Source organism: Schistocerca nitens, chromosome 9 (assembly GCF_023898315.1).
Source record: "Schistocerca nitens isolate TAMUIC-IGC-003100 chromosome 9, iqSchNite1.1, whole genome shotgun sequence".
In the NCBI taxonomy this organism is placed as follows: domain Eukaryota; kingdom Metazoa; phylum Arthropoda; class Insecta; order Orthoptera; family Acrididae; genus Schistocerca; species Schistocerca nitens.
Window position 1 is genome coordinate 66,829,107 of NC_064622.1, and position 121,896 is coordinate 66,951,002.

Here is a 121,896-nt window from a genome sequence, read left to right on the forward strand (position 1 = left end):
TTCTTGGTGGGCGAAAAAACGATAATGCTGTGTGGCTAGGGCCTCCCATCGGGTAGACCGTTCACCTGGTGCAAGCCTTCTGAGTTGTCGCCACTTTGGTTACTTGCGTGTCGGGGATGAAATGATCATGATAAGGACAACACAACACCCAGTCCCTGAGTGGAGAAAATTCCAAACCAGCCGGGAATCGAACCCGGGCCATTAGGTATGACATTCTGTTGCGCTGACCACTCTGCTACCAGATTGGTGGATAAAGATTCACTTCAAATGAAGAATTGACAGCCTGAGTTGACAACTATTTTGTAGGCCTGGAGGAAACTCATTTTCAATCTGGGATCAAGGCACTGGAACATCGTTGGACCAAGTGAATTAATCTACAAGGAGACTACACTGAAAAATAAAAAAAAATGTTTCATTTTTCCTATTCCGTTACGAGAACTTGTATTGTAATGTATGTTAACTGGGGGCCCAGAAACGACGGAGAGGCTCCGTCCCCACCACAGCTGCAGTGTTCCAGTTCACTCCTCCGCCAACCCACTCTTTCAGGATTGTTGTGTGGTTCAGCATCTGTTGACAACTTAAATGGCTTATTCATTACTGGATGCTTTAAAATGGGGTCATCTACTAGCACCTGTTTAATATTCGAAAATGCTTCAGGTGTACCTTCATTCCATGACCACACAGACCGTTGTTTTAAAAAATTTAGTAACTGTGGATCATTTAAACTTGCCCTTGAACATACCAGTGGTCAAATCCTACTAATTCTGTAAATGAACGCAACTGTTTTACATTCTGCAGTTGTGGACACTCCTTGATAGCTCTTTTTCTCTCTGGGTCTGATTTTATATCATTCACCCTAACCAAGTGTTCTAGAAATTTTATTTCCTCCCTTGCAAAATGTGATTTTGACAGCTTAATTGTTATACCCCCCCCCCTTTTTATTTTATTTTATTTTTTTTTTTTTTTTTTTGTGAACGACAATGTTCTTCCCAAGTTTTCAGCACTGCAAGTATGTCGTCTATGTACATAATCAGTTCTTCTAACAGTTCATTACCTAACACTTCTCTGACTGCTTGTCTAAAAACTGACCCAAAAATATTTAAATCAAATGGCAACACTCGAAATTGGTAGTATTTTCCATCAAATAGAAATGCAGCATTTTTTTAGTCTTCTTGTAACTTGACTTTTCAGTAACCAGCCTCTTTCCTGAATTTTTCCTTTTCACTTAGTCCAGTCAAATTGAGAAATTTTTATTTTTTAAGGTGTTTTGATACAGTTTCCAGGTGTTGAGGAGCAATGGGTACTCCACAAATTATATTAGAAGTGTAACAGCGCCAAACACTCGGCGAAGTGTTTGGCTCCCAGAGTGACGGACAGAATTGTCCGTATATTGCGCAAACATGGTGTAAAGACGATTTTCAAACTGACAAAGAAGAACGAAGAGTGTCTTAGATCGGCGAAGGAGAAAAGAGACCCACTTGCAATGTCGGGAATATACCGTATACCATGCACATGCGGAAAAGTTTATGCCGGAATGACTGGACGATCAATTAACACCGGGATCAAAGAGCATAAGCGACATTGCAGGTTGGGGCAGGTGGAGAAATCGGCCGTGGCAGAGCACGCACTGAATGAGACCGACCACGTAATAAAATTCGCCGACACGGAAGTTCTGGCTGCAGAGAAGCACTATCACACGCGCTTGTTCAGAGAAGCTGTAGAAATACAAAAACAAGCAAACAGTTTCAACAAGAAAGAGGAAAGCCTTAAGGTAAAGAGATCCTGGCTTCCCGTACTGCAGCGAACGACCGTCGCAGGTAGCAAGAGGAAAACTGCACCGGAAATGACCGCGGAGAAGCCCTCTGACGTTGGTGCGCCAGGTACATATAGTCTGCGGCCGCGAGCTCGGCTCCAGTTCACCACCGGCAATGGAGGGTGAAGCTTTGACAATGCCAGCCACTCATGCTGGCAAAACGCCAGAAAAATCATTAGATGAACGTCGGCCGAAGAACCCGAGACAGAAGCCAATAGGCAGTTTGTCAAAGTGTTTCATGTTGGTGACCTGCTAAAGAAGCCCTTTTCCAGTTGACCTTTGGAGTGAAAGTGAGATTTAAAGATTCTGGTAGATGTACTTTAAATATAAATCGAACAATGCAAGGATGAGGAATCAGGTTCACTAATTTGGCATACCTAACACTGAAAATTTTGGAACACTTGCAAAATATTTTGATCAGCTTCTTAATAGTTCAGAACCAATTCATAAGCTCAAATACTCACTTATGAAAATCTAGATGACGATTTACCCCCAAACTATCAAAGAAATCGAAGTCATTGACACCTTATAAAACTAGTGGAGAAGACAACAGTACTTTTGAAATGGTTCCTACACACAGGGAGGGAGACCTCCTAGGCGAGTGGGAGGTGGCCTTGAAACATCCACTACATAAGAAAGGCAATTAGCAAGATGTTAATAACAGAGAAATTTCTTTGCAACCAGTTGCATATAACATATTTTCCAAGATTATACTAAACAGAGTAGAAATAACAGTGGAGGGCAGATTATGTTCTGAACAAATATTTAATCTGAAATCAATCATTGGCCACAAACTACTCGACTAGTAAGGTCAGTATTTTTCTTTCAAACTACATGTAGCGTATTGTGCAAGTGTAAAATATGACGAATTTTTAAAGCACCAGTCATACTCCTCCGTGGGTGAATGGTCTAAACAGAGACTGGTAATTTGCGGATCCACATTTGATTACCAGATATGAACATTTTCTTCTTCTTTTTCATTCATTTTATTTTATTCCTCACAATGTTAAACTGTTAACTATAAAATTTAAATATATGTAAAATTAATATATTCAATTTAGTTATCATTACTACCATTGTAAGTCAAAGGCTACAGACCACCACATTGGTATAATTTTGGATGAGTCACCACTGCTTTGACAGATAACAAAGGTTGTCAATAGGGAAGAGTGCAACATTAAGCTAACAGTTGTCATCCAACTTGAAATCAATTAATGTGGTGTCACACAACGTTTCATCTTAGGGTCCTCACCTTTTGTTTTGTATATAACTGACTTCTCATAAGTAATATTACTAGATGCCAAATTTGTTTTGTTTACAAATGAAAGAAGCATTGCAATAAATAGTGAAGTTTGAGACTGATTAGTTAATGAAACTTTCATGGACATTAATAAGAAGTTCCCATCAAATTCTTTGTTACTAAACTTTGAAAAGGCACACTACATCTAGGTCAAAACTTGAAAGAATTTTTTTATGCATCTAAAATATGATGACAAGCAGCTAGTACAGGTTGACAATGTTAAATTCTTGGGATTATAAACTGATGGTAACTAGGAGGGGTGGAGGGCAGACACCACAGGACCACCAAAGTGCCTAAACAAATATTTACTTGCAATGCATTTGTTGTCAGACACAGGAAATATAAAGAGAAAAAAGCTGGAATGCTTCACTTACTTTCATTCCATACTGTAAAATGGAGTAATTTTTTTGGTTAACTCATCATGCCAAGGTGAAGTTTCGTGAGTCCCAATGTGTGTAATACAAATTATTAGTAGTCTGAATTCAATAATGTCCTGCATATGCCTGTTCAAGGAGCTGATTCTCAATATATTTATACTTTAATGAAATATGCTATAATATATCTCTCTTCCAAACCAACAGCTCAGTTCATGGGATTAATGCTACAAATTACAATAATCTTCATAAAGATATGAAGTCACTTACTTTGGTCCAGAAAGGTGTCCATCATTCAGGAGTAAACATTTTCAATGACTTGCCAGTAGCTACTGCCTGCTTTCTGTCTGATGATGCATGGTTACAGTACCCTTAGCTTATACATGTCAGTGTATATTCATTTACATATTTGTGACAAGTATTACCGCTTAAAAATATGATTCAGATATACCTATTTCACATCCACATGGACCATTTAACTTAGGATCTGTGCATCACACTGCAAGCTATAATTCATGCCAAACTGATTTTTTAATTTTACTTCAGTCTCTTGGAAACAAATTTTTATCCTTCACTAGCTTTCTACATCTAACATTAATCTGTCAGATGCATCCTTCTTTGTGTTGAATTGCATCAACAGATACTAATCATTTACAGTGCTTACTTTTTGCATGGTTTACAGTTCTTACTTCAATGTTTCAATTTGAAGGAAAGACAATAAAGATAAAAGCTTATCTGACCCCTCACTAAGGCAGAATATGAAGTGCCACAGTAACAATTATTTTTCTGCCACTACTCAGTTTGGTGTCATATAGAAATAGGAAAGAAGATTAGGGTTTAATGTCCTGTCAGTGAGAAGGTCATGAGATATGCAGGCCAAGCTTTGTTACAAGAAACATGGGGGCAGGAAATTGGTCATGCTCCTTTCAAGGTAATCACACAGGCATTTAACCTAAGTAATGTACGGAAACCTAATTCTAGTTGACTGGATGAGGAACTGAAATGCTGTCCTCCCAAAAACAAAGCAGTTACAAAAGGATGACTACAGTAAGATGGAAACCATCAGGTTACACTGGTATAGAATTTTATTAAACAAACTTTTTACAAGGATTTCTCGACTAAAAGATTACAAAGCGGCACTGTATACAGCAGTGCACGTTTTCCTATGTCACATGACAGCACATTGGCTGGGATCTGCCCCAGGTGGCAGAGAAGGCAGAACTGGGTTGCCTTGTTCATCGAACGTTATAACTGAATTCATGTCTCCAACGAGATCCTTTGGTGGATGACCACAATTCTGCATCTGTACAACAAAAATGTACATAATTACATTTGGTTCCACACACATCTAATTTTCTTTAAGTTGTAAACATGTCTATGTGATCCAAACTATTCTACAACAAAAGTAAAGAGTTGATTATGTATCGTCATACCCAACAAATAAATTATTCCTCTGTTCACTAAAAGTGATGATTCTTTTCACAAATGAACAAACAGGCCAATTTTCACTTAACAATTTACCTTCTTGGGTGTAACAATGTAATGTTCCTTCATGTCAAAAGTTGAAGACAATAAACAGTTACATTTTAAAAAATTGAATAAGTAAACCCGATTTTACAAGACACAATGACATTGAAAGAATGGAGTTACGATTTTGCATGATAAGTGATAATTCCACAGTTTACAATAAGAATTTGAAGTATAAGAAATGTTTGTCAGAAAATGGCAAGCAAAACAGGAAGATTTAAATATGGCACAACTGATGCAGATAATTTCAAATTCTTATAACCAAATGTGAAAACCCACTAGGCAGTCAGCTTTTAAAATACTTGCCCACAATTTTCTGGTCAGCACACTTTGTAGAGTTTGCAAGAATTTTCAGCAAAAAGAATAATAGTAAGAACAAGGATCTGGATTCACTCTAGCTTTTTTCTTGTGACATGGGAGCAAAAAATCTGAAAGTACAGAAGCAGCTTCAACTATTTACAAATGAAGCATTTCTCAAACCCTTCAGATCATGACATGATTATGGGTATTCTGTAATGTACCACTTCGTGGAATTGCTAAGAAACTTCACTAGACAAAGGACTCCATTTTGCCAGATGTCATGACCTTGACAAAGAAGTTAATAAAAGATCTGAGGCATCAAGATATGGACGATCTATGATCTTTCAATTGCAGTTACTTCTATGTCACAATGTGCAAGCTGTGAAAATGCTGAAGAAATAATTCTTTTTTTGAACTCCCAAACATAAAGTGCTACACTCAGTATATTGCAAAGATGGGGAAACTTTTGGGGGAAGTGCATACAATCTCAGTTTAAAAACTGGGACAATATTTTAAGATGATTTTTGGAAGTTAGTTTGGTTATGACAGGTGCAAGAAGAGCTACTCTTGCAGCATTTCAGGTGTAATTGCAGTTTTGAGTTTATATCATTTTCATTTGAGATATCTACTTGAAAATGAGGAAGGCTTAAGAGTGCCACTGCAATTCTGTGACATCCTACAAGGAAAAGTACACTAATTATGTACTTAAGGATTCTATATAATCCAAATAAACCTCTGATTCTGCAAAGAACTGAACTCCATGTATAAAACAGCTTCAGTCTTCTGGTTACATTACACGTTGGAAGTCATTATGTGCTGTCATTATCAAACAATGGGTAAGTACAGTCTGGACAATTTGCACTGTCTTTCATAAAAGCTAGTTCTCCATGCGTCTCAATATTTATGTCGTCATATTTCTTGAACCTGTGTCGTGCCATTATATAATTTCGCAGGTACATTCAGTTGTATATGTGGATACAGTCTGCAAAATGTGTTGTGAATAGAGTCAATAGTAAAAATGTATAAATTAAAAGGCCGTATTTGATGTGGCAGTTTTACTGCATGGACAGTGAAAAGTAAGCAATAAACTATTTTCATTTTTCCTTTCAGTGTGTGTGTGTGTGTGTGTGTGTGTGTGTGTGTGTGTGTCAGTGAGAGAAAAAGTTTTGTAAAAAGTATGAAATCCTGTGTAAAGTTTGTTGGCAGCCAACAAGTGCACTCATTCTTAAATACTCAATGAATATAGTTTGAGTATTTGCCTGCCATGAGTTACGCTGCCTCAAGACCTGTATTCAGTTTCTAAATATAATACTTCTCTTACTGTGTTAATCTTCTTAGTTAGTAGAGTATTGCAGCACTTCAAGTTCTTAAATTTGGTCATTAATTATACGAAATGTTGAAAATCAAAATTCTGTTGCACCTGGATATCGTTTGACAGGCAGTCTGTAACTGGGACCTTGAACCATGGACCTGGCAAGCCAATTAGTAATAAAAAAGGTATTTATTTAATCCACATTTTCTCCCCTCCACTGTCCATCTCCTCTCCACTTTGTCCACCACTTCTGTCCATCACCTCCTCCCCCCTCCTTCTCTACCCCTATCTCTGTCCATTTCCTAATTTCCACTAACCACGTGAGGTGGCGCAGTGGTTAGCACACTGGACTCGCATTCAGGAGGATGACTATTCAATCCTGCGTCTGGCCATCCTGATTTAGGTTTTCCATCATTTCCCTAAATCGCTCCAGGCAAATGCTGAGATGGTTCCTTTGAAAGGGCACGGCCGACTTCCTTCCCCCTCCTTCCCTAATCCAATGAGGTGATGACTTAGCTGTTTGGTCTCCTCCCCCAAACAACCCAACCCTAATCTCCACTCCACTCTGTCCATCCCCATCCCCTCCTTCCCTAACACTATCTGTCTCTTCCTCTGCCACCCGCATCTGGCCATCCTGATATAGGTCTCCCATAATTACCCGAAATCACTTCAGGTAAATGCTGGGATGATCCCTTTGAAAGGGCACAGCTGACTTCCTTCTCCAATCTGATGGTACCGATGACCTTGCTGTTTGATCCCCATCTCCAAAACCAACCAACAAATTCTACAATGCCCTCTCTGTCCATCTCCTCTCCCCCTCTCTCTTTGACCGTTTCCAACTCCCACCAATATCTGACCAACTGCCCTCTCTGCTCAGCTGTGCCTATCCACACACATATATCTCCTGGAACAAATTACAATACTATTCACATGACATGCCAGTTGTGGAGGACAGCCTAGATGTCAGGTGTTACAAATCATTTTCACTCTCGCCCCTTTGGGAGCTAGGCAATTCTTTCCCCACAGTACTTCTTTCCAGATGGTATGTAAGGTGTGCACCAAATTTGGCTGGAATCGATCCAATGGTTTAGGAGATATGGAAAAAACACACAAACGCGCGCGCCCACACACACACACACACACACACACACACACACACGAGAGAGAGAGAGAGAGAGAGAGAGAGAGAGAGAGAGAGAGAGAGAGAGAGAGAGAGAGATATATATATATATATATATATATATATTTCTATGACAGAACAGTGTTCAGTTTCTACACCTTATTTAAAAGGCAAAACTAATGCCTCATTTTTATAATAATCCCACTAGTAATCCTCAGGGAGGAAACGTTCTGAATATATTTTTCAATAGGAATATTCATGTTATCCACTAACTTGTACCTAGTTACTCAAATGCACTGAACAATATTTCTACTTTCAGGAAACAATCTGACACAAAATCCTTAGTTCATGGGCAATGGTCTTGCAACGAGCAGTGGCACAATTATGGTTACTCTTTACTGGCCATTTAATATTAAGTAGAAACCCATACATAAAACCAATACTACAAGTAAAACCTGGCTAGCGACTGCGGCCAGGCCAGTTTGCTGCCTATCTCCCCATAAACGCCACAGTTGTTGAATATGCAATGTAGCGGCATCTTGTGACGGAATAATAATTAACAAACTAATATCCTCGCAAAATTCATAATGTGGCCTAGGCTTGGGTGATGGAATAATGATTCAAGACACTAAATTTTAACGTTTGAATAACCATTCTCAAACAGAGCATAAAAACTATAGTCAGCAAGTTCGCGTAAACTGAAGGGTCCATCGCAAACACACAAGAGACTTTTGGTTATTTCAGGTCAATGGAGGCATCGTGTTATCGAGTGGTGCAGTCGCTACATTTATAAGTGAAGAAGATCGACAGACAACTAACACAATTGCTTTCATTACAAGCAAGGGCGGTGCACACAATCTGGCATGCTGCTCCATCGAGACAGTGATATCATTTCCGAGATACAGTATCTGAAAATAACCGAACCACGTGAGGAGTTTGCTCTTTCCCTAATAGTTACAGATTGGCGTTGTCATGACCTATGGATGCCGTTCCACATCATATAGACTGGGACACCATCGAGCGGAGAGAGAACAGCGCCACACCTGCTCTCAACTTCTACCATTTCCAAGCGATAGAAAATGACAAACCACATCTGATAAGCAACCTAACCTAGTCCAGGCACACACTGTGTGTATCTAGTTAATGCTGAAGAGCAATTTTAGTGTGTATTATGAACAGCTGGACTATATGTACACTGTATCAATAACATCATGTGTTACTGAAGTCTTGATTTCAAACAACAGAAAATCCAGGATGGAATGTGACAATATTAAGAAAATGAAAGTTACTACTCACCATATAGCGGAGACGCTGGGCCGCAGACAGGCACAACGAAAAGACTGTCACAAATAAAGCTTTCAGCCAGAAAGGCCTTCGTCAAAAATAGACCACACACACACACACACACACACACACACACACACACAGTCTCAGTCTCAGTCAACTGAAGCCACACTCCGAGCAGCAGCGCCAGTGCATGATGGAATTGGTGACTGGGTGGGAGTAAGGGAGGAGGCTGGGGCAGGGAGGGGGAGGGATAGTAGGGTAGCGGTGATGGGCAGTGAAGGTTGCTGGGGAGTGTGCAGTGACAAGGTGGAGAGAGGGTAGGGCAGCTGTGTGTGGGCAGGAGGTTTAGCAGAGGGCAGGGGAGAGGTGGGGAGGGAGGGGGATTAACGGAAAAGGAGATAAGTAAAAAGACTGGGTGCGATGGTGGAATGAGGGCTGTGTACCACTGGAATGGAAACAGGGAAGGGGCTGGATGGGTGAGGACAATGACTAACAAAGGTCGAGGCCAGGAAGGTTACGGGAACGTAGGATATTTTGCAGGGAAGTTCCCACTTGTGCAATTCATAAAAGCTGGTGTTGGTGGGAAGGATCCATATGACACAGGCTGTAAAACAGTCACTGAAATCAAGGATGTCGTGTTTGGCAGCGTACCCAGCAACAGGGTGGTCCACTTGTTTCTTGGCCACAGTTTGCCGGTGGCCACTCATGTGGACAGACAGCTTGTTGGCTGTCATGGCCACATAGAATGCAGCACAGTGGTTGCAGCTTAGCTTGTAGATCAGCCCTGCCTTTGATGAGATAGGTGATGTTTGTGACCGGACAGGAGTAGGTGGTGGTGGGAGGATGTATGGGGCAGGTCTTGCATCTAAATCTATTACAGGGGTATGAGCCATTAGGCAAGAGGTTGTCTAGGCATGGACAAGTATATGGTGTAGGTTTGGTGGATGGTAGAATACCACTGTGGGAGAGGTGGGAAGGATAGTGGGGAGGACATTACTCATTTCGGGGCATGACGAGAGGTAATTAAAACCCTGGTGGGGAATGTAATTCAGTTGCTCCAGTCTGGGTGGTACTAAGTTATGAGGCGAATGCTCGTGCCTGGATGGTGAGACTTTGGGAGAATGGAAAGATAAGTGCTTGGGAGATTTGTTTTTGTAAATGGTTGGGAGGATGATTATGGTCTGTTTCAGTGAGATCCTCAGTATATTTCAAGAGGAACCACTTGTCACTGGAGGTGCAACAACCAAGGGTGGCTAGGCTGTGCAGAATGAACTTCTTGGTATGGAACGGATGGCAGCTGTCGAAGTGGAGGTATTGCTGGGGGTTAGTAGGGTTGATATGGACGGAGGTACTAATGTAGCCATCTTTGAGGTGGGGGCCAACATCTAGGAAGGTGACTTGTTGGATTGAGTAGGACCAGGTGAAGCAAACAGGGGGGGGGGGGGGGTAGTTGAGATTCTGGAGGACTGGCGATAGGGTGTCCTCACCCTCGATCCAGATCGCAAAGATGTCATCAATGAATCTGTACTAGGTGAGGGGTGTAGGATTCTGGGTGTTTAGAAAGGAGTCCTCTGGATGGCCCATGAATAGGGTGGCAATAGGATTGTGGCATGCGGGTGCCCACAGCCATACCCCAGATATGTTTGTAGGTAATGCCTTCAAAAGAGAAGTAATTGTGGGTGAGGATATAGTTGGTCATGGCGACTAGGAAGGAGGTTGTTGGTTTGGATTAACTGTTGATTCTAGAATAGGTTTCTGTATGCATTTGGGGAAAAAAGGATCAGTCATTGTTCCACTACTAAAATCAAATGTGTGTTCGACATTTTAAGGCTAGGTGTCTAAAGAAATAAGATGAGAGCCATACTTTATGTGAATTTATTGAATCATTCTTTTGTGTTTCACCAAACTATTTCTTGCATCTGAAACAAGTACATTCAGGGCAGTCTTTCCTAGTGTTCACATGTTCTCTCCCTTTTTCTGCCACTTACAGATTGTGCAACAAAAACGCACAATCAAAAGCCTTGCTTTTCCACTAAATGGTGAAAGAGAAGATTTGGGAAACTAAGACTACTCATGAAAGAAGTAGGATCATCATGAACGCCCCAACATGAAAGGAGGTGCAGCTGGACAAGGTGAGTGAGAATTCAACAGCTAGCCCTTTCCACTCCTCTGGGAAAAAGGAACTTCAAGTCCAATTTGTTGTAGTTTGTGTGGACGATTACAAAGGTTTGCTATAATTTGATAGTTAGAAAGTTTTTTTATAAATACGAGGGTAATCCCAAAAGTAAGGTCTCCTATTTTTTTTATAAGTACATAGACCTGTGTATTTCTACAATGGTTTACATCAGGTACAGCTTGAACATTTAGCTATTTTTCGACATAATCACCATTTCTGTCGATGCATTTCTGTAGACGCTGTGGTAGTTTTTGTATGCCCATGTCATACCAGCTCGTCGCCAAGCTGTTCAGAAAGTTATGAACCTCTTCTTTCACCTCGTTGTCGGAGCTGAATCGCTGGGACCACAATTAATGCTGACAGGTAATGTGAGACTTCTGAAAAAACTCAAACGGGCAATTCAGAACTGGAGAAGAGGAATATTGAGCAAGGGAGTACACATTCTCCACGACAACCTCACCCACACATCGCTCGGCAAACCTTTGCTCTCCTGCAACAGTTTCAGTGGAACATAATCACCCACCCACCCTATAGTCCTGAGTTGACACCCAGTGACTGTCACCTGTTCCCTAGGTTAAAAGAACAGTTGGCCGGAAAGCAATTCAGCTCCGATGACGAGGTGAAAGAAGAGGTTCATAACTTTCCGATGAACAGCATGGCAGCGAGCTGGTATGACATGGGCATACAATAACTGCCACAGCATCTACAAAAATGCATCGACAGAAATGTTGATTATGTCAAAAAATAGCTAAATGTTCAAGCTGTAAACTGATGTAAACCATTGTAGAAATAAACAGGTCTATGTATATATAAAAAAAATAGGAGACTTTACTTTTGGGATTACCCTTTTATTTCATTGTCATCTCATTCAGGAAATCCTGTATGTTTGTTACTGTTGTGCTGTTATCTCACTTTTACCCCTTTTGTTGAAGATAAATAGCCACATTTAATCTTGGAAACTCACTTTAGGCCATGATGATTCAGGTACTTATGTTTGGTTATCCTTCTGCCACATTAAAAGCACATCCTGTACATTCTTAATAACGTTCATTAAGCTCTTTCACTCTGCCTGCTGTTCATATTTCACAGGCTGTTGCAAAGTTTTCCCTGCTCCACCTCTTAGCACAACCATTTATGCCCCTTTTTATTTTCACAATTTAAATGATAAAGTTTATATCTATTTTTATCTTACCCCATTCTGGTGCATTACACTGCAACTGTGGTTGAATTAGTGTATTATCTGCACAGGAACTGTGATTGGTAGCTTTATAATGATTTTTAAAAGCTTTCACTTTCTCATTAACCAACCTTCATCCTTCGCAGGTCTGTCATCATCAGATAGATGGCTCATTCAAATACCCAAGACCTGATAATGAGCCTCCAGTGTCTCGAATGTGAGTTAAGTTTTTAAAACATTATAAAGTGACTTGCAGTTCCCACGCAAATTATTTGCTGTGCATGTACTAATCACCCACCAAAACAGGAACACCTGCTACAGAACAAAATTTTGATTCTGGAAAGTCCTTGGCGTAAAATAATGCAGTGTTGTTGATAATGGAAAGTTTTTGGTGTAATCTAATCTCACCCCCCCCCTCCCCGCCCAGGAGGAAAACGGAAGGAAAATGAGAGAGGAGCTACAACAATTGCACAGAGATATGTGACCAGCTGATCACTTACAATAAACATGAGTGAGCCAGTCATCCTGCTAACACATTGAGAACATCTCCTTAATTTTTTTTGGCAACAAGTTGGACAAATCACAAATCTTAAAAGCATCACCACATACGTTTGAAAGTCACTTAAGAAAAACAGAGAGAGAGAGAGAGAGAGAGAGAGAGAGAGAGAGAGAGAGAGAGTAAATCTGCTGGAAAATCTGCCACTAACCCTCTGGTCTGAAAATAAAACACAGTCTAGTAAAATGTGGTGCACAGTGATCTGTAGGCCACCACCAAATCAAGAAGCCATACATCAGAGGACTGTGGCACATGCAAGGACGAGTAAGGAGGACCTCACCACGTCTTCGTGGCTCAAAGGTATGCCATGGTTGCATAGTGGGCTTTACTAGATACAGCTTATTATCTCTCACTTCCAGCCACTCATCCCCCCTTCAACACATGACTCTGTACAGCAACAGTGAGGTGATAGCATGCAGGGGAATAACTGAGGCTCATGACATGCCTCATCAGCTGCTTTATCTGCCCTTCCGTGCAATACCCATGTGCCTTGAAACTCAGCACAAAGACACCTCCTTCCCCGGCTCTTGTAGCTGCAGGAAGGTTCTTGGATATTCTGGTTTACTTTATCTGCTTGATACAAGTGTTTTAGGGAGTGAAGGGCACTCAGAGAATCAGAACAGACAAGGAATTTAGCCCTTGAAACACATCTCATCCACTCCAGTGACTTGAAGATTCCATATAATTCCAGATCAAAGGCAGTTCAGTCTTGAGGCAGTTGGACCTGGAGGACACAATCAGGAAAAACAAACTTAGCAATCAGCGGAATCCCCCCATTTTGACCCACTCATAAAGACAGCTGTAGAATTGTGGTGCTCAGTTAAAATGTCATAAAATAATGTATTAAAAACATAAGCAGGAATGCAGTATCTTCTGCACTGCACCAGTAATTTTACTCTGGGCCTCTGCAATAACCATGGTGGCTGGTGGTTAAAGCTGTGAATTTGGGGTTGTATGTGCTCCACACCAAGAGACTCCAGCACATGTTGCATCCAAATCCCAAATGGTGTTGTTACTTGTGGATGATTGGAGGAAAGGCGTTCCAGAGGTGGACGAACAACAGCATGGCATGCGGGTGAAGTCAGAGTTGTGAGTAACTTACACGTCTGACGCACTGCAAGGAGCTGGCACCAGATTATGAGTGGCAGTTCACCAGCTTCAGCACAGAGACTGCCTACAGGGCTTGTCTTGAAAGAGCCTGTGGCTTGCCTAATACCCTCATGGTGGGCAGTGTCAATAATCTTCAGGTAAGAAGGCCTCATTGACCCATACCCTGTGCATCCACAGTCTAGCTGTGAACGCACAAAAGCCCCATAAAACTGGAGCAGACATGTCCTGTCTGATCCCCAAGACCTGTAGCTAAGGCACTTTACAATATTCAGTGCCTTCTGGGTTCTGGCTTTCAGGTGTGGTAACCATAATAGTTTGGAGTAAAAAATGAGGCCCAGAAACCTCACTCAATCTTCAAAATGTAGTATGGTGTCCCTCATATGTAAATCATGTAAAACTCATATGTAAAACTTCAACAACAAGAATGATTAAAATGAACACACACACACACACTTGTCTACAGAAAACTGAAAACTCATCTTTGCATCCCACTCCTCTAACCTCCGCACTGTAAGATGCATCTGACTGATTGCTGTTGCAACACTGGAGGAGGAACAGAAAACAGCAAAATCATCCAAAAATAAGGAACACTGTACAGGACTCCTTACTGTAGACGTGATACTGTTTATGGCTATGGCAAAGAGGGTAACACTTAAAATACTGCCTTGAGGTACACTATTCTCCAGCTCAAAACAATCTCACAGCACGTCACTAAATTGGAACAGAAGAAAGAGGTTAGACAGGGGGGGACCATATGAAAATGGGGATGTGATCACAAAAGCCCATTGATGGAGTTGCATGAGAATATTGTGTCTCCAAGTAGTGCTGTATGTCTTACTGATATCGAAGAATATGCTGAGACAGTGATGTTTACGTAGGAAAGCCTGCTGAATAGCTGCCTCTAGTAGAGCCAGGTTGTTGACATTGGACCAAAATCTTCCTGAATCCACACTGAGAGCGGCAAGGAGTTGCCTAGTCTTTACCAACAAGACCAGGCGATGGTTAACCATTTGCTCCGGGGTCTTTCCTACATAGCTCGTTAAGGCGATGCTCCAGTAACTACTGGGACATGTGCGGTAAATTCTTTGTTTGGAACGGGTTAACAGAAGTGTTTCCTTCCATGAGCTGGGAAAGTTGCCTGTCTGCCAGATAAAATTAAAACATTTGAGGAGAATTTCCTTTGACACTGCTGGCAAATGTCGAAGTATGTGGTACTGGATTTGATTGTGACCACATGCAGTATCATGAGCCTCAGACAGTACCGATTCCAGCTCCCACATGGAGAAAGTTTTAATTCTCAGAATTATGTGACCTGAAGTCCAACTTGCCCCTCTCAGCAGTCGCATGCTAGTAGCAAAATGCATCAGCAGTAGTCGCTGCAAAATGCTCTGCCAGTGTCTGAGTGTTGTCTCCTGGCACTGTTGGAAGGCACCCTTGTTTCAGCACTGCCACTAATGGTAAATGGCTGTATTTACCAGAAATCCTCCTGATGGCGTCCCATAATGTTGTAGAAGAAGTGGAAAGGTGGAACAGTTGATGAGAGTCCAGGAACGCTTTTCTTGCTCTCTTTAATGATGAGGTGAACCTTGGATTTTGAAACCTGAAAGGCTGTGAGGCGACACTTAAACCATTGAAAAGCTGCACGCCTGTCCCACATTGTTGAGTGGCACTCATTGGACCACCAATGAACAGGATGCCTCCTAAGTTAACCTGTGGACTTTGGAATTGATAAGTCAGTGGCTTTACTGTATGATTAAATGATGATGGCGTCCTCTTGGGTAAAATATTCCGGAGGTAAAATAGTCCCCCATTCGGATCTCCGGGTGGGGACTACTCAAGAGGACGTTGTTATCAGGAGAAAGAAAACTGGCGTTCTACGGATCGGAGCGTGGAATGTCAGCTCCCTTAATCGGGCAGGTAGGTTAGAAAATTTAAAAAGGGAAATGGATAGGTTAAAGTTAGATATAGTGGGAATTAGTGAAGTTCGGTGGCAGGAGGAACAAGACTTTTGGTCAGGTGATTACAGGGTTATGAATACAAAATCAAATAGGGGTAATGCAGGAGTAGGTTTAATAATGAATAAAAAAAATAGGAGTGCGGGTTAGCTACTACAAACAGCATGTTGTTGTTGTGGTCCTTAGTCCTGAGACTGGTTTGATGCAGCTCTCCATGCTACTCTATCCTGTGCAAGCTTCTTCATCTCCCAGTACCTACTGCAACCTACATCCTTCTGAATCTGCTTAGTGTATTCATCTCTTGGTCTCCCCCTACGATTTTTACCCTCCACGATGCCCTCCAATACTAAATTGGTGATCCCTTGATGCCTCAGAACATGTCCTACCAACTGATCCCTTCTTCTGGTCAAGTTGTGCCACAAACTCCTCTTCTCCCCAATCCTATTCAGTACCTCCTCATTAGTTATGTGATCTACCCATCTAATCTTCAGCATTCTTCTGTAGCACCACATTTCGAAAGCTTCTATTCTCTTCTTGTCCAAACTATTTACCGTCCATGTTTCACTTCCATACATGGCTACACTCCATACAAATACTTTCAGAAATGACTTCCTGACACTTAAATCTATACTCGATGTTAACAAATTTCTCTTCTTCAGAAACGCTTTCCTTGCTATTGCCAGTCTACATTTTATATCCTCTCTACTTCGACCATCATCAGTTATTTTGCTCCCCAAATAGCAAAACTCCTTTACTACTTTAAGTGTCTCATTTCCTAATCTAATACCCTCAACATACAAACAGCATAGTGAACACATTATTGTGGCCAAGATAGACACAGAGCCCATGCCTACTACAGTAGTACAAGTTTATATGCCAACTAGCTCTGCAGATGATGAAGAAATTGATGAAATGTATGACGAGATAAAAGAAATTATTCAGGTAGTGAATGGAGACGAAAATTTAATAGTCATTGGTGACTGGAATTCATCAGTAGGAAAAGGGAGAGAAGGAAACATAGTAGGTGAATATGGATTGGGGGGAAGAAATGAAAGAGGAAGCCACCTTGTAGAATTTTGCACAGAGCATAACTTAATCATAGCTAACACTTGGTTCAAGAATCATAAAAGAAGGTTGTATACCTGGAAGAATCCTGGAGATACTAAAAGGTATCAGATAGATTATATAATGGTAAGACAGAGATTTAGGAACCAGGTTTTAAATTGTAAGACATTTCCAGGGGCAGATGTGGATTCTGACCACAATCTACTGGTTATGAACTGCAGATTGAAACTGAAGAAACTGCAAAAAGGTGGGAATTTAAGGAGATGGGACCTGGATAAACTGAAAAAACCAGAGGTTGTACAGAGTTTCAGGGAGAGCATAAGGGAACAATTGACAGGAATGGGGGAAAGAAATACAGTAGAAGAAGAATAGGTAGCTCTGAGGGATGAAGTAGTGAAGGCAGCAGAGGATCAAGTAGGTAAAAAGACGACGGCTAATAGAAATCCTTGGGTAACAGAAGAAATATTGAATTTAATTGATGAAAGGAGAAAATATAAAAATGCAGTAAATGAAGCAGGCAAAAAGGAATACAAACGTCTCAAAAATGAGATCGACAGGAAGTGCAAAATGGCTAAGCAGGGATGGCTAGAGGACAAATGTAAGGATGTAGAGGCTTGTCTCACTAGGGGTAAGATAGATACTGCCTACAGGAAAATTAAAGAGACCTTTGGAGAGAAGAGAACCACTTGTATGAATATCAAGAGCTCAGATGGCAACCCAGTTCTAAGCAAAGAAGGGAAGGCAGAAAGGTGGAAGGAGTATATAGAGGGTTTATACAAGGGCGATGTACTTGAGGACAATATTATGGAAATGGATGAGGATGTAGATGAAGATGAAATGGGAGATAAGATACTGCGTGAAGAGTTTGACAGAGCACTGAAAGACCTGAGTCGAAACAAGGCCCCGGGAGTAGACAACATTCCATTAGAACTACTGATGGCCTTGGGAGAACCAGTCATGACAAAACTCTACCATCTGGTGAGCAAGATGTATGAGACAGGCGAAATACCCACAGACTTCAAGAAGAATATAATAATTCCAATCCCAAAGAAAGCAGGTGTTGACAGATGTGAAAATTACCGAACTATCAGTTTAATAAGTCACAGCTGCAAAATACTAACGCAAATTCTTTACAGACGAATCAAAAACTGGTAGAAGCGGACCTCGGGGAAGATCAGTTTGGATTCCATAGAAATGTTGGAACACGTGAGGCAATACTAACCTTATGACTTATCTTAGAAGAAAGATTAAGGAAAGGCAAACCTACGTTTCTAGCATTTGTAGATTTAGAGAAAGCTTTTGACAACGTTAACTGGAGTACTCTCTTCCAAATTCTGAAGGTGGCAGGGTTAAAATACAGGGAGAGAAAGGCTATTTACAATTTGTACAGAAACCAGATGGCAGTTATAAGAGTCGAGGGGCATGAAAGGGAAGCAGTGGTTGGGAAAGGAGTGAGACAGGGTTGTAGCCTCTCCCCGATGTTATTCAATCTGTATATTGAGCAAGCAGTAAAGGAAACAAAAGAAAAATTCGGAGTAGGTATTAAAATTCATGGAGAAGAAGTAAAAACTTTGAGGTTCGCCGATGACATTGTAATTCTGTCAGAGACAGCAAAGGACTTGGAAGAGCAGTTGAATGGAATGGACAGTGTCTTTAAAGGAGGATATAAGATGAACATCAACACAAGCAAAACGAGGATAATGGAATGTAGTCAAATTAAATCGGGTGATGCTGAGGGGATTAGATTAGGAAATGAGACACTTAAAGTAGTAAAGGAGTTTTGCTATTTAGGGAGTAAAATAACTGATGATGGTCGAAGTAGAGAGGATATAAAATGTAGACTGGCAATGGCGAGGAAATCGTTTCTGAAGAAGAGAAATTTGTTAACATCGAGTATAGATTTAAGTGTCAGGAAGTCGTTTCTGAAAGTATTTGTATGGAGTGATCCATGTATGGAAGTGAAACATGGACGATAACTAGTTTGGACAAGAAGAGAATAGAAGCTTTTGAAATGTGGTGCTACAGAAGAATGCTGAAGATAAGGTGGGTAGATCACGTAACTAATGAGGAGGTATTGAATAGGATTGGGGAGAAGAGAAGTTTGTGGCACAACTTGACTAGAAGAAGTGATCGGTTGGTAGGACATGTTTTGAGGCATCAAGGGATCACAAATTTAGCATTGGAGGGCAGCGTAGAGGGTAAAAATCGTAGAGGGAGATCAAGAGATGAATACACTAAGCAGATTCAGAAGGATGTAGGTTGCAGTAGGTACTGGGAGATGAAGAAGCTTGCACAGGATAGAGTAGCATGGAGAGCTGCATCCAACCAGTCTCAGGACTGAAGACCACAACAACAACAATAACAACACAAGTCAGTGGCATGATGAATCTCTTGTGTGATGTGGTCATCCACTTCTGAACACTGTTGCGGTGTTCAAACACAGCTAGCTGGCTGCACACCACCCAGTTAACCCCGACGACCACCTGTTTTGGTGGCTTGTGTGCAAATAATGCTCCATCCAATAGATGAATGCTGAGGGAGAAGTGGTCACTGGAAAGGTCATCAACGTCCTCCCACTGAACAGAGTCCACATGGGGTAGAGAGCAGAAAGAGAGGTGTATGGCTGAGAATGATCAATGACGCAGTATCAGGGCAGAGATGAGTGGGAGTACCTGTGTTGAGGATGCACAGCTGGCAGCTCATGAGACATCATGAGCTCTCCAAAATGCGATCCCAATGGCAAGTAGTGATTGAGCCCCACAAGACTTGATGGCCACTGAAGTCTCCCAGTAGGAGAAACAGTTGGAGGAGTTGTTCCATAAGATCTCTGAGAGCCTCAGAGTCCATTGCATCTTGTGGAGGTAAATAAAGTCAGCAAACAGTGATCCTCTGACAAACATGAATTTCAACTGCAACTGTTTGTAGGTCAGTAACCAGGAGGAGAGCAGAGGGGTGGTGCACGTTATTTACAAACACAGAAAGCCCTCCCTTGGCCCTTTTGTCAGTCAGGTCATCTTTGCGAAAGAGCATACATCCCCTTGGTACACAGGTATCAGATACTTTAAAGTGCATTTCCTGCAAACACAAGGACATGGGGCATTCTTTTACTAGGAGTTTCAGTTCCCCCCACGTGTCCTGAACCCATTAATGTTCCTCTGTAGGATGGGAGCCCTCTTTCATGGGGCTAGCACTTTCTTCTTGACTTTCTGCTGGGGAGGGGAGCCCGCAATGGGTAGAGGCTCACTCTTGGCAGCGAAATGATTGCCTCAATCCGATATCAAGGTCCATTGCCGCTGAAGAAGGGTTGAGAGAGATGTTCGAGAGGATGACGTCGACATCATCAGACTGTGTACTTTCCGTCTCTGCCATTGAGCGATTCTTCACCTTCAACTTTTTTGTCTGAGAAGGCTTCAGAGCCACAACCATGGAAGTCTTTGTGGCAGTGCTGGACAGTGGACCAGAACGAAAATTTGGAGGGGCTGGGAGCCCCACAACATCGGCAACTACGGCCTTTTCTGATGTTCTGCCGGGGTGGGAGGGGGGTGGGGGTGGGGGACAATCTTCGAAATAACTGCAGCAGCACAGGTGCATTGACACTCGCAGGTACCAGTGCTGACACCAGCAATCTCCCTTTGTGTAGCAGCATTGGCTTTCTGCACTGGCTGTTTAAGAAATGAAGCAAAGGAGGTGCAAATTTTGGGGGCAGCATTGCCTTATACAGCTTACTGGTCTCACCATACCAGACGCAGTTCATCATCTTAAGCTCTTGCATCTTCCGTGCTTGATGTTGCATAGCGCCAGTGTTGTTTCACGCAGAAGAGAAGGTGGTCACACAAGTTATCATCCACTACCGAACATGCAAGCGAGTAAACAGGACCAACAAGTGATTCGATTTTTGGTGGCGGAGGGAGTTGGAGGCCACGAAATGTATTGTCAGATGAAGGGTGTATAGGGTGAGTACAGTCTAAGTCGTTCAAGTGTTGTGGAATGGCACACATGATTCCTTGAGGGGTGCGAGTCACTGGAAGACGATGCTCCTCCTGGACAGGCTCATCGCGTTATCGCACTGGAAATGGCTGCGGAAGTGAATGCTTTAGCCTTGGACAACCACAGAGTCACCGTGGACAAGATCCATCGGTTACTGGGTATTAGTATGGGCACCGCCCACACCACAATGCATCAACACTTGAACTTTCAAAAAATCTGCGTGCAGAGGGTTCCTCACCAACTGATTGGCTAACAGTGCAATACTCAAATGGCGCCGTCTTCGAGTCATCTGCAACATCATCATAAGGAGGAATACAGCTTTTTGTCACGTATTATTACTGGTGACGGAACATGATGTCACCATTTTGAACCGGAAAGCAAGCGTCAGAGCAAGCAGTGAAAACATGCGGTTCCACCATCTCCAAAGAAATCAAAGGCCACGCACACCAGTTATGGTAAGGTCATGATGTCCTTTTTTAACCACAAGGGCCCACTGCTTGCTGAGTTCAATACCCAGCATTATCAAGCCACTTTGTAGAACCTTAGATGTCCTCCTGCATGATAATGCCTGCCCACACACAGCCAATGAAGTGAAGGTGACACTGCTGCAGTTTCAATGGGACACGCTGGAACATCCACCGTACAGTCCTGATCTTTCACCGTGTGACTTTCATGTGTTTGGACCTCTAAAACAAGCTACTCACAGACATTGATTCACAACGGATGATGAAGTGTGTGACTGGGTCCAGGCCTGGATCTGACAGCAGCCTACCAGCTTTTTAAAGGATGGAATCGACCGGCTAGTGGCGCAATGGGATCAATGTGCCAACAGTTTTGGCGACTATTTGAGTATGTGTACTGTGTATAACTTCATTTTTGAGTTTATAGAATCATTAGTGTTACTTTACACTAGTGACCGGGTTTCATTTGAATGCCCCTTATATATTTGCCACAAGTGGCTTCTCCATGACATGTAAGAATAGTATGACCATTTGAAACAGTACACTGAGTTGGGGGTGTAAGGCCTCACACTTAGGTGAAGGAAACCTGCCTTAATATGCTCAGGAAGTTTGTGCTACTGAATGTTAGGATACAGGAGACAGATTTGAGAAGATCCTCATCCACCCTGTTCATTACGTTTTACACATCGACTATACATTCTGGACGCCATTCATCTTTCAATTCCTCCTTGGGAATGTCCACCAGATCCCAGCACATCACAATATGTTTGCTGTAATTCAAGGTGGTGTGTAGCTTAGTTTTGATACCAATTTCCCAAGGCACTGAGCTTTCTGGAGGTTCTTAACTTGTTGGGAACTAGAAGTTTCTACTAAAAGTGACCCATTACACAATCGCTTGACTGAATTTAAGATGCCAGCAATGTCCTCTGTGGCTTTTTTTAATATAGAGAGGTGAAACTTTTTCAAAGCTACCCTCTTTCCTTTTCACTATTAAAAACACATTCTCATGACCACCAGAATGTGTTCTGTTACTACAGACAAAACTTCTGGAAGGAACCCCTGAGTCAGGAGGACTGACCCTCTTGTTTGATTGGGTGTTAGTACCCACCAGCAGCCCAGCATTTCTGCTGGGAGGAGGAGGAGGAGAAAATTTTGAGCATTCCATCTCTAGCCCAAGAGTAGCTAGGCAAAGGAAAGTCGATGCAGACAGAGCCCGTATGCCTACCTAAGTCTTATACATCTGAGGGCAGCAGATTCCCCAGAGGTCACACGCTAATGATTGTTCCACCTCAACAGCCATGCATCTGATTGGCATGCAGTACACCTTGAGATTGGAGGTTTTTTTAATAGAGATTTTTACCATCCTCGTGATCTGGTCAGTAAGCTAAGATCCCCATTCCCTATGACATACAATGTTCCACTGCCGTGCCACACAGTGGTCGCCTGAAGCATGTGGCAGCACCATTCCCCAGCTCAGGTACACCAGGGTCGCCAAACTGGTGCCCACAAATGGATGCCGGCCCATGAGGGCAGTCAGTCTCTCTCTCTCTCTCTCTCTCTAATCTCTTCCGCATAATGTTAATGTGTGTCGCACACAACCACCAAACTGCTTGTGACAGAACTAGCTTACTGGTGCCACATTCCTGCTGCTTCCTCTTCCTTCATATCATCCCCCCCCATTTCTTTTCTCGCCTCACTGTCTCCACCTGGCACAAATCCTTACCCCAGTTGAGCTACAGTGTCAGTACATGTAGTTGGGGTGTATATCTATACGTGTAGTTAGCTCTGAGAAGGATATCACCCCAAAACTTAGCCAAGCTTTCAGTCTTGTTTAAGTGCCCAACAAACCACTCAATACCTCAACTATAAAGTGATCCTTTTTAAATTTTTTTTAAAAAGGAGGAGGAAGATTCCACAGGTAGTGGAACCCCTCTCCCCCTTTTCCCTCCCTACAAAATGTAATTTCACATCTTTCCCTTCAAAAATGACCATTAATGAGACAAACGTACATCATTATTTGCATTAAACTGCTTTGTTAAGCACAATTTAATGTTCTTATACGTTAACTACGAATCTGTCAAATCTGAACTTCCCATCATAACAGTATTACGGTATGAACTTTTTTTCTATATTTGAAGTCTATTTTTGTGAGATTATTAAAAACAGATTTCAGCAACTAAAAAGCTGGTGCAATACATATGTTGTAAAATATTCCTCATTTATATAATAGCTGAGCAAAGTAAAGTTTTGGCAGAGTGCAGAAATAGTAAAAAGAGGGATTCAACATGAAATTTCCTTGCAAAATCTCACCTTCTGCATAAGGTCCAGTAAGAGATTGCATCTCTTTTCCTTAACCTCAGCACTGTCTGTGTCATCTTCTTTCTCCAGTTCTTCACACATGCGTGTCATAAGTTCCTTTTGTTTACTGTATCGTTCATATTCCGAGGTAGCTAACTTACTCTTATTTTCTTCAAGCCATGCTGGATACTGCAACACACGAAATTATAAATAACACTTTATCATTCGACATGCAGAAAACCTGCAGATCTTACAGCTACCGTCTGACAGATACTGATATCACTTTTATAGCCATAACAAGACAAAAATATAATCTTATACAGAAAGAATTTGGATGTTATAACTATTTCCTCTTCCTATGTGGAACTGCTTCGCATTCTGACACAAAAGCTGTAAGGAACAGACAAAACAGCAGTTTAAGACTACTTTCCAATACCAGCAAATGATTTTCTGTAGAAAGAAACAGGATTAACACCCACAAATATTTTACATAGCTACACAGTTTAAAAGAAATTTGTCAGTGCTAGGTCAAATTTCCCACCGTGGAAATGCAGATGACAATACACACAATTAAAATCGTGTGGTTGTGTTTTGATTCAAAACACACCCAATGAAGGTGGATACCAATATGTCTGGCTGAAAGTGACAATATCTGTCCTCACGTAGTTTCAAAAACAAGGGCAAATTGGGACATTTGAAGTGTGGCACTATTACACTGAAATGGCGCCACTTGTCATATTGAAGTCTGACTGCCACCATGACCACATAGCCTTCCTAACATGCACAAGGAAGGAACTCCTGTAAGACTAATAGTAAATATTATGGTACACTTAAATACCAGATGACAAAATACCTGGAAAGCATACTCAGTGAATATGTGGAGAAGTGCCGACACCATATTTGCAGCTCCCTTGACTTTATACACCACATCAGCCAATTGCAACTCTAGGATATAGATATTAAAGTCAATTTCATTGAAATTTCTCATTTTGAGACTAATGAAGGGCACTCTGTTTAACTGTAAAAAACTATTCACCTGCCAATATCGCATAAAAAAGACAACCAGTTGCCTTAAATAAAGAAATATTTTATACGATCTTGGCTGTTGAATGGTTTTTTAACAAAGTCAGTTTCAATGCAGTTTCCCTATTTTATGGATGTCCCACTTTCTGATTCTTTAGAACTAGTCATGAAAAAATTTGATGACTGGTTCACAGAACAGAAAATATTATGTACAAACCAATGGCGCGGCAAAAGGTAGGCCGTTATCAATTGTCGTAGTCAAACTCTTACATGGAACACTTTGAAGCAAAGGCACTAGACTCCAGAAAATTGAAACCAATGTCATTCTATCAGTACACGGACATGGCCACATGGAGTGGTTAATCTTGGAAGAGTTCCTGAAACATTAAAACTCTAACCACCACAATATAAAATTTATGACAGAACTTGGAAAAAGTGGACCAATTACCTTCCCTCGATGTGTTAGTTAAGACAATAACGGACAGATCTCTGGATCAGGGTGTGTACAGAAAACGTACACACAATGTTCCATATCTCAAGCCATCACCATCCATTACAAAGAAATTTGGGGCTGAAGAGATTGATTCAGGCTCAAGCACTCTCATAAAAGGAGAGCCTCAACGAAAAATTACATCTACAAACAGTGTTCCAAAAGAATGAGTACTCAGATCGTCACTGCAGTCAATTTCAAGAATACCTGGGAAAATGGTAGATACGGAGACAGAGGAAGGGAAGCCAAGAATCGCTCCTTTATTTATCTTGTGCTGGCCCAATATCCAGGAAGATCGCTAGATGCCTACAGAAACATGATACACGGCGTATTTTGTTCCCTTCAATTAAGATAAAAAGTATTCTTTGTAATGTTAAAAGACGATGTTGATCTCCGAAAGCTGGATATGGATACGTGTATGTGGCACATCTTACGTGGACAGACTACCATAACAGTCGAGGAGAGATGCCAGGAACATCAGCGACACAAGTGACTAAAACAACCAAGCAAATCAGTCGTTGCTTGGCACTGCCTCAAATATAATCACGAAATGAAATATGATGAGACCAGTATCATGGTGCACACACCAAGTTTTGGGGCAGCATAATTCAGGAGTCAATTGAAATAAAGATGTCAGGGAAACAAATATGCAGAGACAGAGGTTTCCATTTAAACAAGGCCTGGGCCTTGCACTCACTTTATTAGTATCATGCTGGCCATCACATCCACTGGAGATGGGAAATGCTGAGAGTATTTGTGTTCCACAGAATATCAAGATGATCTCTGAAAAGCAAAGGAGCATCAACGAGCACAGTGGGTGTATTGAATAGGACTCTGCTAAAATAGCAGCATGAGACCAATGACAGCTCTCAGTGTGGTTGGAGCCTATGCAACAACAGCAAAACTCACAGAGCCTGAAGATGGTGTTTTCGTCAGTTGTGAAAATATTGAGCATAAACACCTGGAAGCACTTAATGTAATTTGATTTTATGCTGGGTCACATTTTTGTGAGAGACTGAGGTGTTGAATTGTTCGAGGAAAGTGTAACAAAATGTTCTTCAAGGCAGTCCCTATAATATATCACACCTCCCTGGCTGTAGCAAAGCTCTTCCTGTTTAGTTTTGTGGTTTAGATATAATTTTTATTGTAGCTATTTTTTTTTTTTGGACACTCACTAAAGCAGTTTCACATCTGCTGTCATCACATTTTTGTTTGTTTCAAAATAAACAAACATATCAGATTTGTTTTCTCCTGGTATTCATGAAACAGAGCGGGTGCAAAGAAGGGCATGCTCCCAGCTTTGTGCCATAACTATGAATAGATTGGTTAGTTTAAAATCCGATAGTGCAGACTACATCATTTGATGAAATAAGTTACTCCTTTTATATTTTACCAAGGAAGACAAAGAGTGAATATTGACAAACAGAAGCCATAAGATTTCTTTGGTCGGCATCAGCAGCATTAGTAGCAGAAAAATAAATATAAGATACTTCTCCTCTCCCCTATCCCCACCACTGCCACTTGAGGCAAAGCAAGGTTACACCTGATGCAATTCTACTCCTGAAATAAACAGTTTTTTCTGTTTTCTGTTACGTATGTAATTCATATAATGCAATTACACAAACCTGCTAAATCCTTATTCATGCGATATTTCACTAAACATTATTATTCACAGTACAGTTTTCAAACTTCTGATGATAACCGTATATTTAGTTGATATGGAAACATTTTATTTAAAGGGATATTTACAATTTTAGGGTATTGTAAAACTACATTCACTGCAAAATTTGACACTGCTAGTAACTGTTTGTTTCAAGATTGACAGTGCTTATTTGAAAGCTCTCAGTCTTCTCTTTCAAACAAATGTTATACTTTTTCTGAAAACTCAATATTTCAAAAGTTATTAGTACATAATCAAAATTATTATATTCCAGAATGCTCAAGTCTTAAAAATGCAATCTGATCAAAATTCTGCTGTTGCAGTTTTGTAGCGATTAATTTTCCTGATTACAAACCCATATGACTTTTCTAAAATAACACATTAGTTTATGAACTATCCAAATTATAAAATTTAAGCTTCCGTCACATTCTTCGTAGGCTTTGGAAATCCCAGTTCTAGTATCCCTGCAACATCCCAATGGAGGCAGATGGACTGGTGTGGGTAGTGCAGCGGACTAGTGTGGACAACTGCCATGGGGGGTGCATGCAACTCATTGAATGGACAGATCCACTGACTGAACTGTTTGCCTGCAGGTGATGGTAAACAGGGCACGGCAGTTCCAATACCGAATTCAACCACCTTAGATCTGACCTCGCCTCAGACCTTTTGCTCTGTGCTCTTCCCATATGCTCAGTTGTCAGCTGCTCGCACCCATGTTGTGTTCATCCCTGTACATGTCTCTATGCTGTTTCAAACTTTCTGCTTCCCTATAGACTGAATCGCACAATGAGTTTTGATTTCCCCCCGAAGGTTTCTGCTCCCCGGCTTCTGATTGAGCCGGCATTGGCCCGTACAGCTCCTGGTGCCGACTATATTTTCTAGTGGTGTCCTTATTCCTTTCGAGACACTAAAATGGTGATGAAGGACAGTCTTACATGTGTGATAGTTCATTTTTATTCTTTCCTTTTCAGAGTATTTCTGCAATGCTGGCAGGAATAGTTACACCTACAGTAGCAGCAGCAGCATGGTCAGATGCAAGCACTGCTAAACCAGAATGTGGAATTGCTTCACACCCAAGCTACGCAAGTGGTGGGTGAGGTGCCCTCTGCACACTTTTCTTCCTAGCCCCTGCCACCGTTTGCCAGTTTTGATGAGTCTATGGAGAGGTTGAAAAATTACCTGCGCCAGTTCTTGCTGCACTGCTGGGCAGGGCACATCGTTGATTGATGTAGTTGATACAGCTGCCTTGTTATTGTATAGCAGTGCAAGTTTATGTGAATTTGTGCAGAATTTAAAGTCCTCCATGGAGCCTGAGAAATTCTCCTCTGATGAACTTTGTCGGCTGCTTAGGCAGTATTTCAGACATCAGACCCATTTGGTGGTGTCACAGTTGCAGTTTAACCAGACCACATGCACCCCAAGCAATCATGTGCCATGGATCATCAATTTGTAGAATCTCTCATGGGAACAGAAATGTTCCTTCTCGTCCATCATCTTGGAGCTTCTGTAGCATCTGGTGAAATCTTTTCTTGACTGTGGCCATGAACTCATCTCTAGATTGCATGAGGTATTGCACTGTAGACTTCCTCTGAAATGTTTCTAGGTGGACCTGGATAATTTGTAGGCCCTGATAAACATACAGTATAAAGTTAAATAATAAAGGTCACCAGCTTTTCTTTGATCCGTGACTTAGGGTTAAGTTAATCACTTCCTCTATACTCCTACTCAATACCTGTAGCTACCCGATTTCTTTCGAGAGAAGTCAGGTTTCTACAGGTATTGAGTACAGGTAAAGAGGAAGTGATTCCCAGAATTCAACCACTGGACTAGACAATAAACACCGCCATCAGTCACTATACCTTGACCAACTGATTTCTACAATTTCTGCTGTAGACATCACAGGATTCACACCCAAATGCATAAGAACACACAAAAGAACAAGCTTCATAACTTATATTGCAGCAAAACATAATTTATTATTTTCTAATAATCCTCACCAAGTCCACTTTGTCCATTAGACAACACCAACTAGCCAGCTGCTACAAGCTCCATTAGGTGGCCTCTTCTTAAACAGTCCATGTACACTCACTAAGCAGCAACACTCACCTTGAAAACATGCAATAAACCAAAATGTTTCCTATGCCCGTGCAAGGGGATGCTATTTTTAACACTTTCTGAACTTTCCACACCTAAAGAACAACATTAGTGACTCCTGACTACAAACTTCCGCAATACGCCTCCATGCCACCTCTGCCCCAGAGTGCCAGACTCGGCTCATGCACCCTACCACGACCACCAACTGACTCCACCATTTCGTTAGCTGCTCACAGCTACACAACATTTTTTCACACACAGACTTTTCAGCCAATCAGCCTCGAGAGCTGAAAGTAGGGGCTGCTATTGGTCATTTCCTGCCCAGTGCTCATAGTACTACTGCAAAGTGCTGCTGCTTGCCGACAATTTCAGTAATTTGTTCCTAAAGGATACTAGGAAATGCCAGCCATCCTGTGGGAAACGCTCACCTCTGTAAACCTTCTGGTTGGGTGAGGTCACATCCATTAGCCAGATTAAGCAAAGACTGCCCACCACCGGTATCCAAACCTGGATTTTCCATTTACCGCAAGTGGTTGGCATAATTAAATTGTCTATCTGTGCTTGCTCCCTGAACTGACTCAAACTTCCATATGTTCCCAAGAAATCTGGGTTCAAGTCCCAGTTTCACACAAATTTTCATATGTCACAATTGGTTAGTAGATCTATGAGGTGTGTGAGAAAAGTAATGGAACTGACAACATTATATGTAATTTGGAAACACTCTGTTGTTCAACCTGAATAGACCAGCGTGTTCATCCCTTCCAGATGCTGAATCCAAGTTTCAGCCCCGTACAGCGATCACATGTCGTCTGACAGTGCCATCAGGGAAGATGTGTTTTTGTTGTGTGTTATGAAAATGGAACAATGGAATTTAGAGCAAGGTTATGACCCAAAGTTTGATGTTAAATGGGGAGAATCTACGAGTGTGATCTTTGAAAAGTTAAAACGGGCCTATGGGGAAAATTTCTTATCAAGAGTACAAGTTTTTCGCTGGCACAAATCATTTTTGGAGGGCCGAAAACACAGTGAAGATGAAACTCGCTTCAAAAACTGATGAAAATGTTGAATGTGGGCATGCTCTTGTAACATCGAACCGACATTTAACAATAAGGATGGCGGATGATCTATTAAACTTAACCACTTTCACCATACATCAAATTTTGACCAAAGGTTTACACATGCGAAAGGTTTGTGCCAAAATAGTACTGAAAAACCTCACAACTGAGCAGAAGGACAATCAAAGAAACATGTGCACTGATAATCTTGAGAGTATTGCCAATGACTGTGGATGGTTCTCAGTTGTGTGATCACAAGTCACGAATCCTGGATTTACGAGTGCAATCCTGAGGCAAAGTGAGGAACGGAACAGTGAGACATCTCCTCAAGTGAAAAAAGCTCAAATGAGCAAATCAAAGATCAAAACATTGCTGATTTGCTTTTTTGACAGTAGGGATATCGTGCACATGGAATTTGTTCCTCCAGGACGAACTGTCAACCATGTGTTTTACAAAGATGCCCTTAAAAGGCTAAGGAAAAGGGTGAATCAAGTGAGACTGAACATCACAGACAAGTGGATGCTGCATCATGACAACACCTCATGTCACATGGCCGTTTCCATCACGAAATTTCTGACCTCAAAAGGCATTCCTGTTGCTCCACAGCCCTCTATTCACCTGATCTGAGTCCTTGTGACTTTTTTTCTTTTCCTGAAATTGAAAAACATCTTAAAAGGACGTCATTTTGGAACTTCGGAGACTATTCATAATAATTTAATTGACATGTTGGAGGCCCTATCAGTTGGCGCCTTTCAGTGCTGCTACCAAGGCTGGGAACAGCAATGCTGCCGGTGAATACATGCCCAAGGGTATTACTTTGAAAAAATAAAATTTTTAGTAGATAAAAAATCATTCTTACTACTTTTCTCACACACTTCAAGTCCCTAATACAGTTGAAGTCATGAGATTCACAGTCATCAGATTAATTTTGAAATATTTTGTACAGCTGTGTATCATCAACAGTGTCTGTTCTTTTAGATATGTATGTAAGCCACGATGTCAGGCTGTGTTGTACAGTAAACAGTGTATACTTTGAGTGGGCAATTCTTCATCTCAGCGAGTTATAAGAAGATGGAACATCAACTTACATTGTTAATGGTCAATTCCCTGTTGCAAAATATTTTTGGATTAGAAGCTTTTGCTGTTTTGGACTTTAAGATAATTGGTGAAGTACATTCAACGTCTCAGCCAGTACTTTTTCAAGGTTCTGACTCCTTAGTGCAGTCATAAAACCACTTGAAGAAAGGTGAGCAGAATATTTTGAGACACAAGTTTTTCTTAAGCTGTCAGTGGTGTGTAAATTTTGTGGCCCTACTCCATTCCTTTCTCCATGTGTAACGAGGTAAAGGCCAAGTTGCAAAGCTAGCAGGACCAGGGTGTCTTATCTCTTATTTGTTGAGTCAGTGGAGCACTGCTTTGGTGGCGATTCAGAAGCTCAGCAGCACCGTGTGCCTTTAGGCGATTTTAAACAGATAGTCAATGCATAATGTGTCACAGAAATGTATCAAACTCCAAGGCCGGAGGAGTTGTTGGTGAAGTTTTACAGGGACCAGTATTTTTCATGCATTTGACTTTTGTGCTGCATACCTGCAGTTGCTGTTGGACACAGCTTCTCCAACTTTCTTGGTACCCAACACCATCTTTGGGCTTTAACAGTTTAATCGCTTTCCTTTTGCAATCTCGTCTGTGCTGAGAATTTATCAACAATATCTGGAACAGCTGATTCCAGACATTCCCCATTATTGATGCAACGGACAATTGTGTTATGAGCTCTACAAGAAAGGAGCATTTACAAAACCTACAGAGGGTTTTCCAATGCCTTCCAGAGAATGGCTTTCATTGCAATCTCAAAAAGTGCAGTGTTTCTCTCTCCAATGGTGCATTTTTTGGGACATGCTTAGCAAAGATAGCCCCTCCTTAGGGATGACCACATCTAAGCCATTGTCAACCTGCAGCACTCAAGAACCTAAAGCAGTTCCAGTCTTCTTTGGGCAAGATTTCCATCTTATGCTAAGTTCAATCCCCAGGCCGAACACATCTCCCATTCACTCAACCAGCTTCACCAACAGGGTGTAAAGTTTGTCTGCTCTGTGGACTGTCAATGGGCTTTTCCGTCCCTCAAGAAGTGTATGTACTCTGCTCTCTGTTTGACTTCTTTTCCACTGGGCAAATCTTTATCCCTGGCCTGTGACAATTCAGGATGGCATTGGTGCAGTTCTGTCCCATCAGAACCTGTATCACTTATGCATAAAAGACACTTTCCATGGTGCAGTGCAATTTTCCACAGGTGGAGACGGATTGCTGATGACTGTTTTCACAATTACAAAGATACACTTTTTTTGTATGGGACTAGGTTCCGCCTCATTACTGACCAAGCCGCTCGTTCCTTATTTGGTCATTATTCCAAGCTAACAGAGAGGACTGCCCACCAATTGCAGCGTGAGCCGTCTTTCTCAGTAATTAGTGCCATGACATTCATTACCATTTCACCACCCGGCACACTAGTGCTGATGCACTATAATGGCTGCCGGGAGGGGTGGGGGGGGGGTGGGGGGGGTGGGGGGATCCAGAGTTCAGTCCACAAGAGGCTCTCGTGTTCATCTTGAACAAAACCTTGCAGCACATTTTGTTGTATTTTCTGTTGATAGTGTGTGCGGGTGTGACCTCCACAGCTGGCAACCCACTTTTTGGGAAAATCATTCAGCTGTCCAGATAGGTTCATTACAGCACACGTCTTTGGGCGTGGATCTTATTTGGCATTCCTCTTGCTTGCCATGGACAAGCAAAGCTGTCGGTGGTCACCCCCAGCATTGTATCCTCAAATACTTCAGCTGCTGCTTGCATCACACTGAGGTATGACTTGTATGAAGCTGTTGACACGATGTCATGTCTACTGGAAGGCAATCAACTACAACACTGACCATCTGGTGTGGGCTTGCAGGGCTTGTGTGCAGAACCAGGCTGTGCCACCACACCAGTTTTCCCCTTGGCCAATCCTGGACCACCCTCTGGACATGGTGCACGTTGATTTCACTGGTCTATTTTTGGGCAGCATGTGGCTGTTAATGTTCAGTGCCTTATCAAATTTCCTGTATTGTGTCAAGTTGTCTTCCATATCATCGACTACCATTGTTTGCATGTTGTCAGTCATTTTTGCTTCCTTCATGATGCTCATGTCTGATAACAGTTGGTTGTTTGTGTTACAGGAGTTTGAGGGCTTTGACATTTACATCGGTATGCAGCATCTGACTGCTGCATTTCACTCTGCTTGTAACTTAGAGGTAGAGTGCTCCACGCGTATGTTCAAGACCCAAATGAAGAAGTTCCCGTTTATCTCTTCCTGCAAAGATTCATTTTCAAATTTTCTGGCTATGCACTGGTTGACTCGAGTCAACGGGTGCATTGTGGCGGAAATTTGCATTTGAAGTGTACGACAAAGTAAATTCAACCATATGCGTACTTTTATTAAATAATTGTTATGTCACATAATCATAGGAGAAACAATGGCTAAGATTAACTTCCATGAGACTCAACAGGCACCCAAAACAGGTCGATGGCACATAACTCTGTATAAAAAAATTTGCAATGACCCAAATTATTTCCCCCATTTTCCCTTCATTGACTGGACTATGAGGATGGTGTAATATGTGAATAATTAATTGGAAACTAGAATAATTGTATTGAAACTGAATGTGTAATCCACACACTACTGCAAAATCCTGCATGCAATACCAACAATGGATGCGTAAAGATGATCAGATAGCACACGAAACAGGAAAGGAGATGACGAGGGGGAGGGGGAGGGGGAGGAAGGAAGGAAGGAAGGAAGGAAGGAAGGAGGGGCCACAAGAACTTGAGCATAGTAGTTCAGTTTATGCAACTGCATTCTTCTTCCAAGCACAAATAGGCACACACTACATTGTCCTGACACTACGGAATGACATGAAGATACGAACTCTACAAATCTTATTTTAACACTGTGACATCTTTTAGACAAGTTGGCTGGTACGGTCACAGCTAATAGGATCAAATGAATAGTTACACAGTGTCAAACAGTAACATCCAAAACTACTGAACATTACATTTACCTTGTCGACAATGTCCTTCATTGTAGGGTATAATATTTCTTTTGACAGAAGGGACTGCATCATTGTTTGCATGAATTTAAGGAAGTCATTGTCTCCACCTTCTCCCAGGCCAAGTCCACCCAACAGATTTGCCATCTGCTCATCGGAGAATTCATTCTGGAATCAACATAAAGGAAGAAGTTTGCACATGTCAGATAACAAAGTTTAAAATATGATGCTGTATTTACCTTCAGAAAGCAAAATGTTTAGTCCTGCCAACAGACACATATAAAAGTGACGAGACTGTCCTAGCTTTCAGAACTGAGTTCCTTCCTTTGAGAGAGGGGTAAGGAAGGAAGATTGGCTTTAATGTCCCATCGACATTGAGTCCATTAGAGATTGTGCAAAAGTTCACCATGTTCCATGAATGGAGAAGGAAGCCAGCCATGCCCTTTCAGAGGAAACATCCTGGCATTTGCTTGGAGCGATTTGAGGGAAATCTTGGAAATCCTGAACCTGGATGGCAGGACACAAATTTGAACTGTTGTTCTCCCAAATGTGAGTCCAGTGTGCTAACCACTGCATCACTTTTCTCAGTGGGAGGAGAGGGGAATTGTTTGGCAAAGTTTGAGAAGGGAGGGCAGGTCACTCAGACTATAAGTGAGTCCCCCTCACCCTGGGCACTGAGTGACCTGCTCTTCAGTTTTAACCTCACCCAACCTATCCGTCACTCCTCTATGAGGAAGGAACTCAACAGTTTTGAAAGCTAGGACAATGTTGTCACTTTTATTTTTTGCTGTATCTATTGGCAGTACTAAACATTCTGCATCCTGATGGTAAGCATTGGCAAACAATTATTTCTCATAATTTTAGTGTTCTGGATTAAATTTTGATTTGCTATAATAATAAGTTAAATATTTGTTAATATTATCCATACTTATCAGAAATTTCAACAACAATAATGAGATTATCTTTAATATGCTGCTGTATGTAAAATCTCAAAATGCTACCATTGGCTGCAGCCCTGAAATAATAGTGGGACTGATGTTTGCTTCCTTCATCATTTACAGTACAATCTCAGATTACAATAGGAACAATGAAATGAACAGGTGAAATTCTAATGGCCTGAGAATGAAAAACAAGAAAGATTTTACGTAATACCCTTTCACCTGTTAAGTGAGGTCCGAGTACATCTGAGATTTCCTAAATTTCCTAAATAGGGCACTCACATGCTACATCTGAGATTTCCTAAATAGGGCACTCACATGCTACAGTTTAAATCACAAGGAAACAGAATGTCTGGTTAGTACTTACCAGCATTAAGTAAAATTCCTAGTACTGCAAACACAAAAATGAAAGGTACAAAATAAAACAATGGAAAATCCAAGTTGGATTAATGACAATATTAAGACTTTAGGCCTTGGTAGCCAGAGAAAGTGGTCATGTGTGTGGAGTTCTGCTTGTATGAATACATGGCCTTTTGGCCGAAAGCTCACATGTATGGCAGTCTTTTTGTTGCACCTGCCTGCGACTCAACATCTCCTCTCTATGGTTTATAACAATCTACCTTTCATAATATTGTCATTAAAGGTAGAAAATACTAATCCCAACTTTTCCAGATTAAATGCTCCTTCTTCACGGAGGAAAAAGGGACTGGTTGGGGAATATTTACATCATTCCAAGAGGAAGGACCACCTGCTGGGAGAACAAGGGAATACAAAGATAGAGGGGGAACCATCAAGAAGTGAGGAGACCACAAATGATGACTGTGATAGCTTCAGTTCAGCACTGGCAGAAGGTAGAGATAGAGAAATACAAATCACTTATGGGGAAGATAGATGAGAAGTGTATCTCAGAACTAAGAGGAAAATGGGAAGGTGGGAGGGGAGAGGGAGAGGGAGAGAGAGAGAAGGGTGGGGGATGAAGATAAAAAAGTAACCGAGCCATAATGAGGTTCCTGGAGACATATCAATTTAGGCAGCCAAATGGATCTTTAAGTAGACACTACAATGAAGGACATGGATGATGCAGATACAAGTTTTGAGAACACAATATCTGTTGTTGTGCATTCTGGGGTCCTCAACATTCCTGAATTTGCCAAGTCCAAAGATATAACATATCTCGTTTGAGTGAAGTTGTATAAACAAAGTTTGTTTATAAAATAAAATACAATCTGAGAGGATACAACTCTGTACTTGTGACTTGGAACTTTAAAAACAGGCGCAGCTGTGCACATGCCTTCTGTTGTGGCAAGAGACATGCGCTGCCAAGCCTGCGCAAGTGTTTTGGCAGCTGAGAAGGGGTGGCGTCTGAGCCAGGCAGAGCCCAGTAGCTGCACCAGTCTCGCATTGGCCTCAATAGATGGTGGGACCCTTTTACCTGCAGTAATTGGCAAACAAGCTGACCTGACTACGAGAATTACCAAGACCACAGGACCGCGGCTAGCACATAAAGCCATGCTCTGGCCACATGTTGGGGAAAACCCAGGCATCTGGCTGTTGGCTTGAAACCAGGAGGAGTAACCATCATGGCTTAGTTAAGCATAAAAAAAATAAAATGAGATTAAAACCAACAAAAAGTGAAAAAGTGAACCCAACAAAGAAGCCAGTAACATGGTTACAAAGAGAAAAATCAGAAGAGGTTGTGCATCAAGACACGCCCTTTGTCCAAAGAGTAGTTTTTAATTTTTTTCATATTAAATGTTTGTCTAGAAGACAGGATTGGTTGGTAGGCATGTTCTGAGGCATCAAGGGACCACCAAGATAGTATTAGAGGGCAGTGTGGAGGGTAAAAATCATAGAGGGAGACCAAGAGATGAATACATTAAGCAGATTCAGAAGGATGTAGGGTGCAGTAGTTACTAGGAGATGATGAAGCTTGCACAGGATAGAGTAGCATGGAGAGCTGCATCAAACCAGTCTCTGGACTGAAGACCACAACAACATATAACATGAACTTTGAAAATTAAGGTCTTGACAACACCTTAAGTGATTTTTCACAAAATAAGTGTCTACAGATAGGTCTCATTGAGCATTATCAGACTATCATAATAGACTTTTTTTTATAAACGTGATTTATTTTGAATTATTGGCCACAATGTGCATACTGCCCACAAAAACTTGAATTTTCACTTTTCACACAAAAAAATAAAACATTAAAAATAGTGACAGTATTACTAAGTAGACATAGACAGGGTGGTATGAAGGTACTTGGTTTTAATTGTTTACATTAGTAAAGACATGCCGTAAAGTAGTGTTCACTTGGACAAAATCATTATTTGTATACAAACTATTTACTTTAGAGAAAAACAAGGAATAGCAATAGAAAGCTGAAGAAATTTACTTACTAAATGATGCATGATAAATGTATATAACATTAAATTTATAGTTTTTAAGCTATAAAAGAGTGTCACCCAATACTATCCCACACTGGAACAACTGAACCACAGGCTCCATCAGGGTCCTGATTAACTATCATCATGCATTGAAATTAGGAACATTCTATCGAAGATCCTTCCCACCCCTCCTAGACTGGTGTTCCATTGCCCACCCAACCTCCACAACATCCTAGTCCATCCTTATGCCACTCCCAGTCCCAGACCCTTGACACAGGGATCACACCTCTGTGGAAGAGCCAGATGTAAGACCTGCGCAATCCACCCACTCAGCATTTCCTATTCAAGTCCTGCCACAGGCATACCGTACTCTATCAGATGCCAGGCCACCTGTGAAAGCAGCTGTTGTGGTGTTTCCTTTTCGTGTGTGTGTGTGTGTGTGTGTGTGTGTGTGTGTGTGTGTGTGTGTGTGTCGGCTGTAACACCACGAGTAAGGATTTGTCAGTGTGATATGGTTTAAGTTGTCTCTGATTATTCTTCTTTCACTACAGTCACCTTTTTGTTTTGTTCTCGTGGTCAGACTCCCCAATACCACAGCCGTGCACAAGCTTTCTCCTCCAGCCTTTGTCTCCAGGCAGTGTGATGCTTTAAGAAAGTGTATCACTACTTTACACTATCTTCAATGATAATCTTCTGTATTGTTTCAACTATGTACATCAACTGTGAAGACAGATCCAAATATCAGCAACTCATAAATTTAAATAGGTCAAACAGTATGTCCAACCAACTGAACTCTGCTAAAGATATAGGGTTTACAATCTTCATTTGTCTTGAGTGTTTACATTGAAGTATGTTCGTTTCCTCTGAGGTGTGCACAACATCTTCAAGGGGCATCACCAAGGCATGAATGGCCATGTCCAAGTAGTGCTCCACACTCACCACTCCATGCCTCACCCCTGATGTGTTACATCACCGCAGGTACAATCTGCACAGATCACAGATGGAGGCATGCACAGCGTATTTCTCCACTAGAAAAAATGTTTATAAGAGACAAAATCCCTTTCGACAGTGTGGGTACCTTGGTGGAATATAGGCCATTCTCATGAATAACCCATGTAACACTACACCATGTCATAAAAGGGGAAGTCAAATAAAAACTGAACATCTGTCATGATGGAACCATGGAATGGTTATATTCAAAAGTAGCCACACATGGTAAGACATTTATTCCACTGGAAAAGGACATGATCCATGCCCGTTTCCTACGAAACAGTCAGCCGCTGACAGACCACAACTGCACCCACTCTTGAATTTCCTTGTCTAACTGAAACCAACGTTCACACACATCTTCCTTCAGGTCACCAAAGAGGTGCGCAAGATGTTGCAGCGTTTCCAACCAAATTGCTGTAGCCCTCATCCAACTGCCACTCTGGGGTTGGGCATTAACATGCCAAGATAGCAGTTAAAGAGTCTCCAAGAATTGATTATGCAGGGTGTATCACCATTAATGGCATTAACACACACAGTTGAAAGTACACAGTACTTGAAGCAATACAAGTCTAAGTAAACATACTAAAATGCTTAGAGCTATGAACACTACTTCATCTTTGATACAGTGAAACAAATCTCTTCTGTTCCAAGCTCTTTGCTTTCCACACTTTGGGAGGAAGTAGTATGGGGTAAACAAGAAAAAACGAATAGTAAACATGGGCTCCAAAGTGCATACCTTAAGAGCTATGAGCACTTGTTCATCTTTTCTACTGATGAAACACATATCTCTACTGATAAAGTGCTCATAGCTCTTAAGGTATATGTACTTTAGAGCCTGTGTTTACTGCATTTGTTTTGGTCCATACTGCCTTCTCCCAAAATATGGAGAGCAAAGAGCTTGCAATAGAAGATATTTGTTTCGCAGTATCAAGGATGAAGAAGTGCTCACAGTTCTTAAAGTACGTGTTTCAGAACCCAATGTTTACTAAAACTTTTTTCCTTAGTCTCACATACTTTCAACTGTAACAAATTGTGCCATTAATTATTTAATTATGATACACCCCATATTATTAACAATTTCAATGCAAAAAATCAAGATGTCTGGTTTGTGTTGGAAGTGTTCAGCCGGAAGCAACTTTGGCCGACACCCGGTTGTAATAAGAAACCAGTATATACCACAAGATTGGTTGGTTTGGGGTATAAAGGGACCAAACTAAAGGGTCATCAGTCCCTTTTTCCTGACGCAAGTAAGGCTCAAGGTACGAAAACACCCAAAGTATGTTTGAGAAAGTAAAAGGGGGAAAAGGTATGGGGAACCACACCTAAAAAGAAAACAAATGGAACGAACAAAAAATAGGGAAAACATACACCACAAGGAAAGGAGGAGGTATTAAAACCATAGAGCAGAGAGTCTGTGCTGGCTGATCACAATAATAAAAAGAGGATGAGCCAGCCACTCCGCAACACATTACAATGTCCACCCCAGAAAGACAATGCGAGATGAACACATGTAGGGAAAAGATGACCACCAAGACAAACAAATGCAAAGATTTATAAAACATGGCGCACTGTTAATGCTTGACCACAAGGGCACTGCGGGGCTGGATCACCGGAGAGCAGGTAGCGGTGGCTAAACCGGCAATGCCCAATCCGCAACCTGGTCAGAAGGACCTCTTCTCGCCGAGATGGTCAGGAGGAGGATGTCCAACCAGTTGGGAGCGGTTTTACTGCCCGGAGCTTGTTTCCTTGGAGGGATGGCCAAGCATCCCACCACAACGACACAAGCCTCTTACAAACAACCCCACGAACGTCAGATGCCGGGACACAATGGGAGGCTGGCCGAGGCAGGAGGACTGCAGCCTTGGCTGCAGCATCTGCAGCCTCATTCCCAGGCACTCCTACATGTCCGGGAACCCACACAAAGCTGACAGGAGAACCATTATCAGCGAAAGAATGGAGGGACTGCTGGATCCGTTGCACCAAGGGATGGACCGGATAGGGAGCTCCAAGGCTCTGAAGAGCACTGAGGGAATCAGAGCAGAGTACATACGATGAATGGTGGTGGCGGCGGGCAGACTGAACAGCCTGATGGAGAGCAAAAAGCTCGGCCGTAAAGCTGGAACATTGGTCGAGGAGCTGGTATTTAAAGGTGGCGGCCCCGACGACAAAGGCACAGCCGACACCATCGTCAGTTTTGGAGCCATTGGTGTAAATAAAGGTGTGACCGGCAAGTCGAGTACCAAGTTCGACAAAGCGTGAGCAATACACTGCAGCCGGAGTACCCTCCTTCGGGAGTGAGCTGAGGTCGAGATAAATATGAACCGGAGCCTGGAGCCAAGGTGGTGTCGGGCTCTCACCCTCTCTGAAGGTGGTAGGGAGGGCAAAATCCAATTGTCGAAGCAGGCAACGGAAGCGGACTCCAGGGGGCAGCAGGGCAGACACATACAACCCGTACTGACGGTCGAGAGAATCGGCGAAGAAGGACTGATAAGGTGGTCGGTCATTGACAACAGCCGGCAGGCATACCGACACAGCAGTACGTCGCGCCGGTAGGTCAATGGTAATTCGGCAGCTTCAGCATAAAGACTCTCGACGGGACTAGTGTACAAGGCTCCGGTCGCAAGACGTAACCCCCGATGGTGGATGGAGTTGAGACGGCATAAGAGGGATGGCCGAGCAGACGAGTAGACGAAGCTCCCATAATCCAGCTTGGATCGGACTATGGACCGATACAAGCGAAGCAGGACAGTGCGATCCGCTCCCCAAGATGAACCACTAAGAACTCTGAGGACATTAAGGGAACGTGTACAACGGGCCGCCAAATAAGAGACATGTGGAGACCAACAAAGTTTCCTGTCCAATGTGAGCCCTAGAAACTTAGTTGTTTCCACGAATGGGAGAACAACGGGACCGAGATGTAAGGATGGCGGAAGGAACGCTTTATATCGCCAAAAGTTGATACAAACCGTCTTCTCTTCAGAGAACCGGAAGCCATTTGCCACGCTCCATGAGTATAGGCTGTCTAGACAACGCTGAAGGCAGCGCTCCAGGAGGCATGTTCTCTGGGCACTGCAGTAGATCGCGAAGTCATCGACAAAGAGAGAGCCTGAGACATTAGGTGGAATGCAATCCATAATTGGATTGATCGCAATGGCAAAAAGGGCTACGCTCAAGACGGAGCCCTGAGGCACTCCGTTCTCCTGGAGGAAGACGTCGGACAATACGGAACCCACACGTACCCTAAACTTTCGATCCGTTAAAAAGGAATCAATAAAAAGGGGCAGGCGACCGCGTAGGCCCCACCTGTGCATAGTGCGGAGGATACCTCCTCTCAAACAGGTATCATAAGCCTTCTCCAAATCTAAGAACACGGCTACCGTTTGGCGCCTTCGCAAAAAGTTGTTCATGATGAATGTCGACAAGGTCACAAGGTGGTCAACAGCGGAGCGGCGGCGACGAAAGCTGCATTGGACATTGGTAAGTAGCCGTCGAGATTCAAGAATCCAGACTAACCGAGCATTAACCATGCGCTCCATCACCTTACAGACACACCTTGTAAGAGAAATGGGGCGGTAACTAGAAGGAAGGTGTCTATCCTTCCCGGGTTTGGGTATAGGAACAACGACGGCGTCACGCCAACGCATGGGATCCTGACCTTCGGTCCAGACGCGATTGTAGGTACGAAGAAGGAAGCTTTTGCCCGCCGGAGAAAGGTGTGCCAGCATCTGAACGTGAATGGCATCTGGCCCCGGAGCAGAGGACTGGGACAGTGCAAGCGCACGTTCGAGTTCCCACATAGTAAAGGGGGCATTATAAGTTTCCAGATTCAGCGAGTGGAAGGAAGGTCGCCGAGCCTCTTCTGCCTCTTTCCTGGGAAGGAAGGCAGGGTGGTAATGGGCGGAGCTTGAAACCTCCGCGAAAAACCGTCTGAAGGCGTTGGAGACAGCCACAGGATCAACAAGGACCTCATTACCTGAGGTCAGGCCAGGTACCGAGGAGTGGGTCTTAATGCCCGACAGCCGGCACAGGCCACCCCAAACGACAGAAGAGGGAGTAAAACTGTTAAAGGAGCTGGTGAAAGAGGTCCAACAAGCTTTTTTGCTGTCTGATGACTCTACGGCATTGTGCTCGGAGTCGTTTGTATCCAATACAATTCGCCAACGTAGGATGGCGGCGAAAGGTGCGTAAAGCACGTCGTCGAGCACGGATAGCATCTCTACAAGCCTCATTCCACCAGGGGACAGAAACACGACGTGAAGAGGTAGTATGAGGAATGGAACGTTTGGCAGCATTGACGATAACAGCTGTGAGGTATTCGACCTGACTGTCACAACTGAGAAAATCGTGGTCCGGAAAGGTCGCCAGGGAGGAGTAAAGTCCCCTGTCAGCTTTCGGTATGTTCCAGCTCGAAGGACGTGGGGATGGGGTGTGGTGCAGGAGACGAACGACACAGGGGAAGTGGTCACTCGAATAGGTGTCAGAAAGGACGTACCACTCGAACCGACGGGCAAGAGTGGTAGAACAGATCGAGAGGTCCAAGTGGGAGTAGGTATTAGTAGAGTCCGAGAGGAAAGTCGGGGCGCCAGTATTGAGGCAGACAAGATTGAGATGGTTGAAGACATCCGCCAAGAGTGAGCCTCTTTGACAGGATGCAGGAGAGCCCCAAAGGGGATGATGGGCATTTAAGTCGCCAAACAATAAAAACGGCGGAGGAAGCTGAACAATCAGGTGCATCATGTCAGCCCGACTAACTGCGGATGACGATGGAGTGTAGATGGTACAAACTGAGAAAGTAAAAGCAGAAAGAGTAATACGGACAGCTATTGCTTGGAGTGGGGTGGTCAATGGGATGGGATGGTAATAGACATCGTCCCGAACGAGCAACATGACCCCACCATGAGCTGGGATACAGTCCACAGGGGTGAGGTCATACCGCTCCGAGGTATAGTGGGTAAAGGCAATACGGTCAGTTGGGCGCAACTTGGTTTCCTGGAGACCAAGGACGAGCGGACAGTGCAGGCGGAGGAGCAGTTGTAATTCCTCCCGATTAGATCGAATACCTCGTATGTTCCAATGTAACAAGGCCATCGCTAGTCAAAAAAGAGGGGGAACGAGACGGGGGAAGAGCTGGTCACCTCGACGGCCGCGGAGGGCCAGGTTTCGAGGGAACAACACTACAACCGGCGGGAGGCGGATCCTGTTCCATCGAGTCGTCGCCAGCTGCGGCCGCTGTCCCGGGTTGTGTAGGAGGGGCAGCATCATTTGCTGACGAGAGGCCAGCGGAGCGCCTGGCAGCAGAGCGTCCCGGCGAAACTGAGGACGGCCGGGGTCCGTTTTGGAACGCCGGACCTCGGAAGTTGGGGTCCGGAACGTTTCCCCGATGGATGCCTGAGAAGAGGATCGCTTCTCAGGCGGGTGGGGGGGGGGATGGGGGGGGAGGAAGGGTGGCCCCTGGGGCAGAGGGGGCGGGGGCCACGGGGGAGGAGGATTTGGAAGGGAGGGATTTGGGAGGCGGAGGCACAGACCCCGGATGGGGGGAGGAGGTGGAGGGGGGACAGGATAGGGGTGAGGATACTGTGGAAGGAGTGGACACGACTGAGGCAAACGAAGTGGTCAACGTCACGGGATGGAGGCGGTCATACTTCTTCCTGGCCTCAGAATAAGAGAGACAATCCAAAGTTTTGAGTTCTTGAATCTTCTTCTCCTTCTGATACGAGGGGCAGTCTAAGAATCTAGGCGAGTGGATGCCAGGACAATTAACGCACCGAGGTGGTGGGGTGCATCTATGTTCCTCACGAAGAGGACGTCCACAATCGCCACAAAGGGGCTCAGCCTCACACCGTGACGACATGTGCTCAAAGCGCAAACGCCGAAAACAGCGCATAGGAGGCAGGACGTAAGGTCGCACGTCGCACCGGTAGCACATCACCTTTACCTTCTCCGGGAGAACGTCCCCCTCGAAGGCGAGGATAAAGGCCCCGGTGTCGATGTGACTGTCTTTGGGGCCGCGCTGGACTCGCCGGACGAAATGCACGCCTCGGCGCTCCAGGTTGGCCCTGAGCTCCTCATCAGATTGCAGAAGGAGGTCCCGATGAAAAATAACCCCCTGCGTCCTATTCAGTGCCAGATGCGGGACAATGGACACTGGGATGTCCCCTAGTCGGTCGCACACCTGGGGCGCCGCCGACTGTGTGGCGGAGGTGGTCTTTATAAGAACGGACCCCGAACGCATTTTACTAAGTGCCTCGATTTCCCCGAAGATGTCCTCGATGTGCTGAACAAAGAACATGGGCTTGGAGGTGGCGAACGTCCCCCCATCGGTTCGAGAACAGACCAAATAGTGGGGGAAGTACTTCGCCCCAAGCCGGCGGGCCTGTCCTTCCTCCCAGGGAGTGGCCAAGGGGGAAAGGGCAGGAGAACCAGAACCAGAGACAGTACCTTTCTTTTTATAAGACTCGGCCGCAGAGCGACCTGATACATGTTGACGTTTCATCTGCGAAACGTCCGCCCCGATACCACCCACTCCGACCAGGGGCTCTCCCCACGGGCGCCACCCAGCCTCAGCAAGGGCCACCTGGCAGGATAACCATTGCCAGGAGTCCTGATGCCCCAAGGAGACAGGCATCTACTCCTTGGCCAACGTGGGGAGGGTGCAGCTCAGGTATCGGCAGTACGATCCCTGTGTTGTCAGGGGGCTACAACCTAGAGGGTACATGACGACCCCACCACAACGGGCTGGCTACCGTGCTGGATTTCGGGTGCCATGGGAAGTCCATAATGATCGTAGGTGCAGATGGGGACGCACTATGGGTGTAACTTGTACAACCCATCAGGCGTTTAGGCCCAATTTGAGGAATAGTGGGTATGGTTACAACGCCGTTACAATGCTGAGTGCCAAGGTCTTAGTGCACTGAGGACCAGTGGTACACCACGTAAGGTGTCCTTCCCCAGAAGGCTCGTACTTCTGTAGAATTTTGAAAAATGGAGGTCAAACCCCAAGGGGGACCATCACATGGAAGGCCTCTTACGACAGGCAGGAATACCTCGGGCCTATTCTTACCCCGGACCCGCAGGGGGGAAATGCAAAGAAAGTGCGACAGAGTTAAAATGGAGGGAGGGTGGCGGCCTCAGGGAGAAGGCTTAATGATCACCCTTAGATGGTATGATAAAAGCCCTCCTTACAAATAAAGCGTAAAACTAAATCTGCTGTTGAGGAATTGTCACCCAACACCGAAGGGAGAGTACTGGGAAGGTTAAAAGTCCGCCGCAGAGGGGATAAAAGTGGGCAGTCCAGCAAGATGTGGATGATAGTCATATGTGAGCCACAGTGACACCAAGGTGAGTCCTCACAACGGAGGAGGTAGCCCTGTGTTAGCCACGTGTGGCCTATGCAGAGAACTAGTGTCCCTGCGTCCACACATTCATAGTCTCCTTAATGGCACGCAGATTGTTGTGCATACTGAGATTACACCATTCCGTCTCCCAAAGCTGAAAAACCTTGCGGCGTAATAATGATCGCAGGTCAGTTACGGGGATGCCGATCTCCAGAAGCAGTTTCCGTGTACCCTGTTTGGTCAACCTGTCAGCAAGTTCATTTCCTTGGATTCCAACGTGCCCTGGGTTCCACAAAAACACCACAGAATGACTAGACCATTCCAGGGCATAGATGCACTCCTAGATGGTCACTACCAAAGGATGGCAGGGGTAGCACTGGTCGATAGCTTATAGGCTGCTCAAGGAGTCAGGAGTCAGTACAGAGATGAAATGATTCGCCAGGGCACGAGCAGGTGCGTTCAAATGAACGAGAAATGGCCATCAGTTCTGCAGTGAAAATACTGCAGCCATCTGGCAAGGAGTGCTGTTCAATATGTCCTCCATGAACATATGCAAAGCCAATATGACCATCAGCCATCGAGCCATCGGGGTATACCACTTCATGGTTCTGGCACATGTCAAGAATCGAGAGGAAGTGACAGCAAGGAGTCATGGGCTAAACTGAGTCCTTAGGACCATGTGGAAAGCCCAGGCAAAGCTTTGGCCTAGGTGTACACCATGGAGGTGTACATGAATAGACCTCGAGTATAGGTAGTAAAGGCAAGGACTCCACTTCAGACACAAGAGATTGGAGGCGAACCACAATCCTAAGCCCTGACCTTAGCCTCCAATGCAGGAGATGGACCATCATGGGTGGGAAAAGGAGATGGTAATTAGGATGCTCAGGAGAACTATGAATGTGTGCAATCTAACTGGCGAGTAGTTGTGCACACTTAGCCTTCAATGGAGGGACTCCTGCCTCCACCAGAAGGCTAGTCACTGGACTCGTCCTAAAAGCTCCCGTTGCCAGTCAAACACCACAGTGGTGTACTGTGTCAAGTAAACGCAACACTGATGGCACAGCCGAACCATAAACCACACTCCCATAGTCAAGGCGAGATTGAACAAGGGCTCTGTAGAGCTGCAGCAGCGTAGAGCAATCTACACCCCAGTTGGTGCTGCCAGCCCTTCCACTTAAGCTGACACTGACGAAGGTGAGGTAGCCAAGTCAATTGCGTGTCGAAAACCAGTCCTAAGAATCGATATGTCTCCACTACAGTGAGTGGATCGTCATTAAGATATAGTTCTGGTTCCAGGTTGTAATGGTACTTGAATTACGTAACCATTACGGCACCTCACCTCAACCTCTCGATACCAGCAATATTCTACTGTGTTTCTGTAAAATAGTTAACATATTTCTGTGACAACATTCAGATTTGATTTCATTAATGTAGAGGTACTTCGATACATCGATATGTATATATTGCAATGATATTATTCTTATGTGTATTCTTTCTTTTGTCACTATGATCTTTGTCGTACTTGTAACTCTGATTTTTGGGCGCGTAAGCGGTTATTGGAGAATCAAGCTTTGGTCGTCATGTTTATGAAATGTGAACTTTAACAGTGAGGAAGATATTTTCAAGTACGTTTTATATTGTGAAGTGATGTTTTGGAACGAGTCACATGATATTGCAACAAAAGTAATAAAAAAGAAGTGTAACTTAAATTTGGAGTGCTGATTACTTTTTTACATCACCATTGTCTTAACTTGCAAAAGTTTAATCTTCAAGAATGGTTTATGAAACACATCTAAAAAACTTTTTAAAATCGCAGAATAACACCTAGGCCTCTTTGCATCTGAGCTTGGAATCATCACTACCTAGATTTTCGACGATTGAGCCATGAGTTCACAACGAGACCATCGTGGGAAACACGAAAAGATGAGTTTCTAGTTTACCCATTATTTCAAGAAATGACTTTATTAACTGTGCTCTAATGACACCTGCCACATAATATAACTTTGTTGTTGCCCGAAAATGCATATTTAGCGGTGTGAGCAACACTACAATCATAATTAATTTTTGACCTTTGTTGTGGTAAGGTTGTTAGAAGGTGAACAGAACTACGTCGACAGAAGTGCATGACACACGACTTCGTGGTTGAAAACTGGAAGCCGTGGGCTAGAGCCCATGACTGTGCCTTGTGGATGGCTCCCTGTAGGTGCAGCTCAGCAACACCAGTACTGGAGGAGCAGTACCAAATGCAGAAGTCATCTGCATACAGAGAAGGTGAGACGGATGGCCCGATAGCTGCTGCTAAACCATTAACGGCCACTAAAAATTGAAATACACTCAATACAGAGCCCTGCGGGACCCCATTTTCCTGAATATGGGGTGAACTATGGGAGGCACCAACTTGGACATGGAAAGTATGAAGCGACAGGAAATTTCAGATAAAAATCTGGAGTGGGCCCCGGAGACCCCACTCATACAATGTGACAAGGATATGATGTCACCAGGTCAAGTCATAAGCTTTTCGTAAATCAAAACAGATGGCAACCACATGTTGGCATCTGGAAAAGGCTGTGTGGATGGCAGACTCGAGGGAAACTGGATTATCAGTGGTAGAGTGACTCTGGTGGAGCCAGTAGGCTACGTGACTCCAGGACCCAACCCAACTTCTGATTAACAATATGTTCTAACAACTTACAAAGAATGTTGGTGAGGCTGATGAGCCGATAGTTACCAACATCAAATGGGTATTTGCCGGGTTTGAGCATTAGAATGATGATGCTCTCTCGCCATTGGGATGGAAAGACCATTGCACCAGATCCAGCTGAAGATGGTGAGGAGATGACGCTTATAGTCGGACGAGAGGTGTTTGAACATCTGACTGTGGATCCGATCTGGCCCAGGAGCTGTGTCAGGGCAATGTGCAAGGATGCTGAGGAGCTAACACTCTGTAAATGGAGCTTTATAGGGTTCACTGTGAAGTTCAGTGAACGAGAGGGCTTTTCTTCCAATCCGCCATTTGAAGGTGCAAAATGCTGGGGGATAATTTTCTGACGCAGAGGCTCGAGCATAGTGCTCAGCGAATTGTTCGGCAATTAGGCATGTGTCGGTAGATAACACACCGTTGATGTTAATGTCGTGACACCTGTCAGGGCCTGGTACCCACAAACACTTCTGATTTTCGTCCAGACTTGAGAAGGTGGTGTATGGCACTCAATGGTCAAGACGTACCTCTACCAATATTCCTGTTTCCATCTTTTTATAAGCTGGCAAATGCTGGCACAGAGCCATTTAAAAGCTATTAGGTGCTCTAGGGAAGGGTGCAGCTTATGTTGCTGAAGAGCTTGCCAACAATCTTTAATGGCCTCAGAAATTTCCACCGACCACCAAGGTACTGACTTTTACCGGGGGCACCCTAAAGAACAAGGGATCACGTTTTCCGCCGCAGAAATGATTGTTCTAGAGACCCACTCGACTACCATATCAATGGTACCATGTGCGGGAGATTCAACAGTGACAGCACAGGTGAAAGCTTCCCAGTCTGCCCTGTTTAAAGCCCATCTTAGGAGACCTCCAGAGGAATGGCACTGGGCGAGTGACAGGAAGATGGGAAAGTGATCACTACCACACAAGTCATTGTGGGCTCTCCAGTGGACAGATGGGAGAAGTCCTGGGCTGCATAGGGACAAATTAATGGCTGAGTAAGTGCCATGAGGCACACTGAAATGTGTGGGGGGCCCCTGTATTTAAGAGGCAGAAGTAGAGTTGAGACAGAAAAGTTTTGACATCTCTGCATTGGCCACTAAGTGTGGTGCCACCCCACAAGGGGTTATGGGCATTGAAATCTCCCAAAAGTAGGAAAGGTTTAGGGAATTGATGAATCAGTGCAGCCAATGCATTCAGGGGTACTGCACCATCTGGAGGCCCGGAGGGCCCACTGTTCGTGGCACAGTGTGGTACCACTGGTACTTGTGACAGTGATGGTAATGTAGCTGCAGCATATGTGGACATCAACCAAATGGTGTAATCATTCAAATATACGTTTAGCCTCTTGGTATGTCAACCAGTCCAGGGTCTTGTACTCCATGATTTTCCACTCCTTTTGGAGTACTGTGCACTCTGGCGAGCAGGGGGAGTGCTGGCCTCCAAAGTTGATACAAGTGGGAGGTGGCACACATGCAGTATGTGGAAGCAGTAGATGTCCGCAGTCTCGACATGTGGCGCTGGAAGTGCAGTGGGAAGACATGAGCCCGAACTTCAGCACTTAAAGCACTGCATAGGGGGAGGGACTTATGGTGTAATGTCACAATGGTAAACCATCACTTTGACCTTTTCAGGCCATGAATCACCCTCAAAGGCCAAGATGAAAGCACTGGCAGCAACCCTGTTGTCTTTGGGTCCCCTGTAAACACGCCGGATGAAATGAACACCACGCCGGATGAAATGAACACCTCGCCATTCTAGATTGGCGCGGAGCTTGTCGTCAGACTGCAATAGGAGATCGCAATGGAAAATAATCCCCTGGACCATGTTGAGGCTTTTATGGGGAGTGATGCCAACAGGAATATCACCCAGCTGGTCACAAGCAAGTAATGCCCAGGATTGGGCTGGGGATGCTGTCTGATTCAAGACTGCACTGCTTCTCATCTTGGACAGTGTTGTCACTTCACCAAACTTATCGTCAAGATGTTCAACAAAAAATTGGGGCTTCATAGGTGGAAAAGAGTCCCCGTCCATTCTGCTACAGACTAAATACCGAGGCGAATATACCTCTCTTCTTTCCGTAGTCCCATGGTGTAGCAAGGGAGGGAAATGATCTAGGGTCATACCTGTCAGCATTGTACTCGATCTTGCCCTTCTTAGAGACACCGTACGATCACCAGGAAGAGATGACTTAGTCCACTTCATTGCAAGTCATCTGCCCTGATGCCACCCATTCCGATCAGGGGCTCTCCCTATGGGCGCCACCCAGCCACAGCAAAAGCCACCTGGCATGATGGCTGTTGCCGGGAGTCCTGATGGCCCAGGAAGACAGGCACCTGTGTTGTCAGGGAGCTACCACCAAATGGGTACATGACGGCCCCACCACAATGGACTGGCTACCATGCTGGATATTGGGCACAGAGAAATCCAATACTGTCATGGGGGCGAAAGAGGACAGGAGACAATGGAAGAAGATGACATACCCCACAAAGTGTCCTCGCCCAAATAGTTGAATTGCAAGAGGAGACGCAAAGCCAAGACAAGAGGTTCAGGAGATCGAATCTAAGGGCACTATGGATAACTCATGCACCACGAAAGCCGTCCTTCCCCATATAGTCCGCACTTCTGTAGAATTTGGAAAGTGGCAGGTCAAACCATAAAATGGGACCTGAACTCTTAGGGCCGAAAAGTTTGAGACTCCTTTTAGTCGCCTCTTACGACAGGCAGGGATACCTTGGGCTTATTCTAACCCCCAGGGGCATACCACAATAATTTATTTTCTTATTGTAATCAGAAACATAATTGTTTGAATTCCTAGATGGCAGAACAAATTGCGAGTAAACCCGCTGGCTTAGAATCTGATATCCCTGTGTTGTCCAAGCTCTAATCAAGCAAACAAGCCAATTACTTGAAGGAACAGATTTTTTACAATTTGCATAACATTCAAACCTTCCCATGGAGAATCGATGATGCTCATAAGTAGTGACTACAGGAATGGTGATGTTCTGAAAATGCAAAATGAAGAATTTATGGTCATGAAGAATTTGTGATTCTGCAGGAACAAGATATGAGCTAACGAGGGAGAATATATTTACAACAAAATATGTTACGAATTTAACTGATGCAGAGAAGCAAAGACGCAATAGCGTAATTAGTAGAATATAGACAAGCCGTATGCAATTGCAGTAGTCATACGGTGTACAGCATATGAAGATGGAACCACCCCATCTATGATTACACTCCAGTTAGTTATTTTTTTTTTTTCTTACTCAATTTTCAACTTTGATCTACTTGTGCAAATGTAATATATGCTTGAATCTTTCAAAACATTTATCATATGATGCTTCCTGTATATTTATTATCCAGACTAAAATTATTCATATGCTGATTACAATAGTGCATTCATTTTCCCTAGAAACCAGACAGAGTGTGTCTCACAATGCCCTTTCTTTCCTCTTATCCATAACCTGTTTCCCATCTCTTGTCTTTGGAGATATGGACTTCATTACCACTGGCATGCCATCCGAATAGGAGAGGGACAACTCCAAATTGAAACCTGGAATCAGCACTTTAGGTGCAAGTACGGTCCAACTGGAAATGAGTGACAATTGCATGCAGCCAACCTGACTCCGCACGTCACTTATTTTCGCTCCTGTGGAACCAGTCAGCTAGGCCAAAAGGGTTGCACGAGTAGTGGGCAAGCTCGCCATCACCTAAAATCTGCATCCAAGGTGCAGTAGTATCCACGGAGAGGACACTCCATCCATGTGAAAACAACATGGATAGCGGCAGTTACCAGTCATAAGCTCGCTCTAATAGGTGTAGGAGTGGGCACCAGGGTTGCTACTGCCAGTGGGAGGGTCCATCGTAGGTCCACTGGTCAGTCACTGCCCGCTTCAAGCTGAACAGCCCCAAGCCAGTTAGGTACTGGCCCGTCCTGGTGCCGATTGTTCCATTGGGTATATGGAAGACTGGCACTGCTAGAAGTAGTCACTGTAATATCGGCACCTGCTGCTACAAAAATTAAAAAACTAAAATAAAATAAAAAGTAAAGATATTTTATTACGCTTTTGTACATGGAACATCTGCACTATGCTGCAAGGCTTCCCGGACACCTTTGGAAGCTCACAAGAGCTTCACAAAACGGCTGCAATCGACTTTGAGCTAGTCAGTCTCAATATCGCTATAACAGCACTGCAGGAAACCAGGATACCAGAAGGCTCAATATCGGAAAAAAACTAAACTTTTTCCTGGAAGGGCAAAGATGTTGCTAGCGCCAGACAGCATGGAATTGGTTTTGCTGCCCACAATGACTTGCTGTGTTGTGCCGAATATCTGACTGGGATCTCAGACGCATTATGACTCTGCGTTTCACAACAAATAATGGACCACTGATGCTGATATCTGTATATGCATAAAGACTTACCTCAGCTGCAGATGCCAAGGCTCAGTTTTATGAACAACTCAGTGATGTGGTACAAGAAGTGCACTCCAGGGACCGTCTATGCAACCTTGGTGATTTCAATACTCGTATTGGTGGTGATTTTGCCTCTTGGACTGACTGCCTAGGCAAACATGAAGTGGGCAAGATGAATGAAAATGGTCTGCCATTGCTTGAATTCTGTGCAAAGTATCAGTTATGTGTCACCAATACATACTTTAAAGGCAAACTGAGCCACAAGGTTTCTTGGATGCATCCCCGCTCAAAACATTGGCACCAATTAGATCTTATTCTAACTAAAAGGAAAGATCTGCCTTACCATTTTCATAAACGTTCTTTCCTTAGTGCAGACTGTGACCCAGATCATGCACCAGTAGTGACAATAGTGCACTTCATGACTAAATAGTTTCACTCTGCCAGAACACCTTGAGAAACAAAACAAGAAACACTGCTGCAGTAGAAGTATTTAGTAACAAGACATGAAAAGAGGTGGATCCCTGAGACTCAGCCGCTCCTATTTCTGAAGACTGGCAGAAGGTGTAAAATCGCTTCTTACCATTACGGCTGAAAATGTGTTCAGTAATCTGGAAGCAAAATCCCAGGATTGGTTCATCGAGAATGTAGATGTCCTGAAACCACTCCTTGAGACTAAGTGTCAGGCCACTGTCAACTGGCAAAAAACCCATGCAATTCTACACACCGAGAGCTAAGCAAAGCAAAGGTAGCTGTTCAATGCACTGACCGCAACTGCATCAGTTCCTATTGGGAGCAACTTTGCACTGTTATACAGGAGTGTTCCAATGCGGCGACATTGGTGGTGTGTACTTGGGAATCAAACATGTCATTGGAGCCATTCCAAAGAGGAGCATACCACTCAAGGAAATGGATGGAAAAGTCATCACAAGTCAAAATCGTCAACTGGATTGTTGGGTAGAACATTACTCCAGCCTCTACTCACATCCCACCAACATTAGTCCAAATGCAATGGATAAAATTCCTCAGACAACACCTTACCATGATTTGGATGTCTTGCCTACTACAGAGGAGCTTCAAAGAGCAACTGCACAGCTTAAAAGTGGGAAGTGCCCTGGCAAAGACAACATCTCTACAGAAATTGTAAACCTTAAGCCATGTTTTCCACTGCTTTTCAAGCCCTTACTGAAATGTTGGGCTGAGGGTAGTGTTGCGCAAGACATACGCAATGCCAATATCATTACTTTATACAAAGGTAAAGGAGATCGTGGCGATTGCAACTGTCACCATGGAATCTCACTTCTGAGTATAACTGGAAAAACATTTGCCTGTGTAGTGTTGGGCAGACTTCAGAAGCTTGCTGAGTGCATATACCCTGAGGAACAATGTAGGTTTTGTCCCTAACGATCTACAGTTGATATGGTCTTCACACTCTGGAAAATTCAGGAAAAGTGTCGCGAGCAGAAAACTCATCTGTTCATTGCCTTTATCGACCTAAAGAAGGCTTTCGACACAGTCAGCAGAGGACTGTATGCAGTACTTTTGAAGATAGAGTGTCCTCCAAAGCTCTTAAAGATCATCATGGCTTTTCACAAAGATGTGAAAGGTGCTGTGGTCTTTGACGGAATCACATCTGACCCATTTGCTGTGAAAAGAGGCTGTGTACTGGCTCCCACTCTGCTCAATACTTTTTCTTCTCTCTATGTGAAAGGTCCAGAAGAATCTGCGGCCTAAGTGTACACCATGGAGATGTATGGTAACAGGAAGGAACACAGTTCAGACAGAAGGGACTGGATGCGAACCAAAATCTTAAGCCCTGACCTGGGCTACTGATGCGGGAGATGAACTGCCGTGGTTGGAAAAAGGAGACAGTAATTCAGATGCACAGGAGAACTATGAATGTGTGCAACATAACTGGCAAGCAGTTGTGCACGCCCAACCTTCAATGGAGGGACTTCGGCCTCCAACAGGCCACTGGTCACTGGACTCGTTCTAAAGGCTCTCCTCGCTAGGCGAACGCCACAGTGGTGCACTGGTTCGAGTAAACGCAATGCTTAGGACACCGCCAAACCACAAACCACACTCCCACAGTCAAGGCGGGATTGAACAAGGGCTTTGTAGAGCTGCAGCAGCGTAGAGCGATTTGCATCCCAGTTGGTGTTGCTCAGGCAGCAAAGGGCATTGAGGTGCTGCCAGAACTTCCACTTAAGATGACACTGATGAAGGTGAGGTAGCCAAGTCAATCGGGCGTCAAAAACCAGTCCTACGATTCAATACATCTCCAATATAGTGAGTGGATCGTCATTAAGGTAAAGTTCTGGTTCTGGATGAACGGTGTGACGCCGACAGAAATACGTGACACACAACTTAGTGGCTGAAAACTGGAAGCCATGGGAAAGAGCCCATGACTGCGCCTTGTGAATGGCTCCCTGCAGGTGCCGCTCAGCAACACCAGTACTGGAGGAGCAGTACAAAATGCATAAGTCATCCGCATACAGAGAACGTGAGACCGACGCCCCTACAGCTGCTGCTATACTGTTAATAGCCACTAAAAATAGGAACACACTCAATAAGGAGCCCTGCGGAACACCATTCTCCTGTACATGGGGGGAACTATGGAAGGCACCGGCTTGTTTCTTGGGGGTCTTTTTTCCTTTTAGGTTTCTCGCACTGCTCTTTAGGTTTGCCCAGCTGAAGGGGTTTCACTGACTGTCTCAGGGACTGAGGAGGACCGTGAAACCCTACAACCAGCTACCTGTGGTTGCTTCAGCCACTGTCGGGTGTCAACTTTGCCAGTGGTAGGAACCTGGGAAGGGAGTGACCCAAGGGATCCCTTCCTGGCGAGAGGAGCAAAAGAAGACTTACGCTTCTCTGGCTGTGAAGTGGGAATTGACGTCCCCGATTGTTGTGCGGGGGCGGGGGGTTGCTCCTGAAATAGGTTGGTAGGTTGAGCAAGAGCAACAGGGAGGGAAGTGCCCTCCACCATCAAGGGGGCAGATGGAGTCGGATGGCTCTGAGAGCCAACTATACGTGGCGGAACGGAAGATAGTAGAACCTTTGTCGTAGCGGCGGTGTAGTTTGATGTCATATGCACAGGATGTAGCCTCTGATATTTCCTCTTAGCCTCTTTCTGGAGAATCCTGTAGTCTGCCAAGCAAGGTGAATGGTGCTCTCCACAGCCGATAGAGATGGGAGCGGGGCACAGGGGGTATTGGGATTTGAAGGACATACACAATCTCGACAGTTGATGCTGGAAGTACAGTGGGAAGACATGGCCGAACTTCCAGCACTTAAAGCACCTCATCAGGAGAGGGATATAAGGCTTTACGTCACAGTGGTAGACCATCACCTTGAGCTCGGATAATGTGTCACCCTCGAAGCCCAAGATGAAGGCACTGGTGGCAATCTGATTGTCCCTCGGACCTTGGTGGATGCGCCAGATGAAATGGACACCTCAGCACTCTAAATTGGTGTGCAGCTCATCATCAGACTGCAAAAGAATGTCCCTGTGAAATATGATACCCTCGACCATACTTAAGCTCTTATGGGGCATGATGGACGCAGAAACGTCCCCCAACTTGTCACAGGTGAGCAGTGCCCATGACTGAGCAGAGGATGCTGTTTTGATCAAGACTGACCCTGACCGCATTTTGGAAAGCCCTCCATCTTCCCAAACTTTTCCTCTAAATGCTCCACAAAAATCTGAGCTTTCATTGACAACTCTCGTACATATGAGGTACCGGGGTAAACAAGCTTCGCTGCCATCATTAGCCTGGCATTCCTCCCATGGTGTGGCCAGGAGGGGGAATGATTTGCGGTCATATTTCTTAGAACTGAAGTTACACCTTGTCCACTTAGAGACTGCTGGTGTTTGACCACCAGCAAGAGATGATGTACTATGCTTCATGGTTTGTCATCCGCCCTGATGCCACCCACTCCAAACAAGTGCCCCTCCCCACGGGCATCACATATCCGCAGCAAAGGCCCCTGGCAGGATGGCCATTGCCGGGAGTCCCGATGCCCTAGGATGGCGGACATCTACTCCTTGGCATACGTGAGGAGTTAACGGTGCAGGCATCAGCATAGCGGTCCCTGTGTGGTCAGGGGGCTACAACCAACAGGGTACATGGCAGCCCCACCACAATGGGCTGGCTACCGTGTGGTTATCAGGTGCAACCAAGTAAACAAGTCCATTATCATCGTCGCAGAAAACGATACTGCACAGTTAATGGAAAAATACGCACCCAAGAGAGTGACCTCAACCAACAGTTGGAGAATGAGCAGAAGTGCAGATCCATGTCAACGAAGGATGTGAGAGGTCTCAGCGCATGATGGACGCTATGCACCATGTACGGCGCCCTTCCACAATTGGCTCACTTTTCGGGAAAATTTTGAAAAATGGGGGTCAAACACTACAGGGGACCATCACATAAAGGCTGAAATGCCCGAGACTCCTTTTAGTCGCCTCTTACGACAGGCTGGAATACCTCGGGCCTATTCTAACCTCCAGTCCCACGGGGGGTGGGGGTGGGGTAGTGAGTTATATTGTAAGACCCTTTTCAAACTCTTAGAATGATGGGAAAAACATCTGGAAAGAATTAGATGCTACATATGAAAGCAAGAGAAAAGTCCATAGATTATGACAAGGTACTTTGTTTCTCTAAAAAATAAATATTAAGAGATTTAAGGACCACTGGCACTACTTTCAGTATGATCCTCACAGTTTCCAAAAGCATGATATGTTCATACACCAATCTTTATATGGCACACAATAGTCTGCTATCACTGCGTCCACCTCTCCACGAGTGTCAGTACCAGATTAGCAAACAGGTAATACCTACATGAAATGTCAGGAGACTGTGACCATTCTGAGTTATGCAAAAATCGGTTCCGATTCTGGTCTATATCTACATCTATACTCTGCAAACCACCATGACAGAGGGTATGGCTCATTGTACCAGTTATTAGGGTTCCTTCCTGTTCCATTCATGTATGGAGCGCAGGAAGAATGACTGACTGAATGCCTCTGTGCATGCTGTAATTATTTTAATCTTATCTTCACTATCCCTACGTGAGTGATATGTAGAGAGTTGTCGTATATTCCTAGAGTCATTATTTGAAGCTGGTTCTTGAAACTTTGTAAACAGACTTTCTCAGGATAGTTGATGTCTATCTTCAATAGTCTGCCAGTTCAGTTGCTTCAGTATATCTGTGACACTATCCCATGGATCAAACAAACTTGTGACCATTTGTGCTGCCCTGCTCTGTGAACGTACAATATCCCCTGTAAGTTCTATTTGGTACAGGTTCCGCACACTTGAGCAGTATTCTATAACTTGTTACACAAGTGATTTGTAAGCGGTCTCCCTTGTAGAATGATTGGACTTTTCCAGTATTCTACCAATAAACTGAAGTCTACCACCTACTTTGCTCCTGGAGACTGAAAATCTCTGTAAAACAATGATCATGTGAAACCCATTTCACTCCATTGGTCCATGAGACCCAGAAGGCGGTAGATACCGGCGCCCAGGTAGCTGCCAAGTTCCTTGACTTCCGTAAGGCATTTGATACAGTTCCACACTGCCACTTAATGAGCTAAACACACACAGAATACCAGACCAACCTTGTGACTGGACTGATGGGTTTCTAGCACATAGAACACAGCACGTCATTGTCAATGGAGAGAAGTCTTCAGACAAAAACGTGACTTTGGGTGTGCCTAAGGGAGTTGCTATAGGTCTATTATTTTTCACAATATATATAAATTACATAGTAGACAACACTGGAATTTCCCTGAGAATTTTTGTGGATGATACTGTTGTACCCACAGAAGTTGCAATGCTACAAGAACTGCAGCAAAATGCAGGAAGACCTGTAGAGGACCGACAGTTGGTGCAGGTAGTGGAAATTGACTCAACCTAACCAAATGTAACATATTGCATATACATACATAGAAACACCCATTATTGTGTGATTACACATTCGCAGAACATTAACTGGAAGCAGTTCCTTCCATAAAATATCTAAGAGTATACATACAGAGCAATCTGAAGAGGAAAAAACACATAAAACAAATTGCAGGAAAGGCAGATGCTAGCTAGAGATTCACTGGAAAGGCTTCAGGAAATGTAGTCCGTCAACAAAGAGTGTAGCTTAACAAATCCCTCATTCAACCAATACTTGAAACTACTGATCAATATGGGAACTGCCCAAGAGAGAATTGATATACAAAATAATGAATATCCAAAGAGCAACGCATTTCATTACAAATACATTTAGTAAGCACAAAAGCATCACTTAATCAACCAACTCCAGTAGCAGATGCTGCAAAGAGAGGCATTCTGGCTCACATTGTGGTTTATCTCAAAGTTTTGAGAGTGAAAAGACCAATGAAGATAAAATTAGACAGATTCGAGCCCACACAGAGGCTTACCGGCAATCAGTCTTCTGGAACAGGAAAGGGGGGGAAGTGAGAGTGGTACACAAAGTACACTGTGCCACACACTGCAAGGTGGCTTGTGGTGTATAGATGTAGATGTACTGCCTTTTTGGCCTTTACTATGTATAAATATTGGATATATATTACCTGTGTTGTTACATCAGGACTATAATGCGTGCAGCCACTGTTGTGACATTATAAAGTTAGAGTTGGGTAGTGAGAATTCTCAATAGTTTTGTTGTCTGCATTGTACTGGTGAAAGGGATTATGGAAGAACCTACCAATAAAGGATATTTTTCGTCACAACTGGAACTGGTCAGCAGGGGTTTGATAGAGGCAATAAATGTGTGAAGTCTCAGGCTTAATAATACAAGTGTGTAGTGTACATTATTAGACCAATTCCTAAAACCTAGTTTATACCAATTTAATGAGCTTCCTTCAAGGAGACAACGTGTACGGGCATTGCAGGTAGACACCGTTCCATGTGGAAAAGTTTAGTACACGGAACAGAAAACTGTGAAAGATGGTTTAAGGCAATGATCACTGAAAGTCTGAAATAATTTTGCAAAGAAACAGCTTGATTATATGCACCAATTATGTAGAAACAATTTACTGATACGATAAACAGCCGCTTAGCAATGCTCCAAAAACTAAAGAACTAATGTGTATGTTGCAAGCATTAATGTACAATTACCCCAACAAACAGACTAACAAAGAATTAAAACCATTTTGCGATAATTTGTAAGAACCAAATGAATTGCAAGCTACAGCAGAGGTGATTCAAGGGAAATATGAACCAAAGAAGACGTTACGATAACTGTTTTTTGAGGTGAGATGCGTTATAGAACAATGTGGCCAATCTAAAGTTGATTCGACTCGAAGTAAAGTGAAGAATGGACTGTCCCTCAGTCTTATTTGGACAGGTCTGCCACATCAGCTGTCAACATCTGGCTCTACAGGCCATAGTCAATCCACTGCGAACCCATGGGCACTTTACACACAACAAGTTGCATTAAACTGGAGTATGGAGATTGAGCAGATCAGTTGTGGCTGTACGCATGGTCAATGTACAGTCTTAGACATAAAAACTGACCGCCGGCCGGCCGCCACAGAGACTAAGTCCGAGTCGTTCACTTAAGGTGGCCAATAAAACTGACCGCCCCTGACAACTCCAAGTCCGGCCATCTGCACAATCTGGCAACACTGTAAGATGTGGAAGTGTTAGGAGGAAGTGTCGTCTACTTCCGAGTTGATATGGCTGGAGTGAGTCCATGGTCTTGCGGCAGTTGTCGTGCATTCTAAACTTAGAGTCGCAAGTTCGAATCCAATGGTTTTTTCTTTTTACCACATTTCGGTCTAAAGTTATGAGTCTGATTGAACAACGAAGACAATTCGCTTAACATTCTACCCACCCGCAATAACAAGTATTCCAGAAACAATTCCGCAGGACAGCTCGTGGCTGCATCGCGATCATAACAGCTTACGCTCGAGCGTTTCCTCGCGCTGCAGTGGCTACCGGCCACCGGCCAGACGCCACCCGCCGCCTGAAATCCAGCGCCGCTTATGTGAAGGCAGCGGCACGTCGTCAGTGTGTGTATCAATGCCATTTTAGAATTTGAAGTTGTAGTTATCATCTTGCAGTTAAGCGTTGGATTTTGCTTACTTGAAAATCGTGAACTACAGTTAAGCATTGTAAAATTGAGTCGCAAGTGGAAAAAGGTGTAACACCTGCAACACAACGTTTACTTTTGGTACAACAGAGGGGTGAATGTAGAGGAGGCAACTAGAAAGATTTGAACTGTGCGTGGAGCGAGTGCTTTTGGGAAAAATACGCCAGAAAAAGATATTCTTGTTTCAACAAAGATCGTTCTGGCATGAATGATTTTCCACATTAAGGAAGTTTCGACTACTGATATATGTGACGTTTTACCATTTTACCATCATGCGACATTTGCTTTCAACAGGCAAAGTTCAGAAGTCTGGTGTAGGAGTACTGCATGCTCTAACTGGAAACAACAAAAGTCAACCGAGTGACTATTATTGAACGTCATCAGGTCGCTCATTGAGCTTTCCCATGCAGTACTATTACTGGTGACATGTTATGATGCCTTTATCGTTAACTTCCTGAGAAGAAATGAAAGGCTGAGCCCCACCAAAAGACGTAGACTAGAGTAAAATGTAGTGTGAACATAATATTTTACATCTGATAGCTCCATAAGTGCGTTTTGGGCTACGAATTCTGCCCCAACGGGTGTGTGCAACACAGCTGGAATTTGTTGTCAACAACTGAGACACCTTTCGGTCGCTGTGTAAGAAAGTCGAGCAATAAAACTATATCACCTATGCTACTGCATGAGAACTCACTCTGTTGATTTGAGAAACAAAACTATCCAGGAGATTGATAGGAAAATCGTCTCTCAGGCACTTGTATTGATAGGGAAGTCCTCTCTCAAGCACTTCTCCCTCTCGTCATATATTCGAAAAATTTCACCTTTCCCGCTCTTGATCGATCAACCGTCAAGGCAATTCAATTCTAGACAAAAATACCCTTAAAACTACACTGGTTTAATGACATTGTTAGAAACAGTGGGTTTCTACAGGGGTAGAATTTGTAAACAACTTTGCATTGTCAGATTGTTGTAGATATCGTGAAAGAAAATTGAGCTGCTGATTAATTTCTCTTTGATGATTAATGTTGCATTTAGTAAACTAATGGAAAATGCAAATAAAATATTCACTGTACTAATACAAATTAAATTCAGCTTTCTACAGAAACATCACTACGGCAATCTATCTTAATAAAGCATTGTGTGTCTGTAAGACGATTGAGCCTATTTTAACAGGAATTAGTAGAATATTACTGACTTTCGACTTCGAAAAGATCTGTATTTACGTCATGAAATTGGCAGTACCGTAAGGTTTTCGCTCTGACAGTAAGGGTTACTGAAAGTACCAAGACGAATTTTTCTCGAGTTCTGTCTTACGATTCCCTTATTGAGTTTGTATCTGCCTGCTTGTAGCTCGTCTACAAAAGAATAAAATATTTGGCTTTCAGCAAGTCTAGAAAGGCGAACGACAGCAGCTTGCACCTGGTAGCCAAGCATGTTACCTGGGAACTGGTTATTTCTAAAGTGGGATGACATCCTTTTGTGGTTGAATTGTTAGCAAATATCAGTCAGATGTGTGCCGTTGGTCTAAGCGTTTCGGTGTGTTGTATTTGTACCAATGATTTTTCTACAGGTTTTTTCTGTTCCAAATAGAAAGTTGAAGCCTCCCATTAATATTTTCACGTCATCTTGGTGAATTTTGCTCATAGTATTTTCGAGTGTTTCCAGAATTTTTCGACATTTTTGGTGTTTTTCTTGTTTTCGATGTTGGTGGGGCCATGTGCATTGATGAGTGTATATTTTTTACTGGGGCTCTGAATGAGCATTGTCATAAGTCGATTGTTGGGGGTGTGATTTCTTTGACAGAGTTTATGATAGATCTGTGTTCGAGAAAAGCAATGCCGAAGATTGGTATGCCTTTCGCTACCTTTTGTTGTATTTTGCTCTTGAAGATGCAATGGTCTCCGTAATGCAAGGTTTCACCGTCAGTTAGTCGTGGTTCGTGAACAGCAAGGATGAGAATTTTTTGTTGGTCGATTTCTTTTGTGAGATTATTTAGTTTTCGTTATTTGGATCAATGTACCGATGTTTAGTTTTCAAATGCATGTTTTCTGCTTGTAGGCAAATTTATCAGAGATCTTCGATATCCTCTGCCGTGCTAACCTGGCCTCCCCAGAATCTGAAATTCCAACTGTCGCCTGTCGACAGTTTGCACAGTTCATGTTTGCTTGTGTTTCATCGGTTTGGCCTGGGTGATTCCAGGACCGGACAGGACCAGAGGGTGTTGAAGCCTTTGAAAGCAAAATTTTCGGCCGAGCTCATTGAGCTAACAGACAGTGACCAGAGTAGCGGTGGTTTTCACTCAGATGTGCGTGGATTTTGAGTTCAACGGATTGAGTAGTCGTTGAGGATTGTGTGAGTATTTGGTTCACCCCAAGTATTTGATTTCCTCGGTACCACCCATATGGGGGAGGGTTTCCCCTATAGGCCCCACGGGATTTTTATTTTTATTATTATTATTATTATTATTTCTTTCCTTTCTCAGACCTTAGGTCTGGTTCGAAATGATAGTGACGCGGACCTTGATCAAGCGTGACTTCCTTTTAACTGTACGGTATATGTTACATTGCGTTTAGGAACTTTCGGGTAATTGAACATGTATCAATAATTACGGATTTCTGTAGTTGTATATATATGTTTGGATGTAGCTGTATTGCGTTGATGTACTGGTGGATATTGTGTGGTATGACTCCTGTAGTTGATAGTATAATTGGTATAATGTCAACTTTATCCTGATGCCACATGTCCTTGACTTCCTCAGCCAGTTGGATGTATTTTTCAATTTTTTCTCCTGTTTTCTTTTGTATATTTGTTGTATTGGGTATGGATATTTCGATTAGTTGTGTTAATTTCTTCTTTTTATTGGTGAGTATGATGTCAGGTTTGTTATGTGGCGTTGTTTTATCTGTTATAATGGTTCTGTTCCAGTATAATTTGTATTCATCATTCTCCTGTACATTTTGTGGTGCATACTTGTATGTAGGAACGTGTTGTTTTATAAGTTTATGTTGTAAGGAAAGCTGTTGATGAATTATTTTTGCAACATTGTCATGTCTTCTGGGGTATTCTGTATTTGCTAGTATTGTACATCAGCTTGTGATGTGATCTACTGTTTCTATTTGTTGTTTGCAAAGTCTGCATTTATCTGTTGTGGTATTGGGATCTTTAATAATATGCTTGCTGTAATACCTGGTGTTTATTGTTTGATCCTGTATTGGAATCATGAATCCTTTTGTCTCACTGTATATATTGCCTTTTCTTAGCCATGTGTTGGATGCGTCTTGATCGATGTGTGGCTGTGTTAGATGATACGGGTGCGTGCCATGTAGTGTTTTCTTTTTCCAATTTACTTTCTTCGTATCTGTTGATGTTATGTGATCTAAAGGGTTGTAGAAGTGGTTATGAAATTGCAGTGGTGTAGCAGATGTATTTATATGAGTGATTGCTTTGTGTATTTTGCTGATTTCTGCTCGTTCTATAAAGAATTTTCTTAAATTGTCTACCTGTCCATAATGTAGGTTTTTTATGTCGATAAATCCCCTTCCTCCTTCCTTTCTGCTTAATGTGAATCTTTCTGTTGCTGAATGTATGTGATGTATTCTATATTTGTGTCATTGTGATCGTGTAAGTGTATTGAGTGCTTCTAGGTCTGTGTTACTCCATTTCACTACTCCAAATGAGTAGGTCAATATTGGTATAGCATAGGTATTTATAGCTTTTGTCTTGTTTCTTGCTGTCAATTCTGTTTTCAGTATTTTTGTTAGTCTTTGTCTATATTTTTCTTTTAGTTCTTCTTTAATATTTGTATTATCTATTCCTATTTTTGTCTGTATCCTAGATATTTATAGGCATCTGTTTTTTCCATCGCTCCTATGCAGTCACTGTGGTTATCCAATATGTAATCTTCTTGTTTAGTGTGTTTTCCCTTGACTATGCTATTTTTCTTACATTTGTCTGTTCCAAAAGCCATATTTATATCATTGCTGAATACTTCTGTTATCTTTAGTAATTGGTTGAGTTGTTGATTTGTTGCTGCGAGTAGTTTTAGATCATCCATGTATAGCAAATGTGTGATTTTGTGTGGGTATGTTCCAGTGATATTGTATCCATAATTTGTATTATTTAGCATGTTGGATAGTGGGTTCAGAGCAAGGCAGAACCAGAAAGGACTTAATGAATCTCCTTGGTATATTCCACGCTTAATCTGTATTGGCTGTGATGTGATATTATTTGAATTTGTTTGGATATTAAGTGTGGTTTTCCAATTTTTCATTACTATGTTTAGGAACTGTATCAATTTAGGATCTACTTTGTATATTTCCAATATTTGTAGTAACCATGAGTGGGGTACACTATCAAAAGCTTTTTGGTAATCAATGTATGCGTAGTGTTGCGACCTTTGTTTGGTTTTAGCTTGATATGTCACCTCTGCATCTATTATCAGTTGCTCTTTACATCCTCGTGCTCCTTTGCAACAGCCTTTTTGTTCTTCATTTATAATTTTGTTCTGTGTTGTATGTGTCATTAATTTCTGTGTAATGACTGAAGTTAATATTTTGTATATTGTTGGTAGGCATGTTATGGGGCGATATTTAGCTGGGTTTAGTGTGTCTGCTTGATATTTAGGTTTCAGATAAGTTATTCCATGTGTAAGTGTATCAGGGAATGGGTATGGGTCTGCAATGTAACTGTTAAATAATTTAGTTAGATGTGAATGTGTTGAGGTGAACTACTTTAGCCAGAAATTTGCTATTTTATCTTTTCCAGGGGCTTTCCAATTGTGAGTAGAATTAATAGCTTGGGTGACTTCATGTTGCAAAATTATCACTTCAGGCATTTGTGGTATCATCTTGTATGTGTCTGTTTCTGCTTGTATCTACCGTGCATGCCTGTTATGTTGTACCGGGTTTGACCATATGTTGCTCCAGAAGTGTTCCATGTCTGTTATGTTTGGTGGATTGTCTATTTTAATGCGCGTGTTATCTATTGTCTGGTAAAATTTCTTTTGGTTTGCGTTGAATGTTTGGTTTTGTTTCCTTCTATTTTCACTTTTTTTTGTATCTTCTAAGTCGTTTGGCCAATGCTTGTAATTTCTGCTTCTTCTTATCTAATTGCTCTATCGCTTCTTGTTGTGAGATTTTACCTAACATTTTTCGTTTTTTTTCTGACATTTCATTTCTTATAAATTGTGTTAGCTGTCCGATGTCCTTTCTCAGTTTTTCTATTCTGATCTGTAGCCTGTGTTGCCATGCTGGTTTTGTGGGTTTCTTATGTGTGTTGGTTGGTTCTGATCTCTGCCTAGTGTGTATATTTAGTGTAGTGAGTGCTCCTATATAAACTAGTAGTTGTAACTCTTCCATAGTTGTATATTCATTTATTTTGTTGTGTATGATTGTGTTGATAGTTTTTATTGTTGTTTCGACTTGTGGGTTACTTGGCAGTCTATGCAAGAATGGTCTAATGTCTGTATTTGTGTCTTTGTATTCTATATATGTCAGCTGAAATTTTTCTTCTATATTTAACATGTGTGTCACTTCGTGTTCTATTTGTGCTTGTTCTGGTGGCTGTCGCAAGATTTCGTTTTCCTCTGATTGTTTAATTGATGCGTGTTGTTCTTTGTTTGTTTGCTCTGGGATGTTTGAGTCCATTACTCTATTTTCTTCTTCTTCTGTTTGCACATTATTTTGTTCCAGTATTTGTTGTACTTGTTGTTTGATGTTTTCTAATTCTGACTGGGGTATCCTGTTATTTTTGATTATTACACGGATCTGATCAGCTAGTCATTGTTCTGTTAAAAATTTTAATTCTGGGTATCTGGTAATAAATGTTGTGTATACTTGTGATCTGTATCCAGTTGTGTTGGTTCCTAGGTTTGTTGCTTGGTAATAACAGAACATGAGGTGTCGATTAACTTCATCTGACCATCTCATCCTCTGCCTTTGTTTTCCTTCTAGGGTGGTTGTAGGAAGCATATCCTGCAAAACACCTCTATTTGGATTTAAATCATTTTCGAGTTGGCTAGCAGTGTCGTTACCATTGTGGGCGGGCATAGGGTTCAAGCGTCGTCCCCGACCATGACGGCGCTTGTCCGAGGCTTCTTTAGTTCTGTCCTGAACCAACTCATCACACCAAAAAGGGGGGTTAGCCCTATTAGTGGTTTGTTCTTTTCGTCGCCTTTTACGACTGGCAGAACATACCGGAGGCCTATTCTTTTCCCGGGCCTCCACGGGGATTATTATTATTATTATTATTATTATTATTGTCATTACGTCATCAGCACATCCGATATGGTGCATCTTCCCACTACTGAAATAGATGTGCATTGTTCCACTCAGTATTTCCATCACATAAATATGGGTTACATTTACGTTACATTGCTGCTAGTAGACATATTTCTCACATTTTCTTGGGCAGTTGCTACCTGATACTCCATCATAGGAATTTATGTGCGCAGCATTGTTGCAATACAGACTTTCAAATTATACGATTTCTGTAATTTCATTTCGATATCAGATCGTTCAAATCGGATTCAGCCTGTCAGGCTTAATGTGGATATCCGAATACGACTCTCATCATTTGATAGACTGGGTAAACTATATTCTTAATCGGACGGTTGAATCTGGATAACTTATTTATGACAGGGCCTGAATTCTTAAACACTGTGAAAAACATAAATACAATGTGCTGATTACTAATACTTTATTTAAATATAAATATATGAACGAACGAGATAACAGTTTATTTACAGGAGCAGAGCCCCATCCATCATAACAGAGCAGTGCTAGATTGGTTTCAGGACCAAGAGAGGATAAAGCTGTTGCCGTTGGTTCCACGATCACCGAACATCAACCAGATAGAGAATATGTGGGCAGAGGTAACAAGTTCATTGCCACATGGACCTACAAACGCAAGCAACCTTTGGACGAATATAGAAAACGTATGGTGGGACTGTGCATGTGTTGTTCAACACACAGTAGTTGTCACCCTCACTGGAATCAATGACTGTGTGTGTGTGTGTGTGTGTGTGTGTGTGTGTTCGTGTTCACACACAATCTGAATCAATACTATTAACATTAGAGAGACAACCAACAATAAATATTGCATCAAATATGACTGTAAAGTATTTTAATGTGATGGGAAGTTACAAACTGAATTTTTACCCAAACCACGACTTGCATATTACGTTACGTTAAGTAAGATGTATTAAGTCCATAGTATCGTTAGCAGAGACAGTGCGCTCCTGTTGTCGAGGCTCGCGACAAGTGCAGCGATTAGCATTGCCCAATGCCGCCGCGATTTGTTTATGTTGGCTGAGCGTGGACACTGCAGCAGACGCTTCGCCATAAACAGAAAGAAATCACCCTGGCTCTGACTGCAGTGAGCGGATATCACTGCTTGCGTGTTCTTATAGTAACCAATGTAAGACTCTACTCACAGGTGCCATGGAGCAATTGCAAAGGGTATCATGTCATTAGTCATCAGAATATTAACCAGTGATTAAATGTCCACTCTATTTGAATCCCAAGAAAATAGGAACCTTCTCACAAAGGAATGTGAGGTGGAATCAAAATTTATCCAACATACAAAAATTAACTGCAGGGCTTTCATGTATGCAGTAGTAGCACACAAGGAAATATTATGTCTTGGAAGCGTATATTTCATTTCCTCTTCTCATATTAACGCCCTTGTTTTAGTATGAAGTGAGAAAAACACGAAAAACTAAAGTACCTAAGAAGCATATCAGTCATTTCCTCTTCTCCTATCATAGCTTTTGTTTTAGTATGAAGTAAAAAAACAAACAGTTTAAGGTTGTGAAGCATAATATGACACCAGATTCTTATCGTAGGCGCTATCGGAAACTCAAAAAGCATGGAGCTGTCCAGTCTTATGTCCAACAGTCTGTCTCCTTTCATGCATTACTCTTATTGAAGGACTTGTGGGCATCAAGTTCTTCAGCAGAACAAGCCTTATGTTTCTGGTGCTAATTACGGTACGGAAAAAATGCAACAAAGACGATTTCCCCTAAAGAGGTGGGGATATTTGCAAATGTCTGTATTCCGCAATGACTGCCAGCTGCCACAGCACTTCACAGAATCCATGCGGCAGGCAACATAATGTGCGTGCACTTCAGACTTCATTCAGTAAGACGTCAGGAGACGGATGGAAATGTCAAATTAACATCACTTTCCAAGTCGTATTCAATCCAGAATTAGGTGTTATTAAGGTAGTTGAGTGTTCTACCAATTACACTTTTGTAATTCCCATATGCGTATTCCGATAGCCAAAAGAACCCGTTAGCGTGAAACTATCGGGAACTGCATTAATATCAAACTGCAAGAACTTGAGACAATACGTGGACTCTTCTCTTCGCTGGGTGACCTATTACTGTTATTTAGGATTCTCTCCGTCCTACACGTAATGCAAATGGAACTTCAGAGGCGCTTTCCGCTATTCTTGACAAACATCAGCAACCTGTAATCACTGCGAGTTACAACTGCGTGATGATGATGTGGCTCAGGTTGTCAGTAGTTGTGGTGGTGTTATGCTGTCAAACTGCTTACAGTAACGTTAATGGTGGCACACACGATTTAGCGCCGACTACCTACTTAAGTAAAGATAGTGTTGTGGCGTCGTCGCTTCTCTTTATTTGGCCTCAGCTTGAGTAATCCGATTTAACGAACATAGTACTCCATTCGCGGGCTGCTAGTGATACCGTATGACTACAGAGATCATCGTGCGGGTATTACATTAATTCTGCAATGAATTGCTTAACAAATAATACCTTCAGCTATGCAACTGGAATGAATCATTACACAAGTACTCTGTGTTACACTTGGTTAAGGGATCAGTTCGCTGTAATCATGCTTCTACTGTTCGTAAATACTTGTATACCTCATAAATGGTTCAAATGGCTCTGAGCACTATGGGACTTAACTTCTGAGGTCATCAGTCCACTTAAACCTAACTAACCTAATGACATCAGACACATCCATGCCCGAGACAGGATTCGAACCTACGACCGTAGCGGTTGCGCAGTTCCAGACTGTAGCGCCTAGAAGCGCTAGGCCACCCCGGTCGGCACACTTGTATACTGACCATTCGTTATTTGACTAAATATGAACTACAATATGATTCGCATATATATGACATGGGTTAGCGCCGGCACAAAGCAATGACTAAGGGTTGGATGCCGTTGAAGTCCCGGTACACTGATGGCAAGACAAATGTTCGCAAATCACCTCTATTGCCTCAAAAAACAATTGCATCTTAAATACCGAAGGACCGACGTCCACACTCTCACAGTGCGTTGAAATACAGCTAAGACGGCAGATGAATATTTGTGACCAACTGGGCTTCGAACCTGGACCTCCTGCTTACTAGACAGACATGCTGATCACTGCACTATTATTTTTTTTATAAAAGTTTGAGAAGACTTTCAGCACCAGGTAGGCGGAGGCAAAGAGGGCAGGGGTCGAAGATCCGAGGCCTGGCTTCAATGCCTCCCCATACCTGTCACTGAGCAGCTGCATTATTCCCATGTATTCCATGTTTGCACCCATATATACCTTTAAGTTGTGGAACAAAATTGAAGTAGTAATTAAGGTAAAATAAATTACAGATTGCCGCTTCCAATGGCGTGCGTTCTTTGTAGAACATAACTTATAACAGTGAAAAGGGTGTCAGAAAAATACATAACAAACATTCATTCAGAAATATATTCACAATTTAAGTTATTTTGCACTGGATGCATATGAGGTCTGTAAGGAAGCCATATATGATACCACAAATGAAAAATATTTCGAGGCTGGAGGGGTTTTGCCAAATCAGAACAGTTCTGATTTTAGAACCAACGTAAAAGAATATTCCAGGAATAAAAAAAAGTGAAAGAATAGTATTCTGCTTCTAATCAAAAAAACTGTCTACCTCTTCGTAGCCCACATAAAGCAATAGATAAAAATATTTGAAACCATTCCTTATATTTGTTTTTCTCCTTCACCGTAAAATGTTCTTCTGCAATTTAAACATGTACTCTTCTAAGTTCTGTTTGTTACGACGTAAAACACAAACTGTCCCAGAAGCCACGAAAAACTGTTATTCTTTGCGGACGGTTAACATTTCCAGTCGTGTTATAAAACTTCAGTTATCGGTATATGACTTTCTGCGGTTCTGTTGATATTGCTAATTTCTTCCTAGTCCAGTTCCAAATTCTGATTCTATTTTCACATAAGAAGATGTGCGCTACAGTTTCTAGCCGACATTTGTCACAGTATGGAGATGGTCTCAATTTGATTTTCCATAATCGTTCCGCTGAGGGTATGGTTTCGTTTACAATGTCGCACCATACAACACTGACTCTAGTTGGTAGAATTTTATTGTTGGTATTTTTCCAGACGTTCCTCCAGTTTTTTGTACGTTAATTTACCGGAATTGGTTTGTGAGGACGATGTGTGGTAATATAATCATAGACGGTTCTAGTGTTGGTTTGTGCCTTCGGACGTAATCTAGGCTGTCATGCTACATTAACAGGAGCGTTCCTATCCCCAGGATCTAACGAGAGGAACAGAAGTTTCGTGATGCCTGTCTTAGTGGCATGTATTAGTTTAAAAGCACGTCTTTAATTCCAAGTCCTCCATTTTGCCTCTGCAAAGTCGCCATGTGGAGGGATACTTCGAAGATATTTTGTTTCCACACATACCAAGAGGCTACAGCTAATATTTTATGTGCAGTGACCTGCAGTATCGGTAAGACTGCTGCGACATGATATATTTTGCTAAGTATATATGTATTTATAAAGTAAACTTTCTGCAGTTGGTCTAACAATCGCATGTCATGGTCCTTCAACAAGGTTCCGATGACATTAAGTTTCCACTCCCAATTGTTCGTGGCCATGCGCTTGGGATTCGCCCTTAACCTCAAGCCGAGTTGGAGTCTCTCTTCAGTTACATCTAACCAGTGCGCACCTATTGCACTATTGTAAGAACCGAGATGCAGGTTCATTTGGCTACAAGATTGCGTATGTTCCTCCAGCATGACGGGGCTCCTGCACATTCTAGTCGTCAGGTGACACATCCAAACTTAACATTTCCCAGAAGGTGGATCATTAGATATGGGCACTTTTCTTGACCTTCAAGGTCCTCGGACCTTATCTCTTTGGATTTTTGCCTGCGGGGATGGTTAAAGGCGAAGTCTACAAATAAAAAGTAAACCCAAGAGCCGATTTGATCGTTCGGGTTATGAATAGTGCAGCCCTCATAAAAGAACGCAAAGATGACCTCAGTAAGGCTACACGTGGTGTTATCAAGAGAAGTCAAATGTGCATTGAAGTTGGTTGGTGAATTTTAGCAAATCAACTTTGAACATCCTTATTTGCCTTTGCTTTGAGTTTGTTAGCATTATGTACTAACAGCTGTATCTCTGTACTCAATAAAATGTGGACGCATTTATATGGAATTAATTTTGTCTGTACTACCACCCGCTAAAATATGTACTATTCCTCCTGAAACACCCTGTGTATGGATATATGTGTGGTGTCTGTTCTTTCGGACACGTCCGAAAGAAAATGTTTCATGGCATTCTGCAACGACCTTCGATCTAGTTGCAGGGGCTGATAGAGATTTCAGAGCTGCTTGGCTGTCTGAATAAAAGTAGATGCTACGATTTTTGTAGGGTCTACTCTAATTTTCCTCCGTGCATATGCTGACAGAAAAAAAACGTGTAATACTGTGGCCATCTTCCCCAAAGAGATTCTAGGCAGTACACCAGACCTGGTACTTTCATCTGTTTTCGACCTGTCAGTAAACCACTATACAGGGTTATTACAAATGATTGAAGCGAGTTCACAGCTCTACAATAACTTTATTATTTGAGATATTTTCACAATGCTTTGCACACACATACAAAAACTCAAAAAGTTTTTTTAGGCATTCACAAATGTTCGATATGTGCCCCTTTAGTGATTCGGCAGACATCAAGCCGATAATCAAGTTCCTCCCACACTCGGCGCAGCATGTCCCCATCAATGAGTTCGAAAGCATTGTTGATGCGAGCTCGCAGTTCTGGCACGTTTCTTGGTAGAGGAGGTTTAAACACTGAATCTTTCACATAACCCCACAGAAAGAAATCGCATGGGGTTAAGTGGGAGAGCATGGAGGCCATGACATGAATTACTGATCATGATCTCCACCACGACCGATCCATCGGTTTTCCAATCTCCTGTTTAAGAAATGCCGAACATCATGATGGAAGTGCGCTGTCGGTTTACAGTTGTGGCATGAGCCAATTTTCCGGCATGTCCAGATACACGTGTCCTGTAACGTTTTTTTCGCAGAAGACAAAGGGGCCGTAAACTTCAAACCGTGAGATTGCACAAAACACGTTAACTTTTGGTGAATTGCGAATTTGCTGCACAAATGCGTGAGGATTCTCTACCGCCCAGATTCACACATTGTGTCTGTTCACTTCACCGTTAAGAAAAAATGTTGCTTCATCACTGAAAACAAGTTTCGCACTGAACGCATCCTCTTCCATGAGTTGTTGCAACTGCGCCGAAAATTCAAAGCGTTTGACTTTGTCATCGGGTGTCAGGGCTTGTAGCAATTGTAAATGGTACGGCTTCTGCTTTAGCCTTTTCCGTAAGATTTTCCAAACCGTTGGCTATGGTACGTTTAGCTCCCTGCTTGCTTTATTCGTCGACTTCCGCGGGCTACGCGTGAAACTTGCCCGCACGCGTTGAACCGTTTCTTCGCTCACAACAGGCCGACCCATTGATTTCCCCTTACAGAGGCATCCAGAAGCTTTAAACTGCGCATACCATCGCCGAATGGAGTTAGCAGTTGGTGGATCTTTGTTGAACTTTGTCCTGAAGTGTCGTTTCACTGTTATGACTGACTGATGTGAGTGCATTTCAAACACGACATACGCTTTCTCGGCTCCTGTCGCCATTTTGTCTCACTGCGCTCTCGAGCGCTCTGGCGGCAGAAACCTGAAGTGCGGCTTCAGCCGAACAAAACTTTGAGTTTTTCTACGTATCTGTAGTGTGTTGTGACCATATGTCAATGAATGGAGCTACAGTGAATTTATGAAATCGCTTCAATCATTTGTAATAGCCCTGTATTATGTCTCCTGCACGGTGTTGTGGTTCATTTTTCCACTGGTCCCTGCTTCCAACTGTTAAATGGCAAAGTTTATTGAAACAGCTAGAAGTTATTGTGTAGTTAGTCGGCATTTCCCCAGCCATCGCCTTACTGATTTGGGATTCCGTATATTCTAACTATATCCAGTTATTTACAATTTTTAGCCTTTATGTCCCTGCTGCTGCCTCCATTTCAAGCCACAGGTGTAAGGCCGGCATGTCTAGCATAATATCCATTCCAAGAGTGGATATTCCGCTAATTCCATCTGTTTGTGAAAGCAGGTCAGTCTCTGCACTTTGCCAGACTCCCTAGCAGCCACCTTCTGTTCGACTTTGTTCATATTATAGGCCAATAAATTATCATTGGTCTTTTTGCAGGGATGTATATCCAGTACGTACTGGACTTAGACCCCAGTTTACCCTACAGCAGCTTCTAGTGCTTATAAGATTATCTTTCGCAGTGGAAAATATTCATTATGTGAGGTGTTCATAATAGTTTTCCATCCTGGGCTACCTCTAGATACACTACAATCCTGTCTAAAGTTTCATCGAGAAACATAATTTTTCAGTATGTGTGCTGGACATGCTTCCCCATAAATAAATACTACACCAATTTTCGTGGGGCTCGTCTTTAAATACTTTTTCACAATGTTCAGTGCACATAGGTTTAACAGTACTAGCAAATTTTCTAAGTCTTACTGTGAATAGATTGTCTACTTATTGTTTGCTAGAGTAGTCTCCCGCATTCAGCTCATCTATGAGTTCATTCACCACTAGGTTCTTCATCTCAAACCATTTACTCGAAGGTCGTATTACTCAACATCCAGGAAGAGACAGAGAGCATCCAGAAAGGGTAGTGCTTTTTCCACCTCCCCAACAAGTTGGTGAAGTGTTACTTCACATGATTTGCTTCGCAAGTATTATGAAAATGTGGGAGTTCATAGATAAAATTATGTATTCACAACAACAACAAAATATGTCGGCAGAAAACAAAAATGTAGCATTATGAATTTAGCAGTACCTCAAGGTTTTCGCTTTGACACTAAGGGTTACTAAAAGAAGCAAGACGAATTTTGCTAGAGCATTGTCTTAAGATTCCCTCATTGAATTTGTATCTGCTAACTTGTAGCTCTGCTACAAAACAATTAAAAATCTAGCTTTCGGCGAGGCTCAAAAGGCGAACAGAGGCAGGATGCACCTGACAGGCAAGCACGTTACCTACGAGCTAGCGAATAAGCGCGGCATCTTCCTCTTACTTATTGACCCAGTAAGCGCTATCGCAGATAAACCGCAACATAAGAGGAGACAATAGCTGTATTTCCCATGTGGAACGACTTTCGTGGACTCAAAAGGATTAACTGATATCCTTATGTCACGTCTCAAGCGAAAATCACTCAGTATTAAATTGAAATGACACAATAATATCAAGTGAATTTAGCAGGATAGTTCTGTGCCATCAAGGAAGTAACTCGTCGGTCACAGAGTTGCCAAACATATTCTGCACTGTTGCCAAGTTTCAGTTATACTGCCAGCTAATGTGTTCTGTGAGTGACCTCGGAAGTGACTATAGCTTCATTTCAAAGTTGCGGGTGGCAAGGGCCGCAAGATCCTCATTATATGTCAATGAGTCTTATTCGCATTTCTGTAACTAGGTTTTGGGGGCTAGAGTGCAATTTCCTGTAATACATCGATGCACTGAATGCAAACTAAATGTCATAAATTAATAACTGCGGCAATTATTTGTGTTTTACTGACTTAATCGGACAGAAACCTTTTTCCATATCGTAATTAGCACCAGAAACATACGGCTTGTTCTGCTGAAGAACTTGATGCCCACAAGTCCTTAAATAAGAGTCTCCCAGCGGGAGTAATGCATGAAAGGAGACAGACTGTTGGACATAGGAATGGACAGCTCCCTGCTTTTTGCGTTTCGGATAGCGCCTACGATAAGAATCTGGTGTCATATTATGCTTCACAACCTTAAACTGTTTGTTTTTTTTACTTCATACTAAAACAAAAGTTATGATAGGAGAAGAGGAAATGACTGATATGCTTCTTAGGTACTTTAGTTTTTCGTGTTTATTTTCTCACTTCTTACTAAAACAAGGGCGTTAATATGAGAAGAGGAAATGAAATATACGCTTCCAAGACATAATATTTCCTTGTGTGCTACTACTGCATACATGAAAGCCCTGCAGTTAATTTTTGTATGTTGGATAAATTTTGATACCACCTCACATTCCTTTGTGAGAAGGTTCCTATTTTCTTGGGATTCAAACAGAATGGACATTTAATCACTGGTTAATATGCTGATGACTAATGACATGATACCCTTTGCAATTGCTCCATGGAACCTGTGAGTAGAGTCATGTTGGTTACTATAAGAACACGCAAGCAGTGATATCCAATCACTGCAGTCAGAGCCAAGGTGATTTCTTTCTGTTTATGGCGAAGCGTCTGCTGCAGTGTCCACGCTCAGCCAACATAAACAAATCGCGGTGGCATTGGGCACTGCTAATCGCTGCACTTGTCGCGAGCCTCGACAACAAGAGCACACTGTCTCTGCTAACGATACTATGGACTTAATACATCTTACTTAACGTAACGTAATATGCAAGTCGTGGTTTGGGTAAAAATTCAGTTTGTAACTTCCCATCGCATTAAAATACTTTACAGTCATATTTGATGCAATATTTATTGTTGGTTGTCTCTCTAATGTTAATAGTATTGATTCAGATTGTGTGTGAACACGAAAACACACACACACACACACACACACACACACACACACACAGTCATTGATTCCAGTGAGGGTGACAACTACTGTGTGTTGAACAACACATGCACCAGTCAATTCCTCAGTTGGCGTCGAGTGAAAGTAAATGGACTTGTATCTAAAGAGCTGCGACAAAGCAAAGCTTGACCGACTATCAGATAATTGTCCACATGGGTTTTGTGGACGAGTATACTTTTTGTAACCAACCCACCCACGATCATTACGTAAGATTCCTCGAAGGCGTAGGGGCATTGATTTCAGCTCCTGTAAATGAACTTATCTCGTTCGTTCATATATTTACATTTAAATAACATATTACTAATAAGCACATGGTATTATTATTTTCCGCAGTGTTTAAGAATTCAGGCCCTGTCATAAATAAGTGATCTAGATTCAACCGTCTGTTTAAGAATGTGGTTTACCCAGTCTATCAAATGATGAGAGTCGTATTCGGATATCCACATTAAGCCTGACAGGCTGAATCCGATTAGAACGATCTGGTATCGAAATGATATTACAGAAATCGGATAATTTGAACGTCTGTATTGCAACAATGCTGCGCACATAAATTCCTATGATGGAGTAACAGGTAGCAACTGCCCAAGAAAATGTGAGAAATATGTCTACTAGCAGCAATGTAACGTAAATATAACCCATATTTATGTGATGGAAATACTGAATCGAACAATGCACATCTATTTCAGTGGTGGGAAGATGCACCATATCGGATTTCCTGATGACGTAATGACAACAATAAAAATAATAATAATAATAAGAAGAAGAAGAAGAAGAAAACAAATATACAAAAGAAAACAGGAGGAGAAAAAATTGAAAAATACATCCAACTGGCTGAGGAAGTCAAAGACATGTGGCATCAGGATAAAGTTGACATCATACCAATTATACTATCAACTACAGGAGTCATACCACACAATATCCACCAATACATCAATGCAATACAGCTACATCCAAACATATATATACAATTACAGAAATCCGTAATTATTGATACATGTTCCATTACCCGAAAGTTCCTAAATGCAATATAACATGTACCGTACAGCAAAAAGGAAGTGACGCTTGATAAAGGTCCGCGTCACTCCATTCTTAACCAGACTTAACGTCTGAGAAAGTAAAGAAATAATAATAATAATAATAATTATTATTATTATTATTATTATTATTATTATTATTATTATCCCGTGGGGTCGATAGGGGAAACCCTCCCCCATATGGGTGGTACTGAGGAAATCAAATACTTGGGGTGAACCAAATACTCACACAATCCTCAACGACTACTCAATCCGTTGAACCCAAAATCCACGCACATCTGAGTGAAAACCACCGCTACTCTGGTCACCGTCTGTTAGCTCAATGAGCTCGGCTGAAAATATTTGCTTTCAAAGGCTTCAACACCCTCTGGTCCTGTCCGGTCCTGGAATCACCCAGGCCAAACCGATGAAACACAAGCAGACATGAACTGTGCAAACTGTCGACAGGCGACAGTTGGAATTTCAGATTCTGGGGAGGCCAGGTTAGCACGGCAGAGGATATTGAAGATCTCTGATAAATTTGCCTACAAGCAGAAAACATGCATTTGGAAACTACACTCCGCGCGGTATTAGCCGAGCGGTCTAGGGCGCAGCAGTCATGGACTGTTCGGCTGGTCCCGGCGGAGGTTCGAGTCCTCCCTCGGGCATGGGTGTGTGTGTGTTTGTCCTTAGGATAATTTAGGTTAAGTAGCGTGTAAGCTTAGGGACTGATGACCTTAGCAGTTAAGTCCCATAAGATTTCACACACATAAGAACTTTATTTTATAACAAAACATCGAAGCATTGATCCAAATAACGAAAACTAAATAATCTCACATAAAAATCGCCCGACAAAAAATTCTCATCATTGCTCTTCAAGAACCATGACTAACTGACAGTGAAACCTTGCATTACGGAAACCATTGAGTCTTCAAGGGCAAAATGCAGCAAAAGGTAGCGAAAGGCGTACCAATCTTGGCCATGGCATTTCTCGAACACAGATCTATCATCAGTTCTGTCAAAGAAATCACACCTATCTGTTGTTGTTGTGGTCTTCAGTCCTGAGACTGGTTTGATGCAGCTCTCCATGCTATTCTATCCTGTGCAAGCTTCTTCATCTCCCAATACCTACTGCAACCTACATCCTTCTGAATCTGCTTCGTGTATTCATCTCTTGGTCTCCCCCTACGATTTTTACCCTCCACGATGCCCTCCAATACTAAATTGGTGATCCCTTGATGCCTCAGAACATGTCCTATCAACCGATCCCTTCTTCTGGTCAAGTTGTGCCACAAACTTCTCTTCTCCCCAATCCTATTCAATACTTCCTCATTAGTTATGTGATCTACCCATCTAATCTTCAGCATTCTTCTGTAGCACCACATTTCGAAAGCTTCTATTCTCTTCTTGTCCAAACTATTTATCGTCCATGTTTCACTTCCATACATGGCTACACTCCATACAAATACTTTCAGAAATGACTTCCTGACACTTAAATCTATACTCGATGTTAACAAATTTCTCTTCTTCAGAAACGCTTTCCTTGCCATTGCCAGTCTACATTTTATATCCTCTCTACTTCGACCATCATCAGTTATTTTGCTCCCCAAATAGCAAAATTCCTTTACTACTTTAAGTGTCTCATTTCCTAATCGAATACCCTCAACACCACCCGACTTAAATTGACTACATTCCATTATCCTCGTTTTGCTTTTGTTGATGTTCATCTTATATCCTCCTTTCAAGACACTGTCCATTCCGTTCAACTGCTCTTCCAAGTCCTTTGCTGTCTCTGACAGAATTACAATGTCATTGGCGAACCTCAAAGTTTTTATTTCTTCTCCATGGATTTTAATACCTACTCCGAATTTTTCTTTTGTTTCCTTTACTGCTTGCTCAATATACAGATTGAATAACATCGGGGAGAGGCTACAACCCTGTCTTACTCCCTTCCCAACCACTGCTTCCATTTCATGGCCCTCGACTCTTACAACTGCCATCTGGTTTCTGTACAAATTGTAAATAGCCTTTCGCTCCCTGTATTTTACCCCTGCCACCTTTAGAATTTGAAAGAGAGTATTCCAGTCTACATTGTCAAAAGCTTTCTCTAAGTCTACAAATGCTAGAAACGTAGGTTTGCCTTTCCTTAATCTTTCTTCTAAGATAAGTCGTAAGGTCAGTATTGCCTCACGTGATCCAGTATTTCTACGGAATCCAAACTGATCTTCCCCGAGGCCGGCTTCTACTAGTTTTTCCATTTGTCTGTAAAGAATTCGTGTTAGTATTTTGCAGCTGTGGCTTATCAAACTGATTGTCCGGTAATTTTCACATCTGTCAACACCTGCTTTCTTTGGGATTGGAATTATTATATTCTTCTTGAAGTCTGAGGGTATTTCACCTGTTTCATACATCTTGCTCACCAGATGGTAGAGTTCTGTCAGGACTGGCTCTCCCAAGGCCGTCAGTAGTTCCAATGGAATGTTGTCTACTCCCGGGGCCTTGTTTCGACTCAGGTCTTTCAGTGCTCTGTCAAACTCTTCACGAAGTATCGTATCTCCCATTTCATCTTCATCTACATCCTCTTCCATTTCCATAGTATTGTCCTCAAGTGCATCGCCCTTGTATAGACACTCTGTATACTCCTTCCACCTTTCTGCTTTCCCTTCTTTGCTTAGAACTGGGTTTCCATCTGAGCTCTTGATATTCATACAAGTGGTTCTCTTCTCTCCAAAGGTCTCTTTAATTTTCCTGTAGGCAGTATCTATGTTACCCCTAGTGAGATAAGCCTGTACATCCTTACATTTGTCCTCTAGCCATCCCTGCTTAGCCATTTTGCACTTCCTGTCGATCTCATTTTTGAGATGTTTGTATTCCTTTTTGCCTGCTTCATTTACTGCATTTTTATATTTTCTCCTTTCATCAATTAAATTCAATATTTCTTCTGTTACCCAAGGATTTCTACTAGCCCTCGTCTTTTTACCTATGTGATCCTCTGCTGCCTTCACTACTTCATCCCTCAAAGCTACCCATTCTTCTTCTACTGTATTTCTTTCCCCCATTCCTGTCAATTGTTCCCTTATGCTCTCCCTGAAACTCTGTACAACCTCTGGTTTAGTCAGTTTATCCAGGTCCCATCTCCTTAAATTCCTACCTTTTTGCAGTTTCTTCAGTTTTAGTCTACAGGTCATAACCAATAGATTGTGGTCAGAGTCCACATCTGCCCCTGGAAATGTCTTACAATTTAAAACCTGGTTCCTAAATCTCTGTCTTACCATTATATAATCTATCTGATACCTTTTAGTATCTCCAGGATTCTTCCAGGTATACAACCTTCTTTCATGATTCTTAAACCAAGTGTTAGCTATGATTATGTTGTGCTCTGTGCAAAATTCTACCAGGCGGCTTCCTCTTTCATTTCTTAGCTACAATCCATATTCACCTACTACGTTTCCTCCTCTCCCTTTTCCTACACTCGAATTCCAGTCACCCATGACTATTAAATTTTCGTCTCCCTTCACTATCTGAATAATTTCTTTTATTTCATCATACATTTCTTCAATTTCTTCGTCATCTGCAGAGCTAGTTGGCATATAAACTTGTACTACTGTAGTAGGTGTGGGCTTCGTATCTATCTTGGCCACAATAATGCGTTCACTATGCTGTTTGTAGTAGCTTACCCGCATTCCTATTTTCCTGTTCATTATTAAACCTACTCCTGCATTACCCCTATTTGACTTTGTGTTGATAACCCTGTAGTCACCTGACCAGAAGTCTTGTTCCTCCTGCCACCGAACTTCACTAATTCCCACTATATCTAACTTTAACCTATCCATTTCCCTTTTTAAATTTTCTAACCTACCTGCCCAATTAAGGGATCTGACATTACACGCTCCGATCCGTAGAACGCCAGTTTTCTTCCTCCTGATAACGACATCCTCTTGAGTAGTCCCCGCCCGGAGATCCGAATGGGGGACTATTTTACCTCCGGAATATTTTACCCAAGAGGACGCCATCATCATTTAATCATACAGTAAAGCTGCATGCCCTTGAGAAAAATTACGGCCGTAGTTTCCCCTTGCATTCAGCCGTTCGCAGTACCAGCACAGCAAGGCCGTTTTGGTTATTGTTACAAGGCCAGATCAGTCAATCATCCAGACTGTTGCCCTTGCAACTACTGAAAAGGCTGCTGTCCCTCTTCAGGAACCACATGTTTGTCTGGCCTCTCAACAGATACCCCTCCGTTGCGGTTGTACCTACCCCCAGTAAAAAATATACACTCATCAATGCACATGGCCCCACCAACATCGCAAACAAGAAAAACACCAAAAATGTCGAAAAATTCTGGAAACACTCGAAAATACTATGAGCAAAATTCACCAAGATGACGTGAAAATACTAATGGGAGGCTTCAACTTTCTATTTGGAACAGAAAAAACCTGTAGAAAAATCATTGGTACAAATACAACACACCGAAACGCTTAGACCAACGGCACACATCTGACTGATATTTGCTAACAATTCAACCACAAAAGGATGTCATCCCACTTTAGAAATAACCAGTTCCCAGGTAACATGCTTGGCTACCAGGTGCAAGCTGCTGTCGTTCGCCTTTCTAGACTTGCTGAAAGCCAAATATTTTATTCTTTTGTAGACGAGCTACAAGCAGGCAGATACAAACTCAATAAGGGAATCGTAAGACAGAACTCGAGAAAAATTCGTCTTGGTACTTTCAGTAACCCTTACTGTCAGAGCGAAAACCTTACGGTACTGCCAATTTCATGACGTAAATACAGATCTTTTCGAAGTCGAAAGTCAGTAATATTCTACTAATTCCTGTTAAAATAGGCTCAATCGTCTTACAGACACATAATGCTTTATTAAGATAGATTGCCGTAGTGATGTTTCTGTAGAAAGCTGAATTTAATTTGTATTAGTACAGTGAATATTTTATTTGCATTTTCCATTAGTTTACTAAACGCAACATTAATCATCAAAGAGAAATTAATCAGCAGCTCAATTTTCTTTCACGATATCTACAACAATCTGACAATGCAAAGTTGTTTACAAATTCTACCCCTGTAGAAACCCACTGTTTCTAACAATGTCATTAAACCAGTGTAGTTTTAAGGGTATTTTTGTCTAGAATTGAATTGCCTTGACGGTTGATCGATCAAGAGCGGGAAAGGTGAAATTTTTCGAATATATGACGAGAGGGAGAAGTGCTTGAGAGAGGACTTCCCTATCAATACAAGTGCCTGAGAGACGATTTTCCTATCAATCTCCTGGATAGTTTTGTTTCTCAAATCAACAGAGTGAGTTCTCATGCAGTAGCATAGGTGATATAGTTTTATTGCTCGACTTTCTTACACAGCGACCGAAAGGTGTCTCAGTTGTTGACAACAAATTCCAGCTGTGTTGCACACACCCGTTGGGGCAGAATTCGTAGCCCAAAACGCACTTATGGAGCTATCAGATGTAAAATATTATGTTCACACTACATTTTACTCTAGTCTACGTCTTTTGGTGGGGCTCAGCCTTTCATTTCTTCTCAGGAAGTTAACGATAAAGGCATCATAACATGTCACCAGTAATAGTACTGCATGGGAAAGCTCAATGAGCGACCTGATGACGTTCAATAATAGTCACTCGGTTGACTTTTGTTGTTTCCAGTTAGAGCATGCAGTACTCCTACACCAGACTTCTGAACTTTGCCTGTTGAAAGCAAATGTCGCATGATGGTAAAATGGTAAAACGTCACATATATCAGTAGTCGAAACTTCCTTAATGTGGAAAATCATTCATGCCAGAACGATCTTTGTTGAAACAAGAATATCTTTTTCTGGCGTATTTTTCCCAAAAGCACTCGCTCCACGCACAGTTCAAATCTTTCTAGTTGCCTCCTCTACATTCACCCCTCTGTTGTACCAAAAGTAAACGTTGTGTTGCAGGTGTTACACCTTTTTCCACTTGCGACTCAATTTTACAATGCTTAACTGTAGTTCACGATTTTCAAGTAAGCAAAATCCAACGCTTAACTGCAAGATGATAACTACAACTTCAAATTCTAAAATGGCATTGATACACACACTGACGACGTGCCGCTGCCTTCACATAAGCGGCGCCGGATTTCAGGTGGCGGGTGGCGTCTGGCCGGTGGCCGGTAGCCACTGCAGCGCGAGGAAACGCTCGAGCGTAAGCCGTTATGATCGCGATGCAGCCACGAGCTGTCCTGCGGAATTGTTTCTGGAATACTTGTTATTGCGGGTGGGTAGAATGTTAAGCGAATTGTCTTCGTTGTTCAATCAGACTCATAAGCTAAAGGATTAATTTAGAACAGCTGCAATAATTTCAGGAATATGCATGAGAAATTACACCCAATATTAAGTGCAAATGATGTGCAAAAAGGAAGGAAAAAAATAGTAATGGTGAAGGAAGGTGAGCGGTTGTGTTTAATAGAAAGAAATATCTAGGGACTCTAAATAAGTTTATGTCAGAGAAAGAAAGTTCTACCGTAATACGTGCCAAATCCTGTATGGATCTACTTACAGAAAGTACTGATAGTTTCATGAAAAAGGAAGTAAAAGTGCATTAGAAAGGTTCACAACAAGACATAAAAACTGTAATACTTGATGGGAGGAATTAGCATTTGAAACAAGTAGAGCCGTAAATAACATATTTTTTTAAAAATATTTTTCCAAGAACCAGTGACCTAATAGTATTATAATTGTTTAGTAAACACAGCTGTGGTTGCATATAAGTTTTTACCTCTTATTTGTGGATGACTTGTTTCAATCTACTAGAGATCCATCTCTAGTAAATCAAAACCAATTAGCCACAAGTAAAAAGTAACAACTTATAAGTGACCATGACTGGGTTTACTAAATAACCTTCGATAACTGTTTCTGAACAGCTGTCCCTCTGATGAACACTATTTTTAAAAGTCTTTAATATAACATTGCCCAAACACAGGAGTGAACATAAGAAAGTAAGATTGGTTTAACACACACACACACACACACACACACACACACACACACACACACACAGTGAGAGAGAGAGAGAGAGAGAGAGAGAGAGAGAGAGAGAACCCAATGACACCAGAGATTTCTGTTATGAGAGCAAGCTTAACCATTTCAGCCTTCCATCATAATGAGTCACAATAAAAACGCTCACAGAGAACTGCAAGGAACAAATGCAGGAAGGTTCAAGGGGCTACCAGTTCCTTCGGGCTTAGATAAAGATCCAGGCATATCTTTTATCTGTTCTCTGGATGGGTCTCACTAGCTTGTAAGGGTGTTGCAGGGTAGGTTGCGATGAGAAATATTTGTTCAGAAAAAGAAAAAACTGACATGTTTCTGACTTAATTATCGTATAAGTTAGCCAATCAGGCTGTTGTGGGTGCTAATTCACATGGTCCGCCAGAGATGGTGTTGTCAAACTGGTTCTTTGTTTGGCTTCCCAAAACCAAACAGGAGAGCAATATAAAAACCGGACATGGGACAGTAATAAGGAGTGAACCTGAGCCAAAGGCAGACCAGTTTTGCACACTTATCATCTACATCATGAGAACAATTTACACTAACTGTATCTGGCAGGCTGCTTGAATTTGTGTGCGTAATGGCCTGATTGTCTAACTTCTATGCTAATTAACTTGGAAATGGTGCAACACCATTAAACAAGCTTTTCAAATTGTTCAGACTAACCTATATAACTAATTTAAGGATCATTTGTCCTTATGTTCTGTTGTAACTCTGCAACCCACTCATATCTTCAAACCCAACTGCTTGTGGTGATATATACGACTCCAGAGGAATATTGCGTAAGCTTGCGTCTTCTTATTGACGAACAATTCTTGTAAATAAAAATCATCAAGAAAGGTATTGAAAGTAACGGCACACATATTGTGCAGGTTTGCTTTTTTTTTTAATGTGGCAAGTCATCATTTTGACAATGGTTATTATGTGGTGTAAAGAGACAAATGAAATGGTCTCTTAATTTTCCATTCTATGTTCAGAGTCTGTGTTGGGACGTTATGGCTGACGGAAGCTACTGATGTGATAAGGTCAATGATGTACATGTTTAATGTCAAGATATGGTTTTACTAATACATATGATGGACTTCTCATGCCCCTTTAAGGTAGTTATAATTGTGGTAAGAAGTTTCTTAACAGCAAAAAGAATATGGTTGGAGACGATTTTTGGCATAGCCTTCCAAAAGCATACGTCTGAGAATATACAAGTGTAACAAGAACTGTATAAAATCATACAACATCCAATGGAACAGCTAATTTTTGGTGTCTTAGTACAGAACATGGATGAAATGATTGCTGGAAATTGTAATGGAAACTCAAACTATGTAAGAAACAAATGGACACCACAAAGAATAATAAGAGGAAGAAGCTGTACACAAAAGAATGATAACAACAAGTACTGAATGAAACTATTTGAGAAGAATAAACTAATTTATACAGAAAATTATTGTGAAATTGTGTCATTGCCCTCGACAACCTGATAAATAACTATTTCAAGAAAGTGCACATACTACACACTGAAAGGCAAATATTAAAAAGTAATGTGTCGCCAATGTCAGACAAGTAAAAGTCTAAGACATTGATATGAAAAATCAATGGCTGGTTGCTTTGACTAAAGATCACAGATTTTAATGGGCGATTAATGAATATACAACAGCTAGCAGGATGAGGGGTAGTTGTGCAGTTACTTCACAATGTCAATGAGTTGCAGCAGCGCAGTACAGTCTACATTCTGATGTGTACTGCACGGCAGAGCCGGGTGAACTGTATTTACTCCTGAGCAAACACCCCCCTCCCCCTTTCCCATCTTTTTTGTCATATCTTGAGTGAAAACTGCCTCCCTTTTTTTGTAGAATTTACTGAAGTGTTGATAACTATTTTGAACTGGGAAAGTGTTGTTCAAGTATCATTATTTAAAGTGTGTGGCAGTATTGTCCAGAAACAAAGTAGAGGATTTGAAGATTTCTGAAAGCTTTAGTAAACAATTTAGGGCAGATAAAGAGCCATTTAAGACAGACCTAAATGCTAAAATGGGAAAGTTAGCTACTAAAATGAAACAGTCAGAACTGATCTGGGAGCACAAATAGAACACAACAAAAAGCTAATTCTGGTACAAGAAATACTAAAACAAACCAACAAGACAATAATTTAGATGAGAATTTGATAACTCATGTCAGGGCAAGGTTCACACAAATCAAAAAATATCAGAACTTTATGTACTTTATCTATTATATTAAGTTTAAAAGGAGAACTTGTAATGGGACATCCTCCTCTTTACTTTTCCTCAACAGTAATTGTCGATACCAGTATTATTATTCAAATTTTTGATAGGTCAATATTATCTCAGTTGCCTTACTGAAAACTTTCATATCATTTCATACACAGTATCAAACAACGGAAAAACAGGGATGGATTTTGTTGTTATTTGTTTCTTATTTGTTATTATTTACAGTATGTTACATTTCCCCCCATGAACCATGGACCTTGCCGTTTGTGGGGAGGCTTGCGTGCCTCAGCGAAACAGATAGCCATACCGTAGGTGCAACCACAACGGAGAGGTATCTGTTGAGAGGCCAGACAAACGTGTGGTTCCTGAAGAGGGGCAGCAGCCTTTTCAGTAGTTGCAGGGGCAACAGTCTGGATCATTAACTGATCTGGCGTTGTAACACTAACCAAAACGGCCTTGCTGTGCTGGTGCTGCGAATGGCTGAAAGCAAGGGGAAACTACAGCCGTAATTTTTCCCAAGGGCATGCAGCTTGACTGTATGGTTAAATGATGATGGCGTCCTTTTGGGTAAAATATTCCGGAGGTAAAATAGTCCCCCATTCGGATCTCCAGGTGGGGACTATTCAAGAGGACGTCGTTATCAGGACAAAGAAGACTGGTGTGGAATGTCAGCTCCCTAAATCGGGCAGGTAGGTTAGAAAATTTAAAAAGAGAAATGGATAGGTTAAAGTGAGATATAGTGGGAATTACTGAAGTTCGGTGGCAGGAGGAACAAGACTTTTGGTCAGGTGAATACAGGGTTATAACTACAAAATCAAATAAGGGTAATGCAGGAGTAGGGTTAATAAAGAATAAAAGAAATAGGAGTGTGGGTAAGTTACTACAAGCAGCATAGTGAATGCATTATTATGGCCAAGATAGACACGAAGCCCACGCCTACTACAGTAGTACAAGTTTATGTGCCAACTAGCTCTGCAGATGACGAAGAAATTGAGGAAATGTATGATGAAATAAAAAATTATTCAGATAGTGAAGGGAGACGAAAATTTAAGAGTCACAGGTGACTGGAATTCAGCAGTAAGAAAAGGGAGAGAAGGAAACATAGTAGGTGAATATGGTTTGGGGCAAAGAAATGAAAGAGGAAGCCGCCTGGTAGAATTTTGCACAGAGCACAACTTAATTGTAGCTAACACTTGGTTCAAGAATCATAAAAGAAGGTTGTATACATGGAAGAAGCCTGGAGATACTGACAGGTTTCAGATAGATTATATAATGGTAAGACAATTTAAAACCTGGTTCCTAAATCTCTGTAAGACATTTGCAGGGGCAGATGTGGATTCTGACCACAATCTATTGGTTATGAACTGTAGATTAAAACTGAAGAAACTGCAAAAAGGTGGGAATTTAAGGAGATGGGACCTGGATAAACACACTAAACCTGAAGTTGTACAGAGTTTCAGCAATAGCATAAGGGAACAATTGACAGGAATGGGGGAAAGAAATACACTAGAAGAAGAATGGGTAGCTTTGAGGAATGAAATAGTGAAGGCAGCAGAGGATCAAGTAGGTAAAAAGATGAGGGCTAGTAGAAATCCTTGGGTAACAGAAGAATTATTGAATTTAATATAAATACACAGTAAATGAAGCAGGCAAAAAGGAATACAAACATCTCCAAAATGAGATCGACAGGAAGTGCAAAATGACTAAACAGGGATGGCTAGAGGACAAATGTAAGGATTTAGAGGCTTATCTCACTAGGAGTAAAATAGATACTGCCTACAGGAAAATTAAGAGACCTTTGGAGAAAAGAGAAGCACTTGTATGAATATCAAGAGCTCAGATGGAAACCCAGTTCTAAGCAAAGAAGGGAAAGCAGAAAGGTGGAAGGAGTATACTGAGGGTCTATACAAGGGCGATGTACTTGAGGACAATATTATGGAAATGGAAGAGAAAGTAGATGAAGATGAAATGGGAGATATGATACTGCATGAATAGTTTGATAGAGCACTGAAAGACCTGAGTCGAAACAAGGCCCCGGGAGTAGACAACATTCCATTAGAACTACTGACAGCCTTGGGAGAGACAGTCCTGACAAAACTCTACCACCTGGTGAGCAAGATGTACGAGACAGGCGAAATACCCTCAGACTTCAAGAAGAATATAATAATTCCAATCCCAAAGAGAACAGGCGTTGACAGATGTGAAAATTGCCTAACTATAGGTTTAATAAGTCACAGCTGCAAAATACTACCGTGAATTCTTAACAGACGAATGGAAAAACTGGTAGAAGCCGACCTCGGGGAAGATAAGTTTGGATTCTGTAGAAATATTGGAATCCATGTGGCAATACTGAACTTACGACTTATCTTAGAAGAAAGATTAAGGAATGGCAAACCAATGTTCCTAGCATTTGTAGACTTAGATAAAGCTTTTGACAATGTTGACTGAAATACTCTCTTTCGAATTCTGAAGATGGCGGGGGTAAAATACAGGGAGCGAAAGGCTATTTACAATTTGTACAGAAACCAGATGCCAGTTATAAGAGTTGAGGGGCATGAAAGGGAAGCAACGGTTGAAAAGGGAGTGAGACAGGGTTGTAGCCTCTCCCCGATGTTATTCAATCTGTATATTGAGCAAGCAGTAAAGGAAACATTTGGAGTAGGTATTAAAATCCATGGAGAAGAAATAAAAACTTTGAGGTACATCGATGACATTGTAATTCAGTCAGAGACAACAAAGAACTTGGAAGAGCAGTTGAACGGAATGGACAGTGTCTTGAAGGATGGATATAAGATGAACATCAACAAAAGCCAAACTAGGAAAATGGAATGTAGTCGAGTTAACTCGGGTGATGCTGAGGGAATTAGATTAGGAAATGAGACACTTAAAGTAGTAAAGGAATTTTGCTATTTGGGGAGCAAAATAACTGATGATGGTCGAAGTATAGAGGATATAAAATGTAGACTGGCAATGGCAAGGAAAGCGTTTCTGAAGAAGAAAAATTTGTTAACATTGAGTATAGATTTAAGTGTCAGGAAGTCATTTCTGAAAGTATTTGTATGGACTGTAGCCATGTATGGAAGTGAAACATGGACAATTAATAGTTTGGACAAGAAGAGAATAGAAGCTTTCAAAATGTGGTGCTACAGAAGAATGCTGAAGATAAGGTGGGTACATCACGTAACTAATGAGGAGGTATTGAATAGGATTGGGGAGAAGAGAAGTTTGTGGCACAACTTGACTAGAAGAAGGGACCGGTTGGTAGGACATGTTCTGAGGCATCAAGGGATCACCAATTTAGTATTGGAGGGCAGCGTGGAGGGTAAAAATCTTAGAGGGAGACCAAGAGATGAATACACTAAAGCAGATTCAGAAGGATGTAGGTTGCAGTAGGTACTGGGAGATGAAGAAGCTTGCACAGGATAGAGTAGCATGGAGAGCTGCATCAAACCAGTCTCAGGACTTAAGACCACAACAACAACAAGAGTTGTAAGTGTTGGTTTTTTGGTATCGACAGTTGTGGTTGACCGATATAGGTCACGGGAAATGTCTGATTCCAGTTTTCGTAAGTGTAGGTGTTGGTGTTGTCATTGGTGTTCTGGTATCATCAGCGGTGGTTGATCTATACTGGTCAAGGGAAATGTCCAATTCCAATTTTCCTAGTTGTAGGTGTTTTTTTCGTGGTATCGACAATTGCAGTTTAGCTGTATAGGTCATGGGAGCGTCCGATTCCTGTGGGTTTTTGTTGGATAGCAGAATGTTGTAATTTTGTTTTTTATTTCTTTGTTCATCATGTCCTGTGTTTTGGGATCGTGTGTGTTTTTTTAAAAAATATATTTAGCTTATTCCCACCCTAAAACCCCTTATTTCCCATGGTTGTGCTGTTAGTTTGATTCCATTTTTGGAGGGAGATGTTATTGTCTTATTTATATGTATTTTCATGTTTGTTACCGTGTGTATGTAGCGGCATCATAGTGATGTATTGGAGACACTGAGAATGGCCTTTTCCGCCATATTGATGATGCCATGGGTCAAAGGAGACAGGTTGAATCGGATGCTTCTGTAATCCCTACTTTAACAAAGTGCCTGGAATTAAAAAGATGTATGAAATGAATTTATTATTAACATAAAAAAAAGACTTCAAAATGATACAAACTTTTCATATGAAGTAGGGCAATTGCTACAGTTCCAGCAAGTATACGTGGGTTAATATGTGATGACAGATACACATCACTCATCTGGTGTGGTATCATTACGTCTTCTTACCGACAACTGATACTAGTTCACAGAAACTACAAAATAAGTTATTGTAGGTGGGAACATGTCATTCTCAATGGAGAGAAGTCATCCGAAGTAAGAATGATTTCAGGTGGGCCACAGGGGAGTGTCGTAGGACCATTGTTATTCACAATATACATAAATAACCTTGTGGATAACATCGGTAGTTCACAGAGGCCTTTTGCGGATGATGCTGTAGTATATCGAGAGGTTGTAACAATGGAAAATTGTACTGAAATGCAGGAGGATCTGCAATGAATTGGCTGATGGTGCCGGAAATGGCAATTGAATCTCAATGTAGACTAGTGTAATGTGCTGCGAATACATAGCTTTTGTTGAAGTTTCGAGAACATACCTTCACCGAGGAGTCAAGCAGTGTATTCCTCCCTCCTACGTATATATCGCGAAGAGACCACGAGCATAAAATCAGAGAGATTAGAGCCCACACAGAGGAATGCCGACAGTCTTTCTTTCTATGAACAATATGAGACTGGAATAGAAGGGAGAACCGATAGAGGTGCTCAAGGTACCCTCCGCCACACACTGTCAGGTGGCTTGTGGAGTATGGATGTAGATGTAGAACACAGGTATGGTGTGGGATTGTTATCTCGTTTTCATAGTGGCTTGTGGAGTATGAATGTAGATATAGAACATAAGTATGGTGTGGAATTGTTATCTCATTTTCATGTCGCAAGAATGTTGCACAGTAATAGGTGCATAGCCGGAGATGAGATGTCTGCTCTACCTTTGGATTGGAAATGCTTGTGATTTGATTGCTGTAGGAGGGAAGTGCATGGGTATATTTGATGGATCTTACAGGTGTTGTATCTGGGCCATCTACAAAAGTGCAACCCTCAAGATCCACGCTATTACATACGTCAGGTGGATGACAGACTACTATTTTGTAAGGTAACTGTAGGATGTTGGGAAGGATACCCCTCATAGCAGAGCATGATGAGACACAGTAGGCAGAAAAAGAAAACAAAAAACATCAGAGAGGAGAAGACAGAGTTATGTTCTATTTCCGTTTGTGCCTGTATGACATCATAAGCCACATTGTTGTTATGATATTGGCCCAAGCCAACAATTGTTATCAGTGGTTCTGTTGACCCAAAAAATTGAATATAAAGAAAATTTTATAGGAAAAATATCAAATTCTGTGTGCGCTTGGATCAAAAATCACCTTGACCAGCAGAATAAATACTTTACACGAGTGGCAGACATTGAGAGAAGAGAGAAATTTATTTGAAAACACTGGAAAACAGGAAAGTATGGTAGGTCAAGTATTATTCCTCTCTGTGGTCTGCCACTATTAAACAGATAAGTAAACAAAAGAGAGAGGGAGACTAAGGCTGTGGTTTCAACAACAACAACAGGGAACAGCCAATTTATTTCCATCTCACCATTTATGAACAGAAAAAAGCTCTACAGAATGATAGTAGCTACCTATCTTAGGTTTTAAGTAGGCCCCCTACATCAATTACATTTTAAAATCTACAATTTACATATGTATGATTATCATTACAAGATAAGAGTCTTAACTGTCTATACTTACAAGGGATTAAACAAGTCTTTGGCTTTAATGTCCTATGTGGAAATCCAAACGTCAACATACCTGCAGTCCGTCTGCTCCCTCAGACAGGTTCTTCAATGTTCGTGATATTGTTTCTGTGAAATCGCTATCAGATGTATCCTCAGATATTGCCTGCCCTGCAGCTTCTGCTATTTTCTGTATAGTAGCTCCAAACTCTTCAGCACTTATCGACGAGCTGCTATCTGGTATATAATAACCACTTTAAAATTTCATGAAAGATTCATATAACAACATTTCGGAATAAATTTCTTAATTCACACTTTGATTGACATGCAGCAATGCAACATTTATATAAAGAGTGAAACCTCACCAAGATTTAGAGCGGCCGTTGCCTCCTTAATGAACTCCTCCGTCCATCTATTGTCCGATAATTCTTGTGCATTATCAGAAGACGTGCTCTGTGCCGCATCATCAGTAGTTGATTTTCCTCGGTTTGGAGGAGGATTATCAAAATCTTCGAGAGCACCTGTTACACAAATAATTGACGTTGACCGCACCAAACAAGTCGTGGCAAGTACATAAACAAAATAAATTATCGGCCCCTACTGTCCAGAATGTTATCCAGTGTGTCTACTTGCGGAGCATCTGATTTGTGTTCACTAACGGACTCGCTCGCCCCCGTATCTGTTCCTTTCTCTGCCTCTGCCATTTTAAATTTTGTCACTGTAAAACATTACAAGATACGTACTGTTACGTTTCCGGAACTCATAGCTGTCCGTGTCTAATGTTACACACTGTATATATAAATACGTTCAGTTTCAGGGCCATACACAAAAACACTATAAATAACTTCAGTTTATTTAAAACAACACGAATGAGACAACATAAAGCGTTATTCCACCATCATTCTGTGAAAAGAAGGAAAAAAGTTAAATTCTGATTACCTATAACACAAACTCATCCTTCGACTTTGCACTGCCTGTACAGTGATCACAAATCATTAGCGCCTAAAGTTATGTGAAGAAAGATGAAAGTCTTTGATTTTTGTTTACGTCATGTTTGAACCTATGCTTCCGCAGGCAACGAAAACTAGTACATACATTCCTCCCAAAATACCGCACCTACCTGTCAGTTAGCTTGTGAAAAAACGTCTTATTGATTCACTGCCTTGTCAGCTGGTACGACAGTAAGAAGTGTTAAAAGCCTTTAAACTTATTTTCGATGTGGAGACAGGGCTTGACTCTTTAAATTGATCTGTCTCAGGCTAGAGTAAAATGTCTGCACTTTTTGATCTTTGGTACAGTGTTGTGAATGTGATAATGGGTGTGCGTAAGTTGACAGCTGTTCGTTAGACGTCAGTGAGTTTTGTGTTGATATATCCGCTATGGATTTGTCTAAAATTAAAAATGAAAAGAAGCTATATCTATGTCGATGGTACTTCAGAGGTGAGTGTATTCGCAAGTAACAGGTTATAAAATGATAAAATCAATGCATTTTAAAGGAAGGAAACCAACCTTGTCCCATCGACAGTTGGGAACCTGCTGCAGTTTATCAGTCCTAGAGTAAACTGTGATTGAAGCAAATACTTTCGTTCATAAAGAGAAAGTCACCATCAATAAACAAACTTTAAAGCGTATTGCCTGCAGCTAATTATTTGTATTACTTTATCTCTCTGCTTAAGTGCTAGTGATTATAATCAAACGTATACGTGAGCTCGCTACGTATCAGCCTATCGCTAAAACGAAGATATCGAGATGGTGCCGTATTACATTCTAAACCATTTTGAGAATGGTATTTGGCGTACACCCCGACAGTTGTAAATGTACATTCATTGTTGCACTAGAAACGACTGCGTTTCAGAGAACGGCAGGCTGGAGGATGTGTGTGTATCTTCAGTATTCGTCTGTTAATGCGTAGTTGACCTGTGTTACGCCGAGTCCTAAGAAACATTTTGAAAGTTAAAAATAGATCAGTGGCAATCAATCTGAAGGTTGGTTTGTACACAGAAGTACTTTACTAGACATGGTCTAATTGGGAGTGATTTGAAATTGCCTTCTTTTAGTCTTACAGTCGGCTGACTTCGCCAAATAAAGGGAGGTTTGCGGTTTAACATTGACTCCAAAATGTGATGCAACTCAGCATTTTTTCACGTTATTAAGAAGTATTGCCAGAGAATTGTAAGGTTAACATTTGTAAAACGAGTGACTTACAATGACCACTCTGTTTTGTGTTTAGTATCTCAAGTCAGCATCTTCCAGTGCTGATACATTTGCTAGACTTTTTATGTACAAAGTCGGCTCAAAAGTAATTATTTCCCTTGCTAGTGCATGTGCCATTTTTGATATAAATGACTTGTTGTTGTGTCCAGTCCAAAGTTTGGTATGATCCAGTGTTCCCATGCAGTTCCCTTATCTCTGCATGATTACTGCAGCCACATCCACTTCAGCCCCCCCCCCTCTCTCTCTCTCTCTCTCTCTCTCTCTCTCTCTCTCTCTCTCTCTCTCTCTCTCTCTCTCTCTGTCTCTGTCTCTCTCTCTGTGTGTGTGTGTGTGTGTGTGTGTGTGTGTGTGTGTGTGTGTGTGTGTGTGTGTACTATTACTATCAGCACCCTTTCATAGTCAAGTTCTACCAGAACTGTCTTTTTCTCCCTGATTTGATTCAGTACCTTCATAATGTTATCTGATCAACTCACCTAATCTCCAGCAGTATCCTGTGGTATCACATTTCGGGAACTTCTGTTCTCTTCTTGTCTTACCCGTTTAGGGTCGACAGAAGCGTCTGATCCCACGTGTCGGCTTTGACCCGTGACGTAAGGGTGTTGTCGTGTGTGACGTCATGACGGCGCGGAGTTTGATTTGAGTGTGGCTGTCTCCAGTTCTGTTTTATCTTATTTTATTTACTTTTCTGATCTGTTCGTTCTATCTCGTGAGATTTTTTTAAATTTAAAAACACTTATTACTCATTTTAATTATCTGTTTCCTCCAATTTCTGTTTTAGTTTATTATATTTATCTTTCTGATCTGTTCGTTCTATCCCGTGAGAATTTTTTTTTTTTTAAAGACAAAAAACACTAATCAGCTACTGAAGCATCTTCATCTTCTATGGGTTGCAGGGGTTACGACCCCTGGGGAGGTGGTATTCATGCATGGCTGTCTTCACTTACACGTTGTAGCTACGCAAGGCGTCTAAATTTGTTTATATTTAGTTTGCCCCCACCCAAAACACCCCATTTCCCGCACTTGTCCCGTTAGTGTCATTAGGCTTCTTGTGGAAAGTGTGTGTGTTTGTTTTTGTTTCCGCCATATTTGTGACGTCATGGGTCAAAGCAGACGGGCGGGATCGGACGCTTCCGTATTTCCCCTGTTTATCATCGATGTTTCACTTCCATACAGTGACACACTCTGGACTGAAACCTTAATGAAAGACACCCTTGCACTTAAATTTTTATAAAATGCCAACAAATTATTCTTATTTGGAAATTCTTTTCTTGGTAGTGCCAGTCAATATTTTATATTATATGTACTTCAGCCATCATCAGGAATTTTGCTACTCAAATTACAAAAGTCATTTAAACTATTTTTAGTGTCTCATTTAATAGTACAAGTCTCTCAGCACCATCTGATTTGATTTTACTACGTACTATTACCCCTGTTTTACTTTTGCAGATATTAATTGTACAGACTCATTACACGACACTACCCATTCGAATCGACTGTTATTTCAAGTGTTTTGGTATTTCTAACAGAATTACAATGTCATCTATAAACCAGAAATTTTTTGTTTCAATTTCTTGGACTTATATTTCCTTTCCAGGTTTCTCCTTGGTTTCCTCTACAATTTACCTGGCGTACATAATCAATAGCGTAAGGGACAAGCTGGAAACCTCTCACTCGCTTCTTAATTACAACTTTTCTTTCATTTCATGTAGCCATTGTTACAGAAGTATGGTTTCAGTACAAGTTGTAAATAGCCTTTTCCTCCCTGTATTTAATCCCACCCACCTTCAGAAGTTCAAAGAATGTATTTCAGTGAACATCATCAAAAAGTTTTTCAAAATTTACATTTGCTGCAATTAAACTGACAGTGGTCAAAGTGCTGCAGTGTAGGCTGTACACATCACAGGATGCTGAAACAATATGTGTGTTTATAGTAGGTGTGTTTATTAATCAGGGGACTCAAGGAGCATGCTGAAAAAAATAACAGTTCTACTTTCTGCCACCAGGTGAAAATTTGGTGGCCTAAATCAGATTAACTGAACGAGACCAACCAAAAGTAGCTGAAGAGCTGACACAGTTTGAGTGAGCCACATTCTTTTTCAAAGCTATCCAGGGAATATACAGTGTTTCTAATCAATGGCAGCATTTATGTATTGGCTGTGCTATTTTTATAGTTAAATTTAAATGTCCTAACATTTATACATGCAGTGGATGCAGTCATCAGCCAGACCTTGCTAGATGAGTCACTTTTTACATCAGTGACATTTTAATGTCCTCAGAGAGTTTTTGAGAGGACTGTCATGCTGTGTGAAAAGTGTTACAAGCAGTGTATCGTGCTGACTTGAGCCTCCAACTAAGATAGTGTTGATTTACTTGTCAGAAAGTGGAATTCCTCTGTCATATTGTTAGGAGTGGTGCTATGCATGCTGGAGAGGGCAAGTGGACTCCATCCACAGATTTCCTTCAGCTAAAAACCAGCAACTGTTGAGTGTTCCTAGGATTGATGTGAAGAATGTCCAACAAAAGCAACTTCTGTTTCAGTATATAACTCACACAAGCATTAATGTATATTGTTTCAATCAAATGCTGTAGTTGTCAAATAATCTCATTTATGACTGTAGTGAATCTGCTGCTCATAGTTATGGTACACTGTATTGCTTCTTCAGAGTCTTGGGCTTTGTTAACATTAAATATCGATCTGCAAATGCAGATGTATACAGATGTGATGTGTGGTAGATTATGCACATCTCCACATTTTAAAATAATTTTTATTCCATTTAAGTTATTTGTTTAGAATATTTCCCTTCACAGTATCTCCTGTGAATAATCACCCTGCTTCACTTCTTTCATAATTTAATTTTTCACCTTCCGCCCTGAACCCTGGACCGTGCCGTTGGTGGGGAGGCTTGCATGCCTCAGTGATACATGTAGTGGTTCCTGAAGAGGGACGGCAGCTGTTTCAGTAGTTGCAGGGGCAAAAATGACTTGCTGTGCTGGTACTGCAAATGCTGAAAACAAGGGGAACTACAGCCATAATTTTTCCTAAGGGGCATGCGGCTCTCCTGTATGTGTAAATCATAATGGCATCCTCTTCTATTCTGGAGGTACAATAAACCCTCATTTGAAATAGGAATTGAAGTCCAGGGAGAAGTGATAAAAACTTTGAGGTTTGCTGATGACTTTGCAATTATGTCAGACAGCAAGAGTCTCAGAAGAGCAGTTGAACGGAGTGGACAACATCTTTAAAGGAGGTTATCAGATGAACATCAACAAAAGCAAAACACGGATACGGGAATGTTGTTGTTGTTGTTGTTGTTGTTTTGGTCTTCAGTCCTGAGACTGGTTTGATGCAGCTCTCCATGCTACTCTATCCTGTGCAAGCCCCTTCATCTCCCAGTACCTACTGCAACCTACATCCTTCTGAATCTGCTTAGTGTATTCATCTCTTGGTCTCCCTCTACGATTTTTACCCTCCACGCTGCCCTCCAATACTAAATTGGTGATCCCTTGATGCCTCAGAACATGTCCTACCAACCGATCCCTTCTTCTGGTCAAGTTGTGCCACAAACTTCTCTTCTCCCCAATCCTATTCAATACTTCCTCATTAGTTATGTGATCTACCCATCTAATCGTCAGCATTCTTCTGTAGCACCACATTTCGAAAGCTTCTATTCTCTTCTTGTCCAAACTATTTATCGTCCATGTTTCACTTCCATACATGGCTAGACTCCATACAAATACTTTCAGAAATGACTTCCTGACACTTAAATCTATACTCGATGTTAACAAATTTTTCTTCTTCAGAAACGCTTTCCTTGCCATTGCCAGTCTACATTTTATATCCTCTCTACTTCGACCATCATCAGTTATTTTGCTCCCCAAATAGCAAAACTCCTTTACTACTTTAAGTGTCTCATTTCCTAATCTAATTCCCTCAGCATCACCCGACTTAATTAGACTACATTCCATTATCCTTGTTTTGCTTTTGTTGATGTTCATCATATATCCTCCTTTCAAGACACTGTCCATTCCATTCAACTGCTCTTCCAAGTCCTTTGCTGTCTCTGACAGAATTACAATGTCATCGGCGAACCTCAAAGTTTTTATTTCTTCTCCATGACTTTTAATACCTACTCCGAATTTTTCTTTTGTTACCTTTACTGCTTGCTCAATATACAGATTGAACAACATCGGGGAGAGGCTACAACCCTGTCTTACTCCCTTTCCAACCACTGCTTCCCTTTCATGTCCCTCGACTCTTATAACTGCCATCTGGTTTCTGTACAAATTGTAAATAGCCTTTCGCTCCCTGTATTTTACCCCTGCCACCTTCAGAATTTGAAAGAGAGTATTCCAGTCAACATTGTCAAAAGCTTTCTCTAAATCTACAAATGCTAGAAACGTAGGTTTGCCTTTCCTTAATCTTTCTTCTAAGATAAGTCGTAAGGTCAGTATTGCCTCACGTGTTCCAGTGTTTCTACGGAATCCAAACTGATCTTCCCCGAGGATGGCTTCTACTAGTTTTTCCATTCGTCTGTAAAGAATTCGTGTTAGTATTTTGCAGCTGTGACTTATTAAACTGATAGTTCGGTAATTTTCACATCTGTCAACACCTGCTTTCTTTGGGATTGGAATTATTATATTCTTCTTGAAGTCTGAGGGTATTTCGCCTGTTTCATACATCTTGCTCACCAGATGGTAGAGTTTTGTCAGGACTGGCTCTCCCAAGGCCGTCAGTAGTTCCAATGGAATGTTGTCTACTCAGGGGGCCTTGTTTCGACTCAGGTCTTTCAGTGCTCTGTCAAACTCTTCACGCAGTATCATATCTCCCATTTCATCTTCATCTACATCCCCATCCATTTCCATAAAATTGTCCTCAAGTACATCGCCCTTGTATAGACCCTCTATGTACTCCTTCCACCTTTCTGCTTTCCCTTCTTTGCTTAGAACTGGGTTTCCATCTGAGCTCTTGATATTCATACAAGTCGTTCTCTTATCTCCAAAGGTCTCTTTAATTTTCCTGTAGGCAGTATCTATCTTACCCCTAGTGAGATAGGCCTGTACATCCTTACATTTGTCCTCTAGCCATCCCTGCTTAGCCATTTTGCACTTCCTGTCGATCTCATTTTTGAGACGTTTATATTCCTTTTTGCCTGCTTCATTTACTGCATTTTTATATTTTCTCCTTTCATCAATTAAATTCAATATTTCTTCTGTTACCCAAGGATTTCTAATAGCCCTCGTCTTTTTACCTACTTGATCCTCTGCTGCCTTTACTATTTCATCCCTCAAAGCTACCCATTCTTCTTCTACTGTATTTCTTTCCCCCATTCCTGTCAATTGTTCCCTTATGCTCTCCCTGAAACTCTGTACAACCTCTGGTTCTTTCAGTTTATCCAGGTCCCATCTCCTTAAATTCCCACCTTTTTGCAGTTTCTTCAGTTTTAATCTACAGGTCATAACCAATAGATTGTGGTCAGAGTCCACATCTGCCCCTGGAAGTGTCTTACAATTTAAAACCTGGTTCCTAAATCTCTGTCGTACCATTATATAATCTATCTGATACCTTTTAGTATCTCCAGGGTTCTTCCATGTATACAACCTTCTTTCATGATTCTTAAACCAAGTGTTAGCTATGATTATGTTGTGTTCTGTGCAAAATTCTACCAGGCGGCTTCCTCTTTCATTTCTTAGCTACAATCCATATTCACCTACTACGTTTCCTTCTCTCCCTTTTCCTGCACTCGAATTCCAGTCACCCATGACTATTAAATTTTCGTCTCCCTTCACAATCTGAATAATTTCTTTTATGTCATCATACATTTCTTCAATTTCTTCGTCATCTGCAGAGCTAGTTGGCATATAAACTTGTACTACTGTAGTAGGTGTGGGCTTCGTATCTATCTTGGCCACAATAATGCGTTCACTATGCTGTTTGTAGTAGCTTATCCGCATTCCTATTTTCCTATTCATTATTAAACCTACTCCTGCATTACCCCTATTTGATTTTGTGTTTATAACCCTGTAGTCACCTGACCAGAAGTCTTGTTCCTCCTGCCACCGAACTTCACTAATTCCCACTATATCTAACTTCAACCTATCCATTTCCCTTTTTAAATTTTCTAACCTACCTGCCCGATTAAGGGATCTGACATTCCACGCTCCGATCCGTAGAACGCCAGTTTTCTTTCTCCTGATAACGACATCCTATTGAGTAGTCCCCGCTCGGAGATCCGAATGGGGGACTATTTTACCTCCGGAATATTTTACCCAAGAGGACGCCATCATCATTTAATCATACAGTAAAGCTGCATGCCCTCGCTAAAAATTATGGCTGTAGTTTCCCCTTGCTTTCAGCCGTTCGCAGTACCAGCACAGCAAGGCCGTTTGGGTTATTGTTACAAGGCCAGATCATACAATCATCCAGGCTGTTGCCCTTGCAACTGGAATGTGGTCCAATTAAATCATGTTATGCTGAGAGAACTTGATTAGGAAACAAGACATTTAAAATAGATGAGTTTTGCTATTTGGGCAGCAAAATAACTGATGGTGGTCGAAATAGAGAGTATATAAAATTTAGATTGGCAATGGAAGGAAAAGCTTTTCTGAAGAAGAGAAATTTCTTAACATTGAATATAGATCGAAGTTTCAGGAAGTCTTTTCTGAAAGTATTTGTATGGAGTGTAGCCAAGCATGGAAGTGAAACATGGACAATAAACAGCTTAGACAAGAAGAGAATAGAAGCTTTTGAAAGGTGGTGCTACAGAAGAATGCTGAAGGTTATATGGGTAAGTTGTGTAACTAATGAGGAAATACTGAAATAATTGGGGAGAAAACAAATTTGTGGCACAGCCAGACTATAAGAAGGGATTGGTTGACTGGACCTAATCAGAGGCATCAAGGGATTATCAGTTTAGCACTGGAAGGAAGCGTGGGGGTAAAAATCGTAGAGGGAGGCAAAGAGAGGAATACAGTAAGCAGATTTAGAAGGATGTAGGTTGCAGTAGTTACTTGGAGATGAAGATGCTCACACAGGATAGAGTAGCATAGAGAGCTGTATCAAACCAGACTGAAGACCACAACAACAACAACAACAACAACAACTCCTTTTTCTATTGAGATCCATTTTCATGTGAAACTTCCCAACAGAGTAAGACTATGCTCTCTGGCAGCTCCGCTGTCACTGTCTGACATGTCTGAATGTAAGCCATAGCTTCAGACAGCCAATGCCTCTCCTCTCTCTTCTTTTCTTGCAGGACTGCTTTCTAGTTGTACAGGGGGGTTCCTGATAGAAACTATTTATTTAAATTTTTTGACAAAACATTTCCTTCAAGGCATGTTCCATTACACATAAGTTTTTTTTTTACAATCAGTGAATCCATTTGGAAAACATTTTAATCTTGGCTTTAGTCATGGCTTACAGTTGCTCCCCGTTTTTGTTTATCTCAGGCACTTTTGCATTATCTGATCAATGTTGGATGCCACATAACTCTAGCATCATGACCCATCACCGGTAATGATGATAGTGGAACTAAATTCTGAGTCAGTTTGAAGCTGTTCCTGCGAAGCGCTGCATGTTTCCATTTCACATACCATTTCTGGTCAGCCAGAACCTGAGACCCAAGTTTACAAGCCAAAATTCTCATTCTCCATTCTTTTTAAAATCTACTTAATGGGCTCTGATGACATATAGTTAACTCTGCCCCACATATTGGATAGTCAATTTCCTGTATTTAAGCCCAAGTTCAAGATTTTTCATTGTGTTTTCTTCTGTTTGAGCAGGTGACAGTTTCCCAGAATGGCATTTGTCATTGGTTGACATCACCGTTTTTAAAGTGGGGAAAACCACCACTTGTACACTTGCGCTTTACTAATAGTGTCATCATTGTAAGCTGTTTTCATCACAATACCGTGTGCAATGCTTTTCCCTAGTGGGGAGCAAAATTTCATTGCTGTGCATTGTTCACTAACACCCATCATAAAAAGAGTACAGAGCAAAACAGCCACAGCAAACAAATTCACTGTGAGGAGACAAAATATTCTTAGGCAACACCAGATGCAATACTGTAGCTTGCAAGGAGTTGTACAACACATCGAAAATAAGAGTGTTTGTACTACACAAACTATGCCCAGGGCAGCACTGTTCTGGAATCTTTAGGATACTCCTTGTATTAGCAGGATATTTTACATGTAGTGTAGAAAGTAGCTGCACTCAAGCTTCAGAAAAGGGTGCATGAATCCCGACAGACAAAAGTTAGTAGAAAGTTGTGTCCTGTAATAAGATATACATATATCACTCTAAAATACTTGTCTGCCACACATGTGACACCCTCTTGTATGGGGCCATTCCACATCTCTTCCTGTCCCCAATCCTTCACTCCAATTGGGATGAACTCTTGATCCTCTTATGGTCCTACTTCCCGGTCATCTTCTGTCTTCACAAAACAAAGCTACATTTCCATGATTGCTTTCTCTTCCCTCATTTCCAGTCAGTCTGGTTTGATCTCCCCTCTGTTGCTGGCATTCTGGTACATGGGGCACCTATGATGATTCTCCATGATACTATCCATTATCACCTAATCCACTTACACAGTTCCTTCCAAGCTGTCTCTGTACGTCTTTCCCTTTCTGCATTCACCTTTTCTCTTTGTATCATATACCTGGTGATCAAAAAATCAGTATAAATTTAAAAACTTAATAAACCACGGAATAATGTAGATAGAGAGGTAAAAATTGACACACATGCTTGGAATGACATGGGGTTTTATTAGAACCAAAATAAAAAACAAAGTATTGCTAGACGCGTAAAAGATCTCTTGCGCGTCGTTTGGTTATGATCGTGTGCTCAGCTGCCACTTTCGTCATTCTTGGCCTCCCAGGTCCCCAGGCGTCAGTCCGTGCGATTATTGGCTTTGGGGTTACCTGAAGTCGCAAGTGTATCGTGATCGACTGACATCTAGGGATGCTGAAAGACAACATCCGACGCCAGTGCCTCACCTTAACTCCGGACATGCTTTACAGTGCTGTTCTGTTCACAACATTATTCCTCAACTACAGCTATTGTTGAGGAATGATGGTGGACATATTGAGCATTTCCTGTAAAGAACATCATCTTTGCTTTGTCTTACTTTGTTATGGTTCAGGTGGCTCTGAGCACTATGGGACTTAACTTCTGACGTCATCAGTCCCCCAGAACTTAGAACTACTTAAACCTAACTAATGTAAGGACATCACACATGTCCATGCCCAAGGCAGGATTCGAACCTGCGACCGTAGCGGTCGCGCGGTTCCAGACTGTAGCGCCTAGAACCGCTCGGCCACCCCGGCCGGCACTTTGTTATGCTAATTATTGCTATTCTGATCAGATGAAGCGCCATCTGTCGGACATTTTTTGAATGTTTGTATATTTTATTTATTTATTTATTTTTTGTTCTAATGAAACCCCATGTCATTCCAAGCATGTGTGTCAATTTGTACCTCTCTATCTACATTATTCCGTGATTTATTCAGTTTTCAAATTTATACTGACTTTTTGATCACCAGGTATTTTCTATCGGCCACACCAATGGCAAGAGCCGATCTCTTTCATCTCCTTGGTCAGGTCCCTCCCCCCCTCCCCCCCCCCCTTTCCCCAATTTGGTGGTTGGGGACTCCCAATGCCCACCACCTGCTTTGGGGATCTCCGGGTCCTTGTCAGAGAGGTTCCCTATTGATTGACCAAATGGATCTTGTTTGCCTCAACACTGGGGAACCTACATTTTTGTCTGGCTGCAAGTCAACCTTCTCTCATTTGGACCTTTCAGTCAGTACTGTTTTCTAGCTTAGCGCTCTGAATGGTTCACTCTTGCTGATACACACTCGAGTGACCATTTTCCATGTGTCCTTCGATTACAACTACAACTGCCATCCATGCATCCAGAATGCTAGAAGTTTTCCCAGGCAGATTGGACACTTTTCTCCTCTCTAGCAACATTTGATGACCATCAATTTCCTAGCATTGACGATCAGGTCACTCATGTTACAGAAGTTATTCTTACAGCAGCAGAACGTTCAATACATCGCACTTCCCCATTTTCCCAGTACCCCTCAGTTCCTTGGTTGAACGAGGCATGCTGTGATGCAAATACACAAGCGGAGATGTGCTCTTTGCGTTTTCTGCCATCGTCCTACATTGGCCAACTGTATCCACTATAAGCAGTTATCTGCGTGATGCTGTCGCATCATACGCGATAGCAAGAAGGCAAGCTGGGTTTACCAGCTCCTTTAATACCTTCACTCCCTCATCAGTTGTTTCGAGTCAAATCCGACAGATATCCGCCATGTCCAGTTTTTCTCCGACCTCAGGGCAGGATACCTTTGTGGACCCAGCTGCAATATCTAACTCATTGGGTCGACACTTTGCTGAGATTTCGAGCTCTTCTTATTATCCACCAGCCTTTCTCCCGAAGAAACAGGTAGCGGAAGAGTGACCTCTTGCTTTTGCCTCTCAAAATTGCAAAAGGTATAATGCCGTTTTTTCTGTGCAGGAACTCAGACATGCACTCTGCTCCTCTCGCTCTTCTGCTCCAAGACCAGATGGTATCCATGTCTAAATGTTGTTGCATCTCTCATATCCTAGTCTGTGCTACCTCCTTCGCCTTGATAATTGACTTCGGGTCAGCAGTAACTTTCCCAGATGATGGCGGGAAGCTATTGTCATTCCTGTTCGAAACTTGGAAAGGACAAACATCTCCCCTCCAACTATTGCCCAATCTCTCTCACGAGTAGTGTTTGTAAGGTTTTGGTGTGTATGGTAAATTGCCGTTTAGGCTGGTGGCTGGAGTCTTGAAACCTTTTAACAACTGCCCAGTGTGGTTTCAAAAAGCATCGTTCTGCCGTTGACCATCTTGTTGCTCTCTCCACTGTGGAAATGCCAAATGGTAGCTATATGTTTTGATCTGGAGAGGGCATACGATACCTGTTGGAGGACAGTGTTCTCATGGGGATTTTGAGGTCAGCTACCACTTTTTGTCCATGAATTTATTGCAGAGTGCACATTTATGGTGCGTGTGAACACTACTCTGTCCCATACTTTCTCCCAAGAGAACAGGGTGCCCCAGGACTCCATGCTAAGTGTTGTACTCTTTGCCATCACCATAAATCCAATTATGGACTGTCTCTTTCCCGGTGTCTTGGGCTCCCTCTTTGTCAATGATTTTACAATCTACTACAGCTCTCAACAGACCAGCCTTCTTGAACAATGTCTTCAAGGATGTCTCAATCGCATCCACTCATGGAGCATTGAAATCAGCTTCCGATTTTCTCCCAGTTAGACCGTCTGTGTAAATTTTTGGCATCGTATGGAGTTTTATCCACTTTCCCTACATCTAGGCCCTGTTGACCTTCTGTTCACAGATGTCGCAAAATTCTTGGGACTTTGTTTGACAGAAAACTGTGCTGGTCTCCCACATTTCATATCTTTCAGCTCGCTGTCTGCGGTCCCTCAACACCCTCCATGTTCTGAATGGTACCTCCTGGGGAATGGACCGAGTGGTCCTCCTCTGCCTATATCACGTGTTAGTGCACTCGAAATTGGACTATGGAAGCATAGTTTATTCTTCTGCATGGCCGTCAATTCTTTGGTGTCTAGATTCTGTCCACTGCCGTGGATTGCGTATAGTGTCTGGAGCTTTTTACACTAGCCCCATAGAGAGCCTTTACGCTGAGACTACTGAACTTCCACTGTCCAATCAGCAAGCTGTCCTTATGCGTCGTTACGCTAGTCATCTGTCTTCCATGCCTGCTCAACCGACCCATGCCCTTTTTTTTCGACGCGTCCTTGGATGTAGGGTATGCAGGCAGCTCTTCCTCTCTACTACCACCAGGAGTCCGCCTCAGTGAACTGTTACATTCACGTTCCTTCCAGTTTCCTAAAGCTTTCTTGACAAATGGGGGATACGACACCGTCCTGGCTTCACCCCAGATCTGCCTTCTCCATTGCGTTTGTTAGCTTCCCAAGGATAGTACCCTCCCTGTAGTTTATCGTCGGGCATTTGCTGCTGTATGCACACAAATGGAGGATGCCTCATTTATTTACGTGATGGCTCCAAAGCACCTTTGGTGTCAGGAGTGCCTATATTATTGACGACACCTCTGTTAGATTTTGGCCTTCCCAAGCAGTGTTCGGTTTTTACTGTGGAGCTTTACACTGTTCTCCAGGCTGTCCAATACATCCGTTGCCATGAGTGGCTACAGTATACTATATGCTCGGATTCCCTCAGCTCTCTTCTCAACCACCAAGCTCTTTAACCCATCCACCCTCTGGTCCACCACCAGATTCAGGACTGCCTCCACATGCTCCACTTGGGGAGCATATCTGTGGCATTCCTCTGAATCTCAGGGCATATTGGTATATGTGGAAACAGGCAACCGCATAGTTAGCATGGTTCCCTTTGCTGATCTATAGAGAATTTTATGTTGTCGTGCTGCTCCTTTATGGCATACACATTGGTTTGCACTTCAGGATAATAAATTACAGGACATAAAACCTCTTCATTACAGGGCATAAAATCTCTTCCCTGTGCTTGGACCTCTTCCTCCTGGCCTCGTTGTCAGGAGGAGCTAATTTTAAATAGACTCCAGATTGGGCACTGTCTTTGTAGCTGTCGACATCTTTTAAATGGCGATACTCTCCCACTTTGCCCCCACTGCTGTCTGTCATGGACGGTGAGACACCTTTTACTTCAGTGCTCATATTTTAATCAGCTACGTGCCCATTTACAGCTGTCGCCTGATTTATCTTCCCTTTTAGCATATGATGCGTGCTCAACCAATTGCCTCCTTGAGTTTATAAGTGTTAGTGAGATGACATCAATCATTTGAAGCTCTTTTCAGGGAAAACAACCCCTCTTCAATAGCATTTTTGTAATATTTACTTCCGTTTTAGTTTCCCTCCTCCTTGAGTTTCACTCCCATTGCTGCTAATTTATATTCCTGTTTTTACCCTTCACTAAGCCACAGAATGGGTGCTTATGACCATAGCTGTTGTGCACCCTAAACCAATAATTAAAAAAAATAAAAAATAAAAAAAAGTTGCTCCTGAATACTGCAAAGCTGCTGAGTATCACTGCCACTCTCAAGGAATGTCACATTCGGTGGCTAGATCACGTGCATAGTATGGTCTACTCCCACATCTCCAACACCTGTTGCTTGGTGAGGCGGCTCTTGCGAAGTGACCGCCTGGGAGATCTGCATTGCACTTGTTGCAGTATTTGTTCAAGACCAGTATAAAAACTTTTAGTATTGACTGCAACAAATCAGAAGACCATGGTTTTAGAAAGCATCACTCATGCGAAACTCAGCTTGCTATTTTCTCAAATGATATCCTGTGAACAATGGCTGAAGGGCAACAGGTGGATTCCAGATTTGTTGATTTCTGTAAAGCCTTTGACACGGTGCCCCACTGCTGTCCTGTTAATGGAAGGTACAAGTATACGGAATAGGTTCCCAGATATGTGAGTGGCTTGAAGACTTGTTAAGTAATAGAACCCAGTATGCCATCCTTGACAGCTAGTGTTCATCAGAGTCAAGAGAATTATCTGGAGTGTCCCAGGGAAGTATGATACTACTACTGTTATTTTCTATATACATAAAAGAATTGGCAGACAGGGTAAGGTAGCAGTTTGTGGCTGATGATGCTGTGTTGTGTGAAGGGAGTCGTCATCGATTGACTGTAGGAGAATACAAGATGACTTAGACAAAATTTCTAGTTGGTATGATGAATGCCAGCTAGCTCTAAATATGGAAAGATCTAACTTAATGCAAATGAGCAGCAAAAACAAACGCAAATGTTCAAATACAGCATTAGTAGCATGCTGCTTGATACAGTCATATTGATTAAATATCTATGTGTAAGGTAAGGATTGTAGTAGGGAAGGCAAATTAACCCTTTGTTGAGTACTGTTAGAGTGTTTGGGATCTGCCCTGGTCGAATTAAAAGAAGACATTGAGGCAATTCAGAAATAGGTTGCTAGATTTGTTACCCATGGGTCTGACAAACATGCAAGTATTACAGAGACCTTTCGGGAACCCAAATGGGATTCACTGGAGGGAAAGCAACATTCTTTCCAAGGATCACTATTGAGAAAATTGAAAGAACCAGAATTTGAGGCTGACTGCAGAATGGTTCTCCTATTGCCAGTGTACATTTAGTATAAGGACCACAAAGATAAGATTAGAGAGATCAGGGCTCGTATGGAGGCATATAGACTTGTTAATCCCTCACTGTATTTGCGAGAGGAACAGGAAAGGAAATGACTAGCAGTGGTACAGGGTACCCTCCAAGGAGGGTTGGATTGCGGAGTATTTTGTAGATGTAGATGTAACAATGAAAAACTCCCACACCATAGGACCACCTCCTCTGTACTTCACTGTTGGCACAACATATGATGGCAGTTAATGTTCTCCATACATTCGCCAAACCCAAAGAACTTCTGTATTTCATATCACTAGATTACAGCCACCCACTGTCCAATGGCATCACTCTTTACACCAACTCAAATGCCACTCAGCATTGGCTACAGAAATATGTGGCTTATGAGGATCTGTTTGACTATTATAACCCATTGTTTTTAACTTCCTGTGCACAGTTATTGTCCTAGCTGCACTACTGGTAGCACTTTGGAACTCACGGGTGACTCCTTCTGCTGATTTCATGAGATTTTTTACACCTTCCCTGTACAATGCTTGACAGTCCCTGTCCATCAGTACATGAGGCCGGTACATCACAACAGTCAATGTGGGCAGCCTTACAAGGGTTTGATGATGATGATGATGTCAACACAAACACCCAGTCCCCGGACAGAGAGAATCCCCAACCTGGCCGGGAATCGAACCTGGGACCCCGTGATCTAGAGGCAGTAACACTAGCCAATAGACCACGAGCTGCAGACCTTAAGAAGGGGTGATATGTCCCTGATGGATTTGTTACTCAGGTGACATCCAATGACCAGTCTATGTTCAAAATAGTTGAGCTCTTCTACCTGATACATTCTGCTGTTACTCCCCCCCTGCGGGTCCGGGGGTTAGAATAGGCCTGAGGTGTTCCTGCCTGTTGTAAGAGGCAACTAACAGAAGTCTCACACATTTCGGCCTTTATGTGATGTCCCCTGTAGGGTTTGACCTCCATTTTCAAAATTTACCCGAAGAGCGAGTCAATTGGGGAAGGGCGCCTTATATGGTGCATCGTGTCCATTTTCCCTTGAGATCTTTATCCCACTTTCTCGTCATCGCATTGCAGTCCAGCTCATTCTCCATCTCTGGGGTGAGGAATCCTTCATGAGTGCGTTTTCCACCATGCGCTATCGCTTTCTGCGCCAACGATAACTGTGGACTTCTTTGCACGTGATATCCAGTGCGGTAGCCTGTCCATTGTGGTGGGGTCACCATGTACCCTGTTGGTTGTAGCCCCCTGACAACATGGGGACCACTCTGCTGATGCCTGCGCCGTTAACTCCCCACGTATGCCAGGGAGTAGATGCCTGTCATGCTGGGGCATCAGGACTCTCGGCAAAGGCCATCCTGCCAGGTGGCACCTGTGGGGAGGGCTCCGGGTAGGAGTGGATGGCATCAGGGCGGATGACGCGCGATGAAGCGTACCGCGTCATCACTTGCTGGTGATCAGACACCAGCAGTCTTCAAGTGTTCCAAGTCTCAGTACAATGCAAGAAAGTACAACCCTAAATCATTCCCCTCCTTGGCCACACCATGGGGGGAACACCAGGCTAAGGATGGCAGTGAACCTTATTCACCCCAGTACTCCATATGTATGAGAACTGATGGGGACTCCTTTGTTTCGATGAAGGCACTGTTTTTTGTGGAGCATTTAGAGGACAAGTTTGTGGAGGTGGAGGGCTTGTCCATAATGCGTTCTGGGTCAGTCTTGATAAAAATAGCATCCTCTGCCCAGTCACAGGCTTTATTCGCTTGTAACAAGTTGGGGGCTGTTTCTGTTATCTTCACACCACATAAGAGTTTAAATGTGGTCCAGGGTATTATATTCCACAGGGACCTTCTTTTGCACTCTGACGATGAGCTGTATGCCAATTTTGAGTGGTGAGGTTTTCATTTCTTGCAGCACTTTAATTACAGTAATGTCTCTTGTATTATTTAGTCATCCAATTAATTACAGTTTGAATTTGGTTTCTAACATTCAGTGGTAGTACAGAACTCGTGCTTTATCCGATTACATACATAAAATGCACAAATAAGGCCTCAAATTCTGGAAATCGGAAAGTTGTATGATGTAAACAGTTGGAGGGTTAATTAGAAATGTAATTACAAAGAATATTACTTACAGAGGAAGACATAAAAATAGATAACAAATGAAAATACATCACTTGGTAATAACTTTTAAGCTGTTTCTCAAGATAATGAGGTTTTCTGTGTTTACTCCTTACTCAATTGCAGTTATGGTAATTAGAAGTGTTAGTTATTTATGCCAACATTTCCATAGCCTCTTATTATCTGTTGCTGCATATTTATTACTTCAATTTCTTGATTATATATTTAATGTACTGTATGTACATAATTTTATTAATGACAACAATCTATTGACAATCACAGCAATGTACGTCCTTCCAGAATATTCTCACAATGAACATCAAGTGTTTTAGCAATTTGGACAGAATGATATATGGGGCCACATTGCTGTTGCAGAAGCAGCAAAAAAAGTATGCCAAATTTAAAAGAACACAAAATTCCCAAGACTGGCAAAGTTTTGCATAAGTTCAAAATATAGCACGTACTTCACTGCTAGATGCTCTCAATAATTTCCACAATGAAACTCTGTCTCGAAATCTGGCAGGAAACCCAGAGAGATTCGGGCACACCAATGGCAAGACGCAATCAATACCTTCACTGCATGATAACAATGGTGAAGTCATTGATGATAGTGCCACTAAAGCAGAGTTATTAAACATGATTTTCCGAAACTGCTTCACCAAAGAAGACAAAGTAAATATTACTGAATTCCAATCCGGAACAACTGCCAAGATGAGAAACATAGAAATAGATATCCTCACTGTTGCAAAGCAGCTTAAATCACTTAATAAAAGCAAGGCTTCTGATCCAGATTGTATACCAGTCAGGTTCCTCTCAGAGTATGCTGATACAGTAGCTCCATATTTAGCTATTATATGCAACCACTCGCTCACAGAAAGACCATACCTAACGAGTCACACCAAGACACAAAAAGGGAAGTAGCAGTAATCCGTTGTATTACAGGCCCATATCACAAACGTCTATTTACAGTAGGGTTTTTGAACATAAACTGTATTTGAACATTGTGAAGTACCTCGAAGAAAACGATTTATTAACACATAGCCAGCGTGGATTCAGAAAATATCATTCTTGTGAAACACAACTAGCTCTTTATACTTGTGAAGTAATAAGTGCTACCGCCAGGGGATGTCAAATTGATTCCATATTTTTAGATTTCCAGAAGGCTTTCGACACTCTTTCTCACAAACGTCTTCTAACCCAACTGCATGCCTATGGAATATCGCCTCAGTTGTGCAACTGGATCACTGATTTTCTGTCAGGAAGGTCACAGTTCATGGTAATAGATGGAAAGTCATTGAGTAAAACAGAAATAATATCCGGTGTTCCCCAAGGAAGTGTTATAGGCCCTCTATTGTTCCTGAACTATATTAATGACATAGGAGACAAATCTCAGTAGCCATCTTAGATTGTTTGCAGATGATGTTGTCATTTACCATCTTGTAAAGTCATCGGATGACCAAAACAAATTGCAAAATTATTTAGATAAGATGTCTGTATGGTGCAAAAAGTGGCAATTGATCATGAATAAAGAAAAGTGTGAAGTTATTCACATGAGTACTAAAAGAAATCCGCTACATTTCGATTACGCAATAAGTCACACAAATCTGAAGGCTGTAAATTCAACTAAATACTTAGGAATTACAATTACAAATACCCTAAATTGGAACAATCACATAGATAATGTTGTGGGTAGAGCCAACCAAAGACTGTGATTCACTGGCAGAACACTTGGAAGGTGCAACAGGTCTACTAAAGAGACTGCTTGCACCACGCTTGTCCGCCCTATTCTGGAGTATTGCTGTGCGGTGTGGGATCTGCTTCAGATGGGACTGACGGGTGATGCTGAAAAAGTACAAAGAAGGGCAGCTCGTTTTGTATTATTGCAAAAAGTAAGGGAGATAGTGCCACAGACATGATACATGAATTGGAGTGGCAATCATTAAAACAAAGGTGTTTTTCGTTGCGACAGGATCTTCTCATGAAATTTCAATCACCAGTTTTCTCCTCTGCTTGCAAAAATGTTCTGTTGGCACCCACCTACATAGGGAGAAATGATCATCATGATAAAATAAGGGAAATCATGGCCCACACAGAAAACTTTGTGCTCGTTTTTCCCGCACGCCATTGGAGAGTGGAACAGTAGAGGGACAGTTTGAAGGTGGTTCATTGAACCCTCTGCCAGGCACTTTATTGTGAATAGCAGAGTAATCACATAGATGTAGACTCTCCGCTGTCACTTCCGCTCGATGTTCAACATGTACCAGGCCCATGGTGGCTCGATGGCTGATGGTCATGTTGGCTTTACATATGTTCATGGAGGACAGATAGAACAGCACTCCTTGCCAGATGGCTGCAGTGTTTTCACTGCAGAGCTGGCGGCCATATCTCCTACTCTTGAGCACATCCACTCATGCCCAGTCGAGTCATTTCTCCTGTGTACTGACTCCTTGAGCAGCCTACAAGATGTCACCCAGTGCTACCCTCATCATCCTTCAGTAGCGACCATCCAGGAGTCCATCTGTGCCATGGAAAAGTCCAGTCGTTCAGTGGTGTTTGTCTGGACCTCAGGTCACATCTGAATCCCAGACAACGAACTTGCTGACAGGCTGGTCAGACAGGCTACGCAGAAACCGCTTATGGAGATTGGCTTCTCTGAAACTGACCTGTGTTCGGTATTATGCCGCAAGGTTTTGCGGCTTTGGGAGATGGAATGGCATAACCTCAGTATGCACAACAAGGTGCATGCCATTAAGGAAACTACGAATGTGTGGAAGGCCTCCATGCACGCCTCTCACAGTGACTCTGTGGTTCTCTGTCAGCTCCGCATTGGCCATATGTGGCTGATGCATGGTTACCTCCTCTGTCACAAGGACCCATCTCGGTGTCGCTGTGGCTCACAAATGACGGTTGTCCATCTCTTACTGGATTGCCCACTTTTAGCCGCTCTGCGGCAGACTTTTAACTTTCCCAGCATCCTACCTTCAGTGTTGGACGACAATGCCTCAACCGCAGCTTTAGTTTTACGTTTTATTCGTGAGGGTGAGTTTTATCATTTGCTCAAAGTTTTAGCACCTTTCCTTTGTCCCTGTGTGTCCTCCACCCTAGTGCTTTCAGCATGGGGGTTTTATTGTGTTGCAGAGTGGCTGGCTTTTCCTTTTTATCCTCATAGTCAGCCAGCAATGGTAACGTGCTTTCTTGTTTTAACCTCCTCTAACTGCTCCTTGTCTCTTTGTGGTTTTGTTGTCCCCTTTTTTCCATTTAAGTGTTTGTTGCCCTTCAGTCATTGTTATGGTTTTTCCTTTCATTCTGTTTTGTGTTGTCTCAAGTGTCTTATTCTCATCCTTGTGGCATTGTTTCCTTCGGAACAAGGGACTGATGACCTCGTAGTTTGGTCCCTTCCTCCCTCATTTAAACAAACCAACCAACCAACCAACCATTCTGCTGTTACTGCTTCTCTAATGACAACTCGATACTCCCCGACTCCTTTTATACTAGTGGGGTCTGCCACTTGTGACTTCTAGCAGTCACTTTCGAGTTACGTATAGGTGTCCATGTACTTTCGATCAGGTAGTGTGTGTGTGTGCGTAAAGTTGCTCCAGTTGCTTCTTCCCAAATGAAAATGGCACACTGTGCTTGGATTTTGGATCTAAACAAATGGAACGCCTTTTTATACCTTGAGTTTAGAATTTAAAAAATTAAAGCTTTTTGCCTATTCATGAATATTCAATTTAAACAGAATGTTCATCGGACTTGAAGTAGATGTTACCAAAATGCACTAAGCTTATTATTTGATAAATAAGTAAACTCTGTCTTTAGTATAAATTTATAAGCTGAGAATTATGCCCAAAAATGGAAACCTTTTTAGTTGTCCTTGAGACTAAGGACAATCTACATCTACATACGTACACTGCAAGCCACTGTACAGTGCGTGGCAAAGGGTACCCTGTACCACAACTGGTTCTTTCCTTGCATGATCCACTTGCAAATAGAGGGAGGGAAAATTTTGTCTGTATGCCTCTATATGAGCCCTGATGTCTCATATCTTTTTTACATGGTCCCTATGCGAAATGTATGTTGGGGGCAGTAGGATTGTTCTGCAGTCAGCCTCAAATGCTGGATCTCTAAATTTTCTTAATAGGGTTCTTCAAAATGAATGTTTTCTTCCCTACACAGATTCTCAGTTTAGCTCCCGAAGCATATCCGTAACACTTGCATGCTGATGGAACCTCCTGGTAACAAATCTAGCAGCTCGCCTCTGAATTGCTTCGATGTCTTCTTTCAGTCTGATGTAGAGCGGATCCCAAACACCGGAGCAGTACTCAAGAATAGATTGCACTAGTGTCCTTTATGCGGTCTCCTTTACAGTTGAACCACTGTTTCGTAAAATTCTCCCAATAAACTGAAGTCATCCATTTGCCTTCCCTACCACAGTGCTCACATGCTTGTTCCACTTCATATCACTTCACTACATTATGGCCAGATATTTAAACGACTTGACTGTGCCAAGCAGGACACTACTAATGCTGTATCCAAACAATAAGGGTTTGTTTTTCTTATCCTCCACATTAACTTACATTTTTCTACATTAAGAACAGGCTGCCATTCAGCAAACCAACTAGATATTTTGTCTAGGTCATCTTGTATCAACCTACAGTGACTGATCTTCAGCACCATCCTGTACATCACAGTACCATCAGCGAAAACTGCAGATTGCTGCCCACCCTGTCTGCCAGATCATTAATGTATACAGAAGATAGCAGAGGCTGTATCACACTTCCATGGCACTCCTGATGTTAGCCCTGCCTCTGATGAATAATCACTATCGAGGACAACATACTATGTTCTACTACTTAAGAAGTCTTCAAGCCAGTCACATATCTGGGAACCTATTCCATTTGCACATACCTTCATTAACAGTTTGCAGTGGGGTACTGTGTTGAATCTAGAAATATGGAATCAGCCTGTCGTCCTTCATCCATAGTTTGCAGTATATCACGTGAGAAAAGAGAAATCAGAGTTTCGCACAAGCGATGTTTTCTAAAGCCATGCTGATTTGTGGAGATAAGCTTTTCAGTCTCTAGGGGATTTATTATATCTGAGCTCAGAATACACTGTATAATTGTGCAGCAAACTGATATTAAGCATATTGGTCTGTAATTTTGGGGCTCGTTCTTTTACCCTTCTTAGATACAGGAATCACTTCCACTTTTTTCCACTTTGTGCTGGTCGAGAGATTCACGATAAATGCAGGCTAGGTAAGGGGCCGATGACATGAATTACTCTTCGTAAAACTGACTTGGGGTTCCATCTGGACCTGGAGACTTATTTGTTTTCAACTCCTTTGGTTGTTTCTCTACGCCAGGGGTGTTTATTACTACGTCATCCATATGGGACTTTGTGGAATGGTCAAATGATGGTACATTTGTACGAGTCTCCTGCATGAACGATTTCTTAAATGTGGAATTTAAAACTTTTGCTTTCCTTTTGCTATCTTCTACTGTTAAACCAGACTGGTCAACAAACTACTGAATGGAAGCCTTAGATCCACTTAGCAATTTTACATAGGACCAGAATTGTTTCAGTTTCTCCACCAGATCTTTAGCCAAGGTAGGACAGCAGTAGATGTTCTATGCTTCGAGCACAGATCTTTTCACAGACGTACGAATCTCTATTCAACTTTGCCTGTCGTCATTTGCGTATCCTCTTTTGAACCAAGAGTGCAACAGCCTTTTCTTCCTCAGCATTTTCCAGATTTTGTTATTAAACCACAGTGGGTCTTTCCCATCGTTAATCCACTAAGCACATACTTGTCCAGAGCAAGATTTGCAATTATTTAAACTTTGCCCATAATTCCTCTATGGCCATCATTCTGGAACTAAATGATTGCAGTTCATTGTCTAAGTGAGATGCTTACAACTGCTTATCTGCTCTTTCTAGCACGAACACTCTCCTAGCTCTCTTGACTGATTTATTAACTTTCTTTGAATGACTCTAGAATTGTCACAGTGGACTAAAGTGGTCCGAAGAATGTCCCACAGTTAACTTGGTTTCACCTAGACATGTTATGCATGACCTGATAACTTCACTATCACACTCAATTTCAAACTCGCTAGACAATATTTTTGTCAGCTGCAATGAACACGCCCCTTCCTACAGTATCTAATCTGTCTTTCCGATGAACACTCCAAGAAATGCTAAATATCTCAGACCTTTTTACTTCAGGTTTTAGCCAGCTCTCAGTCTCAAGAATAATTTGAGGATGAGAACTTTGCTGGAGGACAATACAATCTAGAACTTTGTTATGAATACTTCGACAGTTTACTATTACAATTTTTGCAGTCAAACTTTCTTTACTCTGAACACTATATGATTTCCCTATATGCATATTGACTGGCAAGTATTTGTGAGAATACCTCAAACTACCACCCAGCCTAAAAAAGAAAACATATGCACTCCACAAGTACTGTGCTACTCGAGTAGCTTCTTCCTTTGTGTAGTACACACCTGATTTATCAAGGAGAGTCTTACAAATTCCCACCCAATGACAGAGGTCCATAAATCTGCAGCCAAGACTGTCACAAAGACAATGAAGCCCTTGGTTGAGACCCTCCACTCAGCTCGAAACCAAAGGACCCCATCAACTTTGGGAATGGTGCTGCAAATTGCGAGCTCTGCTTGCACCCAGCATGTAAGGCCAGCCGTCTTCACCACCTCTGCCAGCCACTTGTAAGAACTGAGGATGCCCTCAGCCGGCTGAAGTGGCCGTGCGGTTAAAGGCGCTGCAGTCTGGAACCGCAAGACCGCTACGGTCGCAGGTTCGAATCCTGCCTCGGGCATGGATGTTTGTGATGTCCTTCGGTTAGTTAGGTTTAACTAGTTCTAAGTTCTAGGGGACTAATGACCTCAGCAGTTGAGTCCCATAGTACTCAGAGCCAGAGAGAGAGGATGCCCTCAGCACCCATGCGACAGGCATCGTTGGTGCCGATGTAAGCCACAGCTTTCAGACGACTGCGCCTGTATGCTGTATGTTTGACAGCTCCAGGCAAGGTCGCCTCCACGTCTTGGATGAGGGCCTCCAGTAGACATATCAAGTGCACAGCCTAACAATGGAGCACCCAATAATCAGCAAACTACTGACCACTTGTTCCTGCTCAGATGCTGCTGAAGGAAGAGTCACCAGTTCACTGACAGTGTGAATAGGCAAGGCCATACGGCACAAACATGTTACCGTCCGCCATTCGGATCCACCACGTTGGGTGCGATAGAAGGTGCCTCGGCAGTAGAACCCTTGGGCGAAACAAGTGACACATGAGGTGTCCCATGCGACGCTCCAGAATCTCTGCCACTACTACATCCCAAGACGGTCCTGAAGGCGACTGATCACAGCCAAAACTACATTTGACTGTTCCCCGCAAACTGGGGCCAGCCCCTCCTGTGTCTGCGCACAGCAGGCACACAACCTACCCATCCTAGCAAGACTAACTGAAGAGTAAACAGTACAAGGTGGCAGAAACCTAGGTAAGCAACTTGTTATCCTCCTGGTGTGTAACAAAGGGACGTGGATACCTCAGTGAACTATGTAGCTGGCTGTTCAGAAGAAATGACAACTGAAGTACAGACTGCCTGAATTCACATTTACAGCTAACAGAAAAGTGAGACTAAACTTCTTAAATACCAAAACACACAAGCAATTAAACAAATATGTACACTTAAGAAAACACAAGAAAAGCCAAGTACGTAACTTGATACCCTGGATGTGTGTCACAGGCACTGAACTGAGCTGTTAACTACACTGATTACAGTGGCCACTAATCTCAGAAGAAATAGTTGAGTAAAATTAAAAACATCACCCACACATGAAAACTGTACAGAATTATCATCATTTGATAACGAAACATTCTCACAAAACGGTGACAGATATAAACATCCCTTGTGTTGAAAAGCAACAGTTTTACAGTGAGTGCTTTGAATTGCTCCTGTCTTAGTTCATGATTATTTTGAGAGCCCTCACACAGAGTGAACACCCCAAGCAGGTGGGAAAATGCACAGAGTATCCTATATAGGACTCAACAACAGGTGCGCCACATTATAGGCCAATATATTTAATGCCATTTGTTACAGGACCCTCAAGTTCTGGAAAAAATGTAGTACACCCTTAAAGGAGATAGTGTACTGAATGCTTGTTCTGCCCTGTCTGAAGTGTTTGATGTCCCTACAACATCAGACAATAGGAAGACATGGAAGCAATTCGGAGGCATCATACCAGCTTTGTTACTGGTTGGTTCAATTGTGCGTGAGTATTATAGAAATGCTCCATAGGTTTGATGGTAGTTTTTGGAGAGAAGGTGGATCTTTTTGTGAAACACTATTGAGAAAGGTTAGAGAAATAGCATTTGCAATAGACTGCAGAATAATTCTACCACCTCAGGCTTTCTTTTGAGTAAGTTTCATAAGAATAAAATAGTGGATATTAAGTCTTGTACAGAAGTAAACAGGCAAGAGGAAAAGGAAGGACTAGTAATTTTCAGAGCTAAATAGCTCCTAGGGAAAAGAGTGAGTCCATGTTTGAGTCTTACTCTGACATAAAATTAATCTGCCTTAAAGTTTTGTAGCTACGAACACATAATTTCATAGTGAAAGAATCAATCATGATCCATCTGTATGTTCCAGTATGGTTGGTGTGGCATAAAAAAATACCTTTTTTTTTAACAAAACTGTCCTTTCCCAGCCCTAAAGCATTTTTATTTGCTGACATGTGTCTAGCAAAATTCTCTTTCATCAAACTGCTGTGATGTTGAGATACGTTTTTATAAGGAATTTGTTTTCTCTCTGTTTTAGCGGGCTTTGCATTTTTGCCATTTCTGTGGTGCATAAATGCTATATGGTTTTTTCCGGAAGCATTCAAACGACCAGAGTATGAAGAGCAAAAACCTATCAAGAAATGTATGTATTTCTTACATTCAAATCTTATTTATGGAATATTCGAAGGATAAGATTATGTGTTTTACTATTGTATGTTGTTTCAGATGTGATTTTATCTGCGATTGGAGCTATTATTTGGACTATAATTCTGGTGTCATGGATTGTCATGTTTCAAACACACAGAGCAGAATGGGGAGCTACAGCTGATTACATGTCTTTCATTATACCAACTGGGGTCCCATAACTGCAGAACTTTGTGGTTTGTGTTAATCATTTGTTCTCAGAAGGAGACTATAAACTGTGAGCCCGTGATTTTTCATTATCTTAATAATACTGAACCTATTGGGAGACAAACTTTGTTTTAAAAGAAGCATTGTAAATATAATGTAGTATTGGAATAAACTTGAGAAACACTGTCAAAATCTTTAGTGCATTCTTTGATTTTTTTTTATATATAAATATGTAACAAAAGATGTAGGGTTTGTCATATTGAAAACAATAAATTTTCAAAGTTTGAAATTGTACAAGTTCTTGTAATTTATTGGAACTACTTAAACTATCTGTGATTAAATTTGAAGACTAGTTTTAAGTTTTTTTAAGTTTTTTATGTTATATGGGGCAACATTCAATATATGGCTGTAATGATTGAAGTGACACTCTTGCTACATCACATTCTTTTCCCAACAGCCTAGGCACGTGCAACAAACATACCTGCCCCAATACTGAATGCCTCCACACCTCTCTTGATAACTTCTCCCAAGCTCTTCTCTCTCTCATATTCCTCACAGATCTTGTTCACAGACCAGTGTCCCAAGCAGTCTCCTCTCAGCTACTGACAAATAAGCTCTCATTTCCTGAAACTTTCTAAGCACTCCTATGCCCTCCTGTCACCCAGTACCACCTAGGCCTCAAAGACCTTGAATTCCCCAATCCATTACTTCACCAAGACTATTTTTTTTTTTTTCTTTTTAGCTGAGCCATAATCTCTTGCCAGTATTCATACCACATCACACACTGTCATCCTCCTAATCTTCATAACATCATCATCAACACTTGTTATGTCCCAGACAATTATCCCTAGGTTCCTAACTTTGTTGCAGTCTGTGCTGTCCTCATGAGTGCTATTACTTCAATGTTGAGGGGGGAAGTTATGTGTCAGTGATAGAATGGGTGGCTGGAGGTACACAATAACAAATTAAGACTGCTTAAGACCACAATCTTATCATGGAAAATGTCATTCCAGTCCCACAGAACAAAAGAAGTGGCTTTAATATTACTGAGAGGTTATGCTAGGTGCGTCTGTGCCTCTTGGAACATGCCATGTGGCAAGCACATCAGGCGACTCTG

General features: G+C 42.1%; 2 protein-coding genes across 3 annotated transcripts; one reads left to right on the forward strand and one right to left on the reverse strand.

The window, feature by feature from the left end:
• Positions 1-4,554: 4,554 nt before the first annotated feature.
• On the reverse strand, positions 4,555-94,235 carry LOC126203109 (peroxisomal biogenesis factor 19). 2 transcript variants are annotated; one of them, XM_049937353.1, is made up of 7 exons: positions 94,217-94,235; positions 93,698-93,814; positions 93,462-93,617; positions 93,173-93,333; positions 34,229-34,384; positions 23,831-24,007; positions 4,555-4,790 (listed from the first exon to the last, which is right to left on the reverse strand). In XM_049937353.1, exons 2-7 carry the CDS (start codon positions 93,798-93,800, stop codon positions 4,656-4,658), a joined length of 888 nt encoding a protein of 295 aa, XP_049793310.1. In that variant the 5' UTR covers positions 93,801-93,814; positions 94,217-94,235; the 3' UTR covers positions 4,555-4,655. The 2 variants fall into 2 exon arrangements, with proteins under 2 accessions (XP_049793310.1, XP_049793309.1); XM_049937352.1 differs by lacking the exon at positions 94,217-94,235 and adding an exon at positions 94,036-94,185.
• Positions 94,236-94,376: 141 nt separating this feature from the next.
• LOC126203110 (gamma-secretase subunit pen-2) lies at positions 94,377-120,971 on the forward strand. The gene is made up of 3 exons (XM_049937354.1): positions 94,377-94,536; positions 120,466-120,570; positions 120,654-120,971. Exons 1-3 carry the CDS (start codon positions 94,476-94,478, stop codon positions 120,791-120,793), a joined length of 306 nt encoding a protein of 101 aa, XP_049793311.1. The 5' UTR covers positions 94,377-94,475; the 3' UTR covers positions 120,794-120,971.
• Positions 120,972-121,896: the final 925 nt, after the last annotated feature.

What these genes read in the sequence shown, in the direction of transcription:
- LOC126203110 (XM_049937354.1), top strand. Translation starts at nt 94,476, where the DNA reads ATGGATTTGTCTAAAATTAAAAATGAAAAGAAGCTATATCTATGTCGA. An exon ending in ATGTCGATGGTACTTCAGAG is followed by an intron (nt 94,537 to 120,465) that starts GTGAGTGTATTC and finishes TCTCTGTTTTAG; the next exon opens with CGGGCTTTGCATTTTTGCCA. An exon ending in GCAAAAACCTATCAAGAAAT is followed by an intron (nt 120,571 to 120,653) that starts GTATGTATTTCT and finishes ATGTTGTTTCAG; the next exon opens with ATGTGATTTTATCTGCGATT.
- LOC126203109 (XM_049937353.1), bottom strand. Translation starts at nt 93,800, where the DNA reads ATGGCAGAGGCAGAGAAAGGAACAGATACGGGGGCGAGCGAGTCCGTT. An exon ending in AACGGCCGCTCTAAATCTTG is followed by an intron (nt 93,334 to 93,461) that starts GTGAGGTTTCAC and finishes ATTATATACCAG; the next exon opens with ATAGCAGCTCGTCGATAAGT. An exon ending in TACTGGACCTTATGCAGAAG is followed by an intron (nt 4,791 to 23,830) that starts GTGAGATTTTGC and finishes TTTGTTGTACAG; the next exon opens with ATGCAGAATTGTGGTCATCC.